Genomic DNA, 144,179 nt, shown 5'->3' with positions numbered 1-144,179 from the left:
AACCACGATGATATTCAAACTCACAATATATAAAATAATTGTTGTACAATGAACAATACTTCCTCCCAAATAGATTACTGCTTCGAATATGCTGACTAAGGAACACAACCTTAAGAAAGATACAAAAATTACTTGCTCAACTGAAGATCACATCTTCAAGGCGAGATACAAAATTGCTCTTACAAAATAATAGGAATAGTAGATCGAACTGTATACAAAATGACATTGTTAGAATGTAGATAACAGTTCACAACGTATACTCATATGTTTAATCTATACATCTATGAATCTTCGCTCTTCCTTCACGACACTACTTTCACATCCATTACTTAGACACCATTTTCTCATCATTTATCTCTCTCTTCTATGCTCAATATATATCAATTAGATCATAAATAAACTTTGCTAGGTCATCCAAAAAAATATAAAATGCATACATAGCATTGACCCAAAAATACATTATCTAGAAGGTAAAAGAAACATGTGAGGGTTCTCACCAAGTTGACACACCTTCCAATCAACATCAAAAGCCTTTACGTACAACCACTTGGACCAATACACACAAACCAATACAACACTTAATTTGTTAAAAACATATTGTCTTATCCCAGACCTAACAAAAGCGGTTCAACCAAAAAAAACTACAACATCTTGATTTGCAATATAGTCACAATGAGCAAAGAAATCCTAATAGACAACATGATCATCGAAGATATATTTGGTACAAACACTCATTTCAGACCATAATAAGTTTCACAAGAGAAAACATAAAAGATAATAGAATTACTCCCGAAACATGTAGGAAATACCAGACTTCTAGAAATACATTAAATCATCACCTTATATCATCTCATCAACACAAAATGAATATGCAATCAGTTCTATAACATACAAAATGTGCCTTCGCATACCAACATGTCAACAACCTGTGGGTTGGAACTTATTAGGGTGACAACAAATAAATAAACATATATATGGTACGGTTCTCCCATAACCTCATGTCAAACATAACCTCCATGGATGGGTACATAGCTTCACCATCCCATGGATACACAAAGCAATTATTAGTTATTCACAACACTCAACATAGGCATTGGTATTAGATGTTTGCATTCACGGGGAGTACTTTTACCATTACAATATCATTACTATGAAAGAAGGTTTTGGATTAAGGTAAAAATCGGTTTTGAAGGGGCCCCGAAACCCTTTTACAAAAGATCCTTACGAGAGAATAGCATTAAGAAACCAAAAGGAACATACATAAGAAAAACCAGCAAAGCAACAAGAAAAAACCAGCAAAATAGCCCCAAAAAACCAACAACAACCGGCCAAACCAGACAAAGCACAGAAAAGGAACTATTTTATGTTTTTCAGGGCATTAGCCAAGTTATTGCTAATCCCATATAGTTCTTTGATATTATCCCTAAGATTAGGGATTTCCTTAGCAGATGCCACAACAACTTTCTTCAAGCTCGCCCTAGTTCTCTTTGCCGCTCCACCAGGAGTAGATTCCCCGATCCCAATCTTGATAGCATCTTCATCAATCTCAAGGTCCACCACTAGTTTGGGAGAGCTAGAGCTTTCAAGGACCTTAGAGATTTCCTCTAGGTTCTTTGTAACAATAGTCAAGATGTTTAGAATAATTCCCAATAGATTTTTCATTGTCGCTTTACCATCTTCAAGATAGTCAATCCGAGCTTCCATATTCTTTGCTTTTTCCTCTATGTCCTGCTTCCATTGCTTCTAGTTCCTATCGTCTTCCTTCATTTTCTCATCCATCTGCTTACCATTTTTTTCCATATTCTTTAGAAATTCATATGTCCACCTGTCAAAACCCAATCTAGCTTCGGTAAGGTTTTTGAGGTTATACAGGAATAACCCTTCTCTAGCACCCTCCATATCCTTATTCAAACTATCCTTAGTCGTTTCCTTCTCACGTTCCTTATTCTTCTCCCTCTCAGAATCTGTTTCTTTTTCCTCATTAACCTTATCATCCTTCTCCACCACAGGCTGGTTGTTGACATTGCCTAAGCTAGCACTGTGAATTGGATTCTCTTGGTTAGACACGTCCTCATCTTTCCAACTTTCCTCACCTCCAGACTCATTCGTTTCCATTTTACTGCCATCTTTTCCAGTATCCTCTATGTCATTCTTGTCCTTTTGGGTTTTCATCCCAGTAGCACTCTTGCTCTTTTTGCTCTGAGTCGACTCTTCCTTGCTGGGTCCGCCTTCCTCCAGCTTTCTCTTGCCTTTCCCTGGAGAAGCAAACAATCTCTTGTTTTCCTGAATGGCAAGGATTTTGCAGTGCTCATAAATGAGCAGAATGAGGCCACCATGAAGCACCTGGTTCAAAGGATTCTTGTTGTGTTTGTTGAGAGACCTCGACAAAGACCTGAAGAGGTAGTAGGGCAGGGAAACCCTTTGCTCATGCCTAAAGTGGTTTAATAGCACAAAATGATAAGTTTGGGCCCTAGTAAAATGACCCTCCACTGATATGTATTCCATGATAGCATTCAACACACAACCCCAAATTTTTTTGATGTTGGAGGCATCATAATAACCCCCCATGGATTTACCTATTTTAGCCCTTTCCTTCTCCTTACGAGGAAAAATTTTAACCATGTTATTGGAAACTTTAAGATCTCTAAAAAAAATTGAGACCTGAGTGGGGCATACCTATTACAGTTGCAATGAGGCCCGCGTCCAATTTGAACCTCACACCATGGATTTTAAAAGACCCATTACTCCAATTTTCAGTTATTTTGGAGATTGCAAGATTAACCCTACCTTTATCGTAATCAACCATTTTCTCCATAAAATTTGTTAGGGACCCTTTTTCCAGCTTCGTCCATACTTTTGGCATTTCCTTTCATCTGGATATGTTATATGGTTCCTCCCTCCTTAGATCCCCTCCCATATTCAATTTCAAAATGTCACCTTTGTTCTTCTGCAAACTCAGAGCTTCTTTCCTGTAGTCTCTTGAAATTTTGAAAATATTAACCCACAAATTGTGCGGATGGTTATTATCTTTGATTACGATTCTCCCACTTTGCCAAGTAATCATTACCTTTCTATAAATGCATAAATTACTCATTTCAACTATCATAATTGTGTGGTCCTTCTTTCCTCGTGAATCTATCCTTTCTTAGGAGATCTTTAATACTAAAATTGATATTATCTTCCCCATGCCAAATGTTTTGAGCTTCAGAATTAACACCTAGGTTCGCCAGGCCATCTGCAACCAAATTTTTTTCTCTAAAGGCATGTTCAATTATTATAACTTTAAATCTAGCAATAATTTCTCTAACTTTAAAAATTATGTTTTCTATAGACCATGATGGCTCGGTTTCCCCCTTCAAGCACTTGATAATATTTAGTGAGTCCCCCTCTAGCCATAAGTTGTCATGATTTAGGTTCTTAGCAATAATCAAAGTATTCAGAGCTGCTGAAGCTTCAGCATAATGACTGGTTTGACTACCCAGAGGACCAACGACCGCCACTAGGCAACTTCCAGCAAAATTCCTCACAATGCCCCCATAACCAGCTTTACCTAGATTCCCCTTCGACACCCCATCAAAGTTGGCCTTTATCCATCCCTGAAGTAGAAAGCACCGCGCCAGACCTTCCCTACCCTTCTCCTTACTAGATTTGGTGATAGAAAGATTCCATCTATCATTAAAGTCTTCATTAGCTTCTAAACCATGATCAGTACCATTGAGATATTCGAATATACCTCTATATATTTTATCCACCACAACTTCAGGGTTAGCACATTTATCCCTAAAGATCCTATTATTGTGCTCCTTCTAGATGTTCCAGATAACATTAGGGAAAGTAAGTTTCCAAAGCTCCACAATCTTAGGGTTGGAATTAGGATAGTGCCATTACTGCCAGGACTCTCCTAGAGAGTTCAGGAAAACCCAGCTCAACTTCCACCTACTAAAAATAATTTTCCAAATTTCTTGGCTGAAAGTACATTGGTGGAGAATGTGGCAAGCAGATTCTTCTTCCCTGCAACAAAGAGAACACCTGTTAGAAAAAACAAATCCCCTCTTTTGAAGGTTGTCCAAAGTCAACACCTTATTTTGGATAAAGATCCAAAAAAGATATTAACTTTAGGAATTAATTTTGTATTCCACACTTTAGCCCAAATAGGAATCTCTTTCATTAATTTGTTGTGGATAGCCACAACCGATGACACAGAGTAATTCCCATCCGAGGTCTCCCTCCAAATCAAACTATCCTCTTTGTTGTCCCTCAAAATTTTAGAAGAAAGCAAAATCTCAAGAAACTTTAAACCCGGACAATGCTGGCTAAACTCAATCTGATTCCCATTTCTCCAGTAGTCTCTAACCAAACCCCCATGCTTGTTTTTGAACCAATCTTTCCAATCATTAAGGATTGGAATTTCTTCTAAAGGTTTATCCATAAGCCATCTGTCTTCCCAAAATCTTATACTTCTTCTGTTCCCCAATTTCCATATTCTTCCAGCAGCAACCCAACTTTTAGCCGATTGAACTACATTCCAAATTGCAGAACCTTCAACCGTAAAAGATTTATCCAGAAATTCTTCCTCAGAAGGTTGCATGTGAAGATATTTATTTTTCCAGATTAAATTCCACTCTCTTTCCTCCCCTTTCATTCTCTAGATTTGTTTTGCTAATAAGGCATTATTCATAGAGCTAATATTACTTAAACCCAGCCCCCCAGAGGCCTTGGGAGAACAAATTTTGTTCCAAGCTATAAGGGGAATTCTATTCTTGTCTTCCACTCCCGACCAAAGAAATTTTTTTAAGATTCTTTCAATTGCCTCCGCAAACTTTCTAGGGATTTTAAACAGACTGAGAGCATAAATAGGCAAGTTTTGGAGAGTAGCAGTAAGCAATGTCACTATGAAAGAAGGTTCATTACCTTTCACGTGAATAATAAAAATTAATAACACATTTACGAGTAAATGTACTCCCAAAAATCCATGATCTTTCTCTTTCCAAGATAACATTACAGGTCATTCATAAATTTGTACTACATCTTTTCACAATTCCTCATCATTATCAAAGGATAGATACAAATGCCATACTCATTATCAAATTCACTTGCACTCTCGCGTGGTAATCACTAATTTGTAACCTACACATGTCGAACTTATCTCTTTTCATTACATGAGAATAACATTCATCAAGGTATAATGATTTCATTAGCTTATAGGAAAGTCCATCCTTCGATAGCACATTATCCAATATTCTTCTTACCAAGAATTCATCAAACAAATACACATTTCGAAAGCCCAATTGAGGAAGATAATTATATCATTACTTTACATATTTACTTGATCATACATGGCATTCATGTTTCATCCAAATACATAAACAACTCTTATTGGGTTAAGGACATTCAAATTTACAAATCAAGAAAAGAAATGTAAATATTGTTTTAATTCCATATGCACAACCTTAAACATACAATACATCAAATTTACTATGCATTCAACACTTTCTTCTTCAACAATACATATTGATTCCAATGTTATGAGGTCTCTTAGAGTTACTAATACAATCAAAATTCTATCAAATGTACTCATTTATCTAGGGTCATAAATGGAGTTTGGGGACTTAGGTCCTGTACCTAAATTTTTTCTCTAATCAACATTATTTTCATACGTGTAAGGTCACTCATCATGAACAAGCACTCAACAGTTTCAATGATACAAAATGCACTACTTAGTCATTTCTTTTTCAATCAAACATCAAATAGAATGAAGAGGGAGAGAGATATTTTATTTAATTCTAAAGCAATACATATTAGACAAGGCTCATTGTATAAGCATCATGGTCCACACTAAGTAAAATTCAAACACACTTCTTGCATAAAGCACTTTATTTCATTAACCATAAGCAAAAACATCCATCTTTTTAACATAATGAGGCATATAAACATGAGCATATCACAACTCACCGTCTTAGAAATATATGGCATCATCCATAGGGAATATATGCAATTCTCTTTCTAATCTATAAATATGACCATTCATTTGTCCAATACCATCTTTGTCATCCATAGGCGCTAAGAATCACAAGAGAAACTCAAGACCACAAAAAAAATCAAATCAACAATTACTTGCAACCAAAAGACGTGACACAAGGAAGGAATGCACATGATTTAGGTCATTAATCCCATTTACTCAAGAAGAGAACATGCAAAGAATAATCATCATGATTAACTTTGAGGTCTCCATGAACTTCCACAGGCATGAATGAAAGAGAACAAGAAAGATTAAGTTAGGCATCATGAATGTTGCCTACAACTCGCAAACATGATAAGGCCCACTATGCCTACCCACAAACAAGGACACAAGGGAGAAACCAAACTCAACCTTAGGAGACTCTTGACCAAGGGCGATACTCCTATCACATGGGTAAAGGCAAGGCCTAGGAGGCTTACTTCCTCCATAAACTAAGAACATGGGTTGGTCATCCTCTACACTCTAACACCATGCTATGACACATAGACAAGAAGTACTATGGCCACCTCACCAAAACAAAACCATGGATATAGAGGATGAGATTTTCTACCCTCAAAGTGATGAACTTAAAGGAACAAATAAACCTTCGCTCTACCTCACTTTACTGACACTGAAGGTGAGCTAAGGGATGCAAAGTACAAAACTAAACGACTAACTCCACATAGACCCTTGAAATGGACTCTGTTAAGTCTTTGTTCTTAAGATAAACACATAGAATTGGGACACTAGTGCAACATGTTAACATCCTATACGAACAGAGAACATAGATCGAATAGTGGACACAAACGTGACAATATGACTAAAATATTGATGTTATGCTAAATAAAACAAAAAGAGCAAAGTACGAACAACTAAAGGAAGACAATGAAAGATAAAGGAAGCTTACAACTAGTTCATGATTGAAGCTTCCAATAAAATGAAATCCTTCCCTCAATAATGAACCTACACACAGAGAAAAGGGAAAATGTTGGGGTTGTGTTAAGAGGTCTACCTCAGTCAGACTCCCACTTTGGTGTTTCCACCCCCACGGACAACCAAAATAATAGCCACAAGTGAAAGGAAAAATGATAAAGGTGAAGATAGATAACCAAGATAGTCAATATGCTAGTTGGAAACAATAGATATGCCAAAAAAAGAAATATAGAAAGAGAACTCGCCTTCAGTGCTCAATAAATTATCACCTAGATGAACAAAGTTGAGTTCAAGAGCTCTCTAAAGAATGTGATGATGGTGGATGCTAGATAGAAAACTTGTAAGAGAGATGCAGAAATCATGCTAGGAGCTTGATAAATTCACCAAGTGATTAAGAAGTCCCAAAAACCTTTTAAACGAGTGAAATATAGACCTTTGGGAAGAATCCCAACGTCGGTGATTGCAGACAAAGGCGTTATGAACTCTTATAGGCATAGGCGTAACACTCAAATGGTTACCTACAGACTGACATGTTGGTAGGACTCTTATACGACATGTGAATGTCTCCGTGGCGTGCTAGAGTCTATTAGTCAAATGGTCAGAATGGTCAGAAAGAGGCTAGATCTTAAGTTGACAAGACAATCCATGTAGACAAACAAACAAGAAGATGAATAATGTTTCCAATCAACTTAAAGCGAGGTGCCTATGTGACATGAAATTGCTTGAGGTGCAATTTATAATGTTACATTTTTCTCACACTTTAGCGAGCATATCTTTATCGAGAGATACAAAGATGAAGTAGAGAGATGTTATTGAGATTGTAAAGGGGAAGTAGAATTTTCCAACTGGATGAAGTTGCCCCCGGTGAGATAAAACTTGAAATTGGATCAGATTTTGCTAGGTTGCTTCATCACAAACATGTTAGCTACAAACAAACATGTTAGACAAAAAAGGGATCAAACACAAAATAGAAAAGATAGCGTAATAGAAACAAAACCCGCTTAATGGAGAAAAACCCGTATTACGAAAGATACAGGATAGCAACTATAAGATTAAAAGGATGGCATCGATGTGGGTAGTAAAGTGTGTTATGATAGATAGCCATACGATAGTAAGTTTGTAGATTGATTTGATAAGTAGTGGATTGGCCCCCACAAAAGACGATAAGATAGATAGGTCAAGTGGTTTGGCCTCCACCAAGGTGAACAAGATAAATAGATCAAGTGGTTTGGCCTCCACCAAGAAAAAGAAGATAAATAGATAATCAGATGCAAATGTAGATTATGTAGATATGATAGCCTCCTTTTAGAATGGTATGCACGAAAGGCATTCCAGTCTAAGGAGAAGAAATGTGTCACGGTAACATAGTTCAAGATTTTTTTTGTGGAATGCCACCCTCAACGAATGAAACACAAGACCCACAACATCAACAAAAATGCAAGAGCATAGGGGGATCTAATTATTTGGTGTCAAAAACCATAGCAGTAAGATAAAATAAATAGTATAGCTGCAAATGGGTGTTTCATCATAATGCCAAAGTTCTCAAATTTGAAGGAGACATGAAGACAAAGATAAAATAAAAATTCAAGTTAACATGGAAGAAGGCCTAAATGCCCCAAATTCCTTGCATCGTCCCCGAATGTCAAGAAGCAAGATACAACATAGAGAAGAAATAGATTTAATAGATAGAAGAATTTGTATGATGGAAAATAACCTATTTCTGAGTACCTACAGAGCAACTTGGGTTCTCCAGGAGAGCACAACATATAAAGACAGTCAACCTCCCATTTCTAAGCACCAACAGAGTGACTTGGGTCCTGTAGGAGGGAACATACATGTAAAGAAAGCATAGGGGAACACAAACATGTAGACATGTTAAGATACAAGCTAAGAAAAGTATTGTCCTAGCTGAGGTTATCCCTTGGGAGATCATCATCCTCCCAATCTAGATCATATGGGGAAGGAGGATGAGCTCAGAGAGGAACCACTGCAAGGGAAACACCATGCATCTCACCAGCAACTAGAGAAAAGGATGTGTGTATGGTGAAAATGGATAACAATAATAACAAGATTGAAAGGCTAAATGAATCCAACCACAAAACCCTAGCCTAACAACAACAAAGATCCACCATAACATATGAAGATTACCTAAGACAATGCAAAATAACACAAAATCACAAAGATTATACCATCACATGTCCAATAGGGTTTTGATCTCCATTCTTCCTATCTCCATTGATCTTGCTTGATATATTTGCTCTCAGATTTTATATGCACAAGAGCTCAACAAAGAACGGAATGTGGTTGCAAGTAGGATCGTAGTGTAGCCAAGTCTTCAAGATTGTCAATTAGCATGAGTGATTAGCCATTAGGGTTTGATAATGAAGAAGGCATCTCCTTAAATAGAAGACACAATAAGAAATGGAGGGATAAGATTGAGAGGTGTAAAAAGGAGGTCGGCTAGGATTAGAGGGTAGGTAGAGGAAATAATAAAATAATGAAAGAGGTAGGTAGTGTAGGAATTAAGAGATGAATGACATGTGTCATAGGTAGAAAAAGATAATGAATTAATTAAATAAATAAAGATTTATTTAATTAATAGAAGAAGTGGGATCAATTAAATAAATAAATATTTATTTAATTTAGGAAAAGGATAATTTAAATAAATAAATGTATTTATTTAAATGAGAAATAAGGCTAGAAGAGGATAAATGAATTAATTAAATAAATAAGGATTTATTTAATTAATAGAAGAATTAGGTTTAGATAATTAAATAAATAAAATATTTATTTAATTAGACATGACAATTTTGGGTGTCTACATTTTGCCCCTCTTTGAGACAATGCGGCTTGTCGCGTTGTTTCAAAGAAGATAAGATGAACTGATACAGAGTTGCCCCAAGATGGAAATAATATGCCCCCTCGAGAGATTGGATGAAAATGTCTGAAAAGATTGCAGACAATCTCTCGATAAGAAAGATAGGATAGAATGGATTGGCCGAATAAAGTGACAAAGTCACGGGATAACGAAGACTGACTCGGGAAATGAAGGGTGAGGCTAGGGTAGGATATAAGATAGACCACAGGCAAAAGACATCCTCATTGTCATCTACACCTTCACGAGATCAAAGTGCAGAGTGAGAAAAGAGCAGCAGCAGTCAGCAGCAATGGCTTTTGTACATAGATTCGACCGTGTTCGCCAATTTCAGAGGCCAGCAGAGGCAGGAGAGCCGGTAAGTACCACAAAACCTCCTCGTACTTTGACGCATTTGCTTTTGTCATTAATGCATGTCGAATAGAGCAATAAATGCGCTTAGAAGTAGGGTGCAAAAAATGCAAAAATCAGGAAACCGCGTCTGTGTCGATGCCAGGCGCGTCTGTGTCCGACAGGCGCGTCTGTGTCGGTGCCAGGCACGTCTGTGTCTGGAACCGCGTTTGTGCCAAATGCGGGCGCGTCTACGTCCTTTAGGGGCGTTTATGTTGCAAAGTCGCGTTTGTGAACAATGTAGGCACGTTTATGTCAAACAGGCGCATCTGTGTTGTTTAGGCGCGCTTGTGCAGTCAATAGGCGCGTGTGTGAGTTAGAAACGCATTTATGTCTGAAAAATGCAAGGTTTTGTCTTCTAGGTCAAATCGGCAGTTCTGTGATGAACATACGCTGTCGATTGGATAAGCTGCTGAGAGGATACACTCCAGCAGGTCCTCTAGGAAGACTAGGATAGATCAAGGCACTTTGTGATGAACAGTGAGTACCAAGATAGAGTACTTTGTGATGAACAGGGAGTACCCAAAGTATGAGCAGCACTTTGTGATGAACAGGGAGTGCAAGATGTGAGTAACACTTTGTGATGAACAGGGAGTGTCACACACGTAGTACTTTGTGATGAACAGGGAGCACTACTAGGATAATCAACAACACTTTGTGATGAACAGTGAGTGTCACTAGGATAGATAACCATATGCATTTAGATAAAAGGTAGCATTTTGTGATGATCAGTGAATGCCATGATGACTGACATGATTGATTTGTTTGACTGCAGGAGTATTTGCCTATGTTAGAGTCACGGGAGAGATTCCCGTCGACACAGAGGTTGCGACCGGAGTTGTCGTTTCAGGATAGAGCTGCCATTGAGGAGATGGGTTTGAGACACGTGCTGTATGTGCCTGAGTTTCGGGCAAACATGGGTTTGCTGACTGCGCTGGTCGAGAGATGGCATTCAGAGACATGTACATTTCATTTGCCGATGGGGGAGATGACAGTCACCCTTGAGGATGTTTACAGGATTCTGCATATACCGATTGATGGAGATCTGATTCCATATGATCGCGACGGAGACAGAGAGGCTTTGAGACGGGTGTTTCAGGATCCCGGCCTAGAGATGAGAGCAGGACATGTGGCATGGGACACCATGACCACGACAGGGTTAGCCTTGTTAGCTGTGATCAGAGGAGCTATCAGTGGGTTCCTATGTCCGGACAGGGCGACACGGGGGTTGGCAGTGGGCTGGGGAGGAGCATTGGAGACACTGGTGACGCAGCACACCAGATATGCGTGGGGTCCCTGTGTGTTGGCCCACCTATATTATGAGCTTCACCAGTTTGTATACCATGGATCAGTGGGACTGGGCTGTGGAGTGACACTACTACAGGTTTGGGCATACGAGCATCTGCCTATTACGCGGCCGATATATTTCAGAGGGAGAGGTCATGGACGGAGTTTTGTTCATCTGTATGACATGATCACTTCGCAGCCGCGGATTGGCAGGTTAGAGCATTGGCGGCGAGTGATAGATGACATTGACGTAGTCATCTGGAGGCCGTATCTGGGATGTGAGGAGTGGGAGGATGATGCAGTGGAGCTACCGTACACCTTTCGGAGCAGGTATTTGATTGGGCGGACGCCCTATATACTGGAGAGACAGCTGGTGGACCAAGTATGTAGGCAGTATGGCAGGATCCAGAGGATGCCACGAGGCTCGGGTATGTATGCCTGCACAATGAGGGATCAGGCACAGTTCGGGCCTTTGTTGTCATATAATCAAGCGCTGACACAACTGGCAGAGATGGTGCCCCTACCTTGGGATATGTGGCCAGAGATCGAGGACGCCGGGATGGATGCAGAGTATTCAGCATATTGGGCCGAGCATCCATTCCCTCAATTGACAGATCCAGGAGAGCTACTAGAGGGAGATGGAGGAGGGGATGATGATGATGATGGTGGGGGTGATGGGGGCCGAGGCCGACGGAGGTGGAGGGGAGTAGTTGGGGAGAGGAGGGTGGCACCTTGGAGGGAGGGTGGACAGGAGGGACAGGCCCAGGTGGTGAGGGGTCGTGGTGGATTGCCCCTGCAGGTACCAGCAGCACAGGGTCCTAGAGCACAGTGACAGAGACAGGGACAGGTACAAGGACAGGTGCCAGTACAGGCACATGAGCAGGGACGAAGATAGGTACAGGTACCTAGGCATGTACCGAGATAGGTACCCGTGCAGGCACTAGTACAGTTATAGGGACAGGTATAGGGGCAGGCACCCGCAGAGGGAGAGCCACAGGCAGAGGCAGAGGGTGGGGATCCAGAGGAGGATGAGCTGATTGAGCTCAGGGAGATTTGCCAGGGCCAGGCAGATGAGATCCAGGATCTGGAGAGGGAGAGGGACCGACTCAGGATCAGGCTCAGGGATACTGAGCGGGAGAGGGATCAGGCGATTCAGCGCTACACGGAGGCTGAGACAGCGCTGAGGGCAGGGAGGCAGGCGGCAGAGGACACAGGAGCAGGTTACGCATATGTCCTGCGAGCCGGAGAGGAGATTGCCTATTGGAGGGACCTGTATTATGGTGTCGTGCCAGCAGATCAACGGGCGAGGAGCTTCCATAGACCATCGCAGACAGCGACAACTACGGGAGGGAGCCGGAGGAGACAGGCATCGAGTGGTGGGGTCATGGGTCCTCCACCACCACCAGATAGGGGGGACAGGCAGGATGATCCTGAGGCGGGTCCTTCTAGGGCTCAGATTCCGTCGAGGCCACGCGGCTCCGAGGGAGGGAGTTCATCATAGCCATAGAGGGCTCCCTTGTATCAGTATTTGTACCATTTTTGTATTGTAGACACCTGCGGGTGATTGTAGCCATATGATTTTTGACATCATTATATCATGACACTGTTGATTATATATATGAGATGATTCATTTTTGCGGCAGCTATATGCATGTGTACCTATGTGATGAGATGTTCTTATGATGTATGTGTTGTGTGATGCATGATATGGATGCAAATATGTATATGATGCAATGCAATAGTTTTGTTCTTTTATGTTTTATATGTGATGCATGATGCAAATGTGAATGTATGTAATGCAGATGAATATGATAATGCAAATGTAAATTGTGCTAACAGGTGTTGTGTGTAGGATTTGATGCAGTTGTGAGATCTATATGTATGTGTGAAATGCTTATATGTGGTAATGCAGGTGCAAACTACATGAAATGCAAATGTTTTTGGTGTGTCATTATACTCAGTCATGTGATAGTAGGCTACGTGGACTCAAGAAGAACAATGGAAGTCAATCAAGAAAGGGGGGATGAAAGACAGAAGATATGAACGTGAAAGAGCTTCTTGTGCATTATCATCATTGAGCTTTATTATGGCAAAATAGGTTATGACAATCGAGGCATATGTTCGACCCAGAAAGTCATTGCACCTGTTTGCATGGAGATAAGACAGTTCACAAACAAGGAATGCCCCAGTTCATACTAGACTCATAGTGTCTTCATATCCTTGGACAAGTCATAGCATTACTAAAAGACAATCCACAGACAGCAAATGCAAATAGGTGACGATACCCCATCCTCGCCTTTCTAGTCAAAGACATCCTGGAGATAGAATCTCTAGTCAGAGACATCCTGGAAAAGCTAAAAGACATGTCACCAAAAGATAAAATCAAAAGAAAACTAAGACTCGACACCAACATCCACTGTAGTCCTCAAGTTTAGTGTCTCTTGTCACTTGTATAAGTCTTATTTGATTGTGGTCACAATGTTTGCCTTCACAAAAAGGATAGATAGCACTGAACCATATGTTGTCTGAGTCTATTGAAAGATTTGATTTGTTGAAACCCATTGTTGCTGTTGTGTCTCATCTGAAACTGACTGAATCCATGAAACTGATACTTTATTGCGGAGAAGATGAAACTTTATTGCGGATCTGTGATGCAAATGTTGCTTTATTGCGGATTGTGCACGAATAGACTTGAAGGAAACTGGAAGAAACTGTACTCCTCGAAACATGTGATGTTCTTAGTTCCACACCCATCACTAGACGTAGGATTTTGCCTTAGCCACAGATAGGATATGATTTATTATGGATGGAAAGGGAGGTTTATTATGAACGGCTAACCAATCTTGGGTAGATCAATAACAAGCCATGATGGGAATGGGTAAGTTTATTATGAGAGAATTGGTCGTGAGTGTGTGCAATGTGAAGTGATGAAAGTGAATCCTGAAGGAGGGAGGAGCAATGTCTCTACGCATGGTGCTGGGGACCCAGTTTTCACCATGGTACTTGCCCAGGGCACCACCGAAGTGGTTTTCACCGTTGGACGAAATTATTTCTCTTTACTTTTTTGATTTTTTCAATTTTTTTTGTTGTCACAAGGCGCCTATTTGCCAGGTTTTCACCAAGTAACGATTTTTTTGTTTTATAATTTTTTTTTGTATTTTTTGAAATTTTTTGATTTTTTTGTATTTTTGAAATTAGGATATTCTGAAGAGCTATGTGTAGAACCTGCGAAGGTGCATGCTATTAATAGGATCCTCCAAAGGTTCACCTTCTATAGTTGAGAGCTGATATGCACCAGATCCATAGGCTGTTGTAACGATGTAAGGACCAAGCCAATTTGGTTCGAACTTGCCCTTCTTCTCTCTGTCTTGCTGATTCTTGGGGTTTTCTCTGAGAACCAAGTCACCTACCTCAAATGTGCGAGGCTTCACCTTGTGATTGTAGCTGCGACTCATTTGTTGTTGGTAAGCCTTGAGATGATTAAAAGCAGTTTGTCTCCGTTCATCTAGCAATTCTAGTTCTTGTAAGCGAGAGACCCTGTAATCTTCATCGTTGATGATGTTTTGCAAAGAGACCCATAAAAAAGGTAACTCTACCTCAATAGGCAAGATGGCTTTAGTGCCATAGACAAGTGAGTAGGGTGTAGCTCCTGTAGGTGTGCGAACACTTGTGCGGTAGGCCCAAAGTGCAGGATTGAGTTGGATATGCCAGTTACGGCCAGCATCATCGACTATCTTTTTGAGGATTTTAAGAATTGTTTTATTAGACGCCTCAGCTTGGCCATTACCTTGGGGGTAATATGGTGTGGAGAAACGATGGGAAATATGGAAGCGGTCACAGAGTTCACGAACATCCTAATTTTTGAAGGGACGTCCGTTATCAGTAATAATGGAATTAGGAATACCATATCGACAAATGATATAGTTAAGGATGAAGGTAGCAATTTGTTTTCCAGTGACTTGTGTGAGAGGCACGACTTCAATCCATTTTGTGAAATACTCTATGGCTGTGATAATGAATTTATGACCATTAGAAGAAGGAGGGTGAATCTTGCCTATGAGACCGAGTCCCCACTGACAAAAGGGCCAAGGAGACGCAAGTGGTTGTAGTTCTTGTGCTGGTGCATGTATGAGGTCTCCATGAATTTGACATTGCTTACATTTCTTGACAAACTGATATGAGTCTTTTTCCATATTGGGCCAGTAATATCCAGTCCTGATGAGTTTCTTGGCCAAGGTAGGACCACTAGCATGCGGACCACATATCCCTTCATGCACTTCACGTAACGCAATCTGAGCCTCATCTCTTTCTAAACATCTAATAAGAGTGCCATCTAGACCTCGTCGGTATAGGATATCAGCTAGAATGACGTATTGAGAGGATTGGCGAATAAAAGTACGACGTTGGTTATTTGATAGATCAGGAGGTAAGATATTGTCACGAAGATATGTGAATATGGAACCATATAACTGGGATTCGGGACCGACAACGCATATCATTTCAGTAGGAGTGATCTCATATGAAGGAACCAACAGGTTGTCTACCAGGAACTCATAGCAGGTTTCACTTTGAGGTAGATCAATTAGTGAAGCAATTGTAGCCATGGCATCTGCAGCATGATTCTGCTCTCTTGGTATCTGCTCAAAATCTATTTTGTGAAGTGTTGTTTCAAATCATCTACCAGTTGTTTGTAAGGCATTAATTTTTCATCTTTTGTTTGGTAATCATCAGTTGCTTGACGGATGACAAGTTGAGAATCCCCAAAAACATGAAGTTCTTGGATCTTCCACTGAACTGCAATTCGTAATCCAGTTGTTAATGCCTCATATTCCGCTATATTGTTAGTGCAAGGAAATGATAAGCGGTATGATTTTGGTATAGAATCGCCTTGAGGAGTTATAAAGAGAATACCAGCTCCTGCCCCATGCTGTGTGTATGAGCCATCAAAGTACAGTTGCCATGGCTTTGCATGTGATGTTGTTAAAATGGATTCATCTGGAAATTCTGAATTTAGAGGAACATCATCTATCATGGGGGCATCTGCTAATTGATCCGCGATTGCTTGTCCTTTTATTGCTTTTCTGTCTACATACTCGATGTCGAATTCACTCAGGATCATTACCCACTTGGCTAGTCGCCCAGTAAGTGTTGCTTTATTGAGAAGATATTTTAATGGATCAATCCTTGCAATCAACTTAGCCTTATGAGTAAGCATATAATGTCATAATTTCTGTGAAGCAAAGACCACAGCGAGACATGTACGCTCGATTGGTGTGTAGTTTAGCTCATATCCCACCAATGTGCGACTGATATAGTATACTGCTTTTTCCTTGCCGTCAGCAATTTGTTGCACTAGGAGTGCCCCCAGTGCTGTTGGAGTAGCTGATATGTATAGTAGCAAAGGCTGATCTGGAATTGGTGGCATCAAAACTGGCGGATTCAAAAGATAATCTTTGAGCGTCTGGAAAGCTTGTTGACAGTTATCATCCCATTTGAACTTGATATTTTTATGTAGCACGTGTTGAAAAGGATTACACTTATCTGCAAGCTGTGCTATGAATCTTCGTATAGACTGGAGTCTCCCTTGTAAGGATCGAAGTTGACTGATATTTCTGGGTGGCAGCATGTCCAAGATAGCCTTGACTTTTGCAGGATCGGCTTCGATTCCTCTTTTGGACACAATGAATCCAAGGAGTTTCCCGGAGGTTACTCCAAAGACACATTTCTTGGGGTTTAATCTTACTTTGTATTTTTCCAACCGATCAAAGACGACTGAAAGTACGTCCAAATGTGTATCTCTGTCTATTGATTTACCCAAGAGATCATCAACATAATCTTCTACGGTTATGTGCATGAGATCATGAAAGATAGTGGTCATTGCTCTTTGATATGTAGCACCTACATTTTTCAGCCCAAAGGGCATGACATTCCAACAAAAAGTTCCCCACGGACAAGTGAATGATGCTTTGTGTTGATCCTCGGGTGTAATCCTGATTTGATTATAACCAGAAAATCCATCCATTAAAGATAACATTTCGTGACCTGCTGTGAGATCAACGATCAAGTCAATGTTTGGTAATGGGAAGTCATCTTTCGAACAAGCTTTGTTGATGTCTCTGAAATCTGTACATATTTTGATGCTGTGATCTGGTTTACTAACAGGTACTAAATTGGAGATCCATTCGGGATAATCAATTGGGTGTATGAATCCGACATCCAATAACTTCTCCAGCTCTGCTTTGACTAGTAATGCCACTTGTAGATGCATTTTCCTTAATTTCTGTTTCACTGGCTTTGCCCCCGGTTTGACTGTCAAATGATGCATTACCAAATCCGGATGTAGTCCAGGCATATTAGCGTATGACCATGCAAAGTTGTTTTGTCGTTCTTTGAAGAAGCTTATGAATTTTCCCCTTTCGGACTCTATCAATGATTGAGCCAGGAATATATTGTGTGGAACCTCTTCTGTACCAATGTTTATTTTGATAGTCTCCTCTACCAACATGGATGACTTTTCCTCATATGATGCTGGGAGAATGTCGGGCCTTCCATCTTCGAGTGCCTCAGAGAGGTTTTCGCCCTCAGATACGTCCTTTCTTTTTACTTTTTTGGAATCAGATAGCGCCACAGTGTGGTTTTCGCCATAAGACCCTTGATTTGTTCTTATTTTCACATTTTTGCGACTGGAAGGTCCGACACCCTCACCAAAATATGCCATGTTGTTGAGTTCTATGGTGTATCCTGCTTTGTGGTCCCCAAGGGGAAGATCATCTCGTATGCCAAGATAGTCAATAATAGCTTCATCATTTTGAAATGTGTCAAATTGTGCTGGTCCTTCATAATCCCAATCAATGAGTTGGTGGTGAACAAGGGGAAGGCCTTTAATGTTTTCGGAGTTTGCGGGGCTAAGAGTGAAGATGTGGTTATATTCGGGTATATCGAGGCAATCGTCGAGGTCGTCGATGGCACTCTCCTCATCAGTTTCAATCGCAAGCAAATCCAAGTTGTCGTCACTAGTAGCGCCTTCCGAGACAGGTGTCCTCATCCTATGTGATTTCGACCTAGAACCTTGAAACGAAGACTGTGTGCAATCCTTATGGGTTGTTTCTTGACCAACTCTGAACTTTTTATAAAATTCCTCTTCTTTTGTGGGTTCATCTGGCTCTCTGAATGTCTCGGTGAGCTCATAGTCACTGGAGGATTTGTCTGAACCCCATTCCCATTCGTTGGAATCTGTGGAATAGTAATCCTCTTGTTGAACTTTGGCAACTTTGATTTGTGATGCCTCTTCTGTCCTTTTAGTGTGGATCTTGGAAGTAAAAAAACCAAGTCCCTTTGAGTGTTCCCTTTTTATAGTCAATTCAGGTTGTAAGGGCTCCATGACGCCTTCTTTGCGTAACCCAAGAGGGCTTTTTCCATCATACCCGAATTTTTGTAGAATCTTGAAGCCTTTTCCATATTTCTCACAAGGTATATTGATCTGATCTTGTGTGTCCTCTTCAATGTCTTTGTAGAGCATTTTGTATAAATCTTCCTCTTCTAGTTCGCCCCATCTTTGAAAGGTAGTAGGATCCCATTTGAGTATCATGATGGATATTTGCTTGTTAGGATGTGGCCTTCCATATTCTTTTGGAGAGCTCATGACTTGTCGTAAATACATGGTCTGATTTAAAGTGTATTCTCCCATGCCTTTGTCCTGAAATTTGCCTTTAAGTTCACCTTGTTTTGATGTCGAAGGTTTCAATGATTCAGGGTCAATGTATGCCGAAGAAGGAGCAACCTCACGATTACTGGGAATGATGGTCTCAGTATGTGATCTCAGGTTATTGCAATATATGAACGGATTAGGATCACCGTTAACTGTTACCTCGACTCCATTATGAGGAAACTTAATGCATTGATGATATGTTGATGGGACTGCCCTCATTTCATGAATCCAAGGACGTCCTAGCAATATGTTGTATGTGAGATCCAGATCTAGGACCTGACAAACCACATCCTTTGTGACTGGCCCAATTCTTAGAGGTAAGGTGATTGTGCCCTTGGATGAGCGCTCTTCATCATCATATGCCTTGATGGTGATTTGATTTGTTGAATTCACAGCTTTATCAGAATATCCCAATTGTTTAATGGTGCTCAATGTACAAATGTTTAGACCAGCTCCTCCATCTATCAGGACTCGCTTTATCCGATGTTTGTGTATGAAGGCTTCAACATGTAAAGGTGCATTATGTGGCTGACTTACGGAGGCGTCATCGGCTTCTGTGAATGTAAGGGAATGTGGAATGGAAAGGTATCCCACCATGGCTTGAAACTGGTCCACGTTCAGATCAGTAGGAACGACAGTGTCTCTCAAGATTTTGTCAAGGATAGCTTTATGAGCAGGGGATATGCGTAAGAGCTCAAGGATGGAGATGAGTGTGGGTGTCTTCCCTAACTCTTCTACAAGGTCATACTCAGGTTTGGTTGATGAAGAAGCAGTATTTTTAGTAGAGGCACCTGGCAACGTAATTTTACCTCGACGAGTTGTAACATGACATTCAGAGGTATGTTTAGAAGAAGATCCAAGACCTCTTAGGACAATCTTGGGTCTCTAAGGAGGATTCTCAGGATTTTTGTTCTTGATGGTAATAGTAGAGATATTATTGTCCATCGAGATATGGTTGATAGTTGAGTCATAGTTATAAGGTGCTCTAGTATAGTTGGCCTGATCATCTGTGACTTTGGCTTTTCCCTTGTCATGCTTTGGGAATGGTTCCTTAAACATCTCATGTTCTTGATTGGATGAATGTCCCTCAATCTCAATGTCACCTCTATCAGTGAGATCTTGCACAATGTTCTTCAGTCGATGACAATTTCCTGTCTTGTGACCCTTGCTCTTATGAAATTCACAATACTCATCATCATTCCACCAATTTGGTTTGACCTTTGGTTCATATGGAGGAAAATCTGGAACTGTGATCACTTTGTTTGCCACTAGCTTTTTGAAGACTGATTCAAGTGGTTCTCCCAATGGGGTGTACTTCCTTCGTGGTCTAGAAGTTGTTTGAGTATTCACTTGATTGTTTGTAGAACTTGATCCCGAAAAGATGAACTTGGGTCGCACTGTGTTAGCATCAACAACACCATCATTGACTGTGTTCTTGTTTTTATTCCAAAATCTTGGCTTGTCTTTTCCTTTAAAGTCATCTTTGTTTTCCTTGAATATCTTAATGACTCCTTGTTCAATTAAGACCTTTTCTGTTGCTAAACCCTTTTCAATAACATCCTTGAAGGTGGACAAACAAGCTTTCCTTAGATCATAGCCAATGTCCTTGTTAACGTTTTGAGTGAAAATTTCTACCATTTGTTTCTGTGGAATTTCACAAGAGCATCTGCTAGCTAGATTTCTCCATCTTTGTAAAAATGACGCAAAAGATTCTCCTTCTTTTTGCTTAGTATTGCACAAGGTAGTGACTGAGACATCTGTCTCTATATTGTAGGAGAAATGCTGAATAAATGCCTCTGCTAAGTCACCCCATGACTTAATACCAGGTGGTAATTGAGAGAACCATTCCATAGCTTGATCGCCTAAGCTTTGAGGGAACAATCTCATCAAATATGTTTCTTCTGCCGCTACCTCAATGCAGGCTGTGAAAAATTGTCTTATGTGTGCCTTGGGGTCTCCTTTTCCTCTATACTTGTCAAATTTTGGCGTCACAAAGTGTGCAGGAAATGGAGGCATTGGAATGCTCTTATCAAATGGATAAGGACATATGTCTCTCATAGTGTATGTTGGTTTTGGTGTATTCATGTCTTCCATTTTCTTTTGTAAATCTCTGATTTGTTGCTCCAAATTGCTCTTGGGTGGAGATCGACTTCTTGTAGCATACCCCATATTTGAGACACCAATTTGAGGAGGAGCTTGTTGCATGTATGGATGATATTGATCATACACGTGTTCATATGGAGGAGGTCTATATTGATGCGGCATATATGGAGCACTTTGTATAGCTTCATGTTGAGGAACCCCATATCTATTTTGCGCATGTATACCATATTCTACAGGCATGTCATGTTCTATTGTGTTGCCCCCAAATTTGACATGAGGTTTCCTTGTGTCCAAATTTTGAGCATGCCTTTGAATGTCCAATTGTTTTGGTTGATCCATAGCTTGAGCATGTGATTGAGCATATCTGTCTGCATAAGACTTCCATAATGGTCTACGAAGGTGAGTATCATATGTTTGACCATGTGCATGTGGGATTTCTGGTTTTTGAAGCAAAGCTGATGGTGATTCAGGTACCATATGCGGTCCTCTATTTCCTCCACTATTAGGTCTCCTTTGATCCATGTTGGAGTGAGTTTGTTGCGAGGGTCGATTTTCCATAAGTTGAGACATGTCAAAGTCATGAGGTATTTTAGCTCCACTTTGTGCCATCATGTGTAAGAAGTATTGTCGATCTCTCCTCATTATTTCTTCAACCAATCTATTGAAATGGGGATTCATAATGGATTCTTCTACATCTGCTGATTGTATTGAAAAGTTGTCCACATTGTCATTGTGTGTAGCATTGTTGTTTGTAGTGTCTGCGTTTTCCACATTTGGAATGTTTCTATAAACATCCATGTCAGGTAATGTAGTGTGCTCAGGATTGAAAAATAAATCGTTATCATACTCATAAGAACTCATGTTTGCGGACTCTTGAGCTTCTTTAGCTTTTCTCCTAGATTTTTGAAGACGGGTTTCAACCATGAACTAGGTGTCTGACCAAGATGTGAGAGAATAGATGAAAAATGGAAAGAGTATGGAATACCAAGAGTTGTATGGAGTGTAAATGAATCTGAGGTGTACTTGCAATGTCCAAAGTGTAAGACCAAGTATGTATGTAGTAGAGTAGGTGTGACTTCCAAAGAGATGATAGTTTCTCTTGATGAGGTAAGTTGACCTTGACTCTAAGTAAGACCAAATGAGACCCAAAGGTAAGAAACCTTGATGAGGGACCACTTAGCAAAGTGTAGTTGTATGTAGTGTGTTGAAAAAGTATGATGAGGACAAGCAAGTGACCTTTTGACTCAAGTTTAGACAATTGTGACTGTAATGAGAAATGTGAAGCAATGATGGACTGTATGGGACCCAAAGACAGGTTGAATGCTAGATGAAACCTGAAGAAACAACCTAGGAAGGTCAAGTATTCCGGAACTGTGATCACTTTGTTTGTTGGACTGTAAAAATTTTCAGTTCTGGACACAGACGCTTCTGTATACTTCACAGATGCGATTCCCAAACACAGACATGTCTCTGTTTGACACAGACGCTTCTGGACACACAGACACTATTATGCCCTTCACAGACGCGCTTAGATGACTCAGACGTGGTTAAAACAGACACAGACGCGTTTCTGTAAATTTCATGCAATTTTTCCAATCTGTGAAGTTGTTTTGTTGTGACCAAATCCGACTATTTGATTGTTTTTCATGACAAGAGGACACAATGTTGATGAGGACTCAATGTTTGCAAATGTTTAGACTCCAAAATGACTCCAAGAAAGTGTGTTGTTTGATGTAAAATGTTTTGCATACACTTGAAGACACAAAAGACACAATGTTTTGTTGTTTGGTCTTGAATGTTTGAATGTTTAACATAAGACAAGCACAATTCTTATGGCTGGCCAAGACAATAGTTGTTGATCCCACATAGGGTTTTACCCCCGAGGCTACGCTATTCAGAGCGGATACTTAGATGCTTGACCTCACTGGCTCCACCCTCGGCACTAACTTCTTAGGTCAGCCAAGCATCAATCCCCATGAAAACTCCCCATGGCGAACTTTGTATCTCTACTAAGAACCGTATGTGTGTGGGCCGCTACCAGAGGTCCGACCTCCTGCCTCAACAACTAGAAGGATTTGGGCTTCTAAAACAAAAAGGTGCTAGTAAGGGCATCCGCTCGTGTGGCCATACATGCGACACTTTCAGCTCTGTAAATACAGAAGGCTCCCAGCCGGTAGGGGTTACGCCCTACAAATGATCAAATAAATTTGATCAAACGGGTTTATGGGGAGACATAGTGTCGGTATGAACTAATCAGCACACGTTATTCATAGTTTTCACCATGAATACATTTATTTATAGTGGTTTGGAAGAAGATGGCTTTTCTTTTGCTACCACTTGGGTCGTTCTCTTCTCACTAGTAGTCCTAATGACCACACGGGAAGACAGACCCTCTAAAGATTAAACAAAAAGAGCCTATTGCTCAAGACACAAAAGACAATGATTCAATTTTAGTGCACCAACGGAAGTGTTTGCTAATCTATGAAAACAAGGCACACAACAAAATTTTAAAACCCTAGCCAAGGACCTGCAACAAAATTTGTTAGTAGTTTGGGTTGTTTCAAATGATCACCCCTTCCTGCAAGCACACAAGTTAGGTAAATTTTAGAAACCCAAAAGACTTTGTGAAAGAGGGGCCTTCAACAAAAACGTTTTTGCTTCCAAGACAAGCTGCACAAACTTAGTTAGCTAGATCTGAAAGGGTTAGTCCAAAAATAAACCAGATTTGAAACCCTAAGTGCGAAATCTGAAAATTGAATCAAAGTGTAGTCACATAAATCTGTCCATTTTAATTAAATGAATATTTTGTATTTATTTGATTAAAAATCCACTAGCCATCAATTAATTAAATTAATATTTAATTAATTCATCCCCAAACATTCTTCTATTAATTAAATAAATTATTCAATTTATTTTAATTAATTCATTAAATCAAATTCCATTCAATTAAATAAATAAAATCTATTTGTTTAATTAAATCCCCCTATTCCTCTTTTAAATAAATTAAATAAAACATTTATTTAAATCATTATCCCCACCCCACTTGCATTTTCCTACAAATACAACTTGCACATATTTATTGAAATAAATGAATTTTTATTTTAATAAAATCTTATTTTCCCTCACCCACCAAATCCACTTGCAAAATCTAATCCCCTTCTAGATTCTTCTAACCCCTTCCTGATTAGCCTAATCCATCCCCTAATTATTGTCACATTCCTAAGCAAAATGGAGTCACTTCTCAAAGACTCCAAAGTCTTTGAAAAGCATTTAATGCTTTGTGTGTTCAACAAATTAACCTCCAAAGTCTTCCAAGACCACTAATGGCTCTTACATGACCATTTATGGCTCTTACATAACCATTTATGGTTATTTCAATCTTGTCTCCCCAAACATTTATTGTTTTGACCATATTCATCTATTTCACATTTGCACAAGAGTTTATCCATTAAATAAAAGCTTTATTCTTTGAATAAAGAGTTTATTCATTCAACCAACCTTGACTCTAAAATCCCAGAGTCATGTCAGGCATTTAATGCTTATTCCCTCTCCTCTCAACCTATCTCACATTGACACTTGTCATCCTGGGATTGGGTTAAAAACCCTCACATGGATTTGAAATCATTCAATCCTGACCCTTGTTGAGATTACTCAATCTCAACCATCCATTGCTCCATTTTTCCTATAAATAGAGCCCATTCCTTCATAATCCAGATCCTGAAAACTTGTAAGCATTTAGACTATAGCCATTTTAGAGAGCATTTAGCATAGCATAACTAAATCTTGTCTTTTTTTGGTAAAATCAATCATTTTAGCATTAAAAATAGCTTTTCATTTCATGTTTGGAGCTATTCTACAAATCTCAATCCTCCATAAGCATCCATAGTGCAAAAAGCTGCTGAGAGCTACACTATTTTGGAACTTGGAGAGGAGAGGAACAAGGGAGAAGGAGCTAATATCATGTTAAGAGATAGTTGGAGATATCTCATTGTCTTACTTCTTTAGTTAGATTCATTAGCATGTTTTTAGTGTCTCCTTTGGAATGCCTTCATGTTTTAGTTTTTGATTGACTAACGCTAACTTTTTGTGTGTTTTGTGTTGTTTGATCTTAAGCTAACATTGTGCCATTTAGGAGGGCATCACAAAGAAAATTTAAAAATTTCGAAACAATAAAAACGCAGACGTTGTTACCACCGACACAAACACGTCTGGATTACACAGACGCGATTCTGTTATGCACAGACGTGGCCAAAAATCACAGACGCCCTTCTAAGACACAGACGCGAGCAGAAATAACACAGACGCGCTTCTGAAACACAGATGCCCCTGTCTGAAACCTGCAAAATAAAACTTGTCTAAAACACAGACGCGACTCCAGATTCCGTAGACGCTCCTGAAACTCAGAGACGCGGTCCGAACGCTTGCAGACGCGGAAATACCAAAAATGTCATCGAAAAATGTCCGATCTGCAACTTCAAAAACGCAAATTCTGCAACAAGAAAGTTAAATGCAAAGGGACAAGGGTCCCACCGAGCGTGCCAAAATGTGTATGGTGAAAATGGATAACAATAATAACAAGATTGAAAGGCTAAATGAATCCAACCACAAAACCCTAGCCTAACAACAACAAAGATCCACCATAACATATGGAGATTACCTAAGACAATGCAAAATAACACAAAATCACAAAGATTATACCATCACATGTCCAATAGGGTTTTGATCTCCATTCTTCCTATCTCCATTGATCTTGCTTGATATATTTGCTCTCAGATTTTATATGCACAAGAGCTCAACAAAGAATGGAATGTGGTTGCAAGTAGGATCGTAGTGTAGCCAAGTCTTCAAGATTGTCGATTAGCATGAGTGATTAGCCATTAGGGTTTGATAATGAAGAAGGCATCTCCTTAAATAGAAGACACAATAAGAAATGGAGGGATAAGATTGAGAGGTGTAAAAAGGAGGTTGGCTAGGATTAGAGGGTAGGTAGAGGAAATAATAAAATAATGAAAGAGGTAGGTAGTGTAGGAATTAAGAGATGAATGACATGTGTCATAGGTAGAAAAAGATAATGAATTAATTAAATAAATAAAGATTTATTTAATTAATAGAAGAAGTGGGATCAATTAAATAAATAAATATTTATTTAATTTAGGAAAAGGATAATTTAAATAAATAAATGTATTTATTTAAATGAGAAATAAGGCTAGAAGAGGATAAATGAATTAATTAAATAAATAAGGATTTATTTAATTAATAGAAGAATTAGGTTTAGATAATTAAATAAATAAAATATTTATTTAATTAGACATGACAATTTTGGGTGTCTACAGGATGAAGCAACCTCAATATTTGCATCCGAAAGCTCATAAGAGGTAAGAGTTAATGATCAGGTGAAGATCATAGATAATGCTAGGATATCCTCCAAAGAGTCAAACAACAAGCAGACCTCTGTAGAGGAAGTAGGTGACTCAGTTCAAGGAGACGAGATAGGAGTTGGACTGCCAACCTCTGCGAGAGGAGAAATGAGAGACTTGGGAGAAGGTGGGGCCTTCTCAATAATACAAACACAAATAAGCAAAGAAACAGACACTGAAGTAGAAAAGGAGATATGTGAGGAGCATAACTGAGTTGATTTGCACCAATGAAACTTTGGAATAGGGCCTTGCTCAAACTTGTGTTTAGGATGAATAGGAGACATAGGTCGTCTGTTAATTATAGTAGGTTGGAGGAACCTAGGAAAGCTCTGATGAAGAAGTTGTTGCGAAATGGGAGGATCAAGCAAAGCGACACTAAAGACCACCTTCATATGCACCATGTCTAGTAATTGAGACAACATAGGTATATTAGGCAACGTGGTGATGAGAGGCAACTCCAAGGACGATGCAATGAAGACCTGAACACTTTTAGGGGTAGGTTCATCAAGATTCTAAGAAGTAGCTAGTGAAAACATCAAAGATGTTGTAGAGGTTGCAACGTCCAAAGAGACAAGAATAGATGTGACAAGAGAAGGTGTCGAAGGCACATCATCAGACTACAAAGTAACATCACGTTCCCAATAAATCACTTGTCGATGACACTTACGCTCACGCACATGCTGATTATGACAAAGATGGAAACTAGGGGTCGAAGATTGAGAAGAATCAGGAGCATCATGGTTCATAAATGAGGCCTTTGAAACCATATCAAGGACTAGAGAGGGCTCCACCAATGAAATAAGAGGTGCACCTGAGATAGGTACTACACTCACAATAACAGGTTCCCTACCTTGCTTTGCTTGAGGAGGAGATGGAGGAACAAAGGTTTCCTACACATGCTCTGAAGTAGGAGCAAGAGATGACAAATGGACATGAGGGAATGCTTTCCCTTCTCATATCGAGAAGGCCAGGGGATATCTACAAGGATCGGGAGCTTGAAGGAAGGGCAGGCCATACAATTTGATAACATGGGTTCTTTTCCCTTGTTTGCACTAGGTACAGTCGTAAAAATAGAAGACACTGCTCGAGGCCATTTAATATTGGGTGGATGAGGAGGTCTATTAGGAGGAATGAGCTTAACCTCAACCCCCTAGGATGAAGGGGCATAAGGCACTACCTATTCTAAAATAGGAATATACAAAGCAGAGGTTGATGTAAGAAGAGGCAACATATAGCTAGGATGAACCGATTTAGGAGCCAACTCTCTCATTTTGTATTGATAATAGGATTTGTACATCAAATCTCTAAGGCGAAGCCTAGGTTCAACTGGAGAATGCCAAAAATGATCTACCGAAAAGTACCCATGGGCTACCAATGATCAAAACCTAGTATCCTAGACGACATGCACCAAACCCTCATGAGAAAACTTTACACACCTGTGGACAACCAAAGGGACTGAATCCATAGCAATCAACCAATGAATACCTAGTTTAACACAAAAGAGGTATGAGTCTGGAATGAGAACAAATGATGTTGAAATAGCCTTGGATCCCACGAGGACCGTTAAGGAAATACTACCCAAAGGAGAAAGAGATGAGTTATTATGTGTTCTCAAGGTAGCATGAAACTCATCATATATCAACCTATGCCATCCATTTACAAACAAAGTTTCCTCTATAATGACATCAACTCTACACGAAGGATCAACCATTACACCTATAACATTTTGACCATTAGGCTTCACAAGGATGTACAGAGGAGTCATCTCTCCATAGTATGGGGCATATAGAAGGGTGAATCATATGTTAGAGATTTTCATCTTTTGGCTAGGAGGCGATATCGGATTGATAGTAACCATATTAATGTGTGGGCCATCATCTGGTACTGGCCCTGAATTTGATACAAAGATAAATTTAGATGAATGCAATGAAAAATGATCTATATAAATTTGCAACTCACTATTTGTCTTATCAAAAGCCATATTGGGTTTATGTTTCCTCTCACCAACCTTAATAGCTCCATTATTGATGTGGTCTTGGACTATATGTCTAAGATGATAACAACACTTAGTGTCATGACTAGGCACACTATGATATTGGAAATATTTCAAACCATAATACCAATGGGGGTATGGTCTATTATCGAGAAGAGGTTTGATCTTTGAAAGGGTTATAAGATTATCTTTTAGCAACTTTTGCATTATGCTCATTTAGGAGTCATTCAATTTAGTGAAGACCCTATTGCATCGTAGTTCCCGCGTAACAACTATCAGTGGTGTAGCTACAAAATTAGCCACAACTTTTTTCTTTCTAGACGCTTCCATGGACATGCCCAAAAAGCACTAGTATGAGGGTTCCAAGTAGATTCTCCAAACTGAGTCATCGTATGCTGGTAATCAGTGAGTGTAGAACATTGGTTAGCAAAATACTAATATCGGTTAAGATACATCTTCTCCCTCAATACCGGTAGTGATTTGCAAAGAATATTCATTGGAAATCACTATCTGGTAGATAAAATGAGATTATGATAGAGATAAAGGTATCATGAAATGAAATATGTAACCTTTTTAGTGAGCTTTTGTTTACAACGAACAAGGCTGCGATGGTGACCCTGCTACCAATGTTGGCCTGAAATTGTTTGAGAAACAAATCCATAAGTTGATCATATGTCTGGATGGAGTGATCAGGTAACAAGTTGTACCATTCTAACATATTCCCCTTTAGGGAATGCGAGAAAATATTAAGTAAGACAAAATATAAACTATGGTAGTCACTACACATAGTCATGAATGAATCAATGTGCACACTAGGATCTTCATAGCCATTAAACCAATCAAACTTTACCACTTTAGCCCCCTAGGGAAGGATGGTGTTAATGATGGTAATATCGAGTGGGCTCTTGTGGTAGTAAGCAAGCATTGAAGACTTGCTAGAGGCGATCAAAAGGTTTGTGAGCAGCTACTACAATTGTCCCATATTTTGCAAGATGGCATTCAAGATAGGATTAGTAGGTAGAGGAGGTGGTGGAGGAGCACCATGTGCGCCACCACCTCCGCCAGCACTAACATGAGGACCAAAACCACCACTAGGGATAACACTAATACCTGAACCAACAATGATAGAAGTGGTATGTGCCACAACAAAATTGGTTGTGGAAGTGCTAGACATGTCAGTGTAACCTAGGGGAATGGTAGAAGAATTGATACTAGGGATGGTGGGTGTAGAGTCAACCATGTGTACTGTCAGCCTAGTTATGTCAACACTAATTTGAGAACTACAAGTGTCAAACTAATTATCTTGGGGAGGAGTACTTGCTAAGGGCACATGACTCTTAATAATCCAGGATAATGCCTTCAACATCTCTAGGTCTCTTCTATTTGAGAGAAACATGTCTCTCGCAGTATTCACAACATTTCTAGCCTGAGGGAGGACATTTTCTTAGTTTAAGAAGCCTTTGAAATATCTCAAGTTCTCTTCTAACATATGAATCTGGTAAAACTTGATAGTGACAATAGAGTCATGGTCAATGTCAGCAAGAGGAGGAGACAAGGGATAATTCATCAGGATGTTATTACGAGAATCTAATTGTGAACTAGATGGAGAATGACCCCCTATAAAAAGGTCCTAATAGGGTGAGAATCCATGAAATCATTTAGATCGGGAAGTTGATCATTAAATATTGGACCTGGCTAAGGAGGACTGGAGTGATTCAGGGGAGTGCTCTTCCTAGCAGTACTTCTTACAATGGCCCTTGTGGCAGTCTAGGTCGTAAAACTCATAGGCAAGATTTACAACACCTCGACCACTCTATGAGGATAATACAAGGAATCTACAACACTTAATGATGAAGGAACTTGGTTTGTAATTTGTTTATGTGATAAATTGTATTTGTGTATATTTATGTGTTTTCTTTTAGAACTATGACAACACACACAATGAGAAAATTAAAAAATGTAACTAGCTTCACATCAGGTTCACCAAAATGTAGAGGACAGGATTTTCTACCCTCAAAGTGATGAACCTGAAGGAATAAATTGACCTTCACTCTCCCTCACTTTACTGGTGCTAAAGGTGATACAGGGGATGCAAAGTACAAAACTAAAAAACTAACTTTGTAGAGACCCCTGAAACGGACTCTGCTAAGTCTCTATTCTCATAATGAATGCGCGGAATTGAGATACTAGTGCAACGCACTACATCCTGTATGGATAGAGCACAAAGACTATACAAAGGACGTGGACATGACAATATTACTAGGACATTGATGTTACACTTAATAAAACAAAAAGAGAAGAATACAAACAACTAATAGAAGACAATGAAAGATAAAGGAAGCTTACAACCAATGCATGATTGAAGCCTCCAACAAAATGAACTCCTTCCCTCGATCATGAACCTGCACATAGAAAAAAGGGAAAATGTTGGGGCTATGTTAAGAGGTCTACCTTAGTCAGACCCTCACTTCGATGTTTCCACCTCCATGCACAACCAAGATAATATCCACAAGTGAAAGGAAAAATGATAAAGATGAAGATAAATAACCAAGAGAATCAATATGCTAGTTGGAAACAATAGATATGCAAACACAGAAAGATAGAAAGAGAACTCCCCTGCAACTCTTAAGAAACTATCACCTAAATGAACAGATTAGTGTTCCAAGAGCTCTCTGAAGATTGTGATAATGCTAGATGCTAGATAGAAAACTTGTAAGAAAGATGTAGAAACTGTGCCAAGAGCTTGAGAAATTCACCAAATGATCAAGGAGTCCCAAAAACCTTTCAAAGGAGTAAAATATAGACCTCGAGGAAGAATCTTGACATCGGTGGTTATGGACAAAGGCATTACAAACTCTTCCAAGTGCAGGCATAATGCTCAAATGGCCACTTGCGGATCGCCATCTTTGCAAGACTTCTATGCGGTACGCGGATGTCTCTGCAACACGCTAGAGTCCATAAGTCAAATGGTCAACATGATCAGGAAGAGGCCAAATTCTAAGTTGACAAGGCAATATATGTAGACAAACATAGAAGGAGATGATACTGCTTCCAATCATCTTAAAATGAGGCACTTATGTGACGTGGAATTGCACGGGGTGCAATTTACAACGTTACAATGGGCAACAACATTAACTAAAGATATTAGTGCTACAACATGGGCTCTGATACCAGATGTAATATCTCACCAAGGAACCCTAGAGGATAAGTAAAAAACACACAAATCATACATGGAATTCTTTTTTTGAAGTAAATATGTTCTATGTATGAATCACAACCAAGAACTAAAGCTCAAACCTACATAAGAGATCAATTGGCAATACAAGGCAAATAACATGAGAAAGAATCAATATAAGAAACACCAATTTAACATGGAGAAATGTCTTCGAGACCATAGGAAAATGTCACTGAGGTGATTAGGGCCACACAAGACAATCTTCGAAGTTACAAGACTTGGATTGACAAACAAGATCACCTACTAGATCCTAGATGTCACTAATGAGCTCCAACAAAACCCTAGTCACACACACACACATACTCAAAACCTTCCTAACTCACTCTAAACAAACAAAAGACACCTCAGAGTATTCCCAGATGTCATCACCTTCACAACACAACTATAACAAAGTTAAACAAACACCCCTAGCGCCCAGAAACCTCTTAAGACCAAATGACTAAATCTAGGATTCTGCACCTAAATCAGGCATCTTGAAAGGAAATTTGTGTATTTTTGTGATACTACGGTGGAACACATGAGTCCTTGACTCAAAATTTGGCCCTTAATTAGCATTAGAATCCTTTGGATTTATGAACTCGTGATGTCATCCTCTAAGACATTCATTTGTCTTGACTGATGAGCTTCTCAATTAGATAGTTTTGCCTCCCAAACCCCTTGGTGAAGTAAAAATACACATAAGATACTCGAATCAAGAGAATTAAACAAAAAGTTGTGAAAATAAGACAAGAGCAGTGTCATTGAGTCGTCGAATGGTGCCTACAAGACAAGTTAAAAATCAAGTGAACTCAAAACATATTTGATCCACCCAAAACTTCCCTAAACTTTTACCAACACTCCTAGGGATTTCTAGGACACCTCTAAACTATGTTAGGACACCTCCAATCCTCACTAAACTTCTCCCAAATAGACAAAAACACAAGCTAACATTGAGAGATGACCAGATCAATCTACAAATCTACACAAGATACAATTATATTCATTTTAGAGCACCAATTGAAGTGTTCCTATGAAAAACCAATATACAACATGGAAATCACAAGATAGAGAATACAATGCACTTTGTGCTTGAAACCAACACGGACACACACAAATATACTTAACCACATACATTGTTATATTATTAAATTTCCCTTCATAGTGAGGGTCCATCATACATAATTACACAATTAAAATGCATGGGACATGGGTCCTCAAGTTATATGTAACATGAGTAGCATAATCAAGAATGTACGTGAGAAGGAGAGAAGAAGTTTGCAGTTGAATCTGATGTCGAGAATCCCCCAATGGTGGTTTGCAATGCTACCTGACTATATGGTGTTGATAGGCCCACCCATTGTACTCATGGAAATGAACACACAACCCAAGCACAACAAGAATATAAGACACTCGGGGAAGGGGGCTTACATGCACATGCCAAAAACAAAGTAAACATGCCAATCACATGATCATATAGAGTAACATCATTTACATAGAGTATAATACTTCATGGGTACTACTCAATATATTATGGGGTTAGAGGACAGGGAGAACAATAGGGAAGTATAATTTTGTAGCACAAATAGCTCACATGGATTGGATGATCCTCTCACGTAGACAAGGAGACATCTCTCATGGATGGTCTCAACTTCCTGACTCATCCCCAAGCCTAAACAAGAACTTAGGCATGAGGAGGAAAACACATACTAAGATACTCTCATACCACATTGTTGTTTCAAAACATTTGTTTCATAATACTCTCAATGAGCCAATCAAGTGAGTACTCATGCCCAGTTTCACATTAGGAGCCACTTCCCAATTGTCCCTATCAACTACATCCAAGTTTCATTGTGCTCTTCACAAACACAAAAACTCAAATATAATCACTAGACAAACACAATGCATCATTTACATTAGTCACCATTGTTCACATTTACATTTATCTTAATTGTTCACAACTTGAACATCAACTCATTAACACCCAAGAAGGTGTTGATCAAGCATCCAAATCAATACCAATTTAACTCTAGCATGATAAATCTACTATTTGACATCGAACTCTATCATCCAAAACACATTGCCATAATCAAATTTCATTTTCATCATTCAAACACACGATCGATCTTCAAATGGCTATAACTGTATGAAGATAAACTCAAATCAAGTCAAATAAGAAATCTTATATAATAAATATATCTCTCTACACTATAATATGCCATCAAAACACTCAAATTACACTTTTCTCATTTTCCCATGTTCTCACACAAAACTAGCAATAAGGGCATTCACCATTAATGGAGCTAAAAAATTGGAGAAATTTCAAACTCAAGAAAATAAAAATCTAAACATATCTTTTGGGTATTAGGTGCATACCACCCCATTTCCAACTTAAAATAATCAAAATACCCAACCCAAACAATTTTGGCATTATAACACTTCAAAACACAATTTTTCCAAATTTTTCTCATAACAAAGCCTATAGTTAAATCAATTCATTTCAACTTTGAAAAAACTTATCACTCACAATTCATTTTCAACCAATTTCAAATCAAAAGATGGATATGAGAGAAAAATAAAAATAAAAAATCTAAACATACCTTTTGGATATGAGTTTGAAATTGGAGAAATTTCAAACTCAGGAAAATAAAAATCTAAACATACCTTTTGGGTATTAGGTGCGTGCATAACACCACATTTCCAACTTAAAATAATAAAAAACCCAACCCAAATAGTTTTGGCATTATAACACTTCAAAACACAATTTTCCCAAATTTTTCTCATAATGAAGTCTATAGTTACTCAAATCAATTCATTCCAACTTTGAAAAAACTTATCACTCACAATTCATTTTCAACAAATTTCAAATCAAAAGATGGATATGAGAGAGATATGAACAACCCTAACTCATTTTGCTCAAAAATGAAAGTGAAGAGAACTCCCAACATACCCAAAGAAAATGTTGCAGGGGAGGAGATTTGCCCCCTCCAAGATGATAAATCTTAGAAGGCAAATCTATCCACCACTATCTCTTCGAACATGCGCTAATATGAGCCAGGGGATAACAAGTAACTACACTAACTAAAATGCTGAAAACATAGAATTACAACAAAAAAATGATAAATATATAAAAATTGGATTTACAGAATGATGCAGCATTAGAAATAGGTTATACCTTCCAACTAGGGAGCTCTCAGGTTTAGGATGCCACAGTGGGGCGCGAACACCAGCGTGATGCATTGTAGTCTGTACGACCCAAAGATATAGAAAGTCCCAGAAACAAACCTGCATGTATTTCTTTACGCGCAAAACCTATATGTCACCTGCACACACTGAGACGAAGAAATTTTTTGGGGTTGTATAGGGGCCTGCCTTAGTTAGACCCCCGTTTAGGTGTTTCTACCGCCACAGACAACTAGATAGATAGATTGGAAAAATAAATTGGAACTTGGTAAATTGGAAAATAAATGCAAATGGAAACTAAACTTCGTTTAAAAGAAGCTAACTCCTATTGTATGCAATAAATATTGGAAGATATTGGAATATTGCAATAATGGAATATTGGAAATAAATATTTAACAATGCAAATGACTCATTGCATGTGAAAGAGATTAGTAAAAGAGAGAGAGAATGATCATGAAGCCAAACCCCTCGATATTTGGATTCATGAGCGTGACGAAGCCCTTTTGATCGCTTTGTTGGTAAGAAGACACCATGAGATGATTGCATCTTGATATTGGTAGAGTGTATGTCTAGGAGCATGAAGAGAGCAAGGAGATATCAAGAGCACAATGAGAGCCAAGAGCCAAGAACCCAAAATTGGGAACCCTTCAAAATGAGCTAGGGAGGGTTATTAGACTTGAAAGGGGCGTGGAGAGTTGTTACGATGAAACATGAGCCAAAGGACACACGTTGGATAGAGTCTGACTCTTTGCCAGATTCAAGATTCAGCCAACTTTTTAGGACATTAGCGCGGCGCGTGGACTTCCCCACATCGCGCCGACGTCCATCAAAAAGTAGGCCCAAAGGGGCTTTCAAGGCATTTCAAGGCCCCTTGTCTTTCAAGCCCATGGTGCCAAAATAACAAAATTTTGATCATGGATTCATCATAAATGTACTAGGCATCATGCGCGAGTGCCATATATGCACTAGGCATCATGCATAAGTGTCATAAATGCAGTAGGCATCATGCATAAGTGTCATAAATGCACTAGGAGCATTTTAGGACACTACATTTCCCCCACTTTAATGGACTAATCGACTGTAGGGATCAGTCACACTAAATTAGTTTAGAAAGACATGTTCATTGAGCTCATGCAGTGCAATTAATGCAGTAGATGCAATAAATACTTAGCCAAAAAGGATATTGTAGAAGCCGCAGAGTTCGAGTCAACGATCACAAGCAATGCCCCCAAGTATCCACGAGGAAATCTAGTGTTTGGTATGATGAATTCCATACTACAAGATTGGAAAAGTTGTCAGCATAGAAAATAGAGGAAGCTACTTCAACGAGAAGAATGCTTAAGCAGTGTTAGTACGAAAAGAAGAGAAAAATTAGATGAAGGCGAGTATATGCCCTCTCGTGTTTTGTCAGCAACAAGATTGGGAAAACGGGAAGAAAAATGAGGCAAAACTTGTCCAAAAATGGGCAAAAGCCATTTCGGGCAAGCAAAAATTAGGCTATATACTCGAAAGTGGGCCCCAAAAAGGCTCATTGTTACTATTCACTGCGAGCGTTCTAGTTGAGATTTGCATAGAGTCTGAATGAAAATGCCATGCAAATGAGAGCTTAGGTTTAGCAGGATCGAGGAGTTGTGGACCGTGGTTGAGCAGGAAAGTGAGCTTGACCAAGTACGACTTGAAACATCCCTCATTTTGAATTTTTAGTGCTTTTTAAGAATATTTTGGTCCGACGGTTGCACAGACGTCCCTGGTACAAGCCATCATCCGGTATGTGCGCCTGCGTCATAGATGAGTGTGGTAGTATGGGCGATGCACTAACATCCCAAAAGGGCGCTAGCGTCCAGAAGATGGGATGTTGTCTTCTGGGCGCGTAGTCGTTGGGTTGAAAAGTGGAATCAAAACTAATGCAAAATTATTTACGTGTAGACACTATCCAAGATGCAGGAGCATACATTGGGGCACCAATTCCAAACACTACAGAGTCAAGTAGATAAGTTATCAGCTGTCGATAGACGAATCCTCCGCAGGGTCAGTTTATGGTGGACATATATGTTACCGGAGTTTCAGTTTCATGCCCCCAGCTACAAGCATTGATGGAGAGGTGGGACACATATAGCATGTCTTTTTAGTTGATTTGTTTTGCAATGGGACATGTAAATTAGTATTGGCATACAAAATATACATCTTGTTGTTGTAGATGAACTTGAAACTGCAATTAAGAGTAGAAGGGACAACTTTCATATTATGAATTCAAGGTCATCCTAATAGAATCCCACAGGAGAGATGACAGTGACACTGATCGACGTCTACCGCATCCTATGACTTCCTATCTGAGGGGAGAAAGTGTCACTAGTGATCCTTTCTGTAGTGGAGCTGGGCAAACAACAAAAGTGGGCCTTAGGGTAGAGGGTAGATGCCACAAGACACGTGTACCTATGAGCGTTGGGCTAGGGATGAGTGTCAATTCCCCTAGTACAACACATCATAATCATGGCCATTGCACGATGGGTTTTGACAAATGACAGTGGTTTAGAGATAGCTACAAGTTTTGTTCCTTTGATCGGGGAGATGGAGGAGAGGCAAATGGTGTATGCATGGGGTTGTAGCATGCTGGCCCATTTATATTATGAGCTCTCCTGGTACGTGCACCATGAGTACCATATCCTCACAATGTGCACTCTCCTATAGGTTTGGGTCTTCGAGCACATCACTTGCACGCGACCAGTTGGATTATTGATGTCGATGCCCTTAGATATGTCACGGGCATAGGTGTATCCACTATGACGCGGAGGATGGTGAATGGGAGACCTCACCTATTGGAGGGTCACCTTTGACCATCTCGATATTGGAGATGTGATCTGGCAGCCATACCACAATATGAGGGTTTGGGCCACAGATCGCACACAACTTCCACGGATGTAGAGAGATGACTTCCTACTCGGTCGCCATGACCATGTGGTGATGTCATACTACTAGCGACGATGCATGCGACAGTTGGGGCAGGTACAGACTATTCCACCTGTTGCCCCGACTTATGCACGATCAGCCAGGAGTGCACTGCAATCGCATGACTTGCCCCTTCCCACCCTCGGAGATGTACATGACAGTTCGTAGGGGAGTGAAGATGACGACATCGCTCCACAACTTGACATATATGATGTCAGAGTCACACCAAGGTTCATAGGCTAGTGGGGCAAGGTAGGTTTGGTACCGATCTTCCCATCAAATGCAGAGGGAGGAGACACTAGAGCTCTTGGGGGAGACAATGACGACCAGGCCTCCATGAGCAATGAGGGCGAGAGGACACAACAAAGACAACAAATGAGGAGTCTCAGTCCAGGCCGAGCTGTATCGGCTACTAGGGCTCTTCCATTTTTGCGAGTTCCACCACTAGCCGCACCATAAGCGTGACCAACAATAGCAGTGGTTGCAGAGGGATCCTCTAGTAGGGTGCCTTCGCGGGATCTAGACTGGCAGAGGGGCGATCCTAGTATGTACTTATAGTTTCATTTGATATATTTCAGTTTTTTCTTTGTATATGCATAGATGTAGAGATTTTTGGTCATGATGGGTATTGATATGACATATTTTGTGTCTGTAGAGAGCGAAGCGAAGTGGTTGAGCTTCATCCACTAGGTGCTTGTAGAGGTCGTCCTTGATGTGTAGACCCGGGGTCCTGTGTTGGATAGCTACCAGCCCCTCTAGGAAACAAGGAGACATTTGTAGTTGTTTGAGCCTGTAGCACGACTACAGATAACATATGAGGAGGGTTGAGTAGAGCTAGTGCAGGGAGCAGCACAACTAGCCACTATGATGGGGCAAAGAGATCACGCCCTGTTGGAAGTCCACATTCCACCCCCAAGTGTGCCAGCTGAAGGAAGACCTCAAGGTGTCGCATTAGCGAGAGATGGTGGCACAGGAGGGGCTGACGACATAGTGCAATATTGTGGCTGAGCTACAGGGAGAGTTAAGGGGCCTGCAATCCCGAAGCACTACGAGTGCAGGATCATAGTCGACCTTAGTCAGACAACCTCCTCACCGAGACCAAGATCTAGCACCAATGACCTTGGGGACACAGCCATGAGACTAGTCGTGACATATTTTTGATGTATTCTATGTACAATATTTTTTGGTATATATACATGGGTGTATTCATGTATATCATAGACACATATGACAAAATCATGTGTTTTTGTAGTGATGCGATACATGTACATTGATATGATACATTGACACACACACACACACAGATATATACATACACACATAGATATACACACACACACACACACACACACACACACACACACACACACACACACACACACACACACACACACACACACACATATAAGAGATTCGATATTGTGGTTCTATCTTGTGTTTCCATTGATGGATGTTGTTATTTTACATGCTTATGTGATGGATGATTTTGATTTAGATGCTTATCTAATTTAATTTACATATGTTTGTATGCATGATTAAATCTTATGAATGTCTATATATGACACATGTACATTCACACACACGTGCACGTGGATGTAACAATGCATAGTCAATTCATAACACAAAAGGAGTGTGGCGTTGATGAAGGATATGTGTCAGGACATGGTCCCTCACCCCCCATAAGCATCAAGGTATCAGGCGTGAGACACATACTACACATCTTCTATGCATAGTATCTACGTAGGTGTGCGGAATTGATCGACTCTTTAAGAGGAGTGTCATCCATGGAGGATAGGCCATAGGCACCAGAACTATAAACAAAAGTGACAATGTATGAACCTAACCAATTCGGGCTGAATTTCCCTTTTTGGTCAAGTGACACATTAACATTTCTCTGGTTCTCATTAAGAACCAGGTAGCCTTTCTTAAAGGTACAAGGTAGCACACTTTGGTTATATTGTTTGGATAGAGACTTTGATAAGCTTGAAAATGTTGAAGGGCCATTAAGCGACACTCATCCAACAATTCAAGCTGATTTAAATGAAGAGCATGATAAGAATCATCATCAATAACCCCTTTTAAGGAGACCCACAAAGAAGGAATCTTCAATTCAAGAGGCATAATAGTGTTGGAACCATACACGAGGTTGTAGGGCGTCATTCCTGTAGCCGTACAAACACTCATGTGATAGGACCATAACACATAGATTAACTGCAAATGCCAATCTTTGTCATGTTTAGTTATAGTCTTGCGTAAGATTTGTTTAATGGTTTTGTTAGATGCTTCCGCTTGACCATTAGATTACGAGTAGTAAGGTGTAGAAAAGCAACGCTGAATGTGAAATTTTTCAAAAAACTTCTTAACCTCCTTGTTCTTAAAAGGTATACCATTATCAGAAACAAGGGTAGCAAGCAAGCTAGATCGAGAAATGTTGTTATCCACGATGAAGCCACAAATCGGATCAGCGGTTGTTGATCTTAGTGGGACTCCCTCGACCCACTTCATGAAGTAATCTGTAGCGATGATAATGAGGATGTGACATTTAGATGAAGGGGGAGATATCTTGGTAATGATGTCTAATCCTCAAGTTTAGAAAGGCCACAGAGAGACTTGAATGCAGAACTCCTGCTCAGGGGCTCGAATCAGGTTGCTATATTGTTGACATTGAGGACACTTTTTGACAAAAACATAAGAATCTTGTTCCATCATTTGCCAATAGTACCCCATGTGGATTAGCTTGTGTACCAAAGACTCTCCTCCAAAATTCCCACCTCCAAAGCCTAAATGGGCTTCCCGAAGGGCAAGGGGGATCTCAGCTTTTGTTAAATATCGTAAAACAAGACCATTGTATGATCTTGTATAAATCACATTAGATAGGAGAATGTAATGGTTGTCTAGCTTCTGAGTCTGCATATGCGAACTTTTGCTTGTGTCATTAAGAAAACTTATAGTTTTTAAATAATTAAAAATGTACAAACCATTCTCCCGAATCGACATGGGCACACATAAGGTTATCGAATTGAGTTTGATCAGATAAAGATGGAGAGTGATGGACTTGTACCACAAAGTAGTATTCGTCTTGACCAAAGTTGGGGCCTACAAGGGAAGTAATGCTTTCCATTGCATCCACATGATTATTTTCCCTCCGTGAGATGCTATTGATCATGTAAGTAGCGAATTGCTTCAGTATGGTCAATACCAAATCCTTATACTGAGACAACTTCAACTATTTAACACGATCAGAACCCGTCACTTGGTTTACAATAAGTTTAGAATCTCCATGGATGTGGATGTTCTTTACTCCCATGGAAATCACGACATGAAGTCCTATTATCAAGGCCTCGTATTCGACGATGTTATTGGTATAATGGAATTCTAAATGGAAAGAAAGAGGAGCTGACTTTCCTTCGGGTGAGACAAAAACCACACCTGTGCCTCAGCCAGTTTGACACCTCGAACCATCAAAATACATGTCCCATATAGAGTCCTGGATAATTATCAGAACATCCTCGTCACGGAAGAGGTATAAGGTGGGAAAAGACTTGTCCGAGGGGGCGTCAGCTAGCTGATCGACAATGCACTACCATTTGATTGACTTATGAGTTATGAAGTGCAGGTAAAATTCAGAGAGCAACATCACCCACTTGGTCAACGTTCCTGTGAGATCAAAGTTTGCAAAGAGGTGCTTGGGGATATCATTGTTAGCAATGACTCGTGTTTCTGCATGGAGGATGTAGTGTCTCAGCTTCAGAGTCACAAAGACAAGATCTAAGCATTATTTTTCCATAGCAGAATATCAGGTTTTGTATCCTATTAAAGTGTGGCTAATGTAATAGACTTCTCTTTCCCTCCCTTCATCATCGTGGTGGGCCAATAACGTCGCCAAAGAGTGAGATGAGGCTGAAATATACAGGAAGAAAGGCCTATCAGACATAGTTGACATGAGGAAAGGAGGATTAGCTAGGTAATCCTTGATGGAATCAAATGCAATTTGACATTCTTCAATCCATTTGAAATGGGCATCTTTCGTCATCAATCGTGTAAAAGGGAGGGTACGATCAGCCAATTGTGCCATGAACCGATGAATGGCCTGGATTTTCCCCTCCAAGCTACGAAGTTGAGAGATATTATTAGGTGGAGGCATGTTCACAATTGCATCAATCTTATCTATGTCTATTTTGATTCCTCGATAGGAGACAATGAATCCTAGGAGCTTCCTGACATCAACACCGAAGACACACTTAAGAGGATTCAGTCTTAGTTTATATAATCGAAGCCTTTCAAAAACTGGATGGATATTCTCTATATGCATTTCTCGTGTCAATGATTTTACCAAGATATCATCGGCATAGTCTTCTAAGACCTTGTGGATGAAATCATGAAATATTAAGGTCATGGCACGTTCATAGGTCGCTCTTGTGTTCTTCAACCCAAACAACATGACAATATAACAAAAGGTTCTCCAAGGGGTTGTGAAAGCGGTTTTATATTGATCTTCTAGGTTAACATAAATCTGGTTATAACCTGAGAATCCATCCATGAATGAGAGTAAAGCATACCCCATGGTTGAATCCATGATCATATCGATATTCGGGAGATGAAAGTCATCCTTGAGGGAGGCTTTGTTCACATCTCGAAAATCAATGCAAATATGGATGTGACCATCGGGTCTTCTTACCAGGACAATGTTTGAGATCCAAGATGAATAGTCAATGGGGTGGATAAAGCCAGCTTTTAGGAGCTTCTCTATCTCGACCTTGACTAATAAATCCACCTTAGGATTCATCTTTCAAATCTTTTGTTTCATCGGCTTAGCATCGGGACTAAGAACAATGTTGTGTACCACAATGGACTCATCAATGCCAGGTATCTCCTCGTAAGACCAAGCAAAGATGTCATGGAATTGATGTAGCAAATTGGAATATTATTTGAATTCTTCAAAAGATAAGCATTTTCCCACTTTTATGACTTTGTCGGGAGCCTTATTGCTCATGATGACGTTGGTAGTTTCTCCACTAAGGAGCGCACTACGGTCTTCGGGATGAGGAATAGACATTTGTTCTCCCTTGTGAGATAGAGGTGCCCCCTGCGAAATGAATTCCCCAAAGTATGCCTGGGTACTCAAGCAATATGAGAATTGATGCTTGTGATGATAAGAGGGCAACCCATCGTATGCACCCATAAATTCCTTCAAGGATTCTTTTGAAGCGAAAAGATCCAAGGGAATCTCATTAGGTGATACACCAGCATCGATGAGTTCCGGATGAACAAGTTTTAAAGAAAGGGGATCAACCAAAATCATGTTAACAGTTAACCATGGTTTCACCTTTCGACTCGTATGAAGGTATCCTAGTCCAGTGTTGTGGTGATGGGGCTCGGTCTCCAATCCGAATACCTTGTTCATTAGGGCCACAACCCTTTCCATCATACCCAAGATGAGACACAAGCTTGTATTCAGTACCATAGATGTTTTGTAATTCTTTCAATGATGGTGGTTTCATATAGAAAACGTGATCGACATGATAAGAATCACCTGGCTTTATAGATGCATAATCATCTTTCGTAGCTGCAGTGAATGAAATCTTAGGAAAACTTAAGTGGATAGGATCTACTTTGTACTCACCAACATGAGAGTCGGTGAAATCCAAAGAACCTCAATCGTCACCCAAGCATGCATTCACTTTTGAAGGTGATTTAGCTGGGGAAGGTTTTACAGGTGTAGACTTCAACATTTCTACCTTAGGAGTATCTACCTTTGGGGATTTTTCTTTTGAAAAATCCTACTTCTTAGTTGATCTCTCATTTTTAACAACTTCCTTAGCGACTTCTTCCTTCTTAAGCTCTTCCTTTTTAGAGGATGAGAAAGAAGCAAAAGTTACAATCGAAGAAGACAGAGTGGGTACATAATTTTGAAATGAAGGTGTAACAGAAGCCTAACTGACTGCGACTATTTGACATAACTGCATAGCCTCGGGATCAACCTTAACTGTGACAACCTGATTATTAGCCACAAACTTCACAGATCCATGGAGTGCAAATGAAACAACTCCCAAAGCGTGTAGCCATGGTATGCCTAAAATAAGATTGTATGAGAAAGGGCCTGACATAACATGCATAGGGGTTGGAATAGTGACCGGTCCAACCTTTAAGGATAGTATGACAGTCCCCACATTGGTCTTACTATTGTTATCGAAACCTCGAATAAACAAGGAGGAGGCTACCAAAGATTTTGGGTCCACCTTGATCTTTGGTAATAAGTCTAAACCACAAACATTCAGTGTTGAATCTGTTTCAACAGCGTTCATCTAATATCAATGCCATTCACATGAACAATGATCATTAACAGATCTGCTAAATTCCTCACTTCAGGAGGCAGGAGTTCATGCGGATAAAAGGTAATATTCGGTGAATCTGCATGAATATGATCCATCAACGCATTCACATCAGCTAGTCTCACAGAGGAAGGTAGCAAAATCTTTTGTAATGATTCCTGTAGCATACCTTGATACATCGGGGTGGTTTGAAGCAAATCCCAAAGTGAGATCTTAGTTAGAGTAACCTTAAGTTGCTCGATAAGATCATAATCACTTGGTTGCTTGTCCACCGACAAAGGTGCCTTAGGAAGGACAAGTTGAGAAGGAGGTAGAGAAGTTTAAGGTGGTTTAGGAATTTGTTTCTTATTGTGAGTGTTATATGTGTGAACAATAGTATTATAGGATGGTTGCTTGAATTGCATAAATCTGGTGTATAAATCAGAAGCTTCTCCCTTGAAAGGTTTTCCATTTATGGTCTTAACTCTCTCAGGAGAAGGACTTGTCGTTGTCACTTGGATGTAAGGCCTCTTGGGCCTTTGTAAGGCCCCAAAGACAACAATGACATTCACAGACCCTTCATTTTCACATAAGGATGTCATGGAGGATGACTCACCCTTTACATCTCTTTTAGGAGAAGGTGCTTAAAGGAAGTCATCCAAGACTTCATCCAACATATCAAAATCATCCTTCGAGAATGCCTTATCAAATGCATTGAATTCCAAAAGGAAAAGATTCGACATTAAGCATTCAAGTCGGGTTCAGCAAAATGTAGGGGAGGAGATTTCCCCCCTCCAAAATGATAAATCTTAGAAGGCAAATCTATCTACCGCTACCTGCCGCTACCTTTTTGAACATGCACTAAGATGAGCCAGGGGATATCAAGTAACTACACTAACTAAAATGCAGAATTTCAACACAGAAATGATAAATATATAAAAAATGGATTTACAGAATGATGCAACACTAGAAATAGGTTATACCTTCCAACCAGGGAGCTCTCGGGTTTAGGACACTAATGCGGGGTGCGGACACCAGCGTGACGCACTATAGTCTATATGGTCCACATACAGAGAAAGTCCCAGAAACAGACCTGTGTGTATTTCTTTACGCGCAAAACTTGTACGTCACCTACACACTCTAAGGCAGGGAAAATTGTTGGGGTTGTACAAGGGCCTGCCTCAATTAGATCCTCATTTAGGTGTTTCCACTGCCACAAACAACCAGATAGATAGATTGGAAAAATAAATTGGAACTTGGTAAACTGGAAAATAAATGCAAATGGAAACTAAACTTCGTTTAAAAGAAGCTAACTCCTATTGCATGCAATAATATTGGAAATAAATATTTAACAATGCAAAAGACTCATTGCATGTGAAAGAGATTGGTAAAAGGGAGAGAGAGAGAGAGAATGAGCATGAAGCCAAACCCCTCGATATTTGGATTCGTGAGTGTGATGAAGCCCACTTGATTGCTTTGTTGGTGAGAAGCCACCACAAGATGATTTTAGCTTGATATAGGTAGAGTGTATGTCCAAGAGCATGAAGAGAGTAGTGAGATATCAAGAGCACAATGAGAGCCAAGAGCCAAGAACCCAAAATCGGGAACCCTTGAAAATGAGCTAGGAAGGGTTCTTAGACCCGAAAGGGGCACGGAGAGCCGTTACGATGAAATGCGAGTGCGTCGGCCAACGTCTGACTCTACTAGATTTGAGATTTGGCCAGCTTTTTGGGGTGTTAGCGCAGCACACGAATGTTTATAAAAAAGTAGGCCCAAAGGGGCTTTCAAGGCATTTCGAGGCCCCTTGTCTTTCGAGCCCATGATGTCAAAATAACATAGTTTTAATTATGGATTCATCATAAATGCACTAGGCATCATGCACAAGCGTCATTAATGCACTAGGCATCATGTGTAAGTGTCATAAATGCACTAGGTGCATTTTAGGACACTACAAATGCAAATCAATTTGACAACTTGAAGATCTTGAAATTCTTATTCCAATGCATCCAATCTAAAAAAAATCCATCCACAATCCACTCCAATCTCCATTTTTCAAAAAAACATCCATGTAGAGTGTTTTCTCCTCAAATTTTTTGACTAAGTAATAAATGCAACCATTTTCTTCTTTTAAAAGGACATTATCATTCCTTATTTGAAAGCAATTAAAATAAATGAATAATTAAAATGCATTTCTTAATTTCTAGATACCCAATTTACGCTAATCATGCAATACATATTAAAATGAGCAAAAATATGTCTTATTAAGCTCTTTCAAATATTAAATAACTAGTTTCACTATAAAAACAATTTCAAATTAAATTACATTAAAATTGATGAACACTTCCTTTTTATCCTCAATTAAACCCAAGCCCCCAAAACAGTCAGTCGACATTATTTTATCATGCAAAACATATAATATTTCATTAAAACTCAATTACCATAATTAACCTTAAATCACTATTTAAATCATAACCTCTTATTTAGCAATGAAATTCATACAAAATGCACATAAACACAAACTCACTCTTTATAGGGTTTCCACATATGGTCAGGGTCACCATTATTGAATGGTGGTAGCTGGAGTATAATACAGGTCTCAATATAGGCAAATCACACTTAATTGGGTACAACAAACAAAGGTTAAATGTGTTGGCCAGTGTGTCATCTCCTCTTAACCACCATTGGGGCATGCTCAAACCTATGGAGCCAGGTCAAGTTGATTACTTGTACCTGTAGTTGATTAACACACACAAATATATAATACAACTAAAACATTTGGTGGTTAACTAACATGATTGTTATCATCTCATTCAATGTCACTATAATCAATATTGCAATTTTATTAATTACTCATCTAATCATCATCTAGAGTATGCAAGTCGTAGTTTGGGCAAGCCTACACATATACACATTATATGATTCGCATTCTAACATAATATTCTTTTGTAAATAATATCAAATGCACTTACTTTCTTTACTTTATTCAACATCTAAAGCATAGGTTCAATACCACGATACCTTCTCATTCTTATTAGGGTTAGAGAGGCATTACAACCTTTAATTTAATAATTTGTAACGATTTTAATGAATGAAAGAAGTCTATAAATTTTACTTGCAACACTTACAATTAGGAAAATGTTGTTGATTATCTCATTTGTTTGCAAAGCTTGATTGAAAGGATAGAGGAAGTTTTGATGGTGAGCATATTTGAGATTTGAAATTAGATCATAGGTTAGTTTACTTGAGTTTTTCTTGGGTAGAAAAGATAACATAAGAGGAAAACACACTTTCATTAGCAATCACCTCCAAAACGTAGAAATTGTTTGACTTAGAAAAATTGCATTACATTCAAGAAGAAAGTTTTAATAGTTTATTTAAGGAGAAGAAAACCCCTTCTTAGGACATAGTTTATTTAAGGATAAGAAAACCCCTTCTTAGAACCTCCATAGTCATGAGTTAAAAAAATTAAATTGAAGATGCACTTGGTGAGTGCAAAAGAGCAAAAAATAAGAAATCAACAACAACTTATTTTCAGTTAATGCTTGGTTTGATAAGGAATGCAAAATTGCTAGGAGAATGTTGTAAGTGTTAATCAAGAATATTAAGTTGTATAAGTAGAATTTTAGAAAAAAAAAATGCTTTTTGAGAAAAAAAGAAGAAGATGATTTCGCGAACCCAAGATGTGAAGAACTAATTTACCTTGGAAAGAATAACCCCGTTATTTTGGAAGGAACTTCAACTTAAAAAGAAACAATTTGAAAACAATAATACAAGTACTCAATGGTTCTCTTGTGCAAGACAACTTTATCAACAAAATTGAGAGGTTGCCCCTCCTCCTTTGGTTAACACTACAACAAAGTTTTTCATCATGTAAGAAGTAGAGATGGGTATTAAGAAATTGAGGGTAGGAAAAGATAAGGAGTTAGTTGAATTTCAAGCCAAGTATCTAAAGTGCGGGGCGGGATTTATTGCACCACACATTATAAAAATATTCAACAACATCATTTAGCAATGGTTGAACCTTAAAGAGTGGATAACTAGTTTAACAATACCTCTTTTTAAGAGAGACGACATCAATAATTCTTCCAACTATAGAACCATAATGATAAACCCATTGTTTACTAAGTTATTTAGTAGTATGATAGAACATAGAATCAACACATAGGAAAAACGTAAAGATAAGTGTGCAAAAGGGCAAGCAGGTTTCAAGCATAAACACTCTACAATTGATCACGTGACATCACTTTGAGGTACTTAATTGAAAAAGTTTGGGGGAAATGAGAAGAAGCCTTTTGTTGTTTTGTTGACTTCAAAATGAATTTCAACATGGTCCCTATGGGTAAACTATGACATAGAATGGAGGAACTTAGGATTCCTTTGCATCTTAGAGTGATTATCCATAGACTCTATGAAGAGGTTAGAGCCAAAATTAGAATTTTAGACAAGCATTTCAAGAAGAATTTAGGAGTGACATCGGGGCCAAGCAAGGGTGTCCCTTATCCCCTACTCTTTTTGGTCTATATATTAACAAGCTTGAGGAATGGTTAAATTCACAAGGTGGAGATGGGGTTCGTTCAAGGGAGTTTGTGAAAAAGCTTCTTCTTTATGTTGATGACCTTAGTTTGATTGCAAATTTAGCTTAGGGGTTGCAATAGCACTTATATGCCCTCAAATATTTTTGCATTGTAGTGGGGATGCAAGTTAATATCAACAAGACTAAAGTCATATTTTTTGAACAAAAGAAAGCAAAGCCAACATGAGTTCCACTTTGAAGGTAATACTCTTGAAGGATTGGAAAACTACCCAAGTTCTTTTTGGACTTCCAGTGCTCCCAATTGTGCTATATGGGTGTGAATTATGATCTAGCAACACTTCTAAATCAAAGTGGAATTAAATTAAGAAAATACAAAAGCTCTTAATCATAAGAAAGCACAAAATTAAAAGTTTGGTTACTTATGATATTATGTTGAGTGAAGCAGGGACAATTTTCATTGAAGCAATTGCTATGATACATCTCATAAGATATTTAAAAAGAATTAAACAAATGAAATAGGTAGATGACTTAAGGTTGTTTTCAATAACTTAAGCAAAAGAAAGAAGACTTGGATGAGACAAAACATTAAACAAATGAGTAAATAGAATATCTACTTGAATGCTTGTCCCATAAACAACAAGAGATAAAGGCTTTTGTTATGGATAAATTTAGTAAGCATACTTGGAGTAAAGTGCTAGGGAGAAATTATTTTATAGTGAAGAGTTGAATCCCACATGATCTTTATCAAAAAGCGCATATAAAGGCTAGTATTTTGTGGAGAGCCAAAATTCTTAGTGTTCAATTAAGAACTAACTCTCATCAACTCTAATGTGAAAATAGGGTGGTGGAAAAGGCTGAAAGAAGCTTGGGAAGAAAGGATGTGGATTTTTTTTCACTTTTAGAACAATATGGTATGTGATGCCTATAGAGACATCATAAACAAATTTGTTAATATCTCGACAATTGATTCTTGGTACAACCTTTTCAATGAGGGGGCGGCTTTTGAGAAGTTGCAAGAGCTCATCATCATCTTATATAGAAAAAAACTGAATTGTGAAAGTTGAAAATAACAAGACTAATTGTCCCATAAATTATTAATGTTTAACTTCATGAAATTTTTCTCTTTCCTCCCTATCAAAATCCACTTAAAAAACAAACAAACAAACAAAAATACTGGTCAAGATCTTCAATTATATTGAAGAGTTGAATCCCACGTGATCTTTATCAAAAAGCGTATATAAAGGCTAGTATTTTGTGGAGAGGCAAAATTCTTATTGTTCAATTAAGAACAAACTCTCATCAACTCTAATGTGAAATAGGGTGGTGGAAAAGATGGAAAGAAACTTGGGAAGAAAGGAAGTGTATTTTTTGCACTTTTAAGATAATTAAATCTCAAGAACACTTCATTTAGAATATGATGTCTATAAGAAAATCATAAATAAATTTGTTAATATTTTGAAAATTGATTCTTCCTATAACCTTTTCTTTTCAATGAAAAGGCTTTTGAAAAAATGCAAGAACTCATCAGTATCTTATATTAAAAAAACTGAACTGTGAAATTTGAAGATAACAAGACTAACTAACCTCATGAAATTTTTCTCTTTGAATCCTTATCAAAATCGTGAAATTTGAAGATGACAAGACTAACTAACCTCATGAAATTTTTCTCTTTGAATCCTTATCAAAATCCACTTCAAAAACAGACAAACAAAAAAAATACTGGTCAAGATCTTCTATTCTATTCTCAAATTTAAACGAGGCCAGAGTAAAGTGGAATTGACTGTACTTACTATTATTATTAAATGATTATTTGGAAGAGGCTAACAGGAACCGCCAAGCGCCTGCTTCCCTTGACTCCCGGACGGCGGGGTTCAGAGTACAAAATTGTTGCGATACGCAGCTTATCTATCACAACGTTCGGAAGCTGAAAAATGGTTGCGGAAGGGCCGAGCCCTGTAATAATTGACGAGGATTTAAATAGCTTGTATTACGGGGCAGAGGAGGAAGAAGAGGCGCCATTGCCATTGAAGAAGGTGCCCACAGGGAACGTGTACGAGGCCTCACGGGCGGGTGATGTGGAGCGCCTCAAGTATTTGCTCGCCGCGGGCGTCAATGTCAATGCCAGAGACGCCTGGGACTCCGTCGCGCTCTACTACGCTTGCCTCGCAGGTAGAATCTTTCTTCTTCCAATGTACAAATGTGTTGGTGTCTTTTGTAATGATTATATGGAATTGGTATAAATTTTTGTGTTGAATTTTCTGTTAGATGTATTTTCTGTAAAATTATTTTGTGTTGAATGTTTTGGTACCTTTTGTAAAGATTATACGTAAATTGTGTAAAATTATGTTGAATTTTCGATTAATTGCATTTGCAATAAAATCATTTTGAATTTTTCTAATTTGAAACTCTGTTCTGATAAACTTTTGGAGATCATACATGTTTTTATAAAATTGAGTTAAATTTTTAATTTTATGTATTATTTTTGATGATAGATCGATCATGAAGGTGGATCTAAAATCCCATGCTTTACAATTAGAGGGTTTTAGTGCAATTTTAATGGTAAACGAACTTTTATTTTAAACAAACATGGACTGCAGAAGGTTAAAATCTTTAACATAAAAAGCATCTTTTCCGTAGAGGTAAAATTAATTGGGAATGTTTTGATAAAAATATTCAATTTATGCAAGCACCCCTACTGGCAGGTCACCTGGATGCTGCTAGAATGCTGCTGGAGAGTGGAGCGATATGCTCAGAGAACACCTTTGATGGGGATCGCTGTCATTATGCTGCACTCAATCTCAAGGTGAGGAGGCTGCTAAAGACATTTGAGGCGAGACCGCCGCCTCTGGAACCACTGCAGAGTGCACTACGTGAGGTCTTCTTGAGCTGCAAGGGCAATAGACTCTTTCAAAATGAATATGCAAGTTATGGTTCAGGTAGAGCCGACATTTTGAGAATACATATAGTGCAAAATTTGTTAATTTCTACAAACTCTAGGTATGTTCGGCAAAATTCTTTCAAATTAGCTTCTATTGAATTGCCAAAAACAATTTATTTTAATGATTTGATTGTCTAGACGAGTAGAAATATGCTTAGAACTGATGGAAAAGTTCTAGATTTTTAAAGTTCAGGGTGTATTTAATGTTTAAGAATTTATATTTTATTAATTTATAAAACAAGGGATTCTATTGGGGCCATCACCTGTTCTAGAGGAAATAGAAAATTGAGAATGCAAAAGAGGACTAATATTACATAATATTTCAACGAATTTACCTTGGAGTCAATGATGATGAACTAAAAGGCGTCCATCCTAGAGTTCCTAAAACAAGGTGGAGGAAGCACGTTCAGCTGCAATTACCACTTGTGAGCCGAAGAGGTGTTGCATTGTGCCAAAATCCACTAGCAAGCTGCCACCACCTACTATTGTCACTGCGACACTATATCATCCCACCACCAACATCTCCAACAACCACCTTGACAACACCTAGATGCTTCCACCAACAACTCATAAAAATGACATTTTCTTCACTTTGGTCCAAAACCACCTCACCAAAACAAACCTACCAATCTAGACCCTCTAGCTTCCCCTTTCTCACAATAACCAAGCGTGTGGCGACCTTGGTTCCTACCACCATCATCACCCCTTCTGTGACTCAATGATAGGGTATGAATTTGCTGAAAGCAATACCTCAGGGTTTAAGAAATTTGTTTGCCTCTAAAGGAAGTCAGGGACATTGTCTTTATCTACTAACACAAAGCTCACTAAACAGGCCATCATGGCGCTCATGACCATTTGCATAAGTTGCTCCATCTTCATGGGAAGTTGATCCACTTTGTAGCCAAGAGGTTACCCACTGGCCAGAGTTCGCATTTCCTCCTCTCGACTTTCTAAGATAGATCTCCTTCTTCACCTAGAAGGAGACAATGAGGAAATTGGGCTTGTCTAGATGTTGCCACAGTGCTAACCAAACAAATAGAGCTTTCTTTCTCCACAATTGTTAGAGAGGAAACAAAGTCCCATTGGATATGCAAGTTTGAGATGGTATATTAATACATGTTGTTATGCTGACTTAGTTTTGTTATTTTAATTGTTGGCTAATGTAGTGTAAGTTATCAGATGGTTGTGAATGGTTGACTCAATCATTGGTCCTTCAAATAGTACCTCCACAATCAAAGAAGGGAACTGATTTATGAAAGGTCCTCCTTGTAGTGCTTGCATTGTAAACAGTACCTCTGGAATAAAGCATTGGTAGTTATATTCTTGTGCAATCATTCTTAATCTGAATTATTATTCATATCTTGTACTTAAATTTGTTATTTTTTATTGTAGTTTTGTTAGTTAACATAAGCATCCACATTGCTCTTTGCTACCTGTGGTCTAGCTTCTATTGCTTCATCCCCACTAGAAATATCCCTCTTTTAGTGCTGCAAGAGCAGAATTGGGTGTTAGTATGGAATAAGAGCATGCTAAGATAGAATTTTGTCATCTCTAGCCACCACTGAAAGGTCAATAGTAGGATGAATGATACTCAAGTGGAATAAGGGTCTTGGTGAGGAATTGGATGTTATAAAATGTAGGCGTGAATTTGGCTAGTTTTATGAGAAAATATTCCCTTAGGGAACAAGAAGCTTTTATAATACTTGCAATATCCCTACATCTGCATTCACACAACACTTGCCACACAAAATCTTCCCTATTACCTTTGCTATTGTGAAACAATGTGACAATCTCCTAGATTTACTTTCTCTTCCAAATTAAGTGGGACATCCTATAGGAGTATGTCATTAAGTACCTACAATTTCAACTTTGGAAGAGAAAAAGGGGAGGATGTGAATAATGCAAAGAGAATGCCAAAAGGAGTGAAGAGACATCCCTTAATAAAATCTACCCAATAAATCACACATATATATGCATTGCAAGTCACTTGCCAATTTTAAGGTGCCCATAGATTCTTGTATTAAGAATCATTCACTTCTATAATATCTGCCAACAAAAACTCCCTTAAGTTCATCTATTGGTCTCCTTGGAGCATTGGGTGAAGGAGAAATGTTGAAAGTTTTCGTGTAACTCCAATGCTCTATGAAGAATATTGCTCAATTTTTAGTTAGAATGCTTCTTTTGATCATTGGATTGATGGTAATATGGGAATCGCTTTCTATGACTAACTCATACACCCCTTGGGATAAGGGGGAATTGGAGCTTGTCCACCTTTTTTCAAGCTTTTGCCTCATTTTTGGCTCCCTAATGAAGAAAGGTGGTGGAGTTTGTCATAAAAACCTCACCATGAGATCGAATAAGGGAGTGCCTACTAGCTAAACCAAGGTTTCCATGGGAGATCGTATGAAAATTGAGCTTTGTCCACTCAATATTAAGAGAAGGTCAACCATCTATATTAGGTTCTAGAGATTTATGGACAAAACCTCATTGGTGCTTTGGAGTTTAAAGGATGAAACCCTATTGGATTCCTGAGGGCAACTTCACTTAGAGATTGCATCTGCACTTCAAGCTTAGTGGATTTTAGTGTTGGGGCATTTTCACTTTCTAAATATTGTTTTGAATATATTGGTGATCATTGTAATATTTATTATCAACAAACAATTGAAGTAAGTAAATCTTTGTAACCATTGAATGAAATGCTTTGTTTGAGCTAGTTTATACAAGTAAATCTATATGAATTTGTAGTGTGGATCTTTTATATTTATCATTTTTGTGAGACATGGACCAGCTTTGATACCATGTGAGATTTTGCCAAGATCAAGAGGCAATGGAAAGCACAAATAAGAGAGACAAAATAGATGATAGGAATAAACTGTATTCTATCAAGATGCAAAATATGATCAACTGGATCATTACAAGATATAGATTGATTGCCCATACAATGTAGATGAGCCTGCTTATATAGGCAAGGCTTATGGATATGTGAGCACACAAACATGACATGTGGCTCAATAAGAAACAAGGGTAGGTAGGAAATAGGTGTGGGTAGGTAGGAGAAACAATATAATATTCCACATGAGGTGGATCACCCACTGAATGTGGAATGTCACAACAAGATAAGTCCACAAAAGGTGGAAATTCTCCTACACACACTATCCCAATGTGGCACAAACACCCAAGTGTCTCATACCCAAACTACTATGAAATGCATTTCCTAAGTAAACTTAAGTAAAGTGTAATAATATCCATGATGAATAATTATTTACACCAACACCCCCCCTTAAGTGCAACTTAGGGGAATGCATTAAGTCTACAATGCAACTAAGCAATGCAAGATGGGTCCCGGCTACTAGGCCATGTTAGGTACCCATGTACAAATGCAAATGCAATCTCTCATAAAGCGGGGAAAGAGAGAAAAACCCAATGGGAAAAAACCCTCCCCCAAAAGAGAGATGAAGAAAGCACACAATGCTCTCAATGATGAAAAGAAGAGACCATGAAGCCCCCCTCAATGTTGAATCTCTTGCAAGGATGGTCCAATGATGATGACCAAAAGACCTCCCCATAAGGAAGAAAGAGAGCCAATGCTGGACCAAAATTGTCAAAGTGTGACAAAACCAGGTACCATGTCGATGGCGACGAATCACTTGCTGCAACAAAATGAAGATCAGGCATAGAGACAACCTACTTTGAGCATCATTTGGATACTCGTAAATGGCAGAAATACTGGTACAATCGAAGTCTCACGGGAGCCATGCACAAATGTGTACAATCTAAGTCTCAATTGGAGCCATGCACTAAGTCTCACAAGATATTCCTAATCTACGTGTACAAGAGGATTACATCAAATAGTCAACAATGGCAAGATACAAAGAGGTGTGGCACTTTATGATAGTGCGAGTACAACATTGCTCAAGCAAGAGCATACATCATGATAAAATATTCAAATGTGGAAACATGAAAATGATGCCACCAACAAAGAAGCCCTGTAGAATACTGCAGAAGAAGATGCCTCCGAATGGAATTTCACCAAGAGATATAAATGAACAACTGACTCCCCATAGAAAGATCATGTTGGCACTTGCAAATAATGGAAAAGTGGACTTCTAATTTCAATGATTACACCTTCTCAAAATGAGATATAAGAGACTTCAACAGATACTGCTAGTGATCGAAACTGAGATCCAAGCAAAATGCAAGTACCAAATATGCCAAAAATGGCTAAATACTGAAAATACAATTTCTACTCAGAATCACTGCAAACAAATGGCAGATTATGAAAGTAGATGAAAAAATATGCACTTTAAAAAAAAACGGCACCTGAAAAGGAGTCCATATGAGCCCAAATGAAGCCTCCAAAGTTGTAAAAATCGGGATTTCATGATTTCCAAAAAAACCTGTATCCGAAAATCAGAAAACTCTTGCACCACTGTACAGATCACGAAATTCTACCCCAAAACAAAAAAAATTGCTCGAAAAAAGGAGTCCGGATGAGTGAGATATCGCTATTTGAAAATTGCTTGCAAAATTATAATTTTTGGAAAATTTCCGCCGCGGCTTCGAACTTCAAATGCTTCTAGATTTGGCCTCCGAAGTCCGATTTGGATGAAACAAAAGGCAAACATGACTTTCTTGGACCTCCTCAATCCAATGGTGACCTCAGATTTGACCCATCAAGCTTCAATAATAACCTGCAATAGAAAGCTCCAAAATGCAAACCCCAAATAGCATCAAATTTCTCTCAATTGGCAAACCAATGACACTCTAATGGCTCTGATACCATGTGAGACATGGACCAGCTCTGATACCATTTGAGATTTTGCCAAGATCAAGAGGCAATGGAAAGCACAAATAAGAGAGACAAAATAGATGATAGGAACAAACTGTATTCTATCAAGATGCAAAATATGATTAACTGGATCATTACAAGATATAGATTGATTGCTCGTACAAACAATGTAGATGAGCCTGCTTATATAGGCAAGGCTTATGGATATGTGAGCACACAAACATGACATGTGGCTCAATAAGAAACAAGGGTAGGTAGGAAATAGGTGTGGGTAGGTAGGAGAAACAATATAATATTCCACATGAGGTGGATCACCCACTGAATGTGGAATGTAACAACAAAATAAGTCCACAAAAGATGGAAATTCTCCTACACACACTATCCCAATGTGGCACAAACACCCAAGTGTCTCATACCCAAACTACTATGAAATGCATTTCCTAAGTAAACTTAAGTAAAGTGTAATAATATCCATGATGAATAATTATTTACACCAACAGATTGAAACTCAATAAAATATTTCAGTTTAAGTTTTTTTAAATGTTTAACCTCATTATACAAGTCATACAATAGACTCAAACAACTAGTGACACTTGCAAAACCAGAAAACAACCTTCCACAAAAGATTAGCAATAAATGAATGCTAGATTGTACAATGCATACAAGATACAAAGGCATTCAATAGCTTACAATGGTCTACAATACAAAAGCTTGCTTATGTAGGCAAGGTGCAAGCTAGGACATCATAGGATTATGATGAGTTTCATAATCATATAACATGAGACAAAAAGTAAATGACCTAAATGTACTCGAAGTAAACTTAACTAGGTGTGAATATGATCTAGATGGGAACTAGTTAAGTAATATACCTCATTCACGTCAACACCCCTTCTTAAGTGCAACTTAAGGAGGAACAAATTAAAGAACAAAGTAAAAGAAAAATCCCATAGGAAAAACCTTTCTCCAAAAGAGAGGAAAAAAACAAACCCTAATATTGGAATTATCTCATGAATTATATCTTGAATTTATCAAACTTGATTGTAGGTTTCCAAAAAGCACTTATCTTCTCCTTGGGTGGGAATCACATCTCTAACCATATTATATTCTACATCTCTAACCATATTATATTCTTTGTTTCATTTGGATTTGTGAATTTAGGGCAAAATACAAGGTGATCAAAGAAGGGGACATTACAAGTTCATATGGAGTTTTGTTGTTATTCACCCTGATTTGTGTTTGGTTTGAAACATAGACAACTGTACGAATCGCTTCTCTACAAAAAGTATCAGATATCTTGGATCCATTTAGCATGGCTCTTTCCAATCCTTGAGTGGTTCTATTCTTCCTCTCAACTACTTCTATTTTGCTAAGGAGTTCTTGCAGCTAAATATTGTCTCTTTATCCCATGATGTTCATAGTATTCTTCAAATTCATTTGAGGTAAATTCTCATCCTTTGTCAGATCTAAGGCATTTGATCTTAGACCCTATTTCATTCTCTACGAAGGCTTTGAATGCCTTAAACTTTTCAATTGCTTCAGATTTTCTTTAAGAAAAGCTACTTAATTCAATAATCATCAATCATTGACATAAAATAACTCTCACCTTGCAAGCTTTTCATTCTAGTTGGTCCACACAAATTAGCGTGAACAAGTTTTAAAGGCTTTGATGTAGAGTATTCCTTAGATTTGAAGCTCGTCCTTGTTTGTTTGCCGTATTGACACTGTTTGCAAACTATATTCAAAGGCTTTGCTATCTTTGGCATGTCCCTTATAGCTTGCTTTTTGTCGATCTTTTCAATGTTATCAAAGTTCAGGTGTCCCATCCTTCTGTGCCACAATCAACTCTCATCTTCTTGTCCCACAAAACCTTTTTCACTTTTGACTTCATTAAGAATGTCGAGATTTCCATCCGTTTTATAAGCATTGGCTATCAATTTTCCATTTTTTTATGATTTTACATCCTTTAGAACGAAACGTGAAAATGTACCCTTGGTCTCACATCTGACTCACACTTAGGAGATTAAGCTTCAACCCTTCAACATATAAGAATTCTTAGTTTTAGTTCTTCCATTATCCTGACTTAGTGTTCCTTTGCGTTTTATGCTTATTGTAGCATTGTCCCCAAATATCGCCATTCTTTCATTCACTTTCTTTAGAGAGGGAAATTTACTTTTGTCACTAGTCATGTGGGTTGAGCAACTACTGTAAACATACCATTGGTCTTTATCATCTTGAGCATGTAGTGCAACTTGTACAAGCATGGATCTTTCCTTTATTTCTTGTTCCTTTTTCCAAACTTTGTTTCATTCATCCTTTTTCTTGTCATGAACATCCTCCTTATTCTGTCTCAGAGGCTCAACAAAAGTACATCTGCAAAATTTTGCTACATGCAAAATTGTTACACTTATAGCATATGATGCTATAATCCATAAGAGGGGCGAATGAATCATAGTTCCTCTTTGTGAATTCAAAATCTTTCCTTGTATGAACTCTACAATTTACTGCTTTATGCACAAATTGATCACATGAAAAGTAATAACAATGGAAAGAATATTGAAACCTGGTTGTGCGTGGCTTCTGTCTTTGAGAGAATGACCATTTGTATTTGTCCTTGTTTATTTTTCCGTGGGTCTCTGTACTCCTCTTTCGTGTTCTCTTCCTTTTTGAGAGTCTCAACATAGCTTTTTGGCTTTGCTTCATCCATCTTCTTTGGTAGTGTTGATGTGTTTATTATGCACATGCGAACACAAAATTAAATACCATAACTATCTTATCCTCTCTTGAACAAAATTTCCTCGAATGCTGAAGATTTCGCCTAAGGATCATTCGAGAAAACTCCAAGGTTCTTATATGTAGGGTCTTTACGTGTGGATAAGCTCAATTTGGTGTGATGTGATTATGCTAGATTAACAAGGGGACTTACATTCGACTGCCTGAGCGTTTAATCTGCTGGAACTTGAATCTTATCTATTGGCTGGAAGATAAAGAATTATCAAAAGATACAAGGTTTGGAGAATCTAATCTAAGACCTAGAATGCAAGAAGATGGATGAATGACTAGGTGGAGTCCCACTGGGCTGGGTCTCACCATTAGGCTGAACAATTCAACACCAACTCAGTGCGATCTTCTAAGGGATGCTTCGAATATGTTCAAATCGTACACCATCAGACACTGATCACCATTCAAGATAATGCATGCACAATAGACGTGTAATAACTTGAGATGAAGCTCATTCTATGCCAGTTGACCACGCAGGGTGCACTTACAATCAACAAGAGGCTAGTGGTTTGGACTAGGCGGATTCCACGCGAGTGCATTCAGTAACTTCCTTCATTCAATGTAATTATTTACCATCTAAAATGAAGATTCAACAAGAAGCCATGCATATTGCATGAAAGAACACATTTTACCTTAACTTCCTTAACTTCAATGAAAATGAAGTTCATTTACAATTTAGGCAACAATTTCTTGCCTTCTCCTCCTAATCTACTCTAATTGCTATTCTATTTGCTATTAATCATTAGCTATTCTAACCTCTATGAACTAACTATTAACCTTTACAAATGAAGAGCCGGAGCTTTATATAGAGAGCTCCTTACATTTCAATGGCGTTGATTGATTTACAATCAATGGCTAGGATTACAAGATAGAAACCCTAATTAGGGTTTGTTATAACAAACTCCTTTGGCCAATGATAAAATTACATTTCATGAGAATGGACCAATAGATGTCAGGGGTAGGTGCCTCGAAGTTTGTGTTATCACTGGTGAGTCAGGTACATTGAATCTGGACATGCTGAGGTGGAGCTATCTCACTGGAGGAACAGTGACTGGGATGCCACCTTGTCTTGCGTTTGTGCTTGGTCAAGGAACTTTGTATTTTTTTTAATATTCAATGTGATGATGATGAGAAGCTAACTTTGATTAACTCTTCTGAAACTATCTGCTTCTTCAATGTACCTTTGCGCTGATTTTGGTTGATGCTACTTCATCCTTGATGTACCTGATGAATAGGGTACCTCCTTGACTCCCATGTGTTTGATGAGGCCTCCTCACGGTCAAGTCACTCCTTCTTCTCTGGTAGCATACTTCGCCTTGAAGTGCTTGTAAGATCCTTCTTCTTAGTCATCTTGTGATTTTTCTATGTGGTAAAATGAAGATCTTGAGGATAGCTTGCAACTCCTTGAACACTTGAAGTCTTCCAACACTTTAGAAGCACCTTGAGTCCTCCTCCATGCATTTGAAGTGTCCTTAATGATGATGAAACTCAATGAGGTCGCCCTTGTCCTGGCCTGATCTTCCTTCTAGCTCGGTCTTCTTGATCTACAAAGAAAACAAAAGATGATTAAGAATACATGATATATATATACATTCTAACATGGCATTTCTTACCTTAAATCATCGATAAGAAGATATTTGAATCAATTTCCCTTGAAGCTAGGAGGAAAAGACACACTCTTAGAAGAAATTCGCTTTTGTACCTTAGAGAGGGTCAGGAGCGAATTTGACATTTGTGTTCAACTTCATCAAGTTTACTCATTTCTACTAGCTCAAACCATGATTATAGGTCCTTAAGGCTTGGATGACGTCATTCTTCCTTATGCAAAGTTCTTCAACCAAGGATTCTACCCAAACTGGAGGTGAAATGTAGATTTTGAAAGAATTCGCTCCTGTACCTTTGGAAGGGTCAGGAGCGAATTTGATCCTCTAGGCTCAATTCATACTCCTTTCCACTTAGTCTTGTCTTAGACTTGACCTTTCAATCCCTCTCTCCTGAAGACATCATTGATTCGACCCCCAAAAAGGCCTAAAAGAAGGATTTCGCTTTGGACCTTGGCCAAGGACAAGACCTATAAGGAATTTCGCTCTGGACCCTTTGGAAGGGTCAGGAGCGAAATTGGCATTTTTGGATAAATTCTTCACATTTTGTGACCACAACTCACTCAAATGCATGCCTAAGGATGCTTCTAAGTTCAATCCACCTCAATCAACACTAGGCTTGACACAAAATTGGGAGCCAAAAGAGGTTTCAAGAAAATTCGCTCTGGACCCTTTGGAAGGGTCAGGAGCGAAATTTGTGATTTAGCCTCAATTCTATCATTTCCTTTGCTCCAAATCACTTCTCAAGGCAAGACTTAACAATTCTCTCCCAACAATGCCTTAGGAATCAAGATCTTGATCTCAACTAGGAGCAAAATATAGTTTTTAGGAAATTTCGCTCTGGACCCTTTGGAAGGGTCAGGAGCGAAATTTGCATTTTGACACCATTCTTCTTCTTTTCAAATCTTCCTCTATCATCATTAAGGGAATTCGCCCTCAATCTAGCCTAAAACAAGATCTTTTTGGGTGCATTAGATGAAATAAGGAGTCCTCCTAAGGATTTCGCTTTGGATCCTTTGGAAGGGTCCGGAGCGAATTTTGTCTTTTGACCTCAAATCCATCATTGCCTTTACTTCCATTCACTTCTTTGGGCAAGTATATATCCATCTTCTCTCAACCATGCCTTAGGAACTAAGATTTTGACCTCAAACAAGGAGAAAATAGGTGTTTAAGAAATTTCGCTCTGGACCCTTTGGAAGGGTCAGGATTGAAATTTGTCTTTAGGCTCAATTCACACTTCTTTTCCTCTCAACTCACCTCAAACTTGACTTATCAAATCTCCTCTTACCATAATCAAGTCGATTCGCCATCTACTTAGCTTAAAACAAGGTCCTTCTAATGCATTAGGCAAAATATAGAGTCTTGCTAGGAATTTCGCTCTGGACCCTTTGGAAGGGTCAGGAGTGAAATTTACATTTTGCTTGATTTTCCTTCACAAAACTCCATTTCTCATCCTTTAATCATTAGAAACAAGTCTTTTGCCTTCAAAATTGCTTGGGAATGAGTTCGTTCGTAGTTTTGAGCAAGATATAATGTTTTATGAAGAAATTCACTTTAGACCCTTTGGAAGGGTCAGGAGCGAAATTTGCTCAATTAGACTCAATTCTCATCCTTTTTCACTCATCTTTGCTTTAGACTTGTCTTTTGAATCCTTTCTTTGCCATGTATGTCCATTGTTTGATGTCCTTAGTGAAGAAATAGTTCTTTTGGGTAATTTCGCTGTGGACCCTTTGGAAGGGTCAAGAGCTTGAAAATTTTTCGCTTTGGACCCTTTGGAAGGGTCAGGAGCTTGAAAATTTTTCGCTTTGGACCCTTTGGAAGGGTCAGGAGCGAAATTTAAAATTATGCTCAAATTCCTTACTTTTCATCATTTCACTTTGTTTCACACCTCAATACTCTCTCAACTATGCCATAAGGACAAGGTTTATGAGGCAAATTAAGACCAGGAAGGGAGATATTAGGAACTTCGCTCTGGACCCTTTGGAAGGGTCAGGAGCGAAAATCGATATGTTAGTCTCTCCGCCAGGATTCATATATGGAATATGACATTTAAGTATAAGAAAGACTTTCAGGTTGTTTGAGAGTGGTTTCGGACCTCCAGGAGTTATAATGCAAAATCTAGTTTTTGGAGGATTCTTCAATTTTCCAGACTTACTCGAATTTCGGGATCAGGTTGACATTCCAAACAGCCAAATTTCAGGACATTTGAGGATCAGGATGACATTCCAGACTCCTTAAGGCGAATTTGCTCCGTCCTTGATGTAAGGGATGGGACCTAGGAAGACATTATGCATTCAACCAAGGTTTGATTTAGCAACTTGAAGTGCGACCGGATAGTACACAAAAAACACCCTAGGAATGATCTAAATAACCCCTAATCACTCAATTGACTTGACCTCTTGAGGAGATCCACTTGACTCAATCCCTTCAATGCAAAGGCTAAGACACTAAAACGACTAACAACAAAACCAAAAGGGCTAACCCCGGAAAGCAAAAAGTGGGGGTCCCCATTTGCAATGGGGCGATGTGTGAATACGTCACAATAGGTAGATCCACAACATTAGAACTTGCAACATCCTTTGTCTTCTTTTGATTTCATTAAATGCAAGACTAGTTTTGATGAATGGTGGTCTTTGTGCATTGATAAGATCATCCAACAAGTCGGTTCTTCTATCAAACTTCATATTTCGATTTAGCTGTTCTTTTGTCTTCTCCAATTCCTTAAGGAAATGATTTCAAGTTTTAACTTCTCACAGTCCAATTCCCTTACTTTCAGCTGATCTCTAAAGACATCTTCGATCGGTATAGCCTACTCAATTTTTGTCTTTAGATCCACAATCATCTTCTTTGATTCCTCAAGTAATTTCATCTTCGATTTGTTGTCTTCTTGAATTTGAGTCTTCAGCTGTGAATTCCACTTCTCGAGTCTTTTGATTTCATTTATGGCAACAATAAGCTCTTCCTCAAGGTCTGCTATGGTTGCCTCCTCTTCTTTGAGCTCCTTTTCTTCCATTTCTTTGTCTTTTCCTTCTAGTGCATCTTCTTTTGTCTCTACAGCCATAAATATAACTTCTTCTCTATTACTTTCGGAGAAACTTTTGTCACTTTCCTCGGATGAACTATTGCTTTCTTGAACATATAGGCTCTTCTTATATCTTTGGGAGTTCCCTCTTTTTCTCATGCTTCCCCTGAGTGTGCATTTTCTTGTTATATTGATGCTTCTTTCCTTTTCTCTTGCTGTAATCTACTTCCTCTTCGCTGCTATCACTTCAAACCTGTGGATATTTGGCAGCAAAATGACCTATATTACCATAATTAAAACATTTAAGAGTATACTGACTTTGTGCTTGAACTTCCTTTCTTGAATTTCTTTACAAAGTTTGCCTGTTCCTCATCACTTGAACTTTCACTTGATATGGGTCCTTTGTTCTTCTTTCTTCTTGATGTTTTGAAGGCGGCTTCTCGTTTACATGTTGTTCCATTCTCAATCGTAACAGTGAGAATGCCATGCAACTCGTCCATCTTTAAAGTGTCTAAATCCTTGATTTCTTTGATGGTGGAAACCAATGCATCAAATCTCATGGGAAGAGATCTCAAAACCTTTTGCACGATAACTTCATGCTCAATCTTTTCTCCAAGACCACAAATAGTATTTACAATTTCATCCATGTGGAGAAAATAGGTAGCAACATTCTCTTCATGCTTCATCTTCAAGCTTTCAAATTGTTTCTTGTGGGTTTTGAGCTTTGCCTTTTTCACTTTGTCGTCTCCTTCATATGTCTTTTGAACCTTATCCCATAATTCTTTTGCCAATGTGCAACGCATAACTTTGACAAATTCTGATTTGGGTAGGCCACTCAAAATTGCATTCATAGCTTTAGCATTGTTCTCACTTGCCCTCTTTCCAGCTTGATCTGTTGGTGGAGTAGATGGTGTCACATAGCTGTCCATAGCTAATTGCCATATATCAAATCCATGAGCCATCAAATAAGTTCACATCCTTACACTCCAAATGCATAGTTGTTCCCATCGAACAATGGAGCTCAGTTTGAGGAGAAACCTTCTTGGCTTGCCATGTGTGTTCTTAAGATCTTTCCTTCAAGCAATTAGGCTTTTTTCAAAGGAACCCGGTCTAATACCTATTGAAGAAACACACATACTTATACCGAGAGGGGGGGTGAATTAGTATGATAGAACTTTTCAATTTTTAAAATTTTAGCAATCACATAACAATAATCAAAGTAAGATTTAACAATAGAGAACACAAGATACACTCACAATTTCACATGGAAACCCTTGCAGGAGAAAACCATGGCAAAATATTGCTATATCTGAATCTTCTTACAATTTTGTAGGCACCAACCCACAGGAGACATCAATACCCTCCACTGAGCACCAACTCAGCAAAAGACACCAATCTCTTTGAATGAGAGGCACCAACCTCCCAATCTCTCAAATAGAAGGCACTGACCTTTGAAATGCAATATAATAATTTGTTTGTGACCTCATCTAGGATCTGCCCTAAATCACCTTCAATATTCTGCTCACAACTCCACCAAAATCTACCTTAAAACTTTTCTCTCAAATCTGTACTTTTTTTGCACTCAGATCTGCAATATGATCTTCAATGATTGCTTATAAATCTGAAATATATCTTCATAAAGATCTGCACTATATCTGCTCCAAATATATCTGATTATTACTTAAGAAATATCATCTCAAGTATGTCTGATTTTCCTCATAAATCTGCTTTCAAACATGCCTGATTTCTACTCATAAATGTGCGCTCAAATATTGTTGATGATTTATAGCTTCAGTCGGATAAAATTAAATGTTAAATTGGCCTTAAGGCCTTCAACATTTAATAATATATATATCATTCTAATTACCAATATGCACATTGCTTTCATTAATTATTTATGTTTAGTTAGCACGTATTATGTCTTGTTTGCCTATCGGTGATTACACATCGCACCCCCTCATTTGGTATGCCACCCCGATTGAGGTCACAACCCCTCACCGAAATTGAACGAGTATTTATCTTCTATCGGGGGCAATTGCTAGGAGTGTGGTTGTGAGAGACCAATACTGATTGGACATATACGTCATAGGAGAGGCTGATGTAAACTTAGTGTATACGATATAGAGGGTTATGCTGTTCTCTTCTAACACATATCTCTGTTTGTGGTCTGCAGAAAATATACGTGTGAAGTCAGGATATTACAATTGCTGTGTAATTTATAAAGATCATTTGCTGTGCGTCTTCACCCAGCAATTTATATATAAGCAAATTGATTATACTAGAAGGATCGAGTGACTAAAGGAGGAATTAATAACTTCAACATGGTATTAGAGTCAGGTTTCCTTCTATAAAGCCTAACCGCTTGAAGGAAGATCCGATTAAGATCAGATTGATATCTTCTTGAAAGTTTGTATTTTAAAATGACGAATGGAATCAGATTCGAAGACAGACTTGAAGGTGCCTCAAACTATGATTCATGGAAACTACGAATGATGTTGGTACTAAGGAAGAATGAGTTAAAATTAATAATAGAGAATCCTTCTAAACCTGATGGAAAAGACGAACAGAATCAGTGGGAAAAGAACAATATAAAAGCAATGGAGTTTTTAGTAGATGGAGTAAAGAGTCATCTACTACCTATCATTACAAGGTTAGATTCTGCATATGACATGTTCAAAGCCTTGAAAGACATGTTTGAGATTAACAACACGAGCAGAATCCTCACATATAAAAATCAACTTTCTAATATTAAAATGATTAAGGAAGAGACTATCACTTCATATTTTATGACGATAACAGAATTAAGGAACCAACTCTCATCAATTGATCACATTTATGATAATAAGGAGCTAACTATGATAACTCTAAATGGGCTCCCTTTCTCATGGGAAAACTTTAGACAAGGAGTTAGTGCTCGATCCAAAGTTCCCAAATTTGATAGACTAAAAGCTGACTGCATTCAAGAAGAGTGTAACCTAATATCAAGAGGAATCATGAAACCCGTTGATGAAGATGTTCAAGTTCTAGTCTCTAGTTTGAAAAGGAAAAAGGACAAAAAGACATATGGTAATCGATCATTCAAGAAGCCTAGAAACTTCTCTAAAGTACAATGTTTCATATGTGACAAATATGGCCACATTGCAAGAACTTGTCCTCTCAAACTTAAACTACAAGCTTCCCTTGCTGAAGTTAGAAATTCAAACGTATGTTCAGAAAAATATGTTCTCTAGAAGAAACTCAAGATTGAGAGGGAGCTTACTAATAAAGATTGAGCACTTCTGAGGTAAAATTGTAAATATTGATTATTATTATTAATACTAATAATTATTTTATGGGCCCTATGTAAATCATAAGGAAGTGACGACTTCCAAATGATTTCCACTTGTATTTTTTTGAAGTTATTGGAAGGTGACGATCTTACAATAACTCAAGATTGTGGATAGAATCGCCGACTGAGGCAATCCACACACAAGAGCATGGATAGAATCGCCGACTGAGGCAATCCACGTAAGAGCTTGTGGATAGAATTGCCGACTGAGGCAATCCACGTGAGAGCTCATGGATAGAATCGCCGATTGAGGCAATCCACACAAGAGCTCATGGATAGAATCGCTGACTGAGGCAATCCACGTAAGAGCTTGTGGATAGAATCACCGACTGAGGAAATCCACGTGAGAGCTCATGGATAAAATCGCCGACTGAGGCAATCCACACAAGAGCTTGTGGATAGAATCGCCAACAGAGGCAATCCACACAAGAGCTTATGGATAGAATCGCCGACAGAGGCAATCCACTCAAGAGTTTGTGAATAGAATCGCCGACAGAGGCAATTCACATCTTGAAACTATGGTCCCAAGATAAGCATCATACGATTTATGAATATTGCTCCCAATATCTTTTATCCTCCCTAGCTAAGAGGGAGTGTTGATGATTTATAGCTTCAGTCGGATAAAATTAAATGTTAAATTGGCCTTAAGGCCTTCAACATTTAATAATATATATATCATTCTAATCACCAATATGCACATTGCTTTCATTAATTATTTATGTTTAGTTAGCACGTATTATGTCTTGTTTGCCTATCGGTGATTACACATCGCACCCCCTCATTTGGTATGCCACCCCGATTGAGGTCACAACCCCTCACCAAAATTGAACGAGTATTTATCTTCTATCCGGGGCAATTGCTAGGAGTGTGGTTGTGAGAGACCAATACTGATCGGACATATACATCATAGGAGAGGCTGATGTAAACTTAGTGTATATGATATAGAGGGTTATGCTGTTCTCTTCTAACACATATGTATCTGTTTGTGGTCTGCAGAAAATATATGTGTGAAGTCAGGATATTACAATTGCTGTGCATCTTCACCCAGCAATTTATATATAAGCAAATTGATTATACTAGAAGGATCGAGTGACTAAAGGAGGAATTAATAACTTCAACGAATATGTCTGATTTCTACTCATAAATGTGCTCTCAAATATGTCTAGACCTGCTCTTAAAAATGGAGGGATATTCAGTGAAATTATTGTTAAATTGATCTTCAAAAATCTTCTATTTATACCACCTTAAATAAACAGCACTTCAATCAAGGGTTGCATCTCCTTACTTAAGTCTGCCCAAATAGATATTTATTTTAGGTTGGTGAAGGCAGATATATTTTTTTATTGGTTCCATACCCTTGCTCAAAGTTGGGCGCTAATCTCCATGAGGTCATCCCATCTTTGGACACACTAAAAAATGCCTTAAAAAATAATTTAATCTTCTTTTAATATGTGCAGTCCTATTAGGGGGGTTGTTCCTTTTGGGGAGGGCTTAAAAAATTATTTAATTTAATCTAAATATTCCCTTGGATGAGGTCACTAAGTGAATGGTTTTGCAAGTATATCTCATGAAATTTGCACACGCTTTGCATGCTTTAATCTTCAATAATTTTGACATCAATGACAATAATCCAACAATAAGGTCCTTATTGGTTCAGCTGTAACACACACAAAGGTGAGTCGTTGATTTTAATAAGCTCTTGTGGTCAAGTGGCATATTTTGATAGTGTTAAACTTCAATATTTTACAATTAGTGGAGCCCTAAATTGGAGAAATTCAAAATCGTGGATTTGTTTGAGGGAGTCGTGGGCAATAAGGAGTGATATGTCAGTTGAATTCTTCTTTCGCTAGTCTTTTTTAATTAAAAGGGATACTTCCTGCTGCAACCTTGGTAGGAATTGTGTGTTTGACTCTCCATTAAAAAGTTGAATAAGTTAAAAATTCTGATTGTCTTGTAATGCTACCGTTAGAAGACAAAAGTTCATATAAAAAGGAATCACACCTTATAAAGAAGAATCAAAAGTGAATAAAAACAAAAATAAGTAAGTCACAGCTGGTGATATGGTTGCTGGATGTGCCTTTAATACTTGCCACTAAGTTTTTTGGAGTTAAATAGGTGCCTTGTATGGTGCATAAAGATTAGAATTAAGGTGATGAGATTTCTGCTATCACGTGGGTCTTCTTAGCTGTGTGGGTACTCACGTATGACATGAGCTGAAGATTACATTGAACAGTGAACATTTTGCTCATTGCTAGTCGCCCCTGTCACTGGATGTTCCAAAACTGCAATTTGGTAATTTTTTTTCTGAGCATTCATTAGTCTCTTAGCAGATGGTAATTGTAAATTGAGTTGGTGTTGGAGTGTTGGGTGGTTGCCTTACGCATTTTTGTTCAAGAAAGGGGTTCAATTTGTTGGAGTTAATGGGAGACTGTTATAGATCATTATGCCTGCAACCAGCAACAACAGGCTTACAATCTTGTTTAAATTTCCAGTTCCAAGCCTTAATATTTGCAGTAGTAGGAAGGTAAATGAATCATGCTTGCAATTGGTTGATCTGTTTGTGGTTGTTTATGCATAAAAGATCTGGGCACCATTTTTGAAACTATCAATACTTTATGATTGGAAAAAGTCTGCACTGTTATTGGCAATTTCTGATTATGCAAGCATACTTGTTGTAGATATTGATTTCCAGCTTTAATAGTGACTGTCCTATCATGGAGTTTGCCACAAATGGGTTTGAAAAATCCTTAAATTCATCATATTTTAGTTGATTTCAATGTTATGGTTGTTTGGTTCATTGTATTTTCAAATTTAAGTATGGTGATGTAAATGGCACATTTAAGACCACAAAATTCAATGCATGGAATGAACCATGAAATATTCAAAAACTTAGTTCTTAAATAGCAAGCAAACCTTATAACTGGTCAGTGCATTCATTCATATGTTAACAATCATCTTCAAAAAAAAAATTCAAGGGTCCTACACTATAGTGGTATCAGAGCTAGTCTCTCCTGCTAGCCTATTTTGCTATCATCAAGATGATGGGCAACAAGGAAAAGAGTCCTTTAACAGAACAACTCAGAAAATCATTCAGAGTTGTTAAGTCTGAGCCTTCACTGAAAGTCATGGATGTGAGTTGTATGCTCTATGAGTTGGAAAAACAACTCAAGTCTTGGTATCCATCAAAGAATGTTCTTGCTAACTAGTTGGAAGAAATGGAAATGTGTCTGTCAAAATTGGACCAATCAGATCTTTAGGTGTTGAAATGTGCAAGAGAGGGTCCATTGGTTGCATTCGTCCAGTCCCACATTATGAGACATTCAGATAATGATGTGCGACTTGCAACCACCAGTTGTCTTAGTGAGATCACAAGGATTATAGTTCTTGAGGTTCCTTACAAAGATGACATCATGAGGGAGATTCTACAGCTAATCATTGATAGTTTTCATGGCATAGGTGATACCAGGAGCCCTTGTTTTGGTAAGAGGGTGAAGAGTTTAGAATTGATGGCTAAGGTTAGATATGCGTTCTCTTGATTTGATTTAGACTGTGACGATCTCATTCTTCAAATGTTATAATGTTTTATAGCTTCTATCGGTAAGGAATCAGGATTATGAAGAAACTATATCTTCTTGCATGCAAACCGTTATGGTTCTAATCATTAACGAAAGTGATGCTATCTCCTAATCCATTTTATCTATGTTGATGGCTGTTTTGAGGGAAGAACAGATTACTTCTTCAGCTGCTCATGATTTGGTTAACAATATCTTCAAACAATGTGGGGAGAAGCAGGTGGAGGATGAGTTCATAGCAGAGCATTTGGATGGAGAGATTGCCTTATCTCATGAGTGTATGTTAGCCCCAGGATGACTCAATAGACATGCATACAACTACTATTATTGAGATTGTGCATGAAGTCAAAAACAAAACAGCAGCCTTGGTTTCGAGTTCAGATTTATCCAGTGATGTTTCTGAGGCTATTGACATCTAGTACTAATGTTGGGTTAGTTGAGATCACTAATGCACCCACAAAAGAAGGGCATGTTGAAGATAAATATGAAGTCTCCAAACCAGTGAATGATCATGATTTCTTGTCTCATTCTAGTGATGTTGGTTTAGATGGATATTGGTTGGATGTCCAAATAGAGCCTTTGAAGAGGAGTGACTATGATAGCTTCAGTCTCTATGATTTGCAGAGTGATTTGTTTAGAGAATCCATCACACATGAGGTACATACTTTCTCTGAACAAAGCATTCAGCCCTTAAGTTCTTGGGATCTAGGTGTGTTGGCACCTAAATATGATGAAGAACCTGTGTGGGATGAATTTCTTTTTGATCATGATGATGTCTTTACCTTAGAGCATGACATATGCCAAGTGAATGGCATTGAGGGAGTTGATTTTGAGAGACAATATTGTATGCAATTCAGAAAATTTAATGCATAGAGCCAAGTTTGATCAAGGGCTAAAGACGATGATAGGACAAGCTGTATATGTTGAATTTGAACTCCCAATATTGTAAATCGTAACAAGATTCAACCACAAAAACCTTAGATCTACAATGAAATCCAACACAACATCAATGAAGAATCATAAAATATGCAAAATCATGAAATAAATCAAATTATACCTTCACACATTCAATGGGTTTTATCTTCATCGTTCTCCTATCTCCATTGATTTTGCTTTTGATATTTTGCTCTCAGTTTTGTAGGCTTGCATAAGAGCTCAATGGTGAATGGATGTGGTTGTGATGATGTAGCTTGATGTAGGCTAAAGTCAATTCGGCATAATGTAAGTATGCTCCAAGGTTGTTATATGGAAAAGAGAGGGGAAGAAGCCTCTTTTATAGAGAACATCCTAAAAATGAAGGGCTGAGATTAAGAAGTGGGATAAAAGATGGTCAGCTAAGATTGAAGGGTAGGTAGAGTAAATAATAAAATGAAGGGAGTGGTTAAGATAAATGAGGGGAAAAAGGTAAATGAATTAATTAAATAAATTAAAGAACTTATTTAATTAATAGAGAGAGGCGCCACATAAATAAAATAAATAAAATATTTATTTAATTTGAGAAAAAAGATTTTAAATTAGGATAAAAAAAGGGCTAGAAAAGGATAAGTGAATTAATTAAATAAATAAAAATTGATTTAATCAATAGAAAAAAAGGGGATGATTAAATAAATAAATTAGGCTAAGACAATTTTAGGTGTCTACAAAAGCTTTGAAGGGGAGGCACTAAGACTTGGGACAGCTGTGGAGAAATTGTTGAAAGGTATGGAACTGATTCTGATTTCTACATGCATTGTAACAGCAGTTCACCATCCTTGCATGCTCATGATTGGAAAAATAGTTCTTGATGTCTGCTGAAAATGAAGTGCAAGAATTTTCTATATTGGATAGCACACATAGGCTTGTGGGAAACTTAGTTCAAAATTCACCAAGAGGTCAATGTGAGCAAATTACCTCCCTTGTTGATTTGCAAAAGATTAAGAACACTATGGAGGAAATTAAATCAGCCCTTTTGCATATAATTCATGATAGAGATGTGGCTACTAGGATTATATATGAGACTTTGTCCATGTCTAGGCAGATAAGGGGAGAGGCTACTGAGCTCACCATTGAGCTTAATTCCACAAAGCGTGCTTTGTAAAGTGTCCAAGAGGCACTTCTTGAAGTGGAATAACAACTCTATGACGCCAAACAATTCATGGAGCAAGAGAACAGAGAAAGGGCCAAGGAGATCAAGCAAGCAATGGAGGAGCTTGATTGCATTCAGGAGTTTGAACTTGCACAGTGTCCCAAGAGATCAAAAAATGTAAGTTTGGAACAACAAGATTTTTGGGTGGAGCATAAGGATTATGATAGTAATCAGTTGGTTGATAATCCATTGTTTGATGTGGATGCTCATATGACATTTGAGAATCCACTCTTCGAGTTGGATGATGGAGCACTTTCCAATTTCAGTGATGTGGTTGGAGTTGATCACAAAATTTGGGATCTAGGTGTAGACTTCAGTTATGAGATGTTGACTTAGGATTGGTGTTGTGGACAAAACTTTAGAGTTAGTACCGCTGTCCACTGTCCAATCAGTCCACACGAGACTTCAGTTCTTGGCACACAAATGAGCTTGTATGCATTTTTAGTCAGCAGTGGAGTGTTTTGTGGTTTGGGTTGATTGGTAGAGGTGATGTAGTCTTAGGGGAAGACTCTTCAGCTATTTCCATATTCACATCTCCTATGTTTTCAAGGGGATTTCATAGTGATTGCCGCCGACCTTGCATTTCCACACTGATTATGGCGACTTAAGTTTATGAGCAAATAGATTTTGAGCTCCTAGAGGCTTTAGGGCAGCTGGTTGTGGGAGTTTTCCCAGATATAGTTCAGTTATTTTTTGCTTCCACCTTGGTGAGTGATGGTCACTGTAGACATTTTATGGTGTTGGTATGCATATCTACAGATGATGCTTAGATGTTTGTAGTGGGTTGGGTGTGTTGGTGTGCTTGGATTCACTGCTTTGACACTTGGACATTAAGTCTTAATGACATGTTATCAGTTTATGATCAGAGAGGCATTCCCAAGATAGTTAATTTTAGAGTTGGTTTTGCTGACGTCTTCTATACCAACCACTTGACAAGGATTGATTTGCTTCATTTTTTGGACATCACAAGGGCATATGTTTAGGTTTATGTTTTATGATTGAAGAGGTTATCTTTTTTGTTGCCTAGGATTGTGTTTGGCAGTGGGATCGTAGGTACGGACCTCACTAAGATGCCTTGGAAGGAGATATTTCACAGTATAGATTTTAGCCCTTTTAGGTATTTCAGTTTAGGTTTGTTTGATGGTTATATTAGTGGGTCACAGGAGAGTTGTGCAATTTTGGCACAGTGAGTTTATAGTTATAATTAGAGTGGTCCAACATCAACATGGTTATTTTGGAGATTGACGTGGGACCTTGGGAACACATCTGGTTGTAGTTCGGTTTAGGCTGGTGTTTATGATGTTGTGCAGGCATTGCTTGAGGACAAACAATCTTTGGTGAGGGAGGATTTTAATGTCCCCATTTTTGTGTTCTCGTACATTACAGTTGGCATTAACCTTTTGGGGGTGTGTCAATGTTATCAGAGGAGTTGTTTGATGTTTCTAGTGAGCTCAGTGGTCTGGAACACTCCTATGCCATTTTTTGGCATATTTTTCGGCTTTTGGTGTGTTCTCCAAGAATCCTGGACAGGGTGTTTATTTATAGTAAGTTACCCAGTCGACATCATTTTACATTATTCATATTCCAAATCACTCTAGTGCAATTAGATTTCAATTCCAATGCTTTCCAACAATTTCCGCAAAATTGGTCTATTTATGGCTTATTTTAACTATTTTTACTAGGGATGCTTAAATTATATTAAAATATTTTAAAAGCACTTTACTGTTATTGTTCGTTGAAATCGGGATGAAAAGTTAAAATCATGGGCACAAAAAACAGGGATCTTGCATATCAAATTGTTATTATTTTAATAAAAAGGTCTTTTCAGAGCTAAAATGGAGTTTAAATTAATAAAATGAATTTTCGATTCCACTTTCCAAAAGTTTGGTGGGACAATGTATTAAAGGCATTTGAGGGGCTCATTTTATGCAGATTATGTTATTTCTCTTTGGTGAAACCCTTGGGGTTTAGAGATTGAACATAGTTCGTCTCAGCCTTGTGGAGGAAAGAAACTCTCTCTCGAAGACTGTCTATGGTGGTGACAGATCCTCCCTGGTCAATGTGGTGTGGTTCAGTCAAGATCACAGACTATGCTGAGAGAGATTGGCTGTTTAAAATGAGGACGAAATCTCAAATAATTTGTTTTGGTGCTAAAGACGAAGTTTACCTAGTTTTGCCTTTGTGTTAAATGAATGGAGGAAGCAATTTCAGGTTAGTCAAGTGCTGAAGGTTTATTTTTATTATGAATCATATCCAAAAGATAAATATAAGAGGAGCTGGTTATTTTGTCAATTTTGATGATTTGTGAAGAGCATAAGGTCCTTGTTGGCTCAGCTGTAACACACACAAAGGTGAGTCATTGATATTAATAAGTTCTTGTGGTCAAGTGGCATATTTTGATATTGTTAAATATTTTAAATTTTGTGGACCCCTGCATTGGAGAAATTCAAAATCGTGGATTTGTTTGAGGGAGTTGTGGGTAAGGAGGAGTCATATGTCATTTGAACTCTTCCTTCCTATTGCCAGTTTTTTTAATTAAAAGGGATACATCTTGCCACAGCCTTGGGGTAGGAATCATGAGTTTGACTTCCATTAAGAAGTTGAATAAGACAAAAAGAATCTGATTGTCTTGTAATCCCAGCGGTAGAAGACAAAAAGCTCATCTAAAAAGGATTCGAAGCATAAAAAGTAGAATCAAAAGTGAATAAAAACAAAAATAAGGAAGTTGCAGCTGGTTATATGGTTGCTGGACATGTCTTTCATACCTGCCGCTGAAGTCTTTTGGAGTTTATTAAGTGTTTTGTATGGTGTGTAAAGATTAGAATTAAGGCCATAAGATTTCTGCTATTATGTGGGCCTTCTTGGCTGTGTCGGTACTCACATATGATGTGAGCTGAAGATTACAATGAACAATGAACATTTTATTGATTGCTAGTTTTGCCCCTGTCACTGCTTGTCTCGTAATCCCAGCGCTAGAAGACAAAAAACTCATCTAAAAAGGAATTGAAGCATATAAAGAAGAATCAAAAGTGAATAAAAACAAAAATAAGGAAGTTGCAGTAGGTGATATAGTTGCTGGACATGTCCTTCAAACCTACCGCTGAAGTCTTTTGGAGTTTAATAAGTGTCTTGTATGGTGTGTAAAGATTAGAATTAAGGGTATAAGATTTCTGCTAATGTGTGGGTCTTCTTGGCTGTGTGGGTACTTGCATATGATGTGAGCTGAAGATTGCAATGAACAATGAACATTATATTGATTGCCCCCTGTCACTGGATGTTCCAGAACTGCAATTTGGTGTTTTTTTCTCTGAGCATTCAATAGTCTCTTAGCAGCTGGTATTTGTGAACTGAGTCAATGTTGAAGTGTTGGGTGGTTGCCTTATGCATTGTTGTTCAAGAAAGGGGTTCAAAGGTCCTACACTACATGTTGGATGTTTATTGTATTGTATTCGACAACTACAAGAATGGATATTATGTTGTGTCAAGAGAAACAGGTGAACTTACAAAAAGACATTTACAAGTACCAAAAATAATAATAAGGTATGTGAAAGAAGTAAAGGATCATGGAATTCATTATCATATGGTTGAAGTTTCAAAGTTGTTTGCTTATTTAGATTTAGGTTGGGTAGGATCATTAGATGATTGAAAGGGCACATTAGAATGTTTCTTTATATTAGGAAGTAGATTGATTATATGAAGTTCAAAGAAGCAGAATATAGTTGTGTTATCCAATACAAAAGCAGAGTTTGTTGCATTGACAACATGGACACGAGCAGTTTCGCTAAGAAGAGCCTTGGAAAATCGAAAAGACCAATTAAATAAATTTCATTGTAATATTTTGTGAGAAAGGTGTAGCAATACAATCAAGTAAGAATCTATTATTTCATTCAAGTAAAAAACACAGAAATGAAGCACCATTATGTAAGAGAGTTGGTACATGACAAGAAAGTTGAAATTCAGTTTTGTAGGTTAGAAGAACAATTGGTAGTACACTCAGAATTGAGGACAAAGGTGCAGATATAGGGATTTGACATCAAGGGGGAAAATGCTAGAAAATCTGATGTCAAAAGGCAACCAAAACAGCTGCAATAGAATGCCACAGTAGGATACCAAATAGAATAGAAAAATGCAAAATTAGTTGGACACCAAAAGCAGCTGTTGAAACTAGGAGCAGCAGTTAAAAAAATATGAGCAACAGTTAAATATAAAATTAGGAAGATAAAAATTGTACTTTTTTTGCATTTTAAAAGCAACACTATTTTTAATGTTTTTTCTTTTATTGCTATAAGTTGAAAGATTAGATCGTTGTTAGGGTAGCAGTGAGAGTAAGACAGCAAAAGGATTTTGATTGTAAGCTCAATATGATGCTGAAGTGGAGTAGCATATTGATTTGATTTAATATAAAGAGAAAACTGTTCCAAAGATGTTTTGTATAGTTTTAAGACCTTGTGGATGGAATTAATGGCTTTTAAGTTTATGATGTTTTGAGGTTGCTGTTCTGCACTGACATGGGCTAAAATAATAGTGTGTTATGTTATTGTATGAGTTGTAGCAACAACTCACATAGTTATTATGGGTGTTAAGAATATCAAGTTTGTTATAGTTTGCTAAATAGTAAAATACCATGTGTAGGATAATATATCAAGGTTGTACAAATATTGCTTTGTATCGAGTTGTTTTAACAACTCATAAATATAGATGAGTGGTTATAGGGGTAGAACGGCCCTCCTATGATATACGATGTGCAAATACTATATATATGTAATTTGTATTGAACGAAAAATATATGGAAGCACTGTTAATTTTAGTGATCAGATTAACATAAAACATAGATAGAGACAAAATACACACACATAACACACATATACCCTGGGAAAACCTCCCTCTTGGAGGAAAAACCCAGCAACGATGTTCAGATCTTATTTATTAATATCAGCAATTGATCAAATACAATCCGCCCTCCTAGGGGAAAGGCAAAACTGACTTATCTGACTTGTAACTTCTGATCTGAACTTGGAATATCCTTCAATCACCAGTAGGGCAGATTCTAGGGTAGATTCGGCAGATGAAATACACTCAGAACTTGATACTATGAGCAGAGATGATGTTAGCTGAGACTCAGATGAAGATTGCAGGCCTCCAAGGTGTGATCACTGGTCTCTAATTTGTATTTGCTGATGTCCAAAACAAGTTCGCTGATGCCTAAGGCAAGTTCGCTGACATTGCAGAGATATTCGCTGATGAAGAGATGATTGCTTGAGTGATTGTGACAAGGCATCACTATGGCCTTGTATTTATACATGTTTACATTGCCTTATAGGCTAGGTCGGCTAGATACACTTGCCGCCAAAAATACAAATAATGATTTATTTATTACAAGTTACATGTTGTTTGCTCAACCGCCCAATTTGTGTCCTGCCCTAAAACACGTTACACATAACTTATACGCCCAAATAGGGTCAGCCTCATATGATTTACAAGTTACAAATGGGTCCAACTTATACACCGAATTTCTAAGGCCAATGGCCAATTAGAAATTTAAAAGGCTAGGTCGGCCCAATCAAGGGATGTGACCTAGCTATATTTCAACAAGCACAATATTATTTGATATTAAAGTTTTCAAGCTTCTTTTGGCTGAGTCAAAATTCACAATATGCATAACTACACTTGTTTGGGATTGAAGGAGGTTAGCTTCTTGGTTGATTTCTTGCAGCTTGAAGACAAGAGGAGTTCTTTATTGTTTCTGGTCAATGAAGCTTAGATGAGAGAGTGAGGGAGCACCTAGTGAGGTTGAGACAAGGAGTACTTAGTGTGGTTGCTTTGCAAAGATTGTTGCTTGGGTTGGCATTACAGGGTCATATTGTTGGTCTTGGTTTCCTTTGTAAGTTGTCTTAGAGTTTAATAGTTCTTTGTAGAGTTAAAAGTGGGCTTTTACAATGTGAAGCTTTGCGGAAATTTCCTAGGTTCTTGTGATGCATATTGATTTGTGGGAATTGGGTTTATGATTTGGGTGCGTCTTGTAAGGGAAATAAATTTGATGTAAGGTTCCCATAGTTGAGTAACAAAAATCAGCAAATAATGTTGGGAATATTCTAATGTTAAAATCTGATTTCCATCAGCAATTTGGTTTCAATTGGGTGTGTTCAAAATTAGTTCTATGGCAGCAAATAGCTGTCCTAGGCGTGTGTGAGAATCAACAATATATAACTTATAAGTCTACATTTTGGTGCAAGGATTTTCAATACATTAAACTGTGTGATTGTGTGTGGTTATGATTTGTATGGAAATGAGATCCTAGCCTAGGAACGCAAACTAAGATCTCAAATATCCATGGCATGTCATTAGAATCATAAGTAGGTTAGCTATAGTTCTAATAGGAGAGTTGAATACTTGTGGTTTATGATTCCTTTGTTGCAATGGATTGAAATTTTGAAGTGTGTAAATGATAGCAAAATGATAACTTTCAGCATAAACACTAAAATCCAGATCAAAAAACCAACATAGTAGCTCAGATATGAAAATAAGATACAAAAAGGAACTTGTAGCTGAAATTTGGAGCTGAAAGTGCTAGACACGATTGGAGGGCGTCCTAGTCACGAGGGTTTCCAAACTAACAAAAAGGTTCAAATTGCAGTTAGGGGGTCTTGTGGGCTTGTTTCTAGAATTCTAGGCAAAAAACATCAGACACAGTTGGAGGTTGCCTTAGTCTAGGTGTTTTTTGTTTGTTCAAAATCTAGGATCGTCTGTCACAATTTTCTCTACACACATGTAGCTCTCTTTGTTGTCAGATTTGAACTTGCACACACAAAAACAAGGAAAAATGGCTGTGCTATATAGGGGCTTGTCTAAGTCAAACCTTGTGTGGGTGTTCACACCTCTACAACAGCTATAATGATGTAAAAAGAGTGCTTATCCTCATAAGGACAATAATGGAAATGCTGAAATGAAATGATTATACCTTAGGTATGAAACCTTCTCATGGAGTTTCACATAAAGCTGATGATGCAATGCTCTTTAGATAAGTCCTGCAAATGTTATTAATGATGATGCAATAAGATGACAAAACATAACAAAATCAATTATGAAGTCATACTTGAATGTATGTTACTGTAGCTTGTTGCTCAATGTGCTCAAATTTTTTCTTGATTGAATTGGGGAATGTCTGGAATTTATTATTCTAGCTTGTGAATGATAAAAGATTGCTTTATATAGGGCTCACACGATGTTTTTGAGTTTAGGCCGACATAAAATGGTCAAGCACAAAAATCGAGACCAAAATTCAAATTGTGAAGGCTGACACCATGAATGGCTGCAATTTTGGGGGATTTTGATGAGATAGGGTTGGAGGGTACCTTGGTCCCACCAAAATAGGGCCTCCGAAAGGAAGCTAGAGGTGTTGAGGTTTGTGATGTTAAATCAGGTCCGAATTTGAGTATTTGACAATAGTTAAATTGTGGGAGTAATTATTAAATTATAGGTTAGGATAGGGCCAAAATAGGCTTAAAACGATCTAGGAAAAGGCACACTAAAGTAGGGGCCCAAATAAAGTGTGAAATTGTGAAGGGATATAATTTACTACACTACAAGTTAAAAAGTAGATGGTGTGCAGGTTGTTTAACTTTTGTGTTGAGTCCAATTTGGTGGGTTTGTGTGTTGCTGCATCAAGTAGAAGGTTGCCATTCATTTAGCTTGCTAGCCTTGGTTCCATTAAATGGTAGTATAGTCGCTTTTTCTTGTATGTGTGTGTTATTGGCTCAAGGAGTAAGGGTCATTGGGATTTTGGTTGTGTGGGAGTGATTGTGAAGATGTGTTCTAAAAGAAGAAATGAGTACCATCTATAGCCCTACCAGCTATAGTTGTAAGTGCACCAGCTAAGCTACTGGTGCTTCTAGACGTAACATGTCCCACTATTGCTAATGTAGCAGCAACATACTCAGCTTCAGTGGTTGAAAGTGCAACAACCTTTTGCAGCCTAGAAACCCAACTGACTGCAGTTCCCCCTATAGTAAAAACATACCCTGTAGTACTCCTCCGTGAATCAATATCACCCGCCAGATCAGAGTCAACAAATCCACTCAGAGTAGCATTAGATCCTTTGAAACATAATGCCTTCGTAGTAGTTCCTTTCAAATACCGAAGAATCCATTTCACAGCATTCCAATGTTCCATACCCGGATTACTCATAAACCTGCTCACAACTCCCACTGCATGTGCAATATCTGGCCTTGTGCATACCATTGCATACATCAAACTGCCAACAGCTGATAAATACGGGATGTTAGACATTTTATTAACCTCTTCCTGTGCCTTTGGGCACATCTCCTTAGTCAATTTGAAATGACTAGCCAAAGGTGTGCTAACTGCTTTTGCATCCTGCATGTTAAATCTTTTCAACACCTTCTTTATATATTCACTTTGGGACAAATTCAAGGTTCTATTTTTCCTGTCCCATGTAATCCTCATACCGAGAATTTGCTTAGCTGCACCCAAATCCTTCATAGCAATGACCTAGCTAATTTTTGTTTAAGATCATTTATGTGTTCCATGTTAGAACCAACAACAAGCATGTCATCAACATAAAGCAATAGGAAAATATAACTGCCATTATCCAATCTCTTAAAATATACACAATGATCGGAATGACATCTATGATAACCGTGTTCAGCCATGAAACTATCAAATTTTAAATACCATTGTCGGGGTGCTTGCTTTAGGCCATACAAACTTTTCTTCAACCTGCACACCAAGTTCTCCTTACCTTTGACCTCATATCCCTGTGGTTGCAACATGTAAATTTCCTCCTCCAAATCTCCATGGAGAAAAGCTATTTTGACATCTAATTGTTCAAGATGTAAATCATCTGCAGCCACAAGACTAAGTACAGTTCTAATTGAAGTCATTTTTACAACTGGAGAAAATATTTCATCATAATCTATACCCTTTTTTTGTGCAAAACCTTTTACCACAAGTTTGACCTTATATCTTTTCTGACCTCCTTCCTCCTCCTTCAGCCAATAAACCCATTTGTTAGGCAAGGCTCTTTTTTCTGCAGGTAAAGGGACTAAGTCCCAAGTCTTATTTTTCATCAAGGAGTCCATCTCCTCTTTCATGCCTAGCTCCCACTGTTGTTTGGCATCCACCTGCATTGCTTCTTCATATTCTTCTGGTTCACCAGAATCCGTTAATAAAATAGAATACAAAGAAGGAGAAAATCTTTCAGGGGGTCTACTTGTCCTCGTATAACCTCTAACACTTGCAGGAGTTTGTGGGACAATCTGTTGTTGCTGAGCATCAGGTACCTGTGGCATTTCATTTTCAGGAATCTCATCCAACACCACATATTCTTGTTTGTCCTGTTCATGCTTCTTTTCCTGCATCTGTTCTTTATACATAACCTTCTCATTGAATATAACATCTCTACTTCTAGTTATTTTCTTATTTTCAAAATCCCATAACCGATAGCCATATTCATCTATCCCATATCCAATGAAGGTACATTTCTGAGATTTAGCATCAAGCTTGGTTTTGTTTTCTTTATCAACATGGACAAAAGCTTCACAACCAAAAGTTTTTAGAAAAGAATAATTTACCTTTTTACCAGTCCATGCCTCCTCTAGAATACCACCATCCAAAGGGGTTGAAGGTCCTCTATTTATCAAATAGATAGCAGTATGTATAGCATCTGCCCGAAAATGTAAGGGCAATCCAACATGCAATCTCATGCTCCTCGCGCGTTCCATGATAGTCCTATTCATTCTCTCTGACACACCATTTTCCTGTGGAGTTCCTGGAACTGTCTTCTGCTTTCAAATCCCATTTAAGGAGCAGTAATTTTCAAATGCTTTGCTGCAATACTCACCTCCATTATCCGATCTGAGACACTTCAACTTTTTTCCTGTCTTATTCTCAACCAAAGCTTTCCATTTCTTAAAAGTTTCAAAAACATCTGATTTTTGTTTTAGGAAATATACCCATGTTTTTTTGGTTGAGTCATCAATAAAAATAACATAATAACAAGAGCCACCAAGAGATGATACCTGAGTCAATCCCCATACATCTGAATGTACAAGCTCTAACTTCTCACTCTTCTTCTCTTTCCCAACCTTGAGAAATCTGACTCTTTTCTGTTTACCATAAACACAGTTTTCACAGAACTCTAAATCAATCTTCTTTAGTCCTGGCAATAGATTTTTGGAGTGAAGGGTTTTCATCCCTTTCTCACTCATGTGCCCAAGCCTTTGGTGCCACATTATCAAATTTGTTCTTGCAACATTTATTGTTGTTGTCCCTGCAGTAACTTTATCTGTAGCAGCTAGGGTAGAGTAAGTGTTACCTGTACACAGATATAATGTGCCTACCTTCGCACCTTTAGCTATTACTAATGATCCTTGAGCGACCTTCCACATACTGTCTGAGAGGGTAACTATGCAACCTTCACTACCTAGTTGCCCTGTAGAAATTAAATTTCCTCTTAAATTAGGAACATGTCTTACCTCCTGCAGAAACCAGTCATTTCCATTCTGCAACTTGATCTTTATTTTTTTTTTTCCAACAATTTGACAGGGCTCATCATCACCCAAATATACCTGTCCAAAATCACCTTGAACATAATCTAGAAAATATTTTCTATGGGGTGTAACATGAAATGAAGCCCCATAATCTATTACCTAGGAATCATTAACATTATCCAAACATAAGATTAAAGCATCTTGTAAAGTATTACTTGCAATATTAGCTTCCTTATTGTCATTTTCATTTTTGTCCCCTTCTTTGTTTTTTCGAGACCAACAGTCTTTCTTTAGATGACCAGGCTTTCCGCAGTACCATCAATCTTTCTTTCCTCTAGATTGAGAGCGTCCTTTCTTTGACTTCCCTTGTGACTTCTCATTCCAAGGGTCTTTTCCTCTATCCTTTGATCTTCCTCTGTTCTCCACATTCAAAACACTACCCGATGATGTTGGAGTCTCACTTGTGCTTTTCCTTCGCATTTCCTCTCTTAGGATAACACCAACAATATCATCAAATACCAAAGTATTTTTACCAGAGACAGAGTTACTTACAGCCATAACCAAGCTATTCCAGCTTTCTGGCAAAGAACATAAAATCAAGAGAGCCCTAACCTCTTCTGCAAAGGTAATTTTTACCGAAGACAATTGACTGGTAATTGTATTAAATTCATTTAAGTGCTCCGCTACAGATCCTCCCTCCCTCATTTTCAAATTAAACAAACGCTTCATAAGAAATACCTTATTCGAAGCCGAGGGTTTCTCATACAACTTAGCCAATGTTGCCATCAAATCTACAACCGTTTTTGCTTCTGTTATATTGAATGCTACAGACGGCGCAAGGCACAATCGAATGGATCCCAGTTCCTTTCTATCTAAAATGTCCCACTCTTCATCTGACATTGTGGTCGGTTTCTTTGCCTTTCCTTCCAATGGCCGCCACAAACCCTTTTGATACAAGTAATCCTCCATCTGCATTTTCCATAACTGATAATTCTGGCTGTTAAACTTTTCGACCTTGAATTTGGAATCCTCCATTGCTCCCACTCAAATCTGAGAGTCCTGCCAATTTACAGAATACCTCGCTCTGATACCAATTGTTAGGGTTTCAAGCAGATCCGAAGCAAATATGAACTAACAATTATATGCAGATTTAAATACAAAAGATAAAGAAATAAAACATGACACAGATAACACAGAGATTTAACGTGGTTCACCCAGAATGGGTTACGTCCACCATACACAGCCGTCCAATCTTTCTTATTATCCAGCAAAAACAGTACATCAACCTTACAGTGCCTTAAGCATCCCAACCGCTTATAACATGTGTTTTTAGGGCAAAAACAAAGTTGGCCTTTTTAGGGTTTTATTACAATGTCGGTTTTCATCAAAAAAAAAAAAAAAAACCCAAATTTTTTTTTTCTCAAGGGCTCCTGCCCCCGAACCCCTGCTCGGGGCCCGGCCCGGCCCCGGACCCCGGCAAGGATACGTGCTGAATGTACAGTACTTTGCTGATCAGTCGCCACATTTCAACACTTACAATGTTAGATACAAGTGTTCATTAATTGAAAGATCGTCACCTTTCAATGATGTACATAGGGTAGGCCCACAAGTCATAGAGTCACACATATGACAAAAGAGTTTACACATTAAACATCTTTATTTATATTAATTCAAATAAACAATTTTGAGATTCAATCTCAATAGCTTACATTTCAACCATACCAAGTTTCTTCCTGAAGTGTTCAACTTTCACTCTGGGGAGAGGCTTGGTGAGAATGTCTGCTATTTGATCGCTTGTATTAATATACTCCAACTAGATCACATTCTTTTCTACCATGTCTCTCACATAGTGGTAAGGAATCTCTATATGTTTCTGCCAGACTTCCAATCCAAGGAAGTAATGTAAATTGCCCAAGTCTTTCATATCAAATTCTGATGCCAGGTCCTTCTTACATTGAACAATAAGGTGATCTTCCTGTAATTAGCAGATCATCAACATATACGATTAGTATCAACATATCACCATTAATTACTTTAAAGTAAAGATTTGGATCTGCATCATTCTTGGAGATTCCTAGACCCGATAGATAGTTGTCAATCCTCTCATACCAAACTTGGGGAGCTTGTTTTAATCCATATAAGGCTTTCTTCGATTTGCACACATATGAAGCCGCATCATGAATCACAAAACCTTTAGGTTGTTCTAGATAGACTTCTTTTTCAATAGTCCCATTCAAGAATGCCGTTTTCACATCCATCTAATGGATCTTCCAGCCTTTAGCTACTGCAATAGCTATGACTGCTCTAACAAAGGTATGCCAGGCAATAGGTGCAAATGTCTCTTCATAATCAATACCTTCCTTCTGTGAGAATCCTTTGGCAACAAAACTTGCTTTATGTTTCTCTATACTGCCATCTGTAACATGTTTAGTTTTGAAGAGCCACTTGGACGAGACAACATATTTCTCTTTTGGTCTAGGAACTATGTCCCAAACATCATTTTTCAGAATGGATTGATACTCTTATGTCATAGCATCCTTCCAAACTTGATGCTTGAGAGCTTCTGTAACACCAACAGGTTTAGAATTAATGATTTCACTCATTAATGCATCATATGTTAACTTGTGAGGTCTTTTGCTGTCTCTGAATGTCCCTTTAGGTGCTGCATGCATTTCTGCTTCCTGTATCATCTTTCTAGCCCAAAGTGGTCTCTTGTGATTATTGTCCGGTTCCTCTTCTTGAATCTCTAGAGGAATCTGACTTTCATTTGTGGTTTCATCTGGATACTCCTTCTGAAACTTAGGAGCAAGATCCTCTTCCATACCTTTATGTGAATCTGGAATTTCTATCTCATTTGATCTCTTAGCCTTCTTAAAGGCAATGCCTTCTTCAAAAATGACATCTTTACTTAGTTCAATTTGTCTCTATCTAGGTATGTATATTCTGTAAGCTTTTGAAGTTTCACTATAGCCTACAAAAATTCCTTTTCTTCCAGAAGGTTCTAGTTTCAACCTCTTCTCTTTAGGCACACGAATGTAAACTAGGCAACCAAATATCCTTAAGTGAGTGATATCAGGTTTTACACTAGTGAAGGCTTCTTCAGGAGTTTTGTTATCCAAGTGTGAGTGAGAACATCTATTTTAAATGTATACGGCTGTATTAGATGCTTCAGCCCAAAATGAGGTTTCTAAGTTTTTATCATAAAGCATTGCCCTAGCTGCTTCTACAATAGTTATGTTTTTTCTCTCAACAACTCCATTTTGTTGGGGATTATAGGGTACAATGAACTCCCTCTTAATCCTTGCATTTACACAAAATTCTTTAAAGATTTTACAAGTATACTCTTTCCCATTTTCTGTTCTAAGTATTTTAATTTTCTTCCCGGAAGCGTTTTCTGTAAGAGCTTTGAATTCCTTAAACCTTTTAAGGATCTCTTCCGATTCCTTGCACTTGAGGAAGTATATCCAGGTCTTCTTGGAGAAGTCATCAACAAAAATTACATAATACAAAAATTCCTCCTATGGAGGGTACAAACATGGGTCCATATAAATCAGAGTGGACTAATTCTAATACAACCTTAGTTCTACTCAAACTATTAGGAAAAGTACCCTTAGTATTTTTCCCCAAGGCACACCCTTTACATGACCCATTATGAGTTTGATTTAGTTTAGGTAGTCCAATTACAAATTTATCCATAGAAGTTAGGGCATGAAAGTGAACATGGCCTAATCTTCGATGCCAGATCTCATTTGAGTCAGAAGTCTCATGAATAAGGGCTTGATTTGACTTAGTGCAAAGTTTGTATAGGTGTCTTTGTCTTATGCCTATAGTTTGGGCCTTCTTTATGGTTGAGTTCTTCGGCCATGCTAGGACTTTACCCTCCATAAATGTAACCCTGTATCCATTATCTTCAAGAGCTAATATAGATATTAAATTTCTCTTAATACCTGGCACATATAGTACTCCAGTGAGTTGAATAGAGATCCCGGATTTCAACTTGATGGTGTAGGTTCCAACTTTTACCGGATGTGCAGAATCATTCCCAATTGTAAACTCTTCATCAGATTCTTCTTTTTTAGTTTCTAAGTGATCTCGGTATCCTGTAATGTGCCTTGATAATCCATTGTCAATTACCCATGTGTTGAGTTTGTTTGAAACTTGACTGGACAATGCTGAGTAGAAAGCGAATTTCTCAGAATCATGTTCTATATCTGTCTTTCCAACTTAGCAAATGAGGCTTGTTGTTTTGTTTTGTCAGGGCACTTGATTGCATAGTGTCCATATTGATCACTCCTAAAACATTGAATTTGAGACAGGTCTTTTCTCTGCTTGGATGAACCTTTTCCATGAGAATTTCTCTTCCTTTTGAAGTTCTTCTTCTTACCTTTCTTATGAGAATTTGTGTTAAGAACATGAGTATCCTCATCTATAGGTTTTTGCTTTCCTTTTGTTATTTGCCTTGACTCTTCTTGTAGAGAGTCATATCTTAATCAATCAAATTTAGGAAGCTTGGATCTTGTGCTTATCCCTTGAACAAATGACTCCCATGAATTTGGTAGACCACCTAAGGTTATTAGTGTCAACTCCTTGCTATCAATTTCATATCCAACTATTGATAGTTGATCCCTTAGTTCAGTAATTCTCATGAAGTATGCATTGATAGATTCTCCCTTGTTCATACTTATATTATTCATTTGTCTCTTTAGAGCAAGGTTTCTGCCTGTATTATTTACTTCAAATGCACTCTCAAGAGATTTGAACATAAGGTATGCAGTTTCATGTTTTGCCAATATAGGTACAATGTGATCCTTGACTGCATCCACTATGAGTTTCATGGCTCTCTCATTGCTCTCAATCCATTGAGTTTTCTCAGGATCATCTTTAGGTTTGGCTTTATTTTCTTTTACAAAGGAGTCTAATTTATTCTCCTTTAGTAGCATCATGATTCCGAGCTTTCAAGATGTAAAGTTGTTTGCTCCTTCAAGTTGATCTTCAAATCTAATCATATTTGACATTGTGAAGAATGAAATGTGACTGCAATATCAATAGATGATAGTCTGATATCTCAAATTTAATTTGGATCTTCTTTACCAAAGCTCTGATACCATGTTAAAGTAAATTAAATTTATTTCTGATTGGTGCAATTCTTACAATCAGATTATAATGTACTGATTTCTTCTTTTGATTTCAGGGTATGTATTCAGAATTTAATCCTTAACAAATATGAATGTTAATAATGATAATGTATTGATGAGACGCTGATCTACTTCTTTTCTTCAAGTCTGAGATTGCCGATCAAAGGGAGAGAGAGCATTTTATTTTTATTATGTCTTCTCTTTATGATATCGGCATGTATAAATATATATGTGGAGAGACATGTCATGAGGGGACATGTCTCCACAATGTGGAGCCATGTCCGCTCATGACATGGTCCTCTCTCAAACAATACAACACTTGCCAAAGGGTGCTTTCAAGAGGGCCAATCCTCAATCGGTTTAGGTAACATAAAAACCAAAAAACAATATTATGAAAGCTGCCGATCTGCTGTGCATTACATTTGATCATTACTCGATCCAGGTATGTTTGAAATAATAAATACAATCATTTCTTGATCTGATATATATAAAACAATGTTGCCGTCAATGATCATTGCTCGAAACATGGCAAGAGAAGATGAAATAGAATCTGATTACACAGATTAATATACTTGTATCTGTATAGTATTTCGATCAAATACAAGGATGATGGTTTTACAAAGCATTTGAAATAATTATTCTTATAGGCACAAGAAATGTGTACATACTTAAATATATATATAATCAATATAAACGATCATCCTTATATCTGACCGAAGCTACTATGCATCAATAAATCAAGTAGAAGTAGGTAATTTCTTACTTTTAGAAGAGATGATTGTGATGGAGAATTCGTTAGATGGACATGAGGAGAAAGGAAGATGTGTTTATCTTTTATAAAAAGTGATCTTCATGATAGAAGTTGTTGAGAAATAATCTAGTGGAGAAAGTACAACGTTGATGTGTCATTTGCAGGACAAGAGGGAGGAGGTGTAGGATGACATAGAGTTTGGAAAATAATGCATGCAATTGAACATGAAGAGGGAATTGAGGAAGTGCCGAGTGAAGATGAGGGTTTCGTTGCAATAGAGGAGGAAACTGTTTGTGAAAAGGGGATCAACCTAAGGAGATAGGGTGGAAGTATTGATTGGAGAGAGGAGAAAATTAGGTGTAGCATAGATAATGATGGCTCAAAACCCACAAGGCAATGGAGAGAGGAGAGGTAGACTTTGGTGGCGGATGGGACTTGGCCTAGCCAGAAGTTGGAAGAGATGAAGAGAAGCTGATATCTTTTGAGTTGCCTATATCTGGTGATGAGGCGCTCTACTGTTTGTTTGTAGATGGAAAGGGTGTTTCCACCGTCTAGCCCTACTCTTTGAGCTTTATGCTCAAATAATTTATTTGAGGTGTTCGATGTAGGAGCATCTTAGGTGTCATGCCATCAAGAACCAAAAAATAATTTTTTGTAATTTTAGATTTTGTGGTCTAGCTCTATGTTCCTAGGTGTATAAGAAAATCTCTACTCTTCAAATACTCAAATTCAAATGGTCTCCCTCTCATTTGGATGCCCCCCTTTGGTTGGACTCTTTGGAAGTTCCCATTTGACACATGCACACTAGTTGATGACACACTATGGAAACTGAAGAGATAATTCTATGAGGGTATTTGGTGGGCGCCTTCATGTTTATTCCATTTGCATGCTAATGTCAATGTCATTGATTTGAGTCCCATGTGGAAGGGGGTTAATCTTTGAGGAGAATCTTGCTTGCTTACTTTGATTTTGGTGGTTAGGTGGAAGTAGTTAGTTGGAGTAGTTATTTTTTGACCCCATGCATGAATTTTTTTAGATTTTGGTTGAATGCTTGGATAAGCATAAATTCACTTGTTTGGGATTGAAGGAGATTAGTTTATTGGCTGATTTCTTGTAGGTTGAAGAAAAGAGGAGGAATTCTTCATTTTTGTAGGCTAACAGAGCTCAAATGAGAGAACTAGGGAGTATCCAGCAGGGTTGTGTTGACGTGTATTTTATACACAATCATACACAGAATAAAATACCATTAGGCATCTTATCCTCTCTTGAGAAAATAGTCTCTAACTGCTGAAGATTCGCGTAAAGGATCAGTTAGGTAGACTCCAAGGTTCTTTTAGTGGGGTCTCCACGTGTGGACAAGCTTTTTAGTGGTATGATGTGATTTGCTGTTTCCTCCAAGGGGTCTTACGTATTCAAAGCTCGAAGATTTTACTAAACTAAAGGAACTTTCAAAAAAAAAAGCAAAAGATAGGGTTTAAGAGGTCTAATCTAGCCTAACCCTATGAATGACTTAGCATGGACGAGACTTGGCAAGACTCAACCAACTTCAATTTTGCCATAAGATAACAACTCAATTGAAATTAGTGCGATCTTCTAAGGTAATAATGATGTTCAATGCATCAAAGACCAAGGACACTACTACGAAGGTACATATCCTAGATACGACAATGCTTGAAGGTTAAAGACTCAAAATGTTCTCCAGTCGACCACGCAAGGCTTTCCTACAATCAGCAAGAAGCTAGTGGTTTGGATTGCGAATCCTACCAAATATCAAATCTCACACTTAGTCTTTCAAATTAACAAACTACTTTGATTGAGCGTGATTCAAGTACATCCAACAACCATGAAGATAACTTAAGAAATTTGCAACAAAACACCATAACTTCAATATTTTATTGATTTCCAAGTCATCATATACAACAATTGCTTGAGTTTCTCTCTTCAAGACTCAATCTTGCTACAAAATAAGAATTGCTTCTAACTTTAATCTCTCTATTTCACTCTTATCTGACTATTCGACTATTAACTATTACCAAATGAAATGAAAAATGGGGGTATAAATAGCATCCCCAGTTACAATGAAAGGTCCAGATTGAAAGTAAATCAACGGACAAGATCATGACACCTAAACCCTAATTAGGGTTTGTTACAAATGACCTCCTTTTTACTGAACAATATTAAATACATAGCCAAATATTAAATTCGGCACAAAAATCTAGGAGGTATCAACCAATGAGAAATAAGATGTCATGTCATCTGTAACAACCTTTCATCTAGAATCTTATTCCCTTTCCAATTCTCTTTCTTAGCATATGCAATGAATTTTGTCACGATTCCTTCGATTTCTGTGATTGGAATCTCGGGAAGATTCTTGATACTCTCTTCTAAGTGGATGACCTGATCGAATGCATCTAGAAGAGCTGCGTCCCAAGTAGGTTCAAGTTCCTTCGTTCTATCAATTAGGAGCATGGTGGCATACATCTGATCATACTGCTCATCTGTAACATCTGCGTCCTTGCGAAAAATGATCTTGATTCTATCCTCAAATTCCTGGATATCCACATCTGTCTCGACCTCGATCTTTCTACCAAGAATGGTACGAAGTACCTCAAATACTCTGTCCTGGATCGGATTGATCACCTCCTCAACTTGACCACATCTAACACTGATGTCCTCGAAGAGAACACTCTTTATATGGAGTAAGGTTGACCACTGAAACAAACTGTGAGAATCACCTTCTAAGATCCTCTCCTGCGTTAAAATTCTTCTGGATGTATGTCTTATTACTTTCAAGACAGGGATGACAATGTCCTTGGTATGGGCAAATGCAGCTACTGTTGCCATCAATCTGTGGATTATCTCAAGAACTTGGATAGCCTGATGGGTGATCTTCGACATCCTTGAAACAAATTCTATGGCCACTGTATGAGATCTATCCATCCAACTACATGTACGCTGGACCAGGTTCCTGAATCTTTCTGCTTCATTGATCGATTGAAGGGGCAATGCCTGCACTGGTGACCTAACTGGATCCTGACGTCCCAAAGGTTCATTGATGTGACTGAAATATGTCCTCCATGCACCGACCTCTCTCTCCAGCTTTCTATTCTTTTCTACTTCCTCTCTAAACTTGTCCTTTAATGCCTCAAATGTGTCGGTGGCATCATCTAAAGTCTGCTCTGCTGTGGATGGTCCTAACTCAAAAGTCTGTACATCATAATCCTCTGCTAGGATCTCACCCTCATATTTATCTGCTGCCGGTGTAGCTATCTGCAGTTTTCTAGATCCAGTCTCATCTCGAATCATCTTGGACATCTTTGTAGCCTTCTTCTTCTCTGTTATCACATGTGAACGTCCAACAAGGCTCTCTAAGTCAATTGCATTGTCCTCGTCCTCAATTACGATCACCTTGGTTAATCTTTCCTTCAACCAATCTGGGATATTCGATCTTGTCTCTTGAACTTGAATTTCTTTATGTACTATTTCTTCTTGTCTGGGAGGAGATGTTACTTCATTATCTTCTTCTAAATCATAGTCTTGGAGAGATCCATCTGACGAAACATGCTGCGCCTGTCCTTCCTCCTGTCTGTCATTCTGTACCATCGACTCCATGGACTCTTCCACTCGAACTGTTCTATTCTCTGGTCTGGAAGAAGTACCTGGTGCTTGATCTTTGTTGGCACCTTGCTTTTTCTTGGAAGACTCTTTCTTTTCCGATCTTTCCTTTCTCTTCGAACCTCTCGAATGGAGATTGCCCTCACTGGCACATCGAAGGTTACCTTCACTTGAATTCCTAGGATTAGGATTGCCTTCACTAACACTTGCTCCACCTTCGGCTGGTTTTTCTTCCAAAGTAAAAGACATAGCTATGCCTTGTTCTCTCAACTTCTGATGCTGAACGTCTACCCATCTGCGAGTACAAGACAAGACTGGTGCCATCAAATCATCTAAATCCACGGCCTCGGGCTCATTCCAATTCAAACTTATTGTTTTGCTTTCTCTATCATATGAAGACTGGATGTGCCTGCCATTGTCCTGAGCTTGGTCGGCCACTCTGTAAATCCTGCATTTCCTGATGAAATCCAAAGGCAATCTAGAATGTATCTTTCGTTTCACTTCGAGATCATCTAAGAGATTCATCATAAAATCTTCAATTTGGTGCTCATGTTTAAATCTTCTACCGACCGTCTCCTCTAAATGTCCATGTGGATCCAAACTATTCCTCCAAGCAAAAGATGAAAAAGAATACAAGGCTAACTCCTTCTCTGCGTCATCCATGGCTAAGACATTAGGACATACCTCAACTGAATTACCCAAAATAATAGGTACCTGGACTCCATTCTGATGTCTGTGTCTGAATGCCTTCACATATGCTGCCAACTGCCTTGTTACTTCAAGTAACACAATTCTGTCTGTCGGGTACCTCGGCAACATGTATGGAGGTAAAGGACATCCATGCACTCTAATGTAAGTGAACTTGGGAAACTGAATGAACCAAGCACCGTACCTCTTGATGAACTCCTGGGCATCCTGAGATAATCTGTTGTGAATCCCTCCTTGCAACGTCCTTGTGATGTTCATCGTGAAAGTATCATTGACTAACTTGTAGTTCTTCCCTGGTGGATGATGCAAGTAGGTATAGGATTCACAAGCTCTGACCTCGCCGGGTCCTCTTCCAATCACTCCTCTGTGAGGTAGTCCTGCGTACTCAACACTCCTGATTAAGGCATAGATGACGTATGAACTCATGTGGAAGGACTTAGTAGCCCTGAGTCTTCTCAACTGTACGTCTAAGCAATGGCTAATTATTCTAGCCCAATGTATCGTACCTTTTCCTTGAACAATCACCTGGATGAAGTAAAACATCCACTTCTCAAAATAGAAGGCATGAGGTGCTCCTGTAACTCTGTTGAGCATGGTAATCAAATCTCTGTATTCCTCCTGGAAATCAATCCGGTGCGGTGTGTTCGGTACTTTGCTCAGACGGGGACGACTCTTGAGTAGCCAGTTCTTGTTGATTATGCTTAGGCAAGCATCTGGATCATCATCGTACACTGATCTGGCTCCTTCAATGCTCTTGTATATCATGTCCCTGTGCTCTGGAAGATGGAAGGCTTCACTTATGGCTTCCTCTGAAAGGTATGCCAAAGTGTTTCCCTCATTGGACACAATTGTCCTGGACTGTGGATTGTAGTGACGGGCACACTCGATCATCAACTCGTGGCACTGAATAGCTGGAGGAAAACCGGCCGCCTTGATGATGCCACTCTCTATTATTCTCCGGGCGACAGGTGATGGCTTGCCGATGTAAGGGACCTCTCGAAACTTCTTCGTGCTAAAGTTCCCCAAGTTGGTATCTCCAATGTTGCTCCACTTCGACACGATCTTGGTCTCCACCTCTTCGGTCCTCTGATCTTCTTTCATGAGAGCTGAGCGGCTGGTGGATGCTCCCGCCTTTGGGGTCGCCATACCTACACAACATTTCATTATAAGAACTAGATTTTGCAATAAAAAGCGTAAATAAGAGAGACAAAGTTTTTAGGAAACCTCATGATAAGTCTTTAGAGTTATCATTTCCTAAAATAAACGATTGAGCTAAGAGATTCAAAATTCAAAATTTCAAAATACGACGATGAATGAATAAAGCAATAATAATTAAATCGCCATACCTCGATAGAGAGCTAACTCTAGAATGCAAAAAGAAAATTCGCCTAGGCAAAATTGAGGTATAAAATAATCTTCAATATGATCTCCTCAAAATTGACTTTGCCACCTTTGGATTTCGATGTGATCTTCAAGTATCGTCTTTGGCCTTGTCTTAAATGGATCTTCAAATTTGCCCTTGACAAATCGCTCAAACAAATCCTCCAAGTCTTTAGCAAATTCGCCTTAATGTATCCTCAAGTTCGCATTTGGTATGGTCTTCAAATTCGCACCACCCTTTGATAACTAAGCGCCACCCTTGGTTTGAATTCGCACCACCTTTGAACACACTTCAACGCAATTCGCACTCCAAACTTGATGATATACTTCGCATCACCTTCGCTTCTTCTCAATTCGCATGAAGAAAGGTAAAAATGATTATGTGAAAACAAAAATTTCCACTCCCCTTATATATAGCGTTCACACCTTTTCATCCCCTAGGCCGACTTGATAAATAAAATCATTTTTTAAATGATTTTCAATAAAATAACAAGGCCGACTTGCTTAATTGAGCGCTCCAAATCGATTTTCATATTAATTAACTAATTAATTATCAATGCCTTGCGTTTTTTAAATGAGAATTTCGATTTTTTAAATAAAGGCAAAAAATAATTAATAAAAGATAACGCCATATTAAATGCTAAATAAAAATGGATTTTCAATTTTTTAAATCGATTTAGCATTTAAGGAAATTTAAATTGTTTACTTGGCGCCAAAATTGGCAGACAAAGGGACGTACCTCATCGCTCTGGTCCCTTGGAGAGGGACAGGAGCGATTCAACATTTTTGTCCTGATTTTGCATTTCTCACGTCCAACTCCTTCATCTCCACGTTGAAAATCGATCATCTTGATAGGTTCTTCACATTTGATTGCTTTGCATGTGTGCTTAAGTGCCTTTTGAGTGTACATCGCCCTGGTCCTTGTCCAAAGGACAGGAGCGATCCTCTTGTTTCCACGTTCATCTTGCATCTTTTAACTTCGATCTTTCATTGTTGGCGAATAACATCCTTTGTTCGTGTCTTCCACGTTCGTTCCATTCGCTCGCATGAAGTTTTGGGCGTATTAAAGGGATCATCGCCCTTGTCCCTTGGAGAGGGACAGGAGCGATCCATGTTTTCTCCTTAACCTTGGCAACTTTACACTTTGATCTTCGTTGTGATGTCCTTCAAACGTCGTCCTTCACCTTACCTAACTTCGCTTTGCTTTGATCTTGAAGGAACGTAAGTATTTTTGATAGTATCGCCTTGGTCCTTGTCCAAAGGATAGGAGCGATGGGAGCTTTTTACCTTGATTGGCGATGTTTGGACGTTGAAAACCCTTGCGAATTATCTTCATATGATGCCTTGGACCCTCTAAAACATTGCGAAGTCTTGTCCTTACGTAAATTTTGCATGAAATGGCCAATGCATTCAACATCGCCCTGGTCCCTTCCTGAGGGACAGGAGCGATCTAGGCTATAGGGTGCGAATTTCAGCATTATAACGTCCCTTGAGTACTTGTGCTTGCTAAAGACGCCTTAAAATGTCCCTCGCCACCTTGCCTTGACTTGGATCGTCCTTGAACTTGCGTAGGAAGCAACATCATCCTTGCATCGCCCTTGTCTCTTGGAGAGGGACAGGAGCGATCCTCCTTTTGTAGCCTTTATCTCACCTTGCCAGGTTCCACGTTTATATTCAACGGATTCGTCTTTCTTCACTCCATTCGTTCATGCCTTGACATTGTTTGTAACTTTGCAAGAAAATCAATTATATCAAAAATCGCTCTGGTCCCTTCCTGAGGGACAGGAGCGAACTAGGCATTTAGCACTGTTATGGACGTCCCAAAAATCTTCAATTTATATTCAACGCATTTATCTCATGTTTTTCCTTGTTTTTGAACGTAAACTTGCCTTGACCTTTGTCTGGATTTTGCATAATGAAGGAAATCGCTCTGGTCCCTGGGAGAGGGACGAGAGCTACAAGGTACCTCGCCCTGGTCCCTTGGAGAGGGACAGGAGCGATTTGGTCAATATAGGTCATTCTCCTTCGTTTCTGCATCTCAAATTATATTCATTTGGCAAAGCATCTTCCTTTGGACGCCCTCAAATCATTAAGTCATCAAAATCTTGCAAGGACAAGGCGAAATTGAATTTGTAGCTCCGGTCCTTCACTGAGGGACAGGAGCGATTTTCCTCCTGGAGGCATTTCTGTGCTCATGAAAATCTTCAATTTATATTCAATGGAAAGATATCGCCGTTCTCCATCACTTCCAACTTGAAATTTGTCTGGACTCTGCAGGGATGATGAGATATTTGAAAATGAGCTCCCGTCCTTCACTGAGGGACAAGAGCGATTTTGCTCCTACAGGGCAAAATAACATGATTTTTCACATTTTAACACTTCACGAGGCGAAAACAAATCAATTCCAATGCCCAGGATCAAAATCAAAAAAAGTCAAAATTTGGTCAAAATATTCAATCGGACAAAAATTCACATTTCACTTTCAATACTTAGACAAATTTAAGCTCTGCATTAACATTCCAATTGAAAATTAGACCAATTTGGCGAATTCATTGCATTCAAAATTTGCATCCTAGAAAAGGAAGCTCAAAAGCTCTCAAAAACGACTGGATTTTGGCCTGAAAAGACAAAAATTAAAACCCTAAGGCTTGACCCTAAATCCAGACGACTAACCGACTAACAAAACCCTAAAAACGAAAGCGAAAACGAGCGAAAAACGAGCAAAAAGAGGGGGTCCCCATTTGCGATGGGGCGATGTGTGAAATGGTCACAACAGGTTGATAGTAAAGAGTACTCAATGTGGTTGCTTCATAGAGTTTGTTTCTTGGTTTCGCATTGGATTCTTGGTCTTGAATTCCTTTTGCAGGTTGTATTACAGTTTGTAGTTCTTTTTAGGGTTAAAAGTGTATTTTTACAAGTGGAAACTCTGCCATGAGCTCCTTAGGATCTTGTGGAGGGGTTGAATAATGATTTGTGGGATCGGGCCTATAGTTTTAGGACTTCTTGTAAGAGAAAGATATCTGATGTAAGGTTCCAATAGTTAGTAATAAAAATCAGCAAATGATGTTGTGAATATTCTAATGTTGAAATCTGATTTCTGTCAGCAATCTGGTGTCTATTGAGTGTGTTTAAAATAAGGGTGTCTTGGGTATATAAAGTCAGCACTAAATCTGCATTTTGATGTAATGAAGTCATAAAAAAGCAAGGAATTTCAATTCATTAAAGGTTGTAATTGGGTATGGTAAAAAACTAGATGTGTGGGTTGTCTAGCCATTGTGTTGAGTCCCAATTTGATGTGGTTGTGTGATGTTGTTGAAGGAGAAGGTTGCCATTCACTTGGCACACCAACCTTGACTGCATCAATATCCGAAATTATTTTAATTTTTATAATTTCTTATACATTCTTGCTTCACTTGGTAGATTTTTTTAAAACTCATTCCGGGTGAATGGTCAGCAAAGATTATTTTACAACTTTTTTGGTAAGATGTATAGGATAATTAATTAAGTCACAGTACATTAGAAGAGGGTTGGAATTATTATAAAACAATCTCCATTTGAGCAATCATATATGATTGGCTTACATTAAGTTTGTAAGAGAAGTTTCAGAATTTCAAATTTTGGGGATCATTTAAATATTTGTAAGGAATGACAATTAGGGTTCATGTTGATATATTTAAGAAAACATGCATTGAAAGATTAAAAAAATCAAAATTATCTACAGAGCAGGCCAAGTGCATAGCATTTTCACAATTGAAAAGTAGTACTTGCACTGAGTTTTGTGCATTTTGTATGGTGAAAGTGTCAAACATGGTTGATTTTGTGAGGTGCCACTCAAGCATTTGCACTAAAATGTGTTTATTACCTTTTAATTGAAAGCTCTCTCTGATTAAAATTATATCAATGAGATAGCTTAGTATTGGTGTAGATAATACATTATTGCACCTTGGGTTTATATCTATCTTTCTTAGGTGTATCTATGTACATTATCTCCAATTATTATCATTATAGTATAGATAATAATGAGTTTGCTTTGTTTCCTGATTTTGACTAGATAGGCTTTGAGAAAATCTTGTTTTATTTCTTGACTTTTTCTAGATAGACTCCGAGAGAATCACGTTTTGTAAGTTGACTAAGTTGTCCACCTCCACATATGGATGTTGCATCTGATTCTATGAACTATAAAGAATGTAAGAAAAGCTTCAGAATTTCAAATTTGGGGATCATTTGAAGAACTGGCAAGGAATGCCAATGAGCGTTCATGCTGATATATTGAAGAAAATGTGCATTGAAAGACAAAAATCTCATATTATCTATAGAGTAGGTCAAATTCATAGCACTTTCGCTTCTATTGAAAAGTGGTAGTTACATTTTATTTTTATGTATTTTGTATGACGAAATCATCAAAGATGGTGAATGTGTGAAGTGCCACACAAGCATTTACACAAACATGTGTTTATTGTCTTTTTATTGGAAACTCGGTCTGATTAAGAATTATATCAATGTGATAGCTTTAGTGTTGGTGTAAATAATACATTATGGCACCTTAGGTTTTAGTCATCTTGCTTGGATAGATATTATGAAGATTATCCTTAATTATTAGCTATATATTTTAGATAATAACGAGGATGAGTTTGCTTTATTTTCTGGTTTTCTCTAGATAGGCTTTGAGAAAATCTTGTTTTATTTCATGATTTTCTTTCGATCTGTTTTGTTCCTTTGATTTATTCAACATGTCATAAATCTTACATTTAATTTGTTGAGTTGATTCACCCATTTCTTTTGAACTGTAAGTTCATTTCATTCAAAAAGATTTTAGAGAACTATATGAATCAATGACATATTCTCTTGCTGAAAATTTCTTAGTTATAACTATCTTAATCTCTTTTTAATTTATGTGAAATCCAGAAACAGACACACAATGGTATAGATAGGCAACTTTAGGCCATGTAAATTCAGGATTCTTGTTAAATGTAACAACTCAACATTTTTCTGCAGATGCAGCCACATTTGCCTGTAAACTATGAACTCTTACAGAGATACTCAAGGCCTAATTTTTATATGAGGTCTCACAAGTATTAGCCCATAAAACCGTCAGGCTTATTTCATGGTAATTTGGTAAATCGTAACATGTAAATGCAATTTCTAGAAGTTGAGGCCTTTCTATATCATTTGAAATTAAACTATTTAATAAATATAACCTGCTGTATTTTACATTTCACAGAAATCAGCAATTCAAAGCATGTCAAGCTCCTAATTTTTTAAACTGTATTAGCTGTTATTGGAAAAGGGATTTTTTTTAATGAATTGTTTTCTATGCACATGTTGCAATATACTTCTATTGATATAACTTTGATGAAGAAGTATAACTTTGATGAAGAAGTTAAGTACTTATGAGAAAATAGGCAAATTAGTTATCATTGGCTAATATACACTAAAATTCATCTGTTCTTGATAACTTGGCAGGAGATGGATCTTCGAGTGAGCATTTTGGCAATGGTTTTGCACCAGACATTACATTCTATGTTCAAGGAAGGCCAATTGAAGCACATAGAGCTATTTTAGTAGCACGCTCACCATTTTTCAAGAAGAAATTCCAGACAGACTGGAAGTACCGCAAAGAAATTAGGTTTTCTAAGCAGAAATTGTCTTTTCCTGCGCTTTATAGCCTAATTCATTTCTTCTATTCGGACAGACTTGATATAGCTGTGGATGACATGGAAGATTTGGTTAGAATATGTAAGGTGTGCAAATGTGAGGGACTGAAAACTGCTGTTGGGAATGAACTTAAGCATCAAAAATATGCGAACTATAAATTGTTGAGAGATGCCGATGATTCTCAAAAGAGATTTATTTTACAGGGATCCTCTCTCCCAGAACAAGAAAGGCTTCCTGCTGCCATGCACCGGCTTTTACATTTGTCGCTTGAGAAGTCTCAAAGAGAGATGAAAACAGAAAATATAGGACAAAGCACTGGCCTTATTGATTTTTCGGACACCTTTGATAGTTCGAATATATCCAAGACTGTGAAAAATACAAGTGCAAACATTGAAGTTTCCAGTGAAAACGGGGACTTAAAGGAGTTTTTTGGACAAGATGTAACTGCATGTGGCCAGAAGATGGAAATGGGCATTCAGTTTCAAGATAAATGTGAAATTTCAAACAGTAATCAGGCAGAAAAGTGCTGTCAAGAGTCTGAAATGCATTGCAAGCTTGATACTGATGAAATGTCTTTGATTGATCATGCTGATGTCTGTTTCATTGTTGAAGGGAAAAAATTCCGGAGCCATCAAGTGATTTTGGCTTCGAGGTCAGACTACTTCAAGGCCAGGTTGTCAAGAACTACTGGTTTTCTTGAAGGAAAGGATGGATTGCAGAATGGGGATCTTATGCTACTTGAGGAGCATGATCTGAGTGCTGAAGCATTTGAAAAGATACTGGAGTACATGTGAGTTTTTCTTGTTTTGCATGTGACCTTCTGAAACATTTAGCTACTAAAAAATTTATATTTGCTTACTGTTCCACAATTAAGCTAATTTTATGCCAGCATTCTTAAGTGCAAGTTGAATAACCAGGTACACAGACAAAGTGGTTGATATTGACTCAGAACAAGTAAGTCATCTTTCTGGTGTTGTCAATTATGTGCTTCTATCTAACTGTAAATGTCTTGGTTGATAGAATGGATTAAGTTCCTTGCACATTCTTACTTGATGATATTATAAATACCTGTGCCTGTAGGCAGAAGAGATGTTTGATGCTGCATCCAGATATTTATTATTCCCCCTGAAACGGGCTGTTGCAGATGCGTTGTTACCACATCTGGAACATGCATCCCCTGCAGAATTATGTGACTGGCTAATGCTTGCAGATATGTATGAAGTTCTTAATTACCACATGTCCTTTAGCATGTTGTGATTTGTTTCTTAACTATTCATGTTTGAACAACCATTTTTTGTACAGGTATGGGGTATGGAAGATTAGGGAGCATTGCCTAGATGCAATGGCTTTGAACTTTGAGACATTTGCTGAAACAAGGGAGTTCCGTAAAATGTTACTAGCACTTCCACCTCCTTCTGGTGATACTGCACTACGGACAACTGTTCCTAGTGCACCTGGAGAACAAGGAAAGTCCAACCAAGAAAATATTCTTGATGACTTGCGTGAGAAATGGCTTGAGGTGGAAGCAGCTGAACTTGATAAAAGAGATGAGAGTGCCTTGCAGTTTGACAAAAGATTGGAAATGCTTGTTCTAGTGGCAGAAAATGAAAACCAATCCACCGCCTCCCAAGAACTACAGTGGTCTTAATAATGGTGTCGATATGTATTCTAGCCCTCCAGTTGGATACTGGTCCCCTGAAATTGGCAAGCTGGTATTCCAAATCCAGTAAAAAACATTGCCATAGCATGGACTGGTAACTCTGTTCCTTCATGATTTGCTGAAAAGGAGAAAAAACTGAATTTGTGCCTGTGAGCTAGGTTCAAATTGAGTAGTGTTTGTCACCAAGTGCTGTATCTAATACAAATTCATTAGTTGCAGAAACTCACAGGGTGCTGACACTTGTTTTTGTGTGATTTCATTGTTTGGTATTCATCCTTGAACTCAGTTATAGAGGCTTGGAGTTCCTTGAATCGTGTCTCTATTCAAATGTGTTTTGTAGAAAACCACTGTTCTTTGCCAAAGCTAATGATTTACTCAACTGCAATCCACACACTATGCGTAAATATACTTGAACACAATAAACACAGCATGTTGCTGGCTGGAGGTTAAGGGTCTAGGTAAGGTCCTGCAGATAACAAGAAGTTTAGTCAATATCATATAATTGATATTTTTGCTGTCAGAAGAAGTTTAGATTGAGTTGCATTCCATTAATCTTGTTGTCCAGGTTGACTCCTACTCTTAAACTGCACAAGCATGGAGTGCGGCTATACAACCAAGCAGCCTGTTCACAACTTGATAGAGATGGATTAAAGTAGAAACAAAATCTTCATTGCTAAATGGGAGTATTCTCATTGAATTAAATCCTTTTTTAATATTTTAAAATGTCTCCAATTGATTACCATCAAATTATTTGTCCTTAACATCAATTGTCCTTTACAAGTAATGCCATAATCACATTTAAAGAGACTTATTAACACTGTGTGCCACAACTCATAATAAAGTGATTGATATTGGCAGTTTGAGAAGGATAAAGGTGTGTTGATTGTCACCTGAGCATTAAGCAGACCTCTGGTGAAGCAGTGCTTGGGTCTTATCACTTATGCTCTGATAAGGGTCAGGTCAGTGGGTGTGGCCTTGGAATAAACAATCTCTGTATGGGAAAATGTTATCCTTCAGGATAGATTTAGAAGGCCTCAATGGAAACATGGTTTGAGTGAGGATCAAAAAGCTTCTCTTCCTTGTTCACTTCTCAAATTCTTTTCCCTTTGCAATGTTCCAGAAATTGGGAAACCTATGAGTTCATATGAATGTAGATCATATGCCTAATTTAGAATAATTTCAATCTACAGGTTGAGGAAGTCTAACATTCCTAATGCATGGGAAAATATTATCCTTAGGATAGAGTTAGAAGGCCTCAATGGAAATCTGGTTTGAGTGAGGAGCAAAAAACTTCTCTTGTTCACTCGTCAAATTCCTTTCCCTTAGCAATGTTCCAGAAAGTGGGAAATCTGTGAGTGCATATGAATGTTGATCAGCTGTCTAGTTTAGAATAATTTCAATCAACAATCCTACTAGACTGCATGTAGGAACACTAATCATGAAATTTTATTGCTTGTCCCCCCTCTAGACCTCAGAAAAGTGATTGAACTTGCATGTAAGGGAGTTATGTGATATGGCTGCCATTTTGAGCTGATATGAATGGTTCTTTTGGTTGATGTTGATGACTTAGAGAATTTTTGTCTTGAGGGTTCATGCTGTGGAAATGATGTATTGTACTTTAAAATTAACACCAGATTCCAACTTCCTCTTCAATTAATATAGCCCTATTCATTCTGTCAGTTTGTTTGCATTACAACTCCACAAGTTTCAGATTTGAGAAATATTAACAAGCTTCTGATGTTCTTAAGCGTTGAAATTGACCTGAAGACTTTGCTCAGGCAATTCAAAATTGTGGCTACTCTGGAAAATGGCCCAAGAGATTTACAATGTTGGAGGTTGGGATGCATCTATTTAATTGAATTACCCTATAAGTGTGTTCCTTTAAGATTCTTTCCATTCCATGTTGTAGGTCAATTCATCTTTGCCCTCTGATCGAACATATGCAACTTAATTATTCACATAAGTGTCAGATGTTTCGGCAATGAGTCTTTGAAAATTCCTGGCATGAACGAAAGAAATAAAGTAGGCCTAGGAAGTGTAGGCAAAGGGGAAAGTGTGTAATTCGGTAATTGAAGTAATCTCAACAGTATTTTTTGATGGTGATATGAACAGGAGGGCACACCCAGCTTCTTGTGAACATATTTTAACAAATTAAGGATCGGCTCTGTGAAATGCAGAATATGGGAGGTTGACAACCAGTCTGTGGCTCCAATATATGGAAGGAGAATTGCAATCATGTGAATTTGGTGCAAGGGAAATCTAATGGGTTTAAATGGATATACTTCGAGCTTTGATCAGACAGTAGTTATTGCTACAACAGTAATATAAAATACCACTTATTGGGAAAAACAATCAGTTATCGATGTTATGGTTGACACATCTCTGGGTGTAGCTAAGGAGGGTACTATATCTGCATATATAGAATTTGTTCCCATGCCTTATTCCTACTGGGGTGAGGTACCGATTTATCATAGACTTTAGTAGTGCAGTTTGATGTCTCAACTATTTTTCCTTGAGGACAGTTCCCTGGGATTTTTGGAGGTGTATCTAGAATGGGGAACCTGGGAATGGTGGAACAGGGATGAAACGTCTCCCTGCAATCCCAATTGATGCCGCCTGCAGGGGTGGGCATCCCTGGGATAGCCCCCTCTGTAGAGGGCACCCATTCCATTTACTAAATTTTTTTTCCTTTTTTAAGTTTAGCACCATAAATTTTCTTTTTAGGGATGTTTGCAAGCTTCTAAATCTTCATTACTAGGGGAAGAGCACCAGTAGCCATGCATGTTCCAATAACCATGCACTCCTTGTGAACCCAACCCCACTGTTACCAACTTTAAAGAACCCAAAAAATGATAACTAAAATCCCATTAGTGAATTTCACATGTACCGATAGCCGCTCATATTTTTAGCTTTTTTGCTCCATACTTAGCTCATTTGTGCATGACTGCTGGGGCATTTATGCACAACTATTGGGTCATTTGTGCATAAGTATTGGTGATTTTAAGTACACAGCTATTGGGACATTTTTAAGTAGGTATCGAGAGACACTTTGAAATGTGTACTTTTTGACCCTTGTGTGCATAATGGATTGCACAGTGTGCGTTGTTACTACGTAGAAGCCAGAACAATAGCTATAAGTAGTTAAGTCGCATGCAGAGACAATAGAAAAAAATGTTGGAATCCTTTGTACCGTTTTAGGATTTGTAGGTGCACAAAGTTAGCTATAACAACTACTGGTACACTTCCCCTATCCCCTGGGAAGCAGGCAAAACGAAAACGGAGAAAAAAATAAATCACTTCAGTCCCCATGCTATTTATTACACAAGCACTATGTAATATTTATTTTTTAATATAAGAATAAATCACTTCAATGAATTAATTTGATTTAATCATATATTCATTAATATTAATAATAATATTAATTATATTTACATGTACAATTAATTTATATTATTTGCTTATTGTTTATTTATTTGTATATTAAATTATAACTAACATACTTATATGCAAAGTATTGAGAGATTTCTTTTATTGAAATCTAACTATTGTTCAAATGTATTTGTTATTAATAGTTAACCCAACTTTGATGATTTATAGTTTAGGGTTAGGGTTAGGGTTATGGGTTTGTTATTTAGGGTAAGAATTTTATTAGAGTTTGGAGTTAAGATTAGAATTAAATTAGGATCTTATGGTTGAATTCAATTAGGGTTGTTAGGGTTAGTGTTCAATTTGAGTTCGGGTTAGGTTTCTATTTAGGTTAGGGTTTGATAAGAATTAGACTATAATTAGGTTTAACAAGGGTTAAAGTTCAATTAAGATTAATGTTCACTTATGGTTTGGTTTAGGGTGAAGGTAAAATGAAGATCAATCACAATTAGTGTTTTTAATTATAATATTTTTGTTTATTTCTACAAATAATGTGTAGATGGATTTTTATTTAATAGTTAAATTATATATTTACGATATTATATGTATGTGGGGCCATAATTTATTTAACTTATATTTGATTTAATTGTATTTTTTTAGGTTTATTTGTGGTAATTGTAGTTTTTTCTTACTATTAGGATAAACATTTTTTTATCAAAATATTTATTATTAATTCTTTTATTGATCCTTAAATTCAAACTAGTTATTTATTTTAATCACATTTATCATTTTTTATATAACTTAACAAGTATAATTAATTATCAGTCAAATATACACAAATAATAATGTTTATTTTATCAATATTGTAATTTTTAAATTTATATATTTGTGATACTTTAAAAAAATGAAAACTAATTGTGTGAGGAGGATTAAAAAAACCAATTCAAATTTCTACCACCAATTAAAATAGATAATAAATATCATTATTTATTTGATGTATTGAAATTAGTGGAATAAAAGTATGTTTTTAATTTTTATTACTATGTAATTGCGTTCAGCTATGTACTCGAGGCGGAGGTTTGCATTCAGACAAGTTTAATATGAAAAGATTGAGGAGGTGGATAGAAAAAAACTTTTCTAAATGCAATTTGACAATTCGTAAATAGATGAGCTTAATATGACAGAAAATGTGAATAAGACGGTAGATAAAAGTTTAATTCTTCTAAATGCTTATTAAAGGTAAGATGTGTTTGTTTCTAAATATTTCGCACTAAATATTTTGCACTAGAAAGAGAGACGGAGAAAAATTATATCAGTGAATTGCTGTAATATATGAAAATTTTTGGACGATGAAAAGGATTCTCAAATGGGAATGAGCTGCTTATATTGATATTAACAGTCTGTTTTTTTTTGGATGAATCCATGCACCAGTTGAAATGATCTTTGGTGAAGTTAAAGGTAGAAGAAAACTTACTGACGAAAAAAGTGTGTTTTCTGTCAGCACGTTCTCTCTTTTATTCCAAGCTATTTAAAGGTACAACTGACTGGTTAAACAACTCCGTTTGTCAATTCATCATCTATCATTAGTCTCAACTCTCAAATGTTGGGACGCAAGTTGATTAGTGCCATCCCTTTGCAACGGGAGTTATAAAATAATAGCAAAAATGTTTGGCTATCTCCTTTCATAAAGCTTGTGATTTCAAAATACCAAATGACTTTTTTCATTGGCATAATATAATTGTATTGCAGCTGTTGAGATCTATTTCACTATGCAGGTGGTACAGAGAAAGCAAGAGATACAAATGCAAATGTAGTATACTAAATACTTTGATACATGCAAGTTGATGTTATAGACTTATAGTAATCATATGGCATCCTTATATAGATGCTAATACAAATGTGATGGGTCACATCCTTCCTGTTTCTGTCTGGATAATATTAGATAATAAATAGATTCATTACAGCACTTGTACGAACCACTAATGGTGTTAAAATTTGATGTCAATAAAGCTTATCATGGTGTGGCATTGCACTTTCTTCTTGGAATAATGAAAGTCACCTGGTGCTAGTGGCATAGCTTAGTGTGCTGTCAACTCAAAACCAGACAAATATCTCAAGTTTGTGATTTAGTTAACAGTTCTCATTCTGATTGTTTTCCACTTAGGATTGAGACAAGGATGCATGGTATTACCGTCTGTTCATATTTTAATGTCTGAGGCCTTATCAGATATTTTGTTCTGTATATTTTAAACCTGTACTGAGTTGCTGGATGAAATGCCCAAGTTTCTCTTTGGGAGGGGAGCTTTGTCATCAACAATAGGTATATTCCAAGAGCCAACCTATCCGAAACTAACAAGCATAGTTGATGTTGATGTTAAATCAAGGCATTGATGAGGACAAGTATTACTGTTGGTCATTTAAGTAGTATTAGGGCATAGATGGATATAATCCAAAAGGTGGACAACTGGAACCATTGCAAATAAAGTTAAAAGCAAACTAAAAGCAGGTGGAAACTAGAACAGCTGTGGGATAGATAGCAATAATTTTGAAGTGTACAGCTTGGAACATTAAATTGTATACTTCAAATTTTACACCTCTTAGATGGACGCTTAATATCTTCAATTCTGGCATATTCTTTTCCCACTTCATTCCCTCCCATACATTCTACTCTGAAATATTTTTGACAACTCCTATGTTCGAGTTCCATGACTTAAGTCTTAAAACTTTCTCCACTTCTAGAATATCTCCTCAGTATGGCGATCTTCATGTGTAGATAATCAGTTTCTGGAAGATCCTTTTGGGGTAGGAAAAGCATTTTGATTTTAGGGCTTTTCCATTGCCAGATTTAACTCTTCTCATTCAAAATTTAGAACATTTCCATATGGGTACTCTTGTCGCTGTTTGTGGCTTGCATGCATTTTCTCATGGCTTATATTGGTAGCTACAAGGTGGGTTGGTAACATTGCGGACAATTTTCTTATGAAATATATAACAGTGGTTTAATTATCATAAATTATTAGTATGGATATCTTAAATACATTTATTTAAAGATTTAAGATATATCAGCTTTGAGGCATCTATGTTAGATTTATGACATAGATTAAATCAGCACCTTGAAATTGATATTCTTCAACATCATTGAAATACGTATTTTGAAGATCTGTATATTAGTTTATTAGATTTTTAAATAAATATATATATTTAGGTGCAATGAATGTTTCACATATAAAAAATTATCAAATTTATGTTAAGAGGCTTTTTGTTAAGCATCCACTCCATTACAACCCCTCGATATCATTGTAATATGGTAATTATACTTATAATCTTCTCAACATTCAAGTGGGTTGATCAAAATGGATCAAAAGAGGGTGAACAACTTTAAAGATAAGTAGAAATAAACTGAAAGTAATTGACAACTAGAGCAAGTGTAAAGGAAATGAATTAAAAGTAGGTGACTTCTGGAATTGCTGTAAAGAGTGGATAAAAATACATTTAAAGTTGTTTGATAGATAGAAACATCACTTATCTAGAAATACCCTGAGAAACACTCATATCAGGAACCTCTACGAAAAGTTCAACCTAGGAAAAACCATCTTTATTGAATGCCAAACCAAATCTATTTTGGGATTTTTGTTCTATAGGAGGTCAACACTGTTAAAACTTTACGCTATAGTATGATCAATATCATGTGATTTTGAGCTTAGTTTTCTTGGGTGAGAGGGTCTCCTTTAAGGCTTCTCTAGGAAACAAAAATCTGTTTTAACCCAATATTTAAACAGCAACTAGCTTTTTATTATGATAGACAAGATGATTTAAAGCACATCTTATTGGATTTGTCTATAGGTAATAGTCAGTGGTTTTCCCCTATATTGATAGTTAAGTTTAGCCAAGGGATATTGAAGACCATAATTAGAGAGAGAATTTTAAGGCTGGTGAAATGCTCAGAACATTCTTATTTTCATCTTAATGGAAGCTAGCTGATTGGTTAGCCCCTAAAGTAGCTAATTTAAATTCCAAACACTGGAACATATACCTATGATGACAGAATATGAAGTATTTTGATTAGTGTGTTCTTTTAGGTAATAACAAATTTGTAAGATGTTTTTATGTTATTTCAATTTTGAGGATTTGGTTTTAGTTTTTATATTTTTCATTTCTTACTTTAGTTTATTTATGAGGATTTATAATTAGTTTGAACTTCAAAATTTTAAAGTAAATAATTAAATTTAATTATAAATTTTATCTATTTTTTTTAATAGTTGTGAGTTGATCTAGTGTACATCTTTGTAGATTTGTTAGGCATGTTTTAACAATATCTCTTGTTCATTTGTAAATACTATTTGAGACAATTAGTAAAAGATTACTCACACGAGCATCATGGTAGCATTGTAGAGTATCCTAATTGTATCATTCACTTGCATCATCATCCTAAGCATTATGCATGGTTGATTACCGTATAAAACTGTTGAATTGGTCTACTTAAGGGCTTGACCAAGGTAAAATCAATCTTTGCCTAACAAGTTTCCAAGTAATGGTTATAGACACCACTTTAGATATAGGTGTAACAAGCCAAAATAAATATTTTTTGGATTAAGGCAAAAACAGGTTTTGAAGAGGCCAAAATAAATATGTTGTAGTCTTCCTTTTCTTACCAATTCACTCCTACAAGTCTAGATTTAGTTTCATAGGTGCAAAGATCACCATTGTATGCACATATTTGAACTAGATTAGATTACAGATAGTTTACCTACAATTTTCATAGATAGTTTATAGATTTTGAGGTGCCATTTTTTTAACATATTGACAAATCAGTTCTTAATCCCTTAACTATATATTCCTTCATTCAAAATTCAACTAAGTATTGTATTTAATTCATTTAGATTTCATAAATTTAACTACACATTTATTATTCTAGTTCTTACTCTAAATCCTCGGCTTTTATTATTGTTTTAATTAATTTGGTTAGGACATATGCGTGATGTGATTTATTCCTTCACATTTATTGGCAAACCTATCATTGTGACATGACCTAGGGTTTTGACCCTGGGTTTATTCTTCTTTTAGTAGGACTTTCAAATTGATTTTTGTTTGAATATTTTTTTTTTTAGATCTCATCAGGGTTTCAATTTCCCTTTTCTCATGTTTCATTGGCAAACCTTTCCTTAAGGTTTTGTGCTTCATCATATGATTTGGTTTTCATCTCACACTAATTGCCATTTTTTTGCCTTCAGGGTTTTATTTGCTAATTTATTATAGATGACATTGCTTATTGTTGTTTTTTGGTTTTATAATAGGCCTTATCTCATTTTAATATCATTTATCCATAGGGCTTTTGTGAATTATTTGTATGCCAAAGTCTCATTTTCCCTCAAGGAAAAGCCCTTGGTTAAATCATTATTATGACACAAGTTAGTGAGAATGGTGTTTTTGTTAGACTTGATATGGGTACTCTTATTGCCCCTAAGGTTTAGAAATCTGATGATGAGGGACATTTAGAATAATAGTTTGCAAATGATCTTGCTAGTTTGGTCGATGTGGTTACAAATCCTTTCATGATTTGATAATGCTCCATAGGTACATGTTTGCCCCTCGCCCTCGCCCCGCCCCAACCCCCCCCCCCCAAAAAAAAATAAATAAAAAAAATAAAAAATATATATATATATATATATATATATAATCATTTTTGGATTGGGATATCCTTGAGATGACATGATGCCAAGGGACACACCCTTGCCATGCCTCCACCACTAGTAGGAAATGTGTCTCCTTGGGATGTTTCTCTCAAAGAGGGAGCACTTTTGGAGTGTATCCTTTAATGGGGACATTGAGGGCATGTTGGGATGCCCCTAGGACCCTTAAAATGTCAGCTACTTCCCTTGAATGCCTTGGAAACTTGAAGTCATACCCCATGTCTAATACACTAAAAACTTATTTTAAAATTAATTTTTTAAAATTTGAGCCACTAACCCTAATCCTAATAGTCCAATGAGTCCCATACACACCCTAAACACTAAAATGCTATTAAAATTGCACAACCCTTGTCGTTTAGACTAGTTGGATTCTTTTAACTTCATTGTTAATTCTTTGAAGAAGAAAGACTGGCTAAAAATACTGAGGACTTGGTGTTGATAAAATATTGAGAGTATGTTGCCCCTAGACCCTTGTGAGGAGTATTTCCCCTCAACTCCATTGAGGGCATCACCCCTAGATCCTTGCCAATTACATCCCCTTCTTCATAAATTAAGGTCCTTGATCCCTTGATCCCCTCATTCTTAAACCCATTGGAATTATGTGATCTGATACTTACTAAGCCACGTAGTTTGTAAGTGCTTCAAGGCATTGGTGTTAAGGTCGCCCCTCTAGTTCTTTGAGTGGTGCTCTTTCCTCACAATTTCCTCTTTTTCCTCAATTTGGTATGTCTCCTTTTTCCACACCCTATCATGTTGGTTATAATTTCTATTCTTTCTCATCTTGCACTCCTTCCCATCCTACTACTGTTTCACCTACTTTCCATGCTATCCCTACTAGTGCCATGTGACTACCCATGTTAGTAGCGTTTCTTCTATCATTTCCCCTTTCACAATTCATGTTGCATCTTCTCCCCATCCTTCTATTGCTATCCTTGTCTCTACTATTATCATCCCTCACTCTACTCTATTCATAGATATATACCTAATTCGATATCACATTCCACTCCTTTAATTGTGGCCATGCCAATGCCTTATCATTCTCTCCTATCAACCTATCTATATCCATTTTTTTTTTGTCTCATGTTTTTGCTACCACTATCCCAATGTTTACCTTGGATGCACTTATTCTAATGCTAGATAAAGTAGAGATAAATTTGATACTAAGTTTAATGGTCAATATAAAGTTGCATATTTTGAAGCCTAATATACATCACTTGCATTTGGTATTGTTAGCTATCGTAAAACACATTTAAGATTGTTCACTACTACATGTTTGAACTATGCGTATGAATATAAAATTTTGGCCTATTTTTTCATGTATTTTGAAAGTTAAGTTATTGAATGATTTTTCTCTTTACCTCGTGGATCTAGTCATTCTTTTTCCAAATTAGTAAAAGCATATCTTAAGCACTTCATTATTAATATGGGTCTAAAGAGTACAAGTGCATATTTTTTCAAATGTGCCCAAGGATCTAATGAGTACATGTCATGAGTATGTTATTGGATGCACTTATTCCAAAGCTAGATAGAGTATAGAGTAAATTTGGTATCAATTTTAATGGTGAAGATAAAATTGCATATTTAGAGGCATAAAATACATCACTTATGTTTGATATTATTAGCTATCCTAATACATATTTAAGATTCTTCACTACTACATGTTTAAACTATTTGTATGAATATAAATTTGGCTTTAATTTTTTTTCATGTACTTTGAAAGTTATGTTATGGAATGATTTTTCTTTTTGCCTCATGGATCTATTATTCTTTTTCCAAATTAGTAAAAGCATATCTTAAGCACTTCACTATCAATATGGGCCTAAAGAGTACTAGTGCATATTTTTTTGAATGTGCCCAAAGATCTAATGAGTGCATGCCATGAGTATGTGATGATATTTGATTCCTAATGTTTTAAGTTATAAAATTAGTCTAATGAAAATAAATTACATTTATTTTATTAAGGGGTTTTTGTCACCTCTATGAGACAATCTATACTTGAACAAATTTCTTTCTTGTATGGACATGCATGCTCATTTGAATAATATTGAATTGAATTTATTTCTTTAATGTGATTAAATACAGTTCATCTTCTCATGCTTCTGCATTTACTCACCCTTTTAAGTTCCCATAATCTAATAATTTTACAAAGGGTAACAATCATAGAGAAAAATAGGCTAATGCTCATCATGTTGCTTATACTTTCAATGTGCCTTCTCTCAGGATTCATAATTTAGAAATTTTAATTAGTACAATATTATCCTTCAAAGTTTATTTGGCTCTAATTTTATCTCTTCCACTTATTCATTCACTAGATCCAACTAGAAGGCTGCCCAATAACTATAACGAGAATATATTTTGTAGCTTTAATAGAGTTAATGTTCATCTTACTCAAGGGTATATGCATTTGAAATATAACGTACAAGATTTAATAGACAATAATATGATTCATATAGAAGTGTTGAAATAGGTTGTCATTGATATCAACTCATGATACATATGTAGGGCAAAGAGATGGATTGATGCAAATGTAAATATAGAGTCACAACTGTCGTAGGTTAATTTGGGAAATACCTGCAAAGAACCATTAGGCAACCACAAAACCAAGTTCTAAGAAAAATAACCTAAACAATCAATGAAAGATGAATTCAGAATGCATTTAAATGAAAATCAAAATGATTATACTTAGCATCGATTTCATGACCTCTATTGTTCTTCTTAATCTTCTTGTATGATGACTCTCAGAAACTATGTGTGCACAAAGTAAATTCGAAAGCGAGTTCCTAATTTGAAAACATGAAGATATCAAAGGTGCGGTTGTTGAAATGAGCAATGAGAGCTCAATTTATAGATAAATTGGGATTTGATTGGATGGCTAAGATTGATTTGGGATTGAGAGTAATCAACATACAAGATTAAATAAGAGGACTTGTTAAGTGAGGATAAATAGGAAATTGCATTCCCAAGTGGAGGAAGAAATAGAGTTGAGTGAAAATAAATATTGAAACATTTATTTTCAACCAAATATGCTATTTGAATGTGCGGGAAAGGAGTAGTGATGAATAAGTTGAGTGAAGAGTTAAGCGAGAGGGAAATTAGCAAGTGGAAGAGATAAGTGGGAATGAAAATTGGAAAGCGGAAGAGATAAGTGGGAAAGAAAATTAGAGTGTGGAAGAGATAAGTGGGATCATAAATAAATAAATAAAATTCATTTATTTCACCCACACATGGTAATTAAATAAATTAAAAAATTATTTAATTAGAATACCTTGAACAAAGGGATTAAATAATTAAAATAATTATTTGATCATGGAAGAATAATTAGCTTAGAATAAAGAGATTAAATAATTAAGTGAATTATTTAATCTAAGAGGAATAGTTAGGATTAGTCAATTAAGATCAAGATTAATTGTTTTTGATTAAAAAAGAAGCGTTAACTAGGGCACCGACCCTTAAACATAGTCATAGACCATCAAAAACTAAAGCCCATAGGCAATACAACACAAAAGCATATGGGAGCAAGCCCCAAACAAACAACTATCAAACCTTCAACAACCCAAACCGAGCGCAAGGGGGGGGACCCAAGCCTTGACCAAGGGTGGTTTGGGGGGTGGGGAGGACTTCCCCTTTCGCCTACGACAAACAACAGTCCAGGCGATACTATCATCGGGACCATCAAAAGAATGCTCAAGCAATGAGGATCCAGCTTGGGAACCATCACTAGAGCCAACGTTATGTTGCTGCAGGGCAAAATCCAGTTGACGTGATGCAATAGGGGGCTACAGGGGATCGACAACAAGTTGTTGTAGAGGAGTGGCATCAGGAGAAAAACCAGTAGGTAGAGAGCAGAGTTGCAAGTCAGTGGTGACAATAGGTGATCCCATAGGGGCGGGAGGGGCCACAGTGAAATCAACTGCAACATCAATAGTAGTAGGATGCACCTCAACCTCATGAGAGAAGTCATCCAGATTCAAATCAATAGCATGGATGGTCAAATGATCGACAGTAGCATCCTTCCACCAAGTAGAAGCACCTTTAGAGAGAGAAATGGAGCAGTCCGAAGCGAGGTGACCCGTAGAGAAACATTTCTGATAGGGAAAGGGGAGACCCTCGAAGTCTAGCAGTTGAGGCCAAGGCTGATCCCCAACCATGAGAACCACATCTCCTGGAAGAGGTGAGGAGATGTCAATATCGACTAAGATGCGGGAAAAGGTAGTGTGGTCCATTGAAGACGTCGCATCATCAACCTTTAAGAAACGACTAATAGAGTTTTCGATAGCCTCATAGCAAGAATGCTCCCAAAAATGAAGAGGGAGATTATGGAGGTGAACCCACACTGGATGCACGTTGAGCGGTTCAGTGAGAGGATTGAAGGAAGTTGACCAAGGTTTGCAAGAGAGAGAATGCACGCCCCAAGCCCACAACTTACCCAAAACCAAATCACGATCAGCCAGAGTAGTAAACGAAGCAATGAAAAAGCCTTTTGCACAAGGAAAAAGCTCAATATTGTGAGTCACCAAGGGCTTCCAAAAGTTACTCACCCAGCTATGGAGGTCCAATAGTGTAGGCCAGAGCCTTGAAAATATGCACCCTAAAGTACAATTCTGGTAGAACCCAATGTTGTCCACCACATCCTATCCACAAACCACCACAGGGGAGGATTTGGCACAAGGAAGCGGACGAACCCCCCTAGAGGGATGCACAGCAGATCTGGCAACACGAGCAAAGCTGCACTTGCTAGTAATAGAAGGTCTAGGCGAGACCATAGCACCTGTAGCAACCAGCTGAGAAGCATTACGCAGAGAGTCAACAACATCAACACCCTCCGATAGGGAATCCACAGGTGGGGGAGGGCACCCAGTCACAACCCCCACAACAACCGAGTCCACACAGGGGAGAGCAGAACCATCAACAAGCGTCAAGGGCACAGAAGAACCACCACCAACCCGGTTGTCAACAACCCCCACAACAACCGAGTCCACACAGGGGAGAGCAGAACCATCAACAAGCATCAAGGGCACAGAAGAACCGCCACCAACCAGGTTGTCAACAACCCCCACACAAGAAGGAAGAGAGGGGAAAATAAATGATGAGGGCATGCCAGGGAAGACATAGGACAAAGTAGTGTCGTTAGTAGCTGCAACAACACCATAAGACGCCACAGAGGCAAATGACAGGGAGGCCATGGAGGGGATGTGACCACCACCAGCGCACACCTAAACCCCAGAGACCCCAGGCACGCAGCTAGACAAAACGCTAGCCGAAGGAGTAGTGGCAAAGAGGGAGAAGCAGCCGGGGGAAGGGGCGACAACGATCGAGTTGCAGCGAGTGGGAGAGTCCATTTTGAAAAATCCTTTTAAGATCAATTGTATAGAAAGAGATAATGATGGATATTAATTAACTAATGAAGATTATTTAATTAATGTTTTAATAGAATAAAAATTAAATAGTTAAGAATTATTTAATTAGAAGAAATTAGAAGAAGAATATTAGTACTAATTAAATAATTAAAATTATTTAATCAGTTTAGATGAAAGAGGTTAGTGAACAGCATTGTCGAAGACTTAGGATAATTTTCCAGTGTCTACATTTTGCCCCTTTTTGAGACAATACGATTTTAAGTATTGTTTCAAAGAAAAAATTGAGAAATCATGCCCCAACAGACTGTGGGATGGAGGTAGGATGCCCCCTCGAGAGATTGTTTATGTATGAAAGAAATGAATGATCTCTCAAAAGAAGAGAAGAATGTTAGATGAAAGAGAAAAATGGTTAGTAAGAAGTGAAAAATATTAATTGATTGTAGAAAAGGGTTGATTGATATCAAATAAAGAAATTCTCGATTGATCAAATAGAATAGATAGTGTGATATTGATTGATTTGATGAATAGATAGAATGATTGATGGGATACAAGAAATGTTAGCTAGAAGAAATGCAAGTGAGAAGTGAAGAATGATTAGTGTGCTGAAATGAGATTTCATTAATGCACTTTTATCATCATTGAGCTTTATTATGTGGCAAATAGATGCATCGCATCATGACATAGAAATATAGTGCGATAATACAATCACTTTGCATAAAAACAAACACTTTATGGACAAGGAACATTTCAATCCATCTTGAGATGTTGTGCACGTCAAGAGTTGATTGATTGTAGAAAGGGTTGATTTATATCAAATGAATAAATTCTTGATTGATCGGATAGAATAGATAGCATGATATTGATTGATTTGATGAATAGATAGAATGATTGATGTGATAAAGAAATTTTAGCTAGAAGACATGCAAGTGAGAAGTGATGAATGATTAGTGTGATGAAATGAGCTTTCACTAGTGTTCTTTTATCATCATTGAGCTTTAATATTTGGCAAATAGATACGTCACATAATGACATAGAAAGCCAAAGCGATAATGCAATCACTTTGCTATAAACAAAGATTTTGTAGACAAGGAACATTTCAATCCATCTTGAGACGTGGTGTATGTTAAAGGTCAAGGTATGTGTGATAGTCACAAAGTGAACATGCCAACACAGACACCCAAGACATACTTGCCCCATAATGTTATGAAAACATCCCACTAGTAGAAAACAAAAAAAAAAGATCCTGAACCATCCTGGTCTCTCTCATCACTTACAAATATCCTTGAGTAGCATAGGAATATGATCAAAGATAAATCAATGGAAGAATAAGACTCACCAATCCAACGAGCCAATAGCCATTTTGATCTTATTTTCAAAAGTGATAATTTATGTTTGATTGATAGGATGATCATGTCATCTGGTTTCAAGAGTGAAGTACCTCGTCTAAGACATGACATAGTCTGGTTTGAAGTATACAACACCTTGTATAAGATTCATGATAATTGACAAAAAGATAGACAATGTTGATTGATTGATAAGACAAGTTGACCAATTTAAATGTTGCCTAGGTTGGATGGTTTGTCTACGAATGCATGATTTGTGAAGCACAACGTTTTATGTGTTTTCTATCTGTGTCTACTTAGATGTCCGTCCTTACAAGAGATGATTTATCGATGAAATGAAAATGATTGTTTTTGGGTTTTGATTTATTTCAAATTTTAGGTGTTTTCTAGGGTTATTTGATTTTTTTTCTTTTCTTTTTTTAGGACATTTTACAAATGTTTTTGGATTATTATTAGGATGCTATTCAATTTTTATAGATTTATTTTATGACTTTATTTGATTTTTAATTTTTTCAGGACTTTTAACAATATTTATTTATTTGCCCTCAGTGTTTAGTAAGGCATGGACAACATAAATGAATGGATGGACTAGAAATGGACAGAAGAAAGATAGTGGGAGGATGAGTTGGTTTGCAAGGACTTTTTGACAATGGGATAACATGTTCTTACCAAGCTAAGAGATTGGACATGACAAGACAAGGTGGTAGCATGGTGCACCAAATAACATGTGGTCCACTGGAATGGACATGTCAAGAGGTTTTTTTCAAAACATGTTTACCAATAAATACATTTTTATTCTACATCAAGATCAAAAGATGGATTTGGATAAGATAATAATAAGACATAGAAATGACAAGCAAGACCAAGAATCGATAAGGGATATGAATAGGATAAGGGTGTGATGAGGAAAGCAATATGGAAAAAAAGGATGTGGACAAGGTGAAGCAGATAGGACGTGAGGTGCTTAGGAGGATCCTCAGCCTTGTCAAGATTAGAGGTGGAAAAGGGGATATGGATATATATGGGATAATGGATACAAGAGATGAAGGATAATGAAGGATGATATGAAATGATGTGATAATAGATACGAGGGGTGGATAATGAAGGACAATAGGATATGACAGGATAATGGATACGAGGGATGAAGGATAATGAAGGATGATAAGATATGACATGATTATGAAGTAATGCATAGAAATAGGATATGATAGGATAACATAAATGAAACCTGCCCCCAAGTGTGGAATGCAAGAAGGTGAAGGATTATGCATGACGCCTATTTGGAAGGGTTTCATCATGGTACTTGCCCAAGGTGCCTATTTGTCAAGTTTTCACCAGTGGATGAATTATTTCTCTTTACTATTTTTTCTACCTTTTTTTTTTTTATATTTTTTGATATTTTTTTTAATTTTCTTCTATTTGGAAGAGAATGGATGCCTGATAGGAAACAAAGGAAGAAATCAAGCATCTCATTGTCTGGATGGTACCTTTGAAATTTATGTTGCAATGGACCATGGCTATTGAAGGTATGCTCAAAGATGTTGGTAGGATAATGGATAAGGAGAAGATATGGATAATTAGATCGAACTAGGGTAAGGATTTATGTAAAGGATTGGATAGTATGGATGAAAGGGTGGAAAATAGGTGTTGGATACTGGATGGGATATTGGAGGATTTGTTCATGAGCGGAGAAAAATGTTGGCAAGATCAACATTGACACACACCTTGAGGGGTGGTGGAATAATGGAGGAAAAGAGGGTTTTGGATTTTGAGATTTTGATGGATGAATGGCTATGGATTTTGGGACACAGGGACCCAAAATAAGTTTGAAAGGTTGAGGACGTTTAGGAGAAGGGATAGCGATTTTGGATGCCAAATTTGATTTTTCTTCAGGATGTTGTGCTTCAAGGAGCCGCTTAGGAATCCACATAGTTTTTGACTTTTCTTTCTTTTGTAGTTCCTTGGAATAAATTGCTTCTACAAGTGTCTTAAGAAACCATATAGATTTTTCCTTTTCTTTCTTTTGTTCAACTGAGCTTTGTGGCGTTTTGGATATTTCTTTTTCTTTTTGGATCATATTTTACTTTGTTTTTACATTTCGATTAGACAGGACATGTTGATCCTTAAATGTATGTGAATTTTTGGACTTGTAGATTTTATGCGTGGAATCCAAATTGCTTGGGAGAGGAATATGATTTATGGTTTGATATGAATGATATGAAGGTATTTTAAATGGGTGGAAGGTTCTCAAAGATGTGTTCCTTTGCTGATCTTGCACAAGGGATGGAGGGATATAAGGACCTAAAATGGATGGAAGGGATGACAAGGAAGACATATATTTGGACTTAGATTTAGTAGGGATACCAACGCCTCGAGAATAAGGTATGTTCCTGGGGCCATGAAAATCAGGGTTTGCTTTGATAAGAAGGGATTTTGATGTGCCTTTTTCCTATAGGCCTAATCGTTTTCCTTGATCAATCTTTTGATTAATGAGGTACTCGTTGCTTTGGGAACAAGATGTGAGTCCTTTTTGAGGTGGATACGGTATGATAGGATTGCAAATTAGATCTAAACCAATGGAGATGGAGAAACTCATTTGATATGTAAGAGGTTCATTAACAACTTTCACAAAGGTGTTGGGATCATGTGGGGGACTAGGAGGAATAATGGGATCTTTAGGTGGATATGAAGCAATGATAGGATCTTTACATAGAATAGAAGGAATGATAGGTTCATCTCAAGAGATGGAATCTTGTGGGGGACATGGAGGATTAATACATGGAGATGAAGAGATGGAGGGATCTTGATGGGGATCCATAGGGATTACTAGATCATCAAGTGGATATGGAGAGCTATGACATGGGGATGAAGGAACATTTTGATCTTGACAAGGATGATCATTGTGTTCCATTTTAAGGGTGTTTCTCTCTTGACTTTCAATGGGATCGTTGGAAATGATGAAAGAGATATATTGATCTTGCTCAAGGAGCGAAGTGTCAACAATACTTTGGATAGGATGGACAAGGATGGTGGGATCATGAAGAGTGTCTAGGAAGATGGGATCTTGGTCAACAATTGGATGGAATGATAAGTTTTTCAGGATCTTGATCTTGATTTGTTTCAAGACTCATTTCTTCATACTCTGGATAATCCTTTTGACATGGGATATAATTTTGAACATGCAAGGGGGATTTTAAGAGGGATTCAATGTTTTGACATGAAGGGAATGGAATTTGCATGGGCCTCTAGAATGGGAGCATATGGTGACACTGGGTCTCACATTTTTGAAGCATGAAAGGGATGTGCATCTTGAATTGGATTAGCTTGGAAATCATATATATATATATATATATATATATATATATATATATATATATATATATATATATATATATATATATATATATATATATATATATATATATATATATATATATATATATATATATATATATATGTAATCTTGAAAGGTGTTAGTAGATGTATGAATTGATGGAGATGGTATAGATTACTCTCATGAAACTTCAAAAGATGAAGGAATGGTGAGAGACATGGAGGATCCTTGAGGATAAATATCTTGAGGGGAGGATGAGCCATTGCTATACATGGGTAGATGATCACGTAAATAGAATTACTCTTTTGTGTATAACCTAGTATTTGAATCAAATAATCTAGAGTCTTAGTTTTGTGTTTTCCCTGTTTGGGCGATCTTGTTTTTGATGTCACTCCAACATTTTTTTGGGATATCCTTGATGGTGAATTTGAGGACATAAAAGGATGTCCATTGATATGTGATGCAACTAGAGGGAAAGTAGATTGTGTAATTTCATGTGACCTTGATAAGGTTTGAATCGTTTGTGCAATTATTTGCGGTACTGAGGGTTGTGTAGATGCTTGAGGAACACTTGGTTGCATTGGAAGAAAAAATGGTTCATAATTTGGTAGTGTCCCTAGTTGAATTATACCACACTCTGGTTGCATGTTTTGGGATGGGATCACATTAAGATTCAATTCAAAACCTTGTTGTTGTGTTAGGTTGACCTATGGTTGTGTCAGATTGAATAAGTTTTGATTTGAGATTTGATTGAATGGAGTTTGATCAAATGAGATGTGACTTGAGACTTGGTCAGAATGAGGTTGATTTGGGACTTGGTGGAAGATTTAGGTCATTTTTTGAAATTGTTTCATCATGTCTATTTGTGAGATGAGAGTTGGTATGTTTGATTGTGTGATGAGAACTTGTACATCAACTGGCTCAAAATTTGGATTTGGATCTCTAAATTTCCAAAATAATTTGATCATCTAGGGTTTACTCTTTTCAACTTTTTTCACTTTTTATTCTAAGATCTCTATTTCTCGAGCTAGTTTTTCCTCTAGTTTTTGTATTTGGACATTTGTTTCATGCGATGTCCCCATCTCAACAATCAAAACATGATAATACCTGCTCTAAAATAGAATTTAATAATAAATAATAATACAATTAAAATATAAAAAATAAATATATAGACTAAACTAAATTGTTGGTAACATAAATTACTATTATTAATTATTAATTTATTGATAAACATTATTAATAATATTAACCATTAATTTAATAGTTAATAATAATTGTTAATTCGGTGACAAGTAATAACATTAATTACAGATATTAATTATTCTATTGTAAATATTAGCAAATAATTTCTTAATTGTTCTTGGGCGTAATTTTTATACTACATCTCCTTTTGAGAGTCGTGACTCAACATGCCATGACTCATGTACGTGTTTATATAGTTTGTGATTCTTGCACAGAAGGGGTGGAGTATAATGAGAATAGAGATATGAAAGATTCATACCAAACATCATGAAGATTGAATAAGGTCTGCATATGGAAGAAACTTGGTTCGAGCCAAGGGGATTGTTTTACTATTCATCATTATGGGACCCAAATACATAGATTGGGGATAAACAACAATAAAGAAGTGATTAGATATTAATGCAATGGTGGAGCCTATACAAGAAATCGTTGATGTAGTACATTATTGACATATCAAGATTTCTATAATCTTTATCAATTATTATTTAATCATTTCCAATCACATATGTTCATTACAAAATCAGACAATGCAAATAAAGAAATGTAAGTAATTGTCCTTTAATTGCAAGTTGTTGAATAAGGGGATTAGAATGAGGAAGGAAATGGGAGTTGGAGGACAATGCATGGAAAATATACTAGGTGGGGAGTCTTCTATCTGACATAGATATCTAAATTAGAGAAAGAGGACTTCAAAGGGAATTAGGATTTATTCATATTAGAATAAGTTTACCAAAAGTGCTTGGTGGGTCCCAAACAATAATAATTCAAATTCTTATAGTAGTAAGATGTTCAAATGGTGATTGCATCAATTAGGAAAGATTATTAAGGATTCATGGACTGATTTGATGGTTAAGATTGAAACATATTAATGGAAAGTTATAGGAGACTTGGAGTTGACCAAATAGAAGATTTATAATTTTAATACCAATAGAATAAACAAATGAAGATGATTTATGGTCAAATGATAGCAGATTGAAAGGGAGAACTATTGCACAAGTCATGAAGAATATATTTTATTATGGCTCCAATTTGGAGGTTCAATTGAACTGAAGCAATGTATAACATTAAGGCACATAGCTCAAGTACAAAAATAAGATAAAGTTATCAAGATTAAGAAAAATCCCAAATGGGGACATTACATTTCATCATGATAAGTTTGATCCAAGTTTTGGGACATGCATAAGTTGGATTGACATGATTGATTGTTTGATTGGGATGACATGGTCTCATAAGAGTTGGAAAATCGATATGGTGATGATGGTCTTTCAATTTGAAGGTCACCTTCTCTACGATACCAGTAACACCAAGTCATCTTATTTGTTTTGCACTAAGATCAAGGATGTTTGATGATGAAATTGGGACAATACTTTTATTTCTTTGGAGTCTTTGAGATTTTGAATGAAATGCAACTAAGGATGACAAATGCAACCCTATTTTTTTTAGATTTTTGGTAATTTTGGAAAACTTTTAGGAATGCAAACCTAAAGATGCAACCTTTGGAAATTGAAATGAAGTTGAGACCTTAATTAACAAAGAACAAAATGATAGGACAAAATTACAATGCCTCACCTATTTATTTGATACTAAGCTAGGTTTGACATGATAGTGTTGATAAAAGGACCAATTTTTGGACAAGGTCAAGACTTCGTAATAATAACTTAGGGTACAATCTAAAGATTTGATTTTTAAAGTTTGAGAAGCCCAATTTTGGAGACTAAATGCAAATTGGTGATATGAACCAGGGATAGTGCAAGGACATGATATGAGAGATCAACCTAAGACAAAACTAAGGTTTTAGAACCATGCAATGATAAGGCTAATGCAATTAAAATGTATGAGGACAAATGATTTAAGATATGGAAAATCCAATCTAAGTCAAGACCTAATTTTGGGACAATGAGGACAATTCAAGGGTATGAATGGGCAATACCTAGGAAATGATGTTGAGACCTAGATGCAAAAGGACAATGACAACGCAACTAAGAATGACAATGAATAGGTTCTAGGACCTAAGGTTGGACAATGCAAGACCTAACCTAAAATGACATGACTATTGAAATCAAGGAGTCCAAATTTTTAGTAGGCCATGTTGTTGAAGACCTTTTCAAATTTTTGGATGATAGTTTTGATGTTTGACACAACTTTTCATTTTGAAGACCTTGCTTGAATATTTGTGATCAAGTTGTTTTTTGTGACTTTGTTTCTGATATGATCTTTGTTTTTTTGAGTTTTTATGTCAACAAACATAGAATATAGAATGGATATTTGACTTTTTAATAAAATAAAAAATACATTCAACATTCAAAACCTAGAGGTTTGACCAGGACTATACTTGTCGAATCCCCTTACAATAAAATATTGCATTCAACTAGATAGATAGAAGCCTGGTAGCACTAGCTCCCCCTTACACGACACTCACTTCTCGGGAATACCAAGCTTAAAATTTCTAAAGACCTAAAGGTCTATAGAAATTTTCTATCTCAAATTGAAGAGTACATGAGGGGTGTCTTTGGAATGTACATTTCACAATTCCTCAATCAACAAGTAGAAGGTGTGATACTAAAACAATTGGCTCGTAGTGGGGGTCCTTCAGGGTTCCCAATGTCTACCCATGTGATAGTGACTCACTTAAGAGCCTTTCCCAGTCCTTGTTAAAGGATTTTTACACATCTCACATGAATGTGGATACTAAGGGAACCGCCAATGTAGATGCACATCACCAAGTAGCTCTGACTTTCGCCTAGGCCTTTTTTATATAGTAGACCAAAGTAGAGTATTGTTTGGTTCTTTCCCTTTCCCAAATCGGGAGACATGCCCTTCTACAAAAATGAAAATTTCATGCATTATTGATCACTTTTCTCTTATACCCAAGGGAGAGGGTACCCAGTGTAATGGTGGGTCCTCTCTACACAATACAGACATATACAACACAAAAGACAATCATTCATTAACCCTTTAGAAATTCAAATGTGATCTATGCTAGAAAACACAAACATTGTTTCAAATTATTTCTTTAACCACATCTTGCATCAAATACATTAGTAGTTTGTGCTCTAAACTTTGACTCGTGTATACCACAGAGCTACCAACAATGTTAGAAAATCAAGAACTATAAAACACCAAAACCATATTGTAATCTTAAGCCAAGACAAATGTGTTATTTTCATAGTCAAACATGTTGAAGATTACAACAAATGCATCTCAGATAACCATGGTTAAATTAATCCATTGAAGTTGTGATTTTTTGACCTCCTGGATTATTCTATGTGAAACATGTCTAATTTACCACCCTAGATTAATCTAGATGAAAGTTGCATGAATGCAAGATTAATTTACCAACCTAAATTAATCTAGATGAAAGTTGCATGAATGCATGATTAATTTACCAATTTAAATTAATCTAGATGAAAGTTGCATGAATGCAAGATTAATTTACTAACCTAAGTTAATCTAGATGAAAGTTGCAGGAATGCAAGATTAATTTACCATCCTAAATTAATCTAGATAAAATTTGCATGAATGCAAGACTAAATTTGCCTTTACAACAACATAATTAAAAACACCATAAATTTCTCAATTCTTATCCAAATCACAAACCATAAAATGATTTGGAAAAGTAAGAGTGAGATATAAATAACCTAGAAATTGTATATTTTGATTATGCATTTAGATTATTGTATGATCAAATGAGTAAGACATTTTTTAGAAGAAAAACTTGCAATTGCTCCACGAAAAATTTGCAACTTCACAAAACCTCAAATAACATTAGATCCAAGCATGTTCACGTCGGGTTTACCCAAAAATGTGGTAGGTTAATTTGGGAAATACTTGCAAAGAAACATTAGACAACCACAAAACCAAGTTCCAAGCAAAATAACCTAATCAATCAATGAAAGATGAACTCAAAATGCATTTAAATGAAAATTGAAATTATTATACCTAGCATCAAATTCATATCTTCCATTGTTCTTCTTAATTTTCTTATGTGATGACTCTTAGAAATCATGTGTGCACAAAGCAAATTTGAAAGCGAGTTGTTGATTTGACAACATGAAGATATCAAACCTCCATGGTTGTAAAAAATGAGCAATGAGAGCTCAATTTATAAATAATTTGGATTGATTAGATGGATAAGAGTGATTTGGGACTGAAAGTAATCAATAGATGAGATTATGAGATTAAATGAGATGACTTGTTAAGTGAGGATAAAAAGGAAATTGAATTCCCAAGTAGAGGAAGAAATAGAAATGAAATAGAGTTAAGTGAAAATAAATAATGGAAACATTTATTTTCAACAAAATATGCCATTTGAAAGTGGAGGAAAGGAGTAGTGATGAATAAGTTGAGTGAAGAGTTAAGTGAGAGGGAGATTAGCAAGTGGAAGAGATAAGTGGGAATGAAAATTAAAAAGTAGAAGAGACAAGTGGGAAGGAAAATTGGAAAGTGGAAGACATAAGTAGGGTCATAAATAAATAAATAAAATTCATTTATTTCAACCACACATGGTAATTAACTAAATTGAAAATTTATTTAATTAGAATAATTTGGAGAAAGGGATTAAATAATTAAAATAATTATTTAATCATGGAAGAATAATTAGCTTAGAATAAAGGGATTAAATAATTAAGTGAATTATTTAATTGAAGAGGAATAGTTAGGATTACTTGATTAAGATCAAGATTAATTGATTAGAAATAGATAATGACGAGTATGAATTAAATGATGAAGATTATTTAATTAATTGTTTAGAAGAATAATATTTAAATAATTAAGAATTATTTAATTATAGGAAATTAGAAGAAGAATGTTAGTACTAATTAAATAATTAAAATTATTCAATCATTTTAGATGAAAGAGGTTAGTGATAAGCATCTCGAAGACTTAGGATAAATTTCAGTGTCTAAACCCACTATACATTTCACTACCTTAGTGGTCGTGGGGCTCACATTATTTGCACAAGTTGATGATCAGGGGAAAGAGCACACTATCTATTGCATCAGTTGTACACTAGTGGGCTATTAGCTTAAATACACTTTGATAGAATGAGTATGTCTGGCAATTATTTTCAACACTCATAAGCTTTGTCACTACATGCTCAATCACAAGACTAAGCTCATTGCAAAAATTGACCCCCTCAAATACCTACTATCAAGAGCCACTCTTATAGGATGTACCACCAAGTGGGTTATGTTGTTAAGTGAATTAGACATTGAGTATGTAGACTGAAACGCAATCAAAGGATAAGTTATTGCTAATCAAATGGCTGATGCCCCCTTACAAGGAGAACACCCCCTAATTGCAAAATTTCTAGATGACTCTATCATGGAAATCACATAGTCTACCAAATGGCAACTCTACTTTGATGATTCTTGCACACAACATGGATCGGGGGCAGGCATTTTGTTGATCACCCTTCAAGGAGATTGCACACCCAAGTCTTAAAAGATAACCTTTTCATGCACATATAATATCCCAGAGTATGAAGCTCTCATTACTAGTCTTTGCCTGGTTGTCCAATGCAGGATCACTGACCTGCATGTCTATGGAAATTCCAAACTTGTCATTAAGCAAGTCAATGATGGGTATCAAAAAAAAGATGACAAGTTACTCCCTTATTGCCACATGGTGGAAGAATTTAAGAAACACTTCACCTACATTCAATTTGAGCTAATCCCTCAGACAAACAACATAGTTGCAGACGCCATGGCTACTATTGGTTCCCTCTTGTAGATGCCTTCAAATAGTCAAAAGTATGAATTCTTGGTTGAGCATCTTCTAGTGCCAGCATACAATGTCCCTGAGTCAGAAATGGTGTGTTTCCTTGTTGGTCCCAAATCACCTTGGTATCAAGAAACCTACACCTATCTTAATGATAATACCATTCCCCCTCACCTTATCAAAACCCAACAATAGAATTTCATTCATTGATCTACTTGTTACACTATCCTTGGGGATACCCTATTTCTAAGGTAGTTCGATGGAACCCTCCTACAATGTTTAGACAAACAGGACGCTGGACAAGAATTATGCAAGGTACATGAAGGTATTTGTGGGGCATATTCAAGCGGCCTCAGTTTGGCTAAGAAGTTACTACCAGATACTACTAGCCTAAAATGGAATAAGATGCATATCACTATGTTAAGAAATGTGTGCCTTTCCAAAAATATGGTGATAAGATTCATGCAACGTCTCAAGATCAACAACCATTCATTACACCTCAACCCTTCTCATAGTGGGGGCTCGATCTCATCAGTAAAACCCGTCTCACTTCATCCAATGACCACAAATTCATAACCATCGCTACAAAATACTTCACCAAGTGGGTGGAAGCCATACCACTCACCTTTAATGCTAGCAAACAAATGCTTAAAATTATCCTGAATTACCTATTTTGTTGATATGGAATCTCTAAGGTTATCATTATAGACAATTCCAAACCTTTCAAGAATCAGGATGTCAAAGAATTATGCCATAAAATTTCCATCCATCATTTCTTTTCCACTCCATACTACCCATAAGGTAATGAAAAATTTGAGGCTTCAAACAAGACTCTTATTAAAATCCTCAAGAAAATAGTCAATGAAGTTGGTTGTGATTGCACTTGCAAATCCATCTCACCCTTTGGTCCTACCACACAAGCATTTGTATGCCAACAAGAGCCACACCAGACTCCCTAGTCTTTAGTTCTCAAGCCGTCCTTTCCCTTGATATCGAGAACACCTCACTCCAGGTGTCCCTACAAAACATTCTCCTTGATGAAGAATACAAAGTGGTCAGATTACAAGAGCTTGAATTGTTAGAAGAATGATGTCTCAAGGCCTTGAATCATCTTCAAGTTTATTAAAACCGCCTTTGACTCAACTACAACAAAAAAAGTTACGTACTGAGAATTTGACATTTGTGATCTTGTCCTTATGGAAAATCAAAGAAATCTCCATTTCCAAGAAACGAAAGACAAGTTTAAGTCTAATTGGTTAAGGCCCTATTTCATCATTGCCAAATATGGGTCTGAAGTATATCAGTTGGCTACACCTGAAGGAGAACCCTTAGATGAGCCTATGAACATCATGCACCGGAAGAAATTTTATAATTGAGCTTTAGGGAGTCCTAATTTTTCAAAAAAATCAAAAAGCATAAAAAAATACAAAAAATAAAAAAAAACAAAAAGAAAAGAAAAATCATTGCGTCCATCGATGAAAAAAACTTTTTGACACTATGGGCAAGTACCTTGGTGAAAACCTGTTCTCAGGCACCAAGTTAAATATGTCAAATCCACCATTTCTTTGCATCCTCATCACACCTCCTTGCACTTATCTACTTGTATCATATCTCACATCTATATTCCTTAGTGATGTAAGCCATTTATTCACCATTCCCCTTCACTATGCCTACCATCCTTTTGCCATCCATGTAGGCATTCTTTGCCATGATCACATCCACATATCTTCTATTAATTTCTCCCTCTCGATGAGATGATGAATTGTATTCCAAACCATGAGTAAGGATAGTCGCATCACACTGAGCTTTATCCCATCACACTAAGCTTCTCCCATCAATCTAAACTTTTCTTATCTTGCACATCAACCGAACACCCATCCATATTGTGCTAATCAAATCTAAGCAACAATACTCTTATTTTCATACCTTGCACAACCACTTGGTCTTTTGTCATTGTTTCAGTCACATCCATTATCCTTGCCCGTTGGGATGCATCTTGCCCATATTAGGTAGTTCATCCAGATCCATGTCCTACTCTTGGCAAGAGATGTCAGTTGGCCATGTGTATGTCATTTGCATGATTGGTCTTTTCGCTTTGATTTTCATAATGTGTCCTATGCCTATACCTATTTGGGGCTACCTTGATCATTCTATATCTTGGTATGTCTTGGATTGATATATATTGGGATGTATTTTTGTTGTATGGGGTGTTTGATGGTTTCTCTTGTACGATCCAACAGTCTCACATTTACACCATCATTGGTGTTTGTGAACTTGTGTGTGTTGAGGTAGCCTATTATTTGAGAGTCTAGTCCACACTTCGGATCTTCACATCATCACAAATTTTATAATCAGTGGTGTAGAAAATCCATGGCAATATCAAAAATAGGTTTTCTCTCTATAATTACACAACAAATTCCCCTCCATCCACTCCTTTAACCCATTTGTTCTAGAGTGTGAGCCAATTTATTCATTTTGCCTCCCTCTTTTCTTCTTCTTATATCCTATGTATTTAATCATGTTATGGTTGGCACATCACAAAAACTTATTCACCTTCATTTGAATAATAAATTCATTTGCATTTATTCACTTTAGAAATAATCACTTGCATTTATTCTTAGGCTTCCTTTGTATTATCATCATAGGATTCATTTCATTATTTTTAAGGTTCATTGCATTTCATCTCATTATCATTATAGGCACCATTTCATTTTTAAAGTTCTTTTTCATTTCCAATGCATAATCTAATTATTTATAGGGTTCATTTTCTTGCATATCATTTCCTTTTTGAGTTCATCTTTCATATCATTACATATCTTCTCATTTAAGGTTCTTTTCATTTCATTCCTTTATGTTGCATCATTATAATCATTTCATTATCATAACCATTTAATATCTTACTATATCACAATCACATATATACATAATTCTATACACATCCTAGCATAGCATAATCATTATAATTTTCCCACATTTTGCATTAATCACATAACACATGTATTATAAACACTCCATCTAGCATCCATCACAAATAGTAAACACATCATATAGCCATACATCCATAATCCATATTGCACACATAATAGGTTAGACATCATCATACACATCCATATCATCATATCCCAATAAGAACACACATCATCTACACATCATATAGGCATACGTCCATAATCCATCTTGCATACACCATAGGTTAGTAACACCTCATCCATCAAATCATAACAAATGCATCTCATAATAGAAATACATACATCATATGCTCATATGTCCATACATCCAAATTGCATCACAAACATGTAAACAAGATTATAATAAGAATCACATAAGGATAAGTATGCATAATCATAAATCCATCATCAAATGCATCATAGTTCATTATAAGTACAACAATATAGATGGTCACCAAAATCATGTCTTACACACACACACACACACATAAGCTCTTCTTTCACCCTTCTGATGTCTTTCCTCTGCTTCCTTTCCGCCTTTCTCCATGCTTCTTCCTTGTGTCTTTTTCTTCTAATCCATTTCATCTTTTTTTGTTGTTTTCTTCTTTTTCGAGAATTTTTTAGCAAATTTTTTAAAAAATTTGATTAAGTTCTCAAGGGGGCATCCCTTACCCACGTCTCCATGTTGGGGAATATTTTATTTGTCTTTTATCCGTCACCAATTTTTCTACTGCATAAAAAGAGAAAATGTAGATGCCTAGAATTAATCAAATTAATATTTAATTAATCTAGCCTTTTTGCATAATTAGTTAGATTAATTGTGTCAATCCTCCTTCTTAAAATTAATTAAATTATATTTTCATTAATTTTATCACCTTACTCTAATAATTGATTTATCAAAATTAATTTATCGTATTCTTCGAAAAATTATTTCAATCCCCAACCTTAGTCAATTGGTGCAGGAGCACCTAACTTTGCTTATACTCACCATTTTTGGTATTTTTCATGCTTAAGTGTTTTGTTAGTTTTGAAATTTTTCATAGGTTGTTTTGAGTAATTTAATAGATGTTTGATCTCATTTTGTGCTTGAGAGATCAAGTTTTGTTTTCCTAAGGTTTGAGTTGTCAATTTTGTGCTCCTAGGCCAAATAAGGCTAAAAAGTGGAAAATTGCCTTATAGACTTAGCAATGCTTTGGAAAGCATTGAAACATGTTTAGAAAGTGTTTTTGATCATTCCTAGGTGATTTTGGAAGGTTCATTGAGTTAGGTTTCTCAAATTGGCACTTGGAGCAACAAAAGTTGTCATTCTTGCTTGTGAAAGTTGTCATTTTGGACACTTTTTGTAAAAAGAAGACATAAATGCCTTATGTACGTACAAGAATTGATAACTACCTTCCAATACTATTTGTATGCCTCCCCCTTCTTGGTATAGGGTTGGCTTTTGTACTTTCTAATAATAATCAATTGAAAGAGGAAGCATTTTTCTGGTTTTTCTTATGTTTTGCACTCCATTTGGATAGCAGACTGTACTGGGACTTCTCTTTTCCTTACTATACCTTTTGGAAAGTGAATTTGTTGTATATTAAATTCTCTTTATTTAATTGTTTTGCAGGTTGTGCATTTGGAAGTTGGTTCTATAAAATAGTTTTCATTTTGCTCCTTGACGCCCTGTCAAGGGTTTTGGGCTCCAAAATGCATCAACTTGTCTAAATCCAGGTTTGGGCTCCCATGGGTGGACTTAGACAAGTTGTATTGCATATGTAAAATGTAAATATGTCATATTTTGGCCAAGGTTGTGCAAAAGAAGTGACTTTGAGTTTATGATAGGCAAGTTGGAGATGGACTTGGCTAGCAAATGTGAACAAAGATCAAACTTGTTTGTGCTCAAAGGTCAATTTGAGAAAACTTAAGGAAGAGGTCTACAGTGGTCTCCTTGGAGTTTTAGAGACATTTGGAGCTCCAAATAGTGTTTACTATACCTTGTAAATGTGTCAAGTTATAGTTGGCAGCGAGCACCCTGTTTTGGGAATTTAATGACTTTTTGAATCCAAAATTGCTTTATGAATATGTCCATTCTTTGGAATATTGTGAAAAGTGTTGAAAATGTTTTTGGAGGTTGATACATACCTTGGTGAAGTTTTCCAGGAATTTCTAACCATTCAAAGTGCAGATAAGACAATGAATTAGCAGTGACAATGCATATAACGGTCATTTTATTGCCTTTTCCAGTTTGTATGGCAAATGTTTGATGTAATGTCATGTAGGGAAGAGTTGGAAAATAGTTCCAAATGATGTGGCAGAGGTTCTATAAAACTTTGGAAGCTTGGTTTGTGGTGTAGGAGAGACTTTCTATGTTGTATGAGCAAAAGCCTCTCAAAACCCTACTTCTTTGCCTCAAAATGTGGACAATCATTATACTACCCTCTCAGGAGATAAAACCATAAAGATCCTCGAGTTTGGACCTTTTTGAAACCTTCCATGTCAGGTTCCATGGTGGTTATGGCCATCGTTGCACTATACAATCAAAATTCACTCAAATTAGGCCTCCTCGGGCTAGTAGCCTTTTAGCCCTGTTTTAACTAAAAAGTTGATCCCAATTGCTTTAAGGGTGTTAGAAACTTCCAAACGTTTTAATGATAGTTGCATGACACTCAAGGAGCCTCATTCAATCAATATTGATAGTTAATATACCATCTAGGGGTGTGGACCTATGGAGGAGGATTTGAGTAACATTGAAGAAATAAGTTTGAGCAAGGGAGTGTAACGACATAATAGGGTGGTTGTTTGAGAAGAGGTGTGGGTGTTGAATATTGATATTGCAAAAACTAATTTAACACAAAAGAAAAAGAATATCCTTTGGTTCCTCTTGATTGATTAAACCAATTTAGACTTATTGTGCAACTTCTCACCCAATCTCCCTATCATCAATATTTTTGTAGCGTCCTAAATTGTACTCCCTTACATTTGGTCCACATCTTAGCGTTCATGTCCCAAAGCTTGATTAGGACCTAATTCTGCTTATATCATGCAAATCTAGCCTCATTTCTACTTTACACATCACATGGCCCCTTGGTTCTGGCCCTTAAATGGGGTAGGACCGGGGTGTGGCACCTTGGTCCTCCCAATTAGGACCTCAATTTGGGTCCCCTCAATGGTCAAAATGAGCTAGTGGGAATGTGATCTCCATGTGGGCTTATGTTGAAAAATTAAGATGTTTTTCAATGAGCAAGTATAAAAGGAGGTTCACCACTCTCATTTCATCATCATAGAGAATCATAAGGCATCAAATCTATCCACATTCAAGCAACCTATCATTCATCATCAAGAACTTCTAGAGGTCTTCAAGGCTGCATATTCTTCATTCATCCATTTGGAGAAAATTACATCATTCATATGAAAGCATGTGTGTGTGATTAGTATTTTGTCATGTTCATGCCATTTCATACAACATATGTGATTATATTAAAAAACAAAGCATCATTATTAGTTATTGCAGATTTGAGGTATATCCTTCCATCATTTATTTTAGTATTTACAATATTTCATTCAAGGTTAATTCCTAAACCACAGTTTGACTTAGGAAAACCCTATTCCCAACATATTTCCCCTTCTTTTTGTGTGTAGGAAGTAGGTACAAAGCTGTAATCTTCTGAATAAGCATTATCTAGAGTGACAAATCAATCCCCCTTTGGAGTGCAAAAATTTTGGAGGACCAGGGCAACCACCTCCATAGTCTCGACGTTTTAGGAGCTCCTTCAGGGAGTAGGTCCATATGCTCTTATATTCTTCATATCCAGGTTTGTGGCTCAATCCAACAACTATAGCTCACTGTTTCCACATTTTTACCTTCATTTAAACACATTTACCCTAATTTTAGAAATTCAATTTAAAAGAGGTTTGATCAATTGATCTCCTAAAGCCAAATCCAATAGGAATTTTCAGTCCTAACACTTGTCGGTTTGTGACTAGATACATCAGATATCAAACCTCTTTTAATGTGAGGTTCCCAAATTGAAATTAGCGATTTTCATTACATCCTGTGGTGGAAACCCTAATTTCACCACTTCACATTTTGGTGAACCCAACATTCTTATACCTTAATTCTGATTTATGTTCTCAGATCTGAATTCTATAGGCATTTAAGATTCAGTTTTTATTTACAAGCTTTTTTTCCAATTAAATTTAAAAAATTTAAAGGTTAAAATCACAAAAACTCTAATTTTTATTTTTTTAAATTGAGCTGGCGGGTTGCTTAATTTGGATTAATTATTCTAAATCTGAGTGTTTTCAAATTTTAAATTCAAATTTTCATGTTTCATTTCAGATTAAATTTTTAATTTTAGAGATTAATTTCAAAAAAATTAAAAATAAATATATAATTTATTTTTTTAAATTCGTGCATTGTCTAAGTTTGTATCAATAATTTTTAATTTGGGAGCATTCTAATTATAAATTTTAATTCATATATTTTATTTTAGTCAAATCATATAAATTAAGAGGTTTAAAATTGCAAAAGCCATAATTTATTTTGGATAAATTTGATTTGTGGGTTGCTTCAAATTTCAAATCAATTTTAAAAATCAACAATGGCGCTTAATAGAACTTAATAGATGTGATTTATTTTTTATTTCACATATGATTACTTTGATTTTCACTTATATTTATCAAAATCATGTGTTGGATAATGGCTTCTTTCATTTCACATTGCTTTTTTTCATTCATAGCACTTTGGCATATTGTGTTTTTAGAGTTTCAAAATTGCTTCCTTTCAATAAATTTTATCTCAAATATTGCATTTATAATGCATGTTGTTTTATGGTCATGGTTTTAGGAAAATGCATTTCATATGTAGATCACCTCAAAGCTTTTGTAGATCCCAATCCTAAAGTTGATAATGAAAAACTCCATACTTGTCCCTCTCCTAGGAGAGCAAGCATTTAAGAGCAACATGTTCCCATCTTCTAATGTGCATACCCTAGCGCAAGGGGGGCAAGATCAAGATATTTATGTTTTATCCTCTTTAGATCCTCCTTATTCTCCTAGAGCCTATCTTAGTCATCAAAACATTTGTAGAGAAGATGATGTTATGTGTTTCATTCATGATCTATCTCCTCACATAAAATTAAGCAAAGATGCCGCCTTAGAGGATAATGATCTTCCCTCCCAACAAACCAAAGATGATATGCATGATGATAGAAAGGAAAATATTCCTACTAGTCCCTTTGTTCCTTCCAAACACACTTACACTATAAATTCCAAAGAAATCTACTATAATGTTCCTCCCCCTTCTCAATTAATAAATTCCTATAGGAGTGGATACAATATAATATCAAAATAACGTTTTAGAGGACAATGACTTGAAAATTTTGAAAAAGGAATTAGAGTCCTTATAAACACTTTTACACAAATTAATACCTGTATACATTGAAAATGGGTGATAAAAACAACAATATTGAAAGACTAACCAAGATTTAACCACAAAACCCTAGCCTAACAATAAAAAGCATCCACCATACACCAATGAAGATACCTAAGATCATGCAAATCAACAAAATAAAGAAATATTACCATTCACATGTCAAGTAGGGTTTCAATCTCCATTGTCTCCTATATCCATTGATCTTGTTTGATATATTTACTCTAAGATTTTATGTGTGCAACAAGAGCTCAACAAAGAAAAGATTGTGGTTGATAGCGTGATCGCAAAAAGACTTGATTGCATAAGATTGATTATGTCATTAGAGTTGAAAATAAAGGACAATATCCTCTTATATAGAGAACACTGTAAGAAATGGAGGGATAAGATTAAGAGGTGTAAAGATAAATGGTCGACTAGGATTAAAGGGTCACTAGAGGAAATAATTAAATGATAAAGGGGGTAGGTAAGAGAAGAATTAAGAGATGAATGACATGTGTCATGGGTAGAAAAGGCTAATGAATTAATTAAATAAATAAAGATTTATTTAATTAATAGAGGAAGGGGATGATTAAATAAATAAAATATTTATTTAATTTAGGAAAAGGACAATTTAAATAAATAATAATATTTATTTAAATGAGGAAAGACTTGAAAGGGATAAAGTGAATTAATTAAATAAATAAAGATTTATTTAATTAATAGAATACTTAGGATCAAATAATTAAATAAATAAAATATTTATTTATTTAAACAAGACAATTTTAGGTGTCTACATTTTTCCCCTCTTTGAGACAGTGCAGCTTGTCGCGTTGGCTGAAAGAAGAAAAGATAAACCTATACAAATTTTCCCCAAGATGGGAATGATATGCTCCCTCGATATATTGGATGAAAAAAACTAAAAGAGGTTTTAGACAATCTCTCGATAAGAAAGAAAGGCTAGAAAGGACTGACAAGATAGGGTGACAAGGTCATGTAGGAAAAATAAACTGACATGGTAGACTAGGGTTAAGTAACCTATATGATAGGGAAGATGGAAAAACATCCTCATTTTCATGCACACACCTAAGAGATTAGAGTGTAGAGAAAGAGCTTAGAGCAGTCAAAGCAGCCAACAATGACGGATAGAGTTCACAGGTTTGATCGAGTCCGGTGATATCAAAGACCAGACGACATGAGTGAGTTGGTAAGTACCTCAAAGCCTCTTTGTGTGTTTATGCATTTATTATTGTCATTAATGCACTTGAGGGTAGGTAAGCAAAAATGCAGAATTGGTAAAATATCTTTTGAATGCGTCTAGGTCAGTGTTGAACGCGTCTGTGTAGGATAGGTCCATCTATGTTTGTTATGGTTGTGTATACGCATGTAATCGCGTCTAGATGTAATTTTTGGCATGTCTATGCCAAGAAGGCACGTTTGTGCCAAGGGGGCATGTTTGTGAAATACAAGCACATCTGCGTAGAACAACGTCGCGTTTGTGATGTACATGCGCGTTTAGGGCAAGAAACCATGTATAGGTTGATTAAAACCATGTCTGCATTGCAAAAATGCATCTGCATCTAAGTAGGCTCAAATTGGCATCCTTGTGATGAACATACACTGTTGAGTGGTCGATAAGATGTCAAGACGATACACTCAAGCAGGGCCTATAGGAAGATATACTGAAAGATAGGCTAGAATTGACAATTTTGTGATAAACATACATTGCCAATTGGATAAGTTGTTGAGAGGATACACTCAAGCAGGGCCTCTACATAGGATCAATTGCAATGTGATGAACATATACACTAGAATGCAGTGCTATGTGATAGAAATAAGCACTAGGATGGAAGTGGCACTCTATGATAAACATGAGTACCACTAGGATTGACACAATTGATTGGATTGGATGCAAGAGTACTTGCCCCAGATTGAGTTGTGGGAAAGATTCCTTGTGACATAACGGCTACAACCAGAGTTGACCTTTGAGGAACGGGCAGTTGTCGAGGCTATGGGATTGAGACACATCATGTATTTGCCTGAGATTTGGGTGAAAACAGGATTACTGACTGCTCTAGCAGAGAGATGGCGCTCTAAGACTTGTTTGTTTCACTTTCTAACTAGCGAGATGTTAGTCACTTTAGAAGATTTTTGCAGGATCTTGAGGATACCGATTCATGACAAGTTGGTGTTATATGATAGGGAGGGAGATAAGGATGCATTGAGATGAGTCTTTGTTGAACCAGAGCTAGAGATGAGATCAGGACATGTCAGCTGGGAGGTTATGCTATCTACTAGATGTAGACTATCGGTAGTGGTTGAAGGAGTGATTAGTGGTTACCTTTGTCCTAATAGGGTGACACAAGGTATGACTGTTGGTTGAAGGAGGACTCTAGAGATGCCGGTGATAGAGCACACTAGGTATGCATGGGGTTCGTGTGTGTTAGCACACTTGTATCATGAGATTCACTAGTTTGTGTATTTCGGTGGCTGTGGGATAGGTTGCGGAGTGACTTTGTTACATGTATGGTCATATGAGTACATCACAGTGATTAGGCTAGTGCACTTTAGAGGGAGAGGGAATGGACAATCTTATGCATATTTGTACAATATGATCACTTCCCAGCCCAAGATTAGGAAGGTGGACTATTGGAGATGGGTGATGGATGACATAGATAGTCTCATATGGAGACCCTATCTTGACTGTGAAGATTGGGAGGAGGATGCTACATAGCTACTCTATGTCTTCAGGAGCAGGTATCTGATCGAGCGGATGCCATATATACTAGATAGACATCTGATTGACAGGGTATGCAGGCAATTTGGGCGGCAGTAGAGGATGCCACGGTGATTTGGAGAGTTTGCATAGACAGTGCAAGAGCAGGCTCACTGAGGACCTATTTTTTCTTATGTTGATGTTGTTACATAGTTCAAGAAATTAGTTCCTATTCCTTGGGATATACAGAGAGATGTGATTAATGCAGGCATATATGCAGAGTATGCAACCTATTTTGTGGCACATCTAGTACTGAGGTTGACAGACCCAGATGAGCCTTTGGTAACTGAGGAGGATGATGATGAGGATGATGATGACAAGGGTGGAGGCAGACAAAGGAGGCAAAGGAGATGAGCAACGAGGAGGGCGGTGAGGGGTTGAGGTGGATAGAGAGATGCTGGAGAGAGGGATAAGAGAGGGCAGGACAACTCCTCACTAGGTTGGAGGACAGGTATAGGTACAAGTACCAGGGAGAGGGACAGAGGGACAGGGACAGGTTGGGTAGGAGGCACCTAAGCATTTTAGATAGGAGGAGGGCTCCTAGGGTGGAGATAAGGAGGATGAGCTGCTAACGATGTAGGAGATTGTAGCGGGACAAGCCGATGAGATCGCGGATCTCGAGAGAGACGTGACTTGATTGAGGCAAAAACTGGCAGAGATGTAGAGGGAGAGAGATCAAGCCATTCAGCGATATATAGTCGCAAAGGAGGCACCGAGGGCAGGGAGAGAACCAACTGAGGGGGATCATGCAGTAGGCTATGCATACGTCCTCTAAGCAAGGGAGGGGATTGGGTAATGGAGAGACCTATATTATGTAGCAGTTCCTCCAGAGCTCATGACATGGAGTTACAAAAGATCCTCTTGGACTACGACCACGAGGAGAGACAGGAGGAAGGCATCTAGTGGCGGGATCATAGGTCCACCCACACCACTAGGAGGAGGGGACATACAGGGTGATCATGGAGCAGGGACTTCGGGAGCTCAGATTTCTTCGAGGCTAGCTGACTCCGAGGGATGGTCTTCATCATAGCTCTTTTGGATCCTATTTTGTATTGAACTTTTGTATGATGATATAGACACCTTCGGGTGATTTTGTAGCCATATGAGATATTTTGACATCATTGTATCATGACACTTATTATTTTGATATATATATGAGATGATCTATCCTTGCAAAAACTATATGCATGTGTTCCTATGTGATGTTCTATATGATCTATGATGATTTTATGATACTTATGATATGGATGCAAATATGTACATAATGAAATGTATTGTTGTTGTTGTTGTTGTTGTTGTTGTTGTTTTATATGCCATGCATGATGCAAATGTGAATGTATTATATGTAGATGGATGTATGATAATTAACATGCTATGATTATTTACATTATGAGATTGCAAATGTATTTATATGATATGCTAATCAGTGGTGTGTGCAGGATGTGATGCTATCATGATTTCTAAATGTATGTATATAATAAAAATTGCTAACATGTGGTGATACAAGTGCAAACTACATGAAATGCAGATATTTTGTTGTGCCATTATACTCAGTCATATGATAGCAAGCTACATAGACTCAGGGGATGGACGATGGAGGAGAATCACGAAAGGGGGATGGAAGATAGAAGATATGGGAGTGAAAGATCTTCTTGTGCTTTATCACCATTGAGCTTTATTATGGAAAATAGGTTATGACCATCTAGGTATAGGTTCGACCTAGGAAGTCATTGTACCCATTTGCATGGAGATCAGACAGTCACAAACAAGGAATACTGATAGTTCATACTAGACTCACACCATCCTCATATCCTTGGACAAGACATAAAATTACTAAGAGACAATCCACAAACAACAAAACAAATAGTAGGCGAATCATATCCCATCCTCACCTAAAGACATCCAGGAGATATAATCTCTAGTCAAAGACATCCTAGAAAAGCTAAAAGACATGTCACCAAAAGATAAAATCAAAAGAAAACCAAGACTTGACACCAACATACAATGAAATCCTCAAGTTATTTGTGTTTCTTTCCACATATGCTAACATGTTATATTTGGTCACAATGTTGTTGTCCTGATAAATGACCCATTATGTTGAAAACCATGTTGTTGCCAAAGTTTGCTGAAAGATTTGATTTGCTGAAAGCCCACTATTGCTTGTGTCTTATCTGAAACTGACTAAATCCATGAAACTAATACTTTATTGCGAAGAAGATCAGAACTTTATTGAGGATTGGCGATGCAAGTGATCTTTTATTATAGAGTGTGCATGAAAAGGAGGAATGAAAAGATGATGCTCCTCAAAACATGCGATGCTCAAGGTACCACTTCCATCACTAGATTTAGGATTTTACCCTAGTTATGGATTGGACCTGATTTATTATGGAAGGAAAGGGGTGAAAAGGGAGAATTTATTGTGAATGGCTAACCAATCTTAGGTAGATTAATAACAAGCCATGATGGGAATGGGTAAGTTTATTATGTATGTATAGGTTGTGAGTGTGTGCAAAGTGAAGTGGAAAAGGGATTGAATCCTGAAGGAGGGAGGAGCAATGTCTCTACACATGGCATCGGTAACCCGGTTTTCACCGTGGCATTTTCCCAGGGCACCACCTAAGTGGTTTTGATTATTGGATGAATTTATTTCTCTTTACTTTTTTTCAATTTTTTCAAAAAAAATTGTGTCGCAAGGTGCCTGTTTGCTAGGTTTTCACCATAGTGACAATTTTTTATGTTTTTATGATTTTTTTGTATATATACATATTATTATTTTTGATATTTTTGATATTTTTTTGTATTTTTAACATTTTTTTATTTTTTTGTATTTTTAACATTGGGACACTCTAAAAAAGTATGTGTAAAATTTGTGAAGGTTCATGTTGTTGATAGGATCTTCCAAGGGTTCTCTATCTATTGTTGAGAGTTGATATGCACCTGATCCATAGACTGTTGTGATGACGTAAGGACCAAGACAATTGGGCTCAAATTTTCCTTTATTTTCTCAGTCCTGCTGATTTTTAGGACTCTCTCTCAATACTAAGTCACCCACCTCAAATTTATGAGGCTTTACCTTATGATTGTAGCTATGACTCATCCTCTTTTGATAAGCCTTAAGATGATTAAAAATAGTTTGTCTTCGCTCATCCAATAGTTCTAGTTCTTGTAAGTAGGAGACCCTGTAGTCTTTATCATTTATTATATTGCGTAAAGAGACTCATAAGGATGGATAATCGACCTCAAAAGGCAAGATAGCTTTGACACCATAGAAAAGCGAATAAGGAGTGGCTCTAGTAGGTGTGTGACCACTTGTGCAATAAGCCCAAAATGCAGGATTGAGTTGGATGTGCCAATTTTGGCCAACGTCATCGACTGTCTTTTTGAGGATTCTGAGAATGGTTTTGTTAGATACCTCAGCTTGACCATTACCTTGGGGGTAGAATGGAGTGGAGAAGAGGTGGTTAATATGGAAGACATCATAAATTTTACGAACATCTTGATTTTTGAAGGGATGTCCTTTTTTAGTGATGATGGAAAGAGGGACACCATAGTGGCAGATAATGTAATTGAGGATGAATGTCACAATCTATTTTCCAATGATGGGTGATAGGAATGACTTAAATCCATTTCATGAAATATTTTGTGGCAGTGATAATGAATTTATGGCCATTGGAAGAAGGATGGTGAATCTTGCCTATGAGATCGAGTCCCCATTGACAAAAGGGCCATGGAGTTGTGATCAGTTGAAGTCCCTAAGCTGGTGCATGAATAAGGTCTCCATGAATTTGACATTGCTTACATTTCTGAACAAATTGATAATGAATCTTTTTCCATAGTGGTCCAGTAGTATCCATTCCTGATAAGTTTCTTAGCTAAGGTCGGACCACTATAATGTGCACCACATATACCTTTGTGAACCTCACGTAACGCAATTTGAGCTTCGTCACTTTCTAAACATCTAAGAAGAGTGCCATCTAGACCTCGACAGTAATGGGTATCAACTAAAATGACATAGCGAGAGGATTGGCGGATGAAAGTACGACGTTGATTGCTAGATAGGTAAGGGGAAGGGTATTGTTGCGAAGGTATGTGAAAATGACACCATACCAAGGGGAATCAGGACCAACAACACATATCATCTCGGCAAGAGTGATCTCATACGAGGGAACCAAAATATTATCCACCAAGAACTTGTAGTGGGTCTCATTCTGCAGTAGATCGATCAATGAAGCAATAGAAGCTATGGCATTTGCAGCTCGATTGTTATCTCTTGGAATCTTCTCAAAGATTATCTCTATGAAGTATTATTTGAATTCATCTACCATTTTCTTATAAGGAAATAATTTTTCATCTTTTGTTTGGTAGTCATCATTTTCTTAATGAATCACCAGCTCAGAGTCCCCAAAAACATGAAGTTCCTGGATCTTCCATTGAACCGTAATTCGTAGACCTGTTGTTAATGCCTCATACTCTACTGCGTTATTGGTGGAAATAAATAACAATCAACATGACTTTGGAATGGAATCCCCTTGAGGTGTGATAAAGAGGATAGAAGC

General features: G+C 37.3%; 1 protein-coding gene across 1 annotated transcript; it reads left to right on the top strand.

The window, feature by feature from the left end:
• Nucleotides 1-50,422: 50,422 nt before the first annotated feature.
• Nucleotides 50,423-102,693, top strand: LOC131055067 (BTB/POZ domain-containing protein At2g04740). Its single transcript, XM_057989700.2, has 6 exons — nucleotides 50,423-51,058; nucleotides 51,592-51,825; nucleotides 100,603-101,584; nucleotides 101,712-101,748; nucleotides 101,875-102,008; nucleotides 102,097-102,693. The coding sequence occupies exons 1-6, from the start codon at nucleotides 50,821-50,823 to the stop codon at nucleotides 102,440-102,442; spliced, it is 1,971 nt and encodes a 656-aa protein (XP_057845683.2). The 5' UTR covers nucleotides 50,423-50,820; the 3' UTR covers nucleotides 102,443-102,693.
• The last annotated feature ends 41,486 nt before the right edge of the window (nucleotides 102,694-144,179 follow it).

Source organism: Cryptomeria japonica, chromosome 5 (genome assembly GCF_030272615.1).
Source record: "Cryptomeria japonica chromosome 5, Sugi_1.0, whole genome shotgun sequence".
Lineage (NCBI taxonomy): Eukaryota > Viridiplantae > Streptophyta > Pinopsida > Cupressales > Cupressaceae > Cryptomeria > Cryptomeria japonica.
Note: the sequence above shows the minus strand (reverse complement) of the source record. Positions and strands in the feature narration are given on the sequence as shown.

Excerpts from the sequence above, each read along its gene's own strand:
- LOC131055067 (XM_057989700.2), top strand. The coding sequence starts at position 50,821 with ATGGTTGCGGAAGGGCCGAGCCCTGTAATAATTGACGAGGATTTAAAT. Across the intron at positions 51,059-51,591 it reads CTACTACGCTTGCCTCGCAG|GTCACCTGGATGCTGCTAGA; the intron begins GTAGAATCTTTC and ends CCCTACTGGCAG. Across the intron at positions 101,585-101,711 it reads GAAAAGATACTGGAGTACAT|GTACACAGACAAAGTGGTTG; the intron begins GTGAGTTTTTCT and ends TTGAATAACCAG.